Source organism: Schistocerca nitens, chromosome 5, assembly GCF_023898315.1.
Source record: "Schistocerca nitens isolate TAMUIC-IGC-003100 chromosome 5, iqSchNite1.1, whole genome shotgun sequence".
NCBI classification, from domain to species: domain Eukaryota; kingdom Metazoa; phylum Arthropoda; class Insecta; order Orthoptera; family Acrididae; genus Schistocerca; species Schistocerca nitens.
In genome coordinates, this window is record NC_064618.1 from 42,142,917 (window position 1) to 42,287,095 (window position 144,179).

Below are 144,179 nucleotides of genomic sequence, written 5' to 3' on the forward strand. Positions count from 1 at the left end.
GCACCGTGCATGTGTTTGACTTACAGTCAATTCCCGCCAGATGACACCGCTATCGCCTGTACAGGTTTATATCGATAGTGGGTCGGTATTCATAACGTTCCGGCTGATCAGTGTACTTGAAACAACACTTACATGTTAAAATACGTCTCACCTGTCTGTAACATGTTCTTTTCTGAAAACGTGTTTCTGGTATTATAGAGCAATTGTATTACAGGATATGGAAGATACATAAAATGGCTGACATAGTGCACAATGAGAAACCATTAATGTATAGTATGGCGTACTTAAAAGCTAATGTAGTCCTGTGACCTGTATTCATCACTTCTGTTTATCAACTGACATTGACATACGTCGAAGCAGTGGCAGAAACAGTAACAAAACGGTACCACTATGTGAGGCACATGATCTATGCTCTACCAGAGACACTGTCAGGAGAGGAAAGGTGGACATTCTTTTAGCGAAATGCTTAACATATTCTTGTAATACAGTTTCATAACAGCCTCTTACAGATGTACACTGTAATAATACACCCTCATACTGTAAATATAATCATTTCAGATGCACAATAAAACTATGATCCCACGTGACTGTGTGGTTGCACTGTAGAGCCTAAGTAATTGGTACACCCGTCTAATATCGTGTAGGGTCTCCGCAAACACGTAGAAGTCGTCCAACATGACGTGGCATCGACTCGACTAATGTCTGAAGTAGAGCTGGAGGGAATTCACACCATGAATCCTGCAGGGCTGTCCATAAATCCGTAAGAGTACGAGGGGGGTGGAGATCTCTTCTGAGTAGCACGTTGCAAGGCATCCCAGATATTCTCAATAATGTTCATGTCTTGGGAGTCTGGTGGCCAGCCGAAGAGTTTAAATTCAGAAGAATGTTCTCGGAGCCACTCTGTAGCAATTCAGGTTGTGTGGGGTGTCGCACTGTCCTGCTGGAAATGCCCAAGTCAGTCGTAATGCACAATGGACATGCATGGATGCAGGTGATCAGAAAGGATGCTTACATACTTGTCACCTGTCAAAGTCGTATCTAGACGTATCAGGGGTCCCATAACAATCCAGCTGCACACGCCCCACACAATTACAGAGCCTCGACCAGCTTGAACAGTTCCCTCCTGACATGCAGGGTCCATGCACTAATGAGGTTTTCTCAATACCCATAACCGTCCATCCGCTCGAAACAATTTGAAACGAGACTCGTCCGACGAGGCAACGTGTTTCCACTCATCAACAGTCCAGTGTCGGTGGTGACGGGCTGAGGCGAGGCGTAAAGCTTTGGGTTGTGCAGTCATCTCTCTGTATTTTGATATGCATTCCTATATCAGTTTCTTTGGCACTTCAGTGTAAAATTCGCGGACACTTACATGGTGGACGTCGTACCTGTGCAACAATCTGCACGACCCAGGTCGAGTGACACGACTGTTAAAAATCTCAAAACTGCTCAATGACATTCTCTACACATTACTAAATTACGAAATTGGTGCCGCTTTGTTAAGTGCTCTGCCACTGTTTTGACATATGTCAACGTCAGTTGATGAAGCGAAGCGATGAATGCAGGTCACAGGAATATGATGACTGTTAAGTACGCCATACTGTATATTAACTGTTTCTCATTCTCCACAGCGTCAGGCATATTAGGTATCATCCATATGTAACAGCATCCTGTGATACGACAATTGGTGTATAATACGAGAAATTTGTTTTCCGACTATGACACGACGCAGACAGGTCACAGATATTTGTAAGATATAAGTTATTTTTTCGAATAGGTAATAACCGCTTGTTTCTATGCCCTGCACTGTATGTCAGTACGTTCCATTAATCTTTACTTCAACATGTACATGAGACTGGTTACAGAAGCCGAAATCATGACTGTGTAAAATAGATGAAGAATTAACAAGTGGCAGAAACGTCTTTAAAAAATTCTGTATGGTTGTGGTCATCAAGGAAGGAAAGATCACAACCTACACACCGTTTTGGGTTTCCACGAAAATCTTTCGTCGGCCTACGTGCTTAGTAGTGGAACACGTTATTCCATAGAATCTACATGTTAAACCACAGAAACAGTCAAAGAAAAAAAATGACGAGAAGCAGGAATTAATAGGTGTGTTATTCATAGTTGTAAAGAGCAAGAGAAGTATAAGATTTACTACAAAAAGATGGAAATTGTTCTCTAATTCACATCCCTCACATTTCCTTTGAAAAATGTATCTGCAGCACACTCACGTTCGCAAATTTTACAAGCATTAATAATGGATTGGCCAGTAGCTGTTTCCAGAACCGTTACATCGTTTGGTTGATGGAAATAATGCGGTTTACTGTACCAGTGTGGACACGTTCGCACAGTAATTGCTCTTCTTTAATTAACTGCACCAATTACATGAACGACTTCCATACGTTATGGCAGTTACGTTAACATAGCACAGAGCCTCTCTAATTATTTAGTCTTCTCTTAAGCTGAAATCCTAACGTTAATTGCTATTAAATGATTGAGAACGCTTATGCCGGCTTGAATAATGAACGCGATGAAATTCGCCAACAGATATGTGATTCATGCTACCCGGTTTCACCGACGTTCGTTTAATTATTGCTGTGGTGCCCGCTTCATCTCTCAATGAAAAATAAATAAACATTTTGAAAGACAAAAAAATGCTGACTTTAGCACTTGTTTGCTGCACCTCATGATGCAAAAGTCCTCAGAGAAGTAAACAAACAACACTATTAAACATTAGGGTAAAGACAAAGTACACACTAACAATAAGGACTTGCTGTAGTAAAGCAAGCTTGTTCCAAACTCTTAGAGAATTTTTATGTGCTTCATCCTTTTCATCTGCAGCTTTGTGCTCCAGATTCATTTCTCTATTCCTCTTCAATCCTTCGTAACTTTGTTCAGCCTTATCATTCACGTTTTCTACATCATCGTAAAAATTCGTGAGGATTTTTTCTCAGAATGCTCCATTTTTATCATCAGGATAGTAAACGAACGAAATAGTGCTATTTGGAAAGCTATCTGATTTACTTTTGTATGAGTATATACCCCGTGGTCTAGGGGTGCCGGCACGGTAGCTCAGCGTGTTCGGTCAGAGGGTTACGTGCCCTCTGTAATAAAAAAAACTGAGTCAATCGATCAACAACGAACATAAATGGATATCTTACGACGTCCGCCCCGAGCATGTGCAACGAACAAAAGCGAACAAAATGAGAGTAAAAAAAATAATAATAAATAAAAAGAAAGATAAAAAAGGGGTAGCATCTGTGATTCATAATCAAAACGTCTTCGGTCCCGGGTTCGATCCCCGACACTGCCTAAACTTTGATAAATAATCAGCATTGGCGGCCGAAGACTACCGGCATAAGAAGTCAGCCTCATTCTGCCAACGGCCTTGTCAAAGAGGGCGGAGGAGCGGATAGAGGTTCAGGGTACTCTCTTGTCCTAGGGGTGGGAAATTGCCCCTAAAGGCGGAAGAACCAGCAATGATCAACGACATGAGGATGCAGAAGGCAATGGAAACCACTGCATTAAAGACACGTAACGTGTATCCACAGGACATGTGGCCTGTAATTGAAGAAGTGTCATGATGCTCTCTCCATTGGCAAAAGATTCCGGAATAGTCCCCCATTCGGATCTCCGGGAGGGGACTGCCAAGTGGGAGGTTACCATGAGAAAAAGATTGAATAATCAACGAAAGGATAACGTTCTACGGGTCGGGGCGTGGAATGTCAGAAGCTTGAACGTGGTAGGGAAACTAGAAAATCTGAAAAGGGAAATGCTCAATCTAGATATAGTAGTGGTCAGTGAAGTGAAGTGGAAGGAAGACAAGGATTTCTGGTCAGATGAGTATCGGGTAATATCAACAGCAGCAGAAAATGGTATAACAGGTGTAGGATTCGTTATAAATAGGAAGGTAGGGCAGAGGGTGTGTTACTGTGAACAGTTTAGTGACCGGGTTGTTCTAATCGGAATCGACAGCAGACCAACACCGACAACGATAGTTCAGGTATACATGCCGACGTCGCAAGCTGAAGATGAACAGATAGGGATAGTGTACGAGGATATTGAAAGGGTAATGCAGTATGTAAAGGGGGACGAAAATCTAATAGTCATGGGCGACTGGAATGCAGTTGTAGGGGAAGGAGTAGAAGAAAAGGTTACAGGAGAATATGGGCTTGGGACAAGGAATGAAAGAGGAGAAAGACTAATTGAGCTCTGTAACAAGTTTCAGCTAGTAATAGCGAATACCCTGTTCAAGAATCACAAGAGGAGGAGGTATACTTGAAAAAGGCCGGGAGATACGGGAAGGTTTCAATTAGATTACATCATGGTCAGACAGAGATTCCGAAATCAGATACTGGATTGTAAGGCGTACCCAGGAGCAGATATATACTCAGATCACAATATAGTAGTGATGAAGAGTAGGCTGAAGTTCAAGACATTAGTCAGGAAGAATCAATACGCAAAGAAGTGGGATACGGAAGTACTAAGGAATGACGAGATACGTTTGAAGTTCTCTAACGCTATAGATACAGCAATAAGGAATAGTGCAGTAGGCAGTACAGTTGAAGAGGAATGGACATCTCAAAAAAGGGCCATCACAGAAGTTGGCATTACAGAGAAATACGATGAAAATGCCACTAACTTCAGTAGCTTACGTCATTATGATATAACTGATGAGTTTAAGTTCTTTGCTAACAAATACGAATCTCTAATAATTAATAAAGTAGTCACACATGTATATAGAATTAATGTTAGAGTTGAGCGCCTCACATTGGATGACAGAGCAAATAAGAAAATTTTGAGGTACAAGGTGCTTTAGAAAAGGTACGACTTGCATGCAGTAATAAACTGTTTCAAGGTATTAATCCGTTTTATATTGGATTCACTCAACTTTAAATATGCATGAATATGTGTCAAATTACCTTGTGCAAAAGGCTCTTCAGATACACAATACTCAATAAGATTCCAAATAGCCAAAACAGTGTTAACAAAATGCAGTTTCCCGCCAACAGAAGTAGCATCTACTGTGATCAGAAAGCAGTCGCTACGCCTTTTATACCCATTGCATATTTAAAGTTGAGTGAATCTAAAATTTTAACTGAGGTTAGAAATGGTTTGGAGTTTATGTTTGGTAGTATAAATGGTGTATTTGATGTACAAAAATGCAGGAGTAGAAAGACGGCATTGATATATATTACTAAGCATGATTCCCAACCGATTTCTAATTGTAACGACTCTGCTTTGTCATTCAATGTTCGTGTTCGTAGATGGGCCGAACGTACTAATTTTATTGATTATACCGACCCATTTCTAGTTAATAATTGGTCTCGTATTCGGTTTATAGAAAAGTATTTTGAATCTTTCCATGCAAACAAGCTTATCGTAAGGTCATTGTCCGAGTGGATCAAGGTGCTTTAGAAAAGGCACGACTTTCATGCAGTAACAAATTGGGTCCTTTTAGTCTTAGACCTGAACGTTCCTCTGGAGTTCCATGGCGTAAATGTAGTAGGAGAAATCGTTTCAAATTTGTAACCTATTCAAAACCAGAGACTAGTGCAGATATAACGAAGGTGAAGTCGTGGACTGCTGAACGGAACTAACAGTCTAATGAGTACATAGTATGGTTTGAGAGTAAATCGGAGAAAGACGAAGGTAATGAGAAGTAGTAGAAATCAGAACAGCGAGAAACTTAACATCAGGTTTGATGGTCACGAAGTCAATGAAGTTAAGGAATTCTGCTACCTAGGCAGTAAAATAACCAATGACGGACGGAGCAAGGCGGACATCAAAATCAGACTCGCTATGGCAAAAATGGCATTTCTGGCCAAGAGAAGTCTACTAATATCAAATACCGGCCTTAATTTGAGGAAGAAATTTCTGAGGATGTACGTCTGAGTACAGCATTGTATGGTAGTGAAACACGGACTGTGGGAAAACCGGAACAGAAGAGAATCGAAGCATTTGAGATGAGGTGCTATAGACAAATGTTGAAAATTAGGTGGAGTGATAAGGTAAGGAATGAGGAGGTTCTATGTAGAATCGGAGAAGAAAGGAATATGTGGAAAACACTGATAAGGAGAAGGGACAGGATGATAGGACATCTGCTAAGACATGAGGGAATGACTTCCCTGGTAGTAGAGGGAGCTGTAGAGGGCAAAAACTGTAGAGGAAGACAGAGATTGGAATACGTCAAGCAAATAATTGAGGACGTAGGTTGCAAGTGCTACTCTGAGATGAAGAGGTTAGCACAGGATAGGAATTCGTGGCGGGCCGCATCAAATCAATCAGTAGACTGATGACAAAAAAAATTTAATAAATTCAGTACTCGTTACAATAGTGCGTATTAAAAAAAATTCCATCTTATATCACTAGAAATTATTTATAACAGCACACAGATACGAAAATGAGCCACAATCTAAAACTATATAAATCTTTACGAGCCGCCAGTATTTAATCTTACGAGAATTTTTGACCAAAGGGATCGTTTTATATTTCGGATTCTAAGATTCAAATATAGGTGTCTGCTAACATTAACAATACCTAGAGCGCTATTCGCTCCAAAAATAAATGTTAACGTTCTATCCTTACGCTCGGAAATGATATTAAGATGTCATTCGCACTTCATCCCACATAACGCAAATGAATTCGAGAAATCGAAATTCACAATACAGAAAATACACTCCTGGAAATGGAAAAAAGAACACATTGACACCGGTGTGTCAGACCCACCATACTTGCTCCGGACACTGCGAGAGGGCTGTACAAGCAATGATCACACGCACGGCACAGCGGACACACCAGGAACCGCGGTGTTGGCCGTCGAATGGCGCTAGCTGCGCAGCATTTGTGCACCGCCGCCGTCAGTGTCAGCCAGTTTGCCGTGGCATACGGAGCTCCATCGCAGTCTTTAACACTGGTAGCATGCCGCGACAGCGTGGACGTGAACCGTATGTGCAGTTGACGGACTTTGAGCGAGGGCGTATAGTGGGCATGCGGGAGGCCGGTTGGACGTACCGCCGAATTGCTCAACACGTGGGGCGTGAGGTCTCCACAGTACATCGATGTTGTCGCCAGTGGTCGGCGGAAGGTGCACGTGCCCGTCGACCTGGGACCGGACCGCAGCGACGCACGGATGCACGCCAAGACCGTAGGATCCTACGCAGTGCCGTAGGGGACCGCACCGCCACTTCCCAGCAAATTAGGGACACTGTTGCTCCTGGGGTATCGGCGAGGACCATTCGCAACCGTCTCCATGAAGCTGGGCTACGGTCCCGCACACCGTTAGGCCGTCTTCCGCTCACGCCCCAACATCGTGCAGCCCGCCTCCAGTGATGTCGCGACAGGCGTGAATGGAGGGACGAATGGAGACGTGTCGTCTTCAGCGATGAGAGTCGCTTCTGCCTTGGTGCCAATGATGGTCGTATGCGTGTTTGGCGCCGTGCAGGTGAGCGCCACAATCAGGACTGCATACGACCGAGGCACACAGGGCCAACACCCGGCATCATGGTGTGGGGAGCGATCTCCTACACTGGCCGTACACCACTGGTGATCGTCGAGGGGACACTGAATAGTGCACGGCACATCCAAACCGTCATCGAACCCATCGTTCTACCATTCCTAGACCGGCAAGGGAACTTGCTGTTCCAACAGGACAATGCACGTCCGCATGTATCCCGTGCCACCCAACGTGCTCTAGAAGGTGTAAGTCAACTACCCTGGCCAGCAAGATCTCCGGATCTGTCCCCCCATTGAGCATGTTTGGGACTGGATGAAGCGTCGTCTCACGCGGTCTGCACGTCCAGCACGAACGCTGGTCCAACTGAGGCGCCAGGTGGAAATGGCATGGCAAGCCGTTCCACAGGACTACATCCAGCATCTCTACGATCGTCTCCATGGGAGAATAGCAGCCTGCATTGCTGCGAAAGGTGGATATACACTGTACTAGTGCCGACATTGTGCATGCTCTGTTGCCTGTGTCTATGTGCCTGTGGTTCTGTCAGTGTGATCATGTGATGTATCTGACCCCAGGAATGTGTCAATAAAGTTTCCCCTTCCTGGGACAATGAATTCACGGTGTTCTTATTTCAATTTCCAGGAGTGTATGTTCAGTATTGCTTCTGTTGTTTGTCCCATATTGGGCATCTAAGTAATACGGTACACAGAATGTTAGATCAAATCCGGAAGATGCTTCATGGAGTGACGTACTTTTATTGTGTCCAACGTGACAGCTAATTCATGTTGATTACATTTGTTGATGAGTAACTAGGCTCTTAGATTTAACACCAACAGTAACTAAAACAAGCGTATTACGTGGGCAACCTACAGCGATTGGATTTATATCCAAGAAATTTATTTGTAGCTTTAGCTACATTGACTATAGCAAATATTTATGTTACTTAATAGTATCGTATGAATCAATAAGTTTCCATCATGCTGATGTTGTTGTCTTCAGTCCAGAGACTGGTTTGACACAGCTCTCCATGCTACTCAATACTGTGCAAGCTTCTTCATCTCCCAATATCTACTGCATCCTACATCCTTCTGAATCTGCTTAGCCTATTCACCTCTTGGTCTCTCTCTACATTTTCTACCCTCCACGCTGCCCTCCAATACTAAATTGGTGACCCCTTGATGCCTCAGAACACGTCCTACCAACCGATCCTTTCTTCTAGTCAAGTTGTGACACAAATTTCTCTTCTCCCCAGTTCTGTTCAATACCTCCTCATTAGCTGTGTGGTCTACCCATCTAATCTTCAGCATTCTTCTGTAGCACCACATTTCGAAAGTTAATATTCTCTTCTTGTCCAAATTATTTATCAGCCATGTTTCACTTCCATACGTGGCTACAATCAACACAAATACTTTCAGAAACGACTTCCTGACACTTAAATCTGTACTCAGTGTTAAGAAATTTCTCTTCTTCAGAAACGCTTTCCTTGCCATTGCCAGTTTACGTTTTATATCCTCTCTACTTCGACCATTATCAGGTATTTTGCTCCCCAAATAGCAAAACTCATTTACTACTTTAAGTGTCTCATTTCCTAATCTGATTCTCTCAGCATCACCCGATTTAATTCGACTACATTCCATTATCCTCGTTGATGTTCATCTTACATCCTCCTTCCAAGACACTGTCCATTCCGTTCAACTGCCCTTCCAGGTCCTTTGCTGTCTCTGATAGAATTCTCATGTCTTCGGCGAACGTCAAAGTTTGTATTTCTTCTCCATGGATTTTAATTCCTACTCCGAAGTTTTCTTTTGTTTCTTTTACTGCTTGTTCAATATACAGATTTAATAATATTGAGGACAGACTACAACCCTGTCTCACTCCCTTCCCAACCACTGCTTCCCTTTCATGGCCCTCGACTCTTATAACTACCATCTGGTTTCTATACAAATTGTAAATAGCCTCTCACTCCCTGTATTATACCTCTGCCACCTTCAGAATTTGAAGGAGAGTATTCCATTCAACATTGTCAAAATCTTTCTCTAAGTCTACAAATGCAAGAAACATAGGTTTGCCTCTCCTTAATCTTTCTTCTAAGGTAAGTCGTAGGGTCAGTATTGCCTCACGTATTCCAATATTTCTACGGAATCCAAACTGATCTTCCCCGAGGTCGGCTTCTACCAGTTTTTCCATTCGTCTGTAAAGAATTCGACTTAGTATTTTGCAGCTGTAACTTATAAAACTGACAGTTGGGTAATTTTCACATCTGTCAACACCTGCTTTCTTTGGGATTGGAATTATTATATTCTTCTTGAAGTCTGAGGGAGTTTCACCTGTCTCATACATCTTGCTCACCAAATAGTAGAGTTTCGTCAGGACTGGCTCTCCCAAGGCTGTCACTAGTTCTAATGGAATGTTGTCTACTCCCGGGACCTTGTTTCGACTTAGATCTTTCAGTGCTCCGTCAAATTCTTCACGCAGTATCATATCTCCCATTTCATCTTCATCTACATGCTCTTCCATTTCCATCACACATTAGATGAAAGAGAAGACAATAGTGTGCCGGTTCGGTTTATTTCCTGGGGTAGTTATTACACTGAGGTGAGTAAGACAAACTAAATGGATTTTTAATGGAATTCTTCCGTGCATATCAGAGTGGAATGGCCATGCACCTGTTGGGAGTGTCTACTTTTGAGTGACAACCGCGCTTTATCCCAGCCAGAAGTATCACCTGCCGGATCTACTTAGATTTGCTGACAACTCAGTTCTTGATCCATCTCCCAGCAGATGTAAATGTGTCTGACACCATGCCTGCTAATTTGGTCCCTCCGTAGAATCTCCTTTCTTCTCTAGAAATCCGCAGAACTCACTGTGGGTGTGTAAATTCACGCCCACATTTTCCGGTGCACTCCTGATAAAAATTAGTTCACGATCATCACCATCAGAATATGCGAACTGCAGTCTAATTGAGTCATCAAGTTCAAAGGTCCCGTTTAGCTCCACGCTCCGCACAGGTGTTATTATCGTTGCATCCATGCTGGACAAAAGAACTGGACGTCTGCCCCGCAATTCAAAAATTGCTGGGAGGTGCTCGCCGGCAACGTCATTGTCTGGTGAGATGCTGTCCCTCGTCTTTAATCCTACTCATGTGCTGAAACACCAAAGTATGTGACATGAGACATACGACAACAGTGGGACTTTTCGAAGCATGATGGAACGCTGCTTAAAGAAAGTACAAATAATTTCTGTCTATAATTAAGGCTAAAGTTTTTTTTTTTATTTTGTCATCAGAAACCGCATATGGCAAACTTCCGTGGCCTCAAATGTACAGCTGCATGCTGGTTTCGGAATTAGCAGCCTTTCGGAAGACAGCCGGGTTCATCTGCATCCATTGCCTGATCAAAGCTGTCCGGACAGGTATTAGTCGTCATGAATAAGAGGTGTGTTCACGTATCATCTTTATGATTGATTCATCTCTGTTTGGGACATTTTCTGTGAAGGAATGGCAGCCCAGAATGCCTCAAGAGCTGAAACCAAAGAAGGTAGTGATAACGGGCGCCTGGATCTGAAGCAAAGTCGAGGTTCTAAGTAGTCTCAAATGTATTCCATTCGGTTCAGGTCGGGACTATGGGCAGGCAAGTCTATTTGGGGAACGTTATCGTCCACAAACCACTGGCTACGCTGTTTTATGACAAGGTGTACTGTCATGCTGATACAAATAATAATAATCTCCACGAACTGATCCTCTCATGTACACAGTATACGATGGTGTAAGATGTGATCATATTCCTCCGCCTTAACATTTCCTTAAGCGCAATAATGGAACCGCAAAGTAACCACAAAAAACCCGTCCATACCGTTACACTTAGGACTGTTGATATTTTAAAAAAGGTCGTCCCCGATATATCGATATTTGTAGAAATATCGTTATCAGCTCTCGATTTATGGAAGCAGCGATGTGCCGATATAAAGTCTGAAAATTGTCGGCGTATTCAACTATAAAAATATCGACTGCACATTGTACATATATTGCTGATATAGAACTGTATTTAAGTATTGATTTATTAATAGATATGCTGTACACCAATAAGCTACCAGGCTGCCTGTCCCCTTCAGAGCAAGAATTGAAGGAAAAACGAAGCACGTTCGCGCTTGGAGATAACCACTTTGCAAACAATGGTGGCTGCATGTAAGTGGCACAATGGAAGGTGTCCGATGGGTCGGTCGTTCGCTTTCTTCACATGTCGGATTTGTCTGGTACACTTTCCTGTTTTCTGATTGCTGCTAACCTAACAACTGCGTCAAAAGTGTGTGTAAAACTAAACGCTGCAGTTTCCGTTCGTAGCACCGAGCGCCGATTTCGTCAACATTTCCGCTCACACGACTCCGTCCACCGCAAAGACGATTCTTGTCATTTACATTTTTGTTCATCATTTTCAGCAATTGTTTTTGAAGAAATCCGACATGAAGAAATAGCGCACTAGTTGCATTAAAAATTGTTTACTAACGCAGCTGGTGTGTTATTTCTTCACATCTGAAATTTTGTTATTCAAATCACACCGCCAGCCAATTATGTTCTACTACAATTTCAAACGAACAGCTTCAAATATTTACCAAAAATTTTGAAAAAAATATAAAATAAAATATCAGTGGTAGATATTGCCATTCTGATATCTACACATCGGGCGAAAAAGTAGCTGGTATATATCGATATTTTACTATCATCTCTAATTACACTACCTGCTCCGTATTACAGAGTTGGCTCTACATATTATGACAGGTAACTTTCTCAAGGCATTCGCCAAACCCACACCCTTCCATCGGACGACGGTCTCCATATCAGTCGTTACCAGTTATCCAATGCGCAGTGGCGTCACTCTCTGGACAGACGCAAGTGTCGCTTAGCACTCGCTGCAGTAATAAGTGGCTGATTAGGAGCTACGCAGCCATTGTAGTCTAACCTTTTTTACTCCTTACCAGATTCATAGTCCTTATTTCAGTGCTGGTAGCACGTTGGGACGTCCGCTTATTTAATAATAGATTTTTACGATCCTGGACGGTCCCTGTCCATCACTACACGAGGCCTGCGTTGTCTTCAAATGGATCAAATGGCTCTGAGCACTATGGGACTAAACTTCTGAGGTCATCAGTCCCCTAGAACTTAGAACTACTTAAACCTAACTAACCTAAGGGCATCACACACATCCATGCCCAAGGCAGGATTCGAACCTGCGACCGTAGCGGTCGCGCGGTTACACGCTGTAGCGCCTAGAACCGCTCGGCCACAACGGCCGGCATGCATTGTCTTCATTGTCTTAGTTTATCTGTGATTGTTTCTTAGCCTCCCTACACCACAATCTGGTCACCAATAGTCGGAAGTTTTAGAAATGTTGAAATGTCCCGAAAGAATTTTTTACTCAGATGATATTCAATGATTAATCAACGTTGGAGGTCACTGAACTCTCTTGACCGAACAATTCTACCGTTACTGCACCCCTACTGACAACACAGCACTCCCCTCCTCCTTTCGTGTTGCAAGGTACGCCTCTCGCGGTATATGGTGATCAGTTCCGCGTTGTACTTCGGTGTCCGGATGCATGTTATCAAGTAGCATACATCAGACGTTTACAAGACGCTGCTCACTTCTCCCCTTCGACTCTCTTGTGAACCAATCGCCAGCCTCGGCAGTTTTAGGGAACCTACTAATTACACTGGCATTTTATCACTCCGAACATTGTCACCGTTGTGGAAAATTTTAATGTTAGTCTAGCAAAACGTATCAAATCTATGGTCATCTGCCTGATTTGTTTTTAAACTTTGATTATTCTAAGAAACCAGCGGACGATGTAGTAATTCTCGCAGTCACATTTTTAAACGTGGAGTTACTTATAAACTCACGGGTTCGTGGCCTCCGTTCATACTCAGGGATTGGTGAGAGCACCGAAATTGGCTTTGAGTTACAATAATGGCGTATGGTAACGTGATTGGTATTGGTTGGTATCGCCATCTGGTAGGAGTAACGTGCTGGGCATCTGTAAAGCTATCGGGATCATGTAGCAGTAATGGGCTGAACATTTGCTAAATTTGTGATGGAGGAAAGAACAGGAGCCGGCGGAGCGGTGCTAGGCACTACAGTCTGGAACCGCGCGCCCGCTACGGTCGCAGGTTCGGATCCTGCCTCTGTCATGGATGTGTGTGACGTTCTTAGGTTAGTTAGGTTTAAGTAGTTCTAAGTTCTAGGGGACTGATGACCTCAGAAATTAAGTCCCATAGTGCTCAGAGCCATTTTTGAATGAATAGGAGGAGTAACGGTCAGATGTTGTCGACATGAGGAGACAGCCACTTTTCGCCTCCTTGTCAAGGAGTGCTGATGTTCAGATCATTCTCGTGTTCTGGGGGTGGAAAACTGCCTGTGAAAGGTGGAAGAATCAGCTGTGATCAATGGCGAGAGAACGCCGAAGGCAATGGAGAGCATTGCATTCAAGATATACTACGCGGATCCGCAGGACATGCAACTTTACTGTATGATTAAATGATGATGGCGTCCTATTGGGTAAAATATTCCGGAGGTAAAATAGTCCCCCATTCGGATCTCCGGGCGGGGACTACTCAAGAGGACGTCGTTATCAGGAGAAAGAAAACTGGCGTTCTACGGATCGGAGCGTGGAATGTCAGATCCCTTAATCGGGCAGGTAGATTAGAAAATCTAAAAAGGGAAATGGATAGGTTAAAGTTAGATATAGTGGGAATTAGTGAAGTTCGGTGGCAGGAGGAACAAGACTTTCGGTCAGGTGATTACAGTGTTATAAATACAAAATCAAATAGGGGTAATGCAGGAGTAGGTTTAATAATGAATAAACTACTACAAACAGCAAGTGAACGCATTATTGTGGCCAAGATAGACACAAAGCCCATGCCTACTACAGTAGTACAAGTTTATATGCCAACTAGCTCTGCAGATGATGAAGAAATTGATGAAATGTATGACGAGATAAAAGAAATTATTCAGGTAGTGAAGGGAGACGAAAATTTAATAGTCATGGGTGACTGGAATTCGTCAGTAGGAAAAGGGAGAGAAGGAAACATAGTAGGTGAATATGGATTGGGGGGAAGAAATGAAGAGGAAGCCGCCTTGTAGAATTTTGCACAGAGCATAACTTAATCATAGCTAACACTCGGTTTAAGAATCATAAAAGAAGGTTGTATACCTGGAAGAATCCTGGAGATACTAAAAGGTATCAGATAGATTATATAATGGTAAGATAGAGATTTAGGAACCAGGTTTTAAATTGTAAGACATTTCCAGGGGCAGATGTGGATTCTGACCACAATCTATTGGTTATGAACAGCAGATTGAAACTGAAGAAACTGCAAAAAGGTGAGAATTTAAGGAGATGGGACCTGGGTAAACTGAAACAACCAGAAGTTGTAGAGAGATCCAGGGAGAGCATAAGGGAACAATTGACAGGAATGGGGGAAAGAAATACAGTAGAAGAAGAATGGGTAGCTCTGAGGGATGAAGTAGTGAAGGCAGCAGAGGATCAAGTAGGTAAAAAGACGAGGGCTAATAGAAATCCTTGGGTAACAGAAGAAATATTGAATTTAATTGATGAAAGGAGAATATATAAAAATGCAGTAAATGAAGCAGGCAAAAGGGAATACAAACGTCTCAAAAATTAGATCGACAGGAAGTGCAAAATGGCTAAGCAGGGATGGCTAGAGGACAAATGTAAGGATGTAGAGGCCTGTCTCACTAGGGGCAAGATAGATACTGCCTACAGGAGAATTAAAGAGATCTTTGGAGAGAAGAGAACCACTTGTATGAATATCAAGAGCTCAGATGGCAACCCAGTTCTAAGCAAAGAAGGGAAGGCAGAAAGGTGGAAGGAGTATATAGAGGGTTTATACAAGGGCGATGTACTTGAGGACAATATTATGGAAATGGAAGAGGATGTAGATGAAGACGAAATGGGAGATAAGATACTGCGTGAAGAGTTTGACAGAGCACTGAAAGACCCGAGTCGAAACAAGGCCCCGGGAGTAGACAAAATTCCATTAGAACTACTGATGGCCTTGGGAGAGCCAGTCATGACAAAACTCTACCATCTGGTGAGCAAGATGTATGAGACAGGCGAAATACCCTCAGACTTCAAGAAGAATATAATAATTCCAATCCCAAAGAAAGCAGGTGTTGACAGATGTGAAAATTACCGAACTATCAGTTTAATAAGTCACAGTTGCAAAATACTAACGCGAATTCTTTACAGACGAATGGAAAAACTGGTAGAAGCGGACCTCGGGGAAGATCAGTTTGGATTCCGTAGAAATGTTGGAACACGTGAGGCAATACTAACCTTACGACTTATCTTAGAAGAAAGATTAAGAAAAGGCTAACCTACGTTTCTAGCATTTGTAGACTTAGAGAAAGCTTTTGACAATGTTAACTGGAATACTCTCTTTCAAATTCTGAAGGTGGCAGGGGTAAAATACAGGGGGCGGAAGGCTACTTACAATTTGTAGAGAAAACAGATGGCAGTTATAAGAGTCGAGGGCCATGAAAGGGAAGCAGTGGTTGGGAAAGGAGTGAGACAGGGTTGTAGCCTCTCCCCGATGTTATTCAATCTGTATATTGAGCAAGCAGTAAAGGAAACAAAAGAAAAATTCGGAGTAGGTATTAAAATTCATGGAGAAGAAGTAAAAACTTTGAGGTTTGCCGATGACATTGTAATTCTATCAGAGACAGCAATGGACTTGGAAGAGTAGTTGAACGGAATGGACAGTGGCTTGAAAGGAGGATATAAGATGAACATCAACAAAAGCAAAACGAAGATAATGGAATGTAGTCAAATTAAATCTGGTGATGCTGAGGGAATTAGATTAGGAAATGAGACACTTAAAGTAGTAAAGGAGTTTTGCTATTTAGGGAGTAATATAACTGATGATGGTCGAAGTAGAGAGGATATAAAATGTAGACTGGCAATGGCAAGGAAAGCGTTTCTGAAGACGAGAAATTTGTTAACATCGAGTATAGATTTAAGTGTCAGGAAGTCGGTTCTGAAAGTATTTGTGTGGAGTGTAGCCATGTATGGAAGTGAAACATGGACGATAAATAATTTGGACAATAAGAGAATAGAAGCTTTCGAAATGTGGTGCTACAGAAGAATGCTGAAGATAAGGTGGGTAGAGCACATAACTAATGAGGAGGTACTGAATAGGATTGGGGAGAAGAGAAGTTTGTGGCAGAACTTGACTAGAAGAAGGGATCGGTTGGTAGGACATGTTCTGAGGCATCAAGGGATCACAAATTTAGCATTGGAGGGCAGCGTGGAGGGTAAAAATCGTTGAGGGAGACCAAGAGATGAATACACTAAGCAGATTCAGAAGGATGTAGGTTGCAGTAGGTACTGGGAGATGAAGAAGCTTGCACATGATAGAGTAGCATGGAGAGCTGCATCAAACCAGTCTCAGGACTGAAGACCACAACAACAACAACATCCGCAGGACATGTGGCCTGTCAATCTGGAGTTGAAAGTGAAGGATTGGCTATTCACAGGAACACTCTGTTTCAAAAACATTGCATGAATTCGCGTCTCAGTATAGAAAAATGGTCAGCTGACCTCAGTCTGAGATTTACCACTTTCCTTTTGTAGTTAAAAATTCTGAACATAATTTCACACTTAACATCGATTCCAGATGGTAGTCGGTTGACAGCTTCACACAGAAATATTTTGCCTGTTTTATTTGGCCATTGTGCTGTCCAAAACAATGATGAATTTCGTACAGTGTTGATTGTAACCACATTTGGGGTCTCGTAACTGTTTATTGTCACTACCAGCTCGACTCACAACTGTAATTGATCACTATCGCAGCCGCGGCTTTTCTGGGGCTGAAAATTAAGTTTTGTCTGGTAGCAGACACTGAGGGGTGTTCAAACTGGTACTTTTATTCGGAAAAGATGAAACGAGATCAGCGGATACATATGACGCCGTGAAGCACGCTAATGTTATCCTCTGAGAGGATTTCAAATCAAATGGCTCTAACCACTATGGGACTTAAAATCTGAGGTCATCGGTCCCCTAGAACTTAGAACTACTTAAACCTAACTAACCGAAGTACATCACACACATCCATACCCGAGGGAGGATTCTAACCTCCGACAGTAGCAACAGCGCGGTTCCGGACTGAAGCGCCTAGAACCACTCGGTCACAGCGGCAGGCTAGAGGATTTCAAATTTCGACCGTACATGTGTCTAATGGAAAACGGTATCGTACCATAATTTCGAATTTTGTGTAGTTAACAGAAAAGCCAAACGGGCCTTAACCTTGGGAGTTAACAGAAGAGGTAAAATCGTAAATGAATGAAAAGAAAAAAAACGAACGGTCGCCAGCCTGATTAGGCACATTAATTTGGAAATATAGATTTGAGAATATTGGATATTAGTTGTTGAAGTTACTTCTGTTGAGTTTTTCCTTTTGGTAGCAAACAGTATACAAACTGACACCATACACTCTGTAGTGTGTCTAGTAGCAGTTGCCAATAAAACACACACACACACACACACACACACACACACACACCAGTAAATTATCGGGAGCCGCATCTCGTGGTCGTGCGGTAGCGTTCTCGCTTCCCACGCCCGGGTTCCCGGGTTCGATTCCCGGTGGGGTCAGGGATTTTCTCTGCCTCGTGATGGCTGGGTGTTGTGTGATGTCCTTACGTTAGTTAGGTTTAAGTAGTTCTAAGTTCTCGGGGACTGATGACCTAAGATGTTAAGTCCCATCGTTCTCAGAGCCATTTGAACCATTTTTTGAAATTATGGGGAGCAAAACTGCACCGAGCTCTCATACTAATGACATCCACACACAAGAGCATTACTTAATCAAATACTAAAACATCACTGCACGAGATGAGGGGCTTCTATCTTGACTGACATGAAAAACACAAATAAAGATGAACAAAAGCTTGAATACACTGTTTAAGCTCCTCTGCATATTGCAGTTTTCCCTAGTAACAGTAATAGTTCAGTTTTTTCTTGATAGGTGGCGAATACGATGGGGCCCGTAAACTAGTATAGTTTTACAAGCCAAGGGCCTTTGATTATTGCAATAGTAAAAGCTAAGTCCAAAAGCTAATCATTCACTTAAATTACTTTGCAAGGTAATAAAATACGACACTGGGCCTAATTAACTCCGAAAGGAGTTCGTTAAAGATTTACATGTAGTTGAACTTTAATCACATGTGAAGCAGGTATTCTTCGCAATATTTGCTACACAATCTTGCACAGTAATCCTACAAAACTAAATTTTAAAATAAATTAAGGACACTTTATCAAAAGCCTATCCAACTTCACTTTTCTGGTTTTAGCTTTTAACGAATTAAAGTTTTCACTTTCCTATTAATTGATCTCGGGATTTTTACACTTAAGCTTCCTACCGTAACAATTTCACTTGAAGTAGTTCATTAATAAAGCATTCAAATGTTTCTCTTTCTTCAACTTTTGCTACTCCTTTTACTTTGCACAAAAAATCATTTTTAAATACATGAATGCAAGAATTGTTCATTTAAATGAGGATACTAGGTTTTAGTAGCACGTAGGTGAGGACCCTGCGTAGGTTCGATATCAGGATTGAAGTTATGGTTTCGAACACGAATTGACTTTTTATGTGATTATTATTGAAACGACACAAATTAACTGGTCCATTCCCATATACATTACTTAACTCAATGTATGAAGTCTCTGAAGCAGTGGCGAAGATTATTGGCAGGGGAAATGGCGGCTAACTGTACTCACGGCTCTTGATGTGCGAATGCTCTATAAAATCTCTTCTTGGCGTCCGATTTTCAACATATTAGAGCCATTCCATTACTCCGTGAATACAAAATGATAGCCAGGTCCCCATCCGAGGCAAATGCCTTCTATTGCAGCTTCCAACTGCCTCTCTTAGCACCGCCGAGGTACCGTGCTAAGGCTACCCACACACTGAGTGCCGTTCACACAAAGGAGCCGAACTGCTCGGACGCCAAACCCAGCTTTTACATCTCGCCATGCCACTTTCTTAGCGGAGGGACTTCCCTACAGTATTTACATGTTACAAATACAAGTGTACTAAGTATGAACCCCCCCCCCCCCCCATGAACCATGGACCTTGCCGTTGGTGGGGAGGCTTGCGAGCCTCAGCGATACAGATGGCCGTACCGTAGGTGCAACCACAACGGAGGGGTATCTGTTGCGAGGCCAGACAAACGTATGGTTCCTGAAGAGTGGCAGCAGCCTTTTCAGTAGTTGCAAGGGCAACAGTCTGGATGATTGACTGATCTGGCCTTGTAACAATAACCAAAACGGCCTTGCTGTGCTGGTACTGCGAACGGCTGAAAGCAAGGGGAAACTACGGCCGTAATTTTTCCCGACGGCATGCAGCTTTACTGTATGATTAAATCACGATGGCGTCCTCTTGGGTAAAATATTCCGGGGGTAAAATAGTCCCCCATTCGGATCTCCGGGCGGGGACTACACAAGAGGATGTCGTTATCAGGAGAAAGAAAACTGGCGTTCTACGGATCGGAGCGTGGAATGTCAGGTCCCTTAATCCGGCAGGTAGGTTAGAAAATTTAAAAAGGGAAATGGATAGGTTGAAGTTAGATATAGTGGGAATTAGTGAAGTTCGGTGGCAGGAGGAACAAGACTTCTGGTCAGGTGACTACAGGGTTATAAACACAAAATCAAATAGGGGTAATGCAGGAGTAGGTTTAATAATGAATAGGAAAATAGGAACGCGGGTAAGCTACTACAAACAGCTTAGTGAACGCATTATTGTGGCCAAGACAGATACGAAGCCCACGCCTACTACAGTAGTACAAGTTTATATGCCAACTAGCTCTCCAGATGACGAAGAAATTGAAGAGATGTATGATGAAATAAAAGAAATTATTCAGATAGTGAAGGGAGACGAAAATTTAATAGTCATGGGTGACTGGAATTCGAGTGTAGGAAAAAGGAGAGAAGGAAACGTAGTAGGTGAATATGGATTGGGGCTAAGAAATGAAAGAGCAAGCCGCCTGGTAGAATTTTGCACAGAGCACAACATAATCATAGCTAACACTTGGTTTAAGAATCATGATAGAAGGTTGTATACATGGAAGAACCCTGGAGAAACTAAAAGGTTTCAGATAGATTATATAATGGTAAGACAGAGATTTAGGAACCAGGTTTTAAATTGTAAGACATTTCCAGGGGCAGATGTGGACTCTGACCACAATCTATTGGTTATGACCTGTAGATTAAAGTTGAAGAAACTGCAAAAAGGTGGGAATTTAAAGAGATCGGACCTGGATAAACTGAAAGAACCAGAGGTTGTAGAGAGTTTCAGGGAGAGCATAAGGGAACAATTGACAGGTATGGGGGAAAGAAATACAGTAGAAGAAGAAGAATGGGTAGCTTTGAGGGATGAAGTAGTGAAGGCAGCAGAGGATCAAGTAGGTAAAAAGACGAGGGCTAGTAGAAATCCTTGGGTAACAGAAGAAATATTGAATTTAATTGATGAAAGGAGAAAATATAAAAATGCAGTAAATGAAGCAGGCAAAAAGGAATACAAACGTCTCAAAAGTGAGATCGACAGGAAGTGCAATATGGCTAAGCAGGGATGGCTAGAGGACAAATGTAAGGATGTAGAGGCTTATCTCACTAGGGGTAAGATAGATACTGCCTACAGGAAGATTAAAGAGACCTTTGGAGATAAGAGAACCACTTGTATGAACATCAAGAGTTCAGATGGAAACCCAGTTCTAGGCAGAGGGGGTGGGGGGCGGAAAGGTGGAAGGAGTATATAGAGGGTCTACACAAGGGCGATGTACTTGAGGACAATATTATGGAAATGGAAGAGGATGTAGATGAAGATGAAATGGGAGATACGATACTGCGTCAAGAGTTTGACAGAGCACTGAAAGACCTAAGTCGAAACAAGGCCCCCGGAGTAGACAACATTCCATTGGAACTACTGACGGCCTTGGGAGAGCCAGTCCTGACAAAACTCTACCATCTGGTGAGCAAGATGTATGAAACAGGCGAAATACCCTCAGACTTCAAGAAGAATATAATAATTCCAATCCCAAAGAAAGCAGGTGTTGACAGATGTGAGAATTACCGAACAATCAGTTTAATAAGCCACAGCTGCAAAATACTAACACGAATTCTTTACAGACGAATGGAAAAACTAGTAGATGCCGACCTCGGGGAAGATCAGTTTGGATTCCGTAGAAATACTGGAACACGTGACGCAATACTGACCTTACGACTTATCTTAGAAGAAAGATTAAGGAAAGGCAAACCTACGTTTCTAGCATTTGTAGACAGAGAAAGCTTTTGACAATGTTGACTGGAATACTCTCTTTCAAATTCTAAAGGTGGCCGGGGTAAAGTACAGGGAGCGAAAGGCTATTTACAATTTGTACAGAAACCAGATGGCAGTTATAAGAGTCGAGGGACATGAAAGGCAAGCAGTGGTTGGGAAGAGAGTAAGACAGGGTTGTAGTATCTCCCCGATGTTATTCAATCTGTATATTGAGCAAGCAGTAAAGGAAACAAAAGAAAAATTCGGAGTAGGTATTAAAATCCATGGAGAAGAAATAAAAACTTTGAGGTTCGCCGATGACATTGTAATTCTGTCAGAGACAGCAAAGGACTTGGAAGAGCAGTTGAACGGAATGGATGGTGTCTTGAAGGGAGGATATAAGATGAACACCAACAAAAGCAAAACGAGGATAATGGAATGTAGTCGAATTAAGTGGGGTGATGTTGAGGGTATTAGATTAGGAAATGAGACACTTAAAGTAGTAAAGGAGTTTTGCTATTTGGGGAGCAAAATAACTGATGATGGTCGAAGTAGAGAGGATATAAAATGTAGACTGGCAATCGCATGGAAAGCGTTTCTGAAGAAGAGAAATTCGTTAACATCGACTATAGATTTGAGTGTCAGGAAGTCGGTTCTGAAAGTATTTGTGTGGAGTGTAGCCATGTATGGAAGTGAAACATGGACGATAAATAATTTGGACAATAAGAGAATAGAAGCTTTCGAAATGTGGTGCTACAGAAGAATGCTGAAGATTAGATGGGTAGATCACATAACTAATGAGGAAGTATTGAACAGGATTGGGGAGAAGAGAAGTTTGTGGCACAACTTGACTAGAAGAAGGGATCGGTTGGTAGGACATGTTCTGAGGCATCAAGGGATCACCAATTTAGTACTGGAGGGCAGCGTGGAGGGTAAAAATCGTAGGGGGAGACCAAGAGATGAATACACGAAGCAGATTCAGAAGGATGTGGGTTGCGGTAGGTACTGGGAGATGAAGAAGCTTGCACAGGATAGAGTAGCATGGAGAGCTGCATCAAACCAGTCTCTGGACTGAGGACCACAACAACAACAAGTATGAACCAACTTTTAAGAAACATTCTTTTTTCATAAACATATTCATAACATAATAATTCAAAATCTGAACATATTCCTTTGCTTTTTTCATATTTACATTAAAAAAACTCTAATTTTCTTGCTATATATGAAAGAGTTCACACGACGCAGAATGCACAACCTCATAAATTGCAGATACTGCTACTTAAAATAAACCTACTCCTAATCGACATAAGTGTTACGGTCTCACGGAACGTCACTTACGAAAGAAGAGAAATGTTACACCAGACAGTTTCTTGATTTGTCTCAAGTTGGCAAAAGAACTGAAAGAAACATACAACCATTTTTCGCAAGTTTAAAATGACTATAAGGGAACTGCCGCCATCTGCAAGAAAGGAACTGACTTTATGCACTTCATTCGAGTGCTAATCACGCAGTTGATGACACTGCTCGAACAGCCATGTTGCAATTTTGAGCTCGGTCCCACACTTGCAGAAAAGAATAATGAATTAAGGACGGATCCCCCTGTTTGCAAATTACTCAACTGCTGCTTTGCTTTAAGTACCAAACATGTTACAAGACCGATGTGGCATCCTAAGTGCTCATTTTTCTTTTATTTCCCTGAAATACACGAATACATATCACCAGGTTCGGAAATATGTTAAACCGGATCTTGATGTTATTTAAGCTACATGTGTACTGTATCTTTTATTGTTGCATTGTGGCTGTTTTCAATGGAGTGTAGGAACATGTTTGGGTGCTAAAGCAGAACAGCAGTTATATATTTCCAAAGAGGCGGAACCAACCTTTGTTCATTATTATTTTAACATCTTACCAAGACAAGACTGCACTTATTCTTAGTTTTATATACGCCAACATTCGACGAGGCTACGGGAAAGAAAATTCCAGAAGCAGTCACTATTTATAATAACGCCACATTCGGCGTAGATGTGGTAGACTAAATATAATGCAAATGTACCATGAAAGTCATAACAAGACGCTGCCACTTACATGCTTTCTATAACATGGTAGATATGGTTTTGATCAATACCCATACCTTGGCACGCGGACAACTGGCGCTACCACTTGTCAACAGCCTGTTATAACGAAAGCTGTAGAAGAATTAGTTGTACTAGTAAGTGATTCTCACTCTCAGCAACTCCTGGCTCCGCCCTTGTGACTGGCGAAAGAGAAAAGGGAACAGCTAAAGGTGTTAAACGAAAACCTAGTGAAGGTCGATTGTGGATGAAAGCCAAAACTAGAGACAATTGTTTTACATATAAAATATTCGCATATGGTTCAAGTCTAAGCAAACGGATATGCAGAAATTTCAAACTACATTCTCTACAAAGACTTCTCGACACACATGAGTGTAGTAAAACACCGGTTATTTATTACAGGATGAAAGTTTTACCGATAGCTATATTACACAAAGCTCAAACACTGAACATATAAGCAATTATATTTACCTCTAATAAAGTGTTACATATCTGTGTATGGTATAACATTAAGACAAAATTTAATAGGTTGAAATAAAAACGTGACCACATAATTATTATACATCAAATATAACAAGGGCAGTCTTAAACACTATAAATACGACATATTGTTACATTTTGTGAAAAAAACGGTAAATGCAACAAAAGCTTAGCGGTGAGTGCTACTTCGAAGCTGTGCATTCTAGTGTTAAAACAAAGAAAAAAATATCTAGTTTGTGCGTGGAAAGAAAGAAAAGTGCCGGAGTTCTCGTTTGTTGAAGGTTTGGTAAAATTCACATGAGTGCGCAAGTTGCTCTGCAAGCACAAAAACTGGATGTTACATGTATAATCTAACACCGGTGAATATTAATCGTACTCTTTCATGACACGGTGACAGCTACATACTGATATTGCGACAGTTTGTGAAGACTATACCGGAGGGCCAGCTAAAGTACACGAGGTTTGAGAAGAACGCTACTGTGGCTCTCACAGCCAAAACCAGGAAGTTATCCTTATTAAGTGATTTGAAATGATTTGTGGGTCACCCGACCTCGTAGTTGTTGCGGGTTGATGACAAGCGCCGGCACGAAGATAGAGAACGCAAGAGCCGAGAAGGTGTGAGACGTCGTCAGCTAATAGTACGCCGACCAGGACCGCACCACGACAGGAGCGGCCTCTATAAGAAGAGTGTTCCATATGAACTTGTGTGAATTACTTGAATGGACATTGTATATAGCGAAGGATATAGATTATTTGCATGTCGCCAATTGCTTGCGACCGAAAGTTAAGTATTGTCAATTTACTTTATTGTAATAAAAAACATAAAGGTGGTTTGCTTGAATTGTTGTATAGCTTTCAGAGGAAGCAGCACCCTTTAGGCACCCTGTAAGAGACGAGTGGGCAGGACACCACAGTGGTTTACTCCCTCTTGAGTCCGTTTTGGGGATACCTTATGTCTGCAACTTGGATAACTCACCATTACAATTCACTGAACCACATGCATAAACGAAACGATGTTTTCCTGCAGTTTCTCCACAAATATTACAATATTTCTTTCACAAGGTGCAGCTTCAAACAGAAATCTATGTGCAACTATTACTCCTCGGAAGCTCGGGATCTAATGCCGACTCGCGGAGTAATACAAATAAACATTCCCAAACTAATATCGCCAAACAAAACTAATTTTCTTCATAGTAAATGTATTGAGTAGGTCTCACCAAATTCCTTGTACGTTGTAGTATGTGTTCAACAGCGTGGTACCTCCACAAGACGAAGGCAGGTTCCTTTTCAACATCACATCACGGCATACTGTGCCTCTTCGACTTCACCATGCCATATTCGAACAACAAGTGACCAAGAAAAATGTTGTACCACATTCAAACGAGAAGGACCACTTGTCCCAACACCTGTAAATGATTACTGTTTCTTCATAGCAAACTGGCCAACCAAAGACCGTTATAATAATCAAGTAAAGAGGTTGCTACGGAAGAAACAATAGATTAAATATATGATTACTCCGTCGTTGAACCGTCGTCTCTGATCTACCATACCTCCAGTCCGTTTTCTGTAATCTGGTTTGCCCATGCACCGAAATCCAGAGGAGTCAGATCGATAGACCGAGGAGACCAGGCGATGGAACACCAGCACCCCTTCCCGATCCAACAACTCAGGAAACTTCTCATGGAGAAATGTGATAACATCCCATGATAGTAGAGTGAGGATCTTTCCTGCTGGAAAATGAGGCATCTGTGGACCTGCGTTCGCCGGCGTGTCGAGGCACATGCACCTAGCCACTAGCGTGTATGCGTTATGCGCCTCAGCACTGTTCATGAAATGATGAGGACCCCAGCTTGGAGAGGGTTTCTATCGACCGCACACTTGCCCAACAACATAAAATGTCGAGTTCCTTCTTTATAAGAATTCGTTTGTGTATACCTCTAGCCTGGTTACTTCGTATAAGCATCGAGATTCACGAAAAATCACAATATACTGTGAGGAAGTAAAAGTGCTAAATAAGCAGGGACTATTCAGTATGTAGGGAGGGTTACAACGTATATCCACCTAAACATAACAGGTCTCCGCGCTTTCTTCATTTTAAAAATGGTCACAGTGACCTTAAACGTTATTTTTTCGACTACGAGATAAGAATTTATGTCCCGTTGAGTCCCTAATTAGTAGTGATGACTGAGCCCACTCGGCTCGTTTTCTCAACTGTTACATATTTGCTTACTGGCGCAATCCCTTTTCCTGTCACACCACAGGGTGGCGCTTTGGTCCTCTTGTAGGTGGCTCTTTGGTAAGCAATCCCTTTTCCTGTCGCACCACAGGGTGACGCTTTGGTCCTCTTGTAGGTGGCTCTTTGGTAAGCAATCCCTTTTCCTGTCACACCACAGGGTGACGCTTTGGTCCTCTTGTAGGTGGCTCTTTGGTAAGCAATCCCTTTTCCTGTCACACCACAGGGTGACGCTTTGGTCCTCTTGTAGGTGGCTCTTTGGTAAGCAATCCCTTTTCCTGTCACACCACAGGGTGACGCTTTGGTCCTCTTGTAGGTGGCTCTTTGGTAAGCAATCCCTTTTCCTGTCACACCACAGGGTGACGCTTTGGTCCTCTTGTAGGTAGAGGGAGTCGGAGGTAGCTTGTTGACGGACGGCGGGGCAGTGAGAGGAGTAACGTGTGAATAACGGTGAGCATGCTATGACGGAGTCTGATCGACGGTTTCTCGTCCAAGTAGGTGGCTGTTTGTACGGAGCCGTGTTGATGTGAACAGTGGGCTCTACACTGTTGTCCCCGATTGACTGTCCGGAATTGGGAGTCACCGTCTGATGATGTGGGCGTCGTGATCACATTGATTTTCTCTGGTATCCGCCCGCCCTACCTCGCTATTGGCTAAGGTACTTCTGTTTTGGCACCTGTGCTCCGGCGCTAGGCTTGATCCCGTCAACCAGTTTGCCCGCTATTCTCCGCCACTCAGTAGTCAGGCTACTAAATTCGCCCCCTCTTTGTGTGGCGATCCATTTGAGTGTATTTAAACTGTATTTTCCTTTGCATTGCAATTTTTTCAGCATTTTGGTGTTTTTTGTCATTATGTATTGAGTGTGAAATTAATTTGGTTTCAATGTGTTCCAGGGCATCATTGTGACCACGGAGGTCGATTATGGAACTTGAACTATAAGGTGACTAGTCCTCACTTGCCCGACATGTGCATGAACTGTAGCGTCGGGCATGGTCGTGATAAGCAAACGCTAGCGGCCCGAAAAACGTTGGTTCGTTTTCTGTAATCACATTGGAAGGTCTAGGTGAGATCCAGCACTTCTCTTAAAAGCCGGAATTTATTGTTTAGTGTTGTATGTTTTATTACTGCTGTGACCTTGTGCTGAGTATTAGCGCTCAAGCAGTTCTCCTTCTGAAATTTATTTAAGTAACTTTTTTTGGGGGGGTCTTGTTAACAGTTGGCTGCTGAATTAATTATTGTGTTTGGTCTTTCCTGTTAAAGAATTAACCGGTTAATTATCTTTGTTTTAATTATGCGGTCACTGTGACACTTAGGTTCTGATCGCTGTCTGGAGCGGGGTTTGCGTTTTGTATCCTTGGGTCAAACCTTAAGAATTTACTTATTTTTGATGCTCAGTCTTGCATGCATCATATGTCTCTTTGTTTCCCCGCGGCCTGCCGAGTTGCTCGTAGCGTTGGAGCAATTGGCCCAGGCGGGTTATCCTCTAGCCGTCTGTTCACCGGCCGTTGGCCTGTCCACGTCGGCTGTGAACGTGCGTGCGGCGGGGTTTCCTACCTCCCGTCTTGCGGCAGCCACTGAGGCGGCGCGACCACCTCTGTTGCTGCGGCATCTCTTCGTAAGTTAAATTCTTAGTCTATACGGCGTTCGGACTCAAGTTTAAGTCAAAGTCTCCTCTACCGTAACCCATCCTAGTCAGGCCGTTATAAAGGCACATTTGCATGCCGTGCATGAGTTTCCTCGGAAACGCGAAATCTTTATTAAATAATTAATCTCTGACAAATAAATAAAGCCTATGGCACAGAACTGCAGCGCTATGTCGCTGATAAAACAAAATACAATTAGGACACTCTTATGTTTGATTAAGAAGGGGTGCGGGAAGCACGTGTAGTTTATTAACTGGCACACCGCCATATTTGATGTTATATAAGGACACTGCGAGTTGCAATCTTACTAGGCACTCGATTCTGTAAAGAATTTATATTTATGAAAGTAAGTAGAATTATTTAACTGTAGGCTTATTCGTTGAATATATCTGATTTAACTAACTGTGTAAACTTTTTTATGTTTAGTAGACAGTCACCTCTGTACGACGTATTGACATGGCTGGCAAATTATTCTAATATTGAGATTTAGATTTTGAGTCCGCACCTACCGCAGCAGTCTTTGGAAACGATTTAAATACGAAGTCCGGTTATTTGAATCACATTTCACGGTCAACTACGAATAACATTGCATTTACGAAAAAGCTATTGTCAGGCGTCTGATACCAAATAATTAAACGTCCACGTTCAAGATAAGCAAATATTAATTACAACCAATCACTATCATACATATACAATAATTAATATTTTATTTATTTATTTTATTTATTTTATACCGTGCTTCCGCAAACCTGGCCTTGACTTGTTATTGCTGCCTTAAAATTTAGTTTGATTTGAAGATCCTTAAATTCTAGATCCCTTTTTGTTCCAAAATTGTTAGTGTCCAAAGAACGCTCTAAATCTTTTATCCTAATCCACGACCAGTAAATTTTAAAAAATTGTTGTTTTTCATGTTTGAGAAGATGCTTATGGCAGACACTCTCCAGACTGATGAAACACTGAACACGTACATCTTACAAATGTTGTTACCTTTCCTGTTGCTGAACTTATAAAATTTTGAATATTGTTACGTTCCTGTTTAAAAACTTGCTAATGTCAAAGAGCTGCTACAGTTTTGTGAAATGCTGAACCAGTAAATTTCTAAAAAAAAGGGACTATCCTTCGGTTCCTAAATTGTTAGCACCAAAAGTTCCCCCACGTTATTTTAATCGTAATCCTGAAATTGTAAAATGTTTCTAAATATGGGCCGGCGTCCTTATTTAAAGTTTATTATTTAATAAGTGGTTCTCAAATTGTTATGGTAATGCCATTTCTGTAATTGTAGAAAGTCACATTTGCCTGGTTGAAATTTTACGAGTGCCTGAAGTGCTCTCGAGTTGTATTTTGACAACACGATACCATCAGTTTTGGTTTGAAGCGGGCCTTCGCAGTGACGGACGACGCGACCCATTTAGCCTGGCGACAGCGTTGTCAAGATGTACTGTGTTTCTTTTATGATGATATAATGTTACACATAATAATGCACATTACGTTGTGTCATTAGAAAGAAACCCAACCGTCTGTCAAAACATACAGATCGTTCAGTGTACTGTGTGAGAGTGATTGCATGTGATGGAATTTAATGAACTGTCTTACGAAACACTCGAAGAAAAACAAAATCAGCAGAGTATTCTCATTTTATGACGAAATTCAGTTGTTTTCCCAAACATAAATGGATACGTTTAAATTTAAAAGGAATTTAAAGTAAATACTCATAAAATAATTGAACGGAAATTGTTAGAATTTTGTTGTCTAATGCAAATAGTTGGGTTGGGTTGTTTGGGGAAGGAGACCAGAGAGCGAGGTCATCGGTCTCATCGGATTAGGGAAGGATGGGGAAGGAAGTCGGCCGTGCCCTTTCAAAGGAACCATCCCGGCATTTGCCTGGAGCGATTTAGGAAATCATAACGCAAATAGCTCATGCAGTTAATCAGAGAAGGTGCTGGCAACTATTTTGACCCGGACTAGTTAAGAAATATTTTAATACATAAATTTGGTTTTCATGGGCAGTACACTGAAGTGCTAGAAGAACTGGTACAGGCATGCGTATTCAAATACAGAGATAAATGAACGGACAGAATTCTTCTGCTTTGCGGTCGTTAACGCCTATAGAAGACAAGTGTCGGGCGCTGTTGTTAGATCGGTAACTGCTGCTGCAACGGCAGGTTATCGACATTTAAGTGAGTTTGAACGTGCTGTTATAGTCGGTGCACGAGCGATGGAACACAGCATGTCCGAGATAGCGATGAAGTGGGGATTTTCCCGTAGGACCATTTCACGAGTGTACCGTGAATATCAGGAATCCGGTAAAACATCAAAACTCTTAGATCGCTGCGGCTGGAAAAAGATCCTGCAAGAAAGCGACCAACAACGACTGAAGAGAATCGTTCAGTGTGACAGAAGAGCAACCCTTCCGCAAACTGCTGCAGATTTCAATGCTGGGCCATCCACAAGTGTCAGCGTGCGAACCGTTCAAAGAAACGTCATCTATGTAGGGTTTCGGAGCCGAAGCTTTACGCCTCGCCTGGGCTCTTCAACACCGACATTTGAGTGTCAGACGAGTCTCGTTTCAAACTGTATCGAGTGGATGGACGTGTACGGGTATGGAGACAACCTCATGAATCCATGGACCCTTCATGTCAGCAAGGCACTGTTCAAGCTGTTGGAGGCTCTGTAATGGTGTGTGGAGTGTGCAGTTTGTACGATATGGGACCCCTGATATGTCTAGATATCACTCCTACATGTGACACGTACGTAAGCATCTTGTCTAATCACCTGCATCCATTGATATCCATTGTGCGTTCCGACGGAGTTCTACACTTCCAGCAGGACAATGCGACACTCAGCGCGTCAAGAATTGCTACAGAGTGCCTCCAGAAGCACTTCCGATGGCCACAAAACTCCCCAGACGTGAACATTATTGACCATATATAGGATGCCTTCCAACGTGCTGTTCAGAAGAGATCTGTAACCCCTCGTACTCTTACGGATATATTGACAGCCCTGCAGGATTCATGGAGTCGTTCCCTCCAGCACTACTTTAGACGTCAGTGAAGTCCATGCCACGTCCTGTTGCGTCACTTCTATGTGCTAGCAAGGGTCCTACACGATATTAGGTAGGTGTACCAGTTTCTCTGCTCTTCAGTTTATGTCTTCTGTACCAGTAACCCAAAGTACATTTTTTTTTTTTTGCCCCAACGTGACAAGGTATCTGGACCAGATGAGCCTCTATGTCACCAAACAGCATGTACTTCTAAATAATCGACCATATGGAACCGAGTGGACACTTTTCTCACACGAGGTCACGAATCCCATGGATCAAGAGAATCGGGTCGGTGGTATATATTTATTGACTCCCATAAAGCATTTGATGATGATGATGTTTGGTATGTGGAGCACTCAACTGTGCGGTTATCACCGCCAATACAAATTCCCAACCTTTCCAGTCTCGCCACTTTCAGGAATGATGATGAAATGATGGGGACAGCACAAACACCCGGTCATCTCGAGGCTGGTGAAAATCCCTGACCCCGGAGGGGAATCGAACCCACGACCCCTTGCTCGGGAAGCGAGAGCGCGACCGGGAGACCAGGAGTTGCGGACTACAGCATTTGAGTCAGCACCACAAGTACGCTTAATATCGAAAGTACGATCGTATGTGTAACATTTCTGACTGGTTTAAATGTTTCTTGCTAAGCAAGACGCAGCCTGTTATCTTCCATGGACAGTCATCGAACGATGTAGTCGTAACTTCAGGTGTGCTCGAGGAAAGTGTGTTGCAATCTTTGCTGTCCGTATTGTTTATGAATCACCTTGCAGACGTCTTCACACTTTGGGCAGATCATGCAGTTATCTGTAATGATGTGCTGTCAGAAAAATGATGCTAATATTTAGTCGGGTATGGACGGTATTTAAAATGTGACAATTTCTTTTAAATGCTCAGAAATAAAAAAAAAATTTACACTCCACAAAACGAAAGAAACATAGTATCCTATTGCTATATTATCAACGAGTCCCAAATGGAGTAGGTAAATTCACGTAAATACCTGAGTGTAATAGTTTTTAGGAATACGATTTGGCAGGATCGCAGAGGCTCAGTCGTACAGAAACTAAGTGCCATACTTCAAATCATTGGTGGACAACTGGGGAAATGTATGTCTACAGTGTACAATGGAGATGGCGTGCGAAACACACATGTGACATCCTAGAGTATTACTCAATCATGTGGGTCCCATATAAAAGAGGATTGACAAGGAATACTGAATGTAAGTAAAGAAGGATAACGTTCATGGTCAAGGTTTGTTTGACCCATGGGAGTGTATATAAGAATATACAGCCTACAGTTGCAGATTAACTTTATCGTTTACCTTGGTTTCAACGTTAGTAATAACGTCTTCTTCAGAACCTGCAAAAAGTTAGTATTATAATGTGCTAGTAAATTATATTAGATATGGTCATCCAACAGGACGCAACGTGTAGTACTTACATAAAATATTATTTAAATATTTGCCTAAAACAAGCCATGTTCTATGTCAACTTTATAAAACTTGATGCATAAACATAAAGTTTTGTCAATTCATTAAACAAGCTGTAGCAAATTCACTTAAAGCCCGTTGTATGGGCCTCGTCGTGTAACTAGAGACTGCGGACCGCGAGGGCTTCGCGGTCTGCCTCAAACAGGCAGAGCTATAGCAGTAAGGTTTAAAGAACATCTTCCAATAAGGTGCGTAGGAACACGGGGGTCAGCCTTTGCGGAACATCTGGTGCATATGGCTCATACACCTAAACCTTTACGTGACATAGAGCTACTACATCATGAAGTAAAGGGATATAGACTTGACACGCTTGAGGAACTACAAATTTATGAACTACAGATAGAGGCATTTTACTGAACGATCAACTGTATCTAAAAAATAAGGCATACGTCGAAGGCTTCCAGCCTATATTAGGTTTACAATAATTCAGAATGGATGTGACCATTGCAGTTTCTGTAATAATAGAACGTTTCCTAAAGATGTTCATACCAGATTTGTTGGACAGTTTATAAGGCTCTGTAGTAGAATGTAAAACATAGTCATGCTGGATACTGTAATTAACGTACAATAGTAAAGTATAAAATTAATTCATAGCAAAAATATTATCTGACGCGTGCGTAATAAGAGTTTGACTCTATATGTCTCGCGCATGCGCGCCGCCCTCTGTGAGGCAGACCACGAAGCCCTCGCGGTCCGCAGTCTCTAGTCACACGACGAGGCCCATACAACGGGCTTTAAGTGAATTTGCTACAGCTTGTTTAATGAATTGATAAAACTTTACGGTTATGCATCAAGTTTTATAAAGTTGACATAGGACATGGCCTGTTTTAGGCAAATATTTAAATAATATTTTACGTAAGTACTACACGCTGCGTCCTGTAGGATGACCATATCTAATATAATTTACTAGCACATTATAATAGTAACTTTTTGCAGGTTCTGAAGAAGACGTTATTACTAACGTTGAAACCTAGGTAAACGATAAAGTTAACCTGTAACTGTAGGCTGTATATTCTTATATAAACAATATCAGTTGCTGTCGCTGTATAATTTAAGATGGACACAAACTACCTACTTAGAAAGAAGACCTGCTTAAAAAGTTTCAAGAATCAGTTTTATGTGATGTCTCTAGGAATATACCGCGACATTATACGAATCGCTGCGATAGTGGTCGCAAGGTGAAGGTTACACTACTTACTGTGTGCACAGTTACGTTTAGGCTATTGTTCTTCCCAAACCGCAAACGAGAATGGAAAGGGAGTAATTTCCAAGAAGTGTGCTATGTAAGGCACCATATGGCACACACTTCAGAGTGATTTGCAGAATATGGGTGTAGAAATAGAAGTATTGAAGACCTTGCCGGCACGGTATCTCAGCGTGTTTGGTCAGAGGGTTAACTGCCCTCTGTAATAAAAAAAAAAAAAACTGAGTCAATGGATCAACGACGAACTGAAAACGGGTGTCTTGCGACATCCGACACGAGCAGATACAACGAACTAAAACGAACAAAATGAGATTTCAGTTTTCGTCGTAGGGACAACAACAGGTTGCTGTGATTCCCAGCAGCATATACCAGTGAGATCCATTACGTCCACAGTCATTGAAACGATCAGATAACGATCACATAACGGTCAGATAACGATATTACTTCTATGAATATAATACGCACACAAAGACGGAATGATACGGCAATATGCAGGAAAACGGTAGTTGTCATGGTCATGATTGGTGGGATATATACTGCCTTCACACACGTGCCTTCCTATCAGTGGTGCATACTACACAAACGTTAGGATAGGCCGGCCGAAGTGGCCGTGCGGTTAAAGGCGCTGTAGTCTGGAACCGCAAGGCCGCTACGGTCGCAGGTTCGAATCCTGCCTCGGGCATGGATGTTTGTGATGTCCTTAGGTTAGTTAGGTTTAACTAGTTCTAAGTTCTAGGGGACTAATGACCTCAGCAGTTGAGTCCCATAGTGCTCAGAGCCATTTTTTGAACGTTAGGATATTTGATTTACTTCGTACCCACAATGGGCGGATTATTCTCTAAGAATCAATGGTTTATGGTAGGATATGTGATAAAAAAGTAAACAGATTTTTTTCTTAAAGAATATTTATTCATCAAAATCATATTTGTCCCCTTGAAAGTAGTCCCTCTCAGATATAACACACTTGTGCCAGAGATTTTTCGAATTTTCTAAGCATTTCTAGAACTCACTTTTCGTTATTGTATTCAGCTCCTTCAACAATTCTGTTTTCATCTCAGCAATGGTAGCAAAACTACGTACATGTTTCGCTTCAGCTACCGGAACAGAAAGAAATCGCAGGCTGAGGCAGCATAACGGTTTTGTGTATTACCAAAAATCACGTATAATCAATGAGGTGTGAACGAAAGAGTGGCTTTGCTACACTTCTGGTAGTTTTCTTCGGATTGCTTCATGCAAACGGCGCATAACTTCTAGGTGTATTCCTTATTGATCGTACGACCATAAGACAGGAATTCATGATGAACTGTCCCACTGTAATTGTTGAAAAACAGTGAGAAGTTGTCTTCGAAATTCAGGCAGTTTTCATTGGGACGATTGGGCATTGGTTTCGACATCATACCCGTAAGCCCATGTTTCGTCACCAGTTATAGCGTTCTTTAGAAGTTCTGGTTCCTTGTCTACTTTTTTCAGCAATTCCTGAATTATGTCTGTGCGACGTCATTTTTGGTCGAAATTCAACAGTTTCGAAACAAACTTTGCTGCTACACATTTCATGCACGAAACATTGCGGAAAATTGCTTAGCATGAGCCAGAGCTTATGCTGACATCATGAAAAAGCTCTCTCATGGTGATTCGGCGATTTTCCAGAACTTCTTTCACATAGTAACATTGAATCCCTGGGCGTCCGGGGTGGTCGTCTACTTTGTCTTCTCGACCCTCCTGGAAACGTTTCTACCACTCGTAAACTCCTGTCTTACTCATAGCAGATTCACTAAAAGCGGCAAAGTTTAGAATACGATGTGCACTGTATTCCATTTTTCAAGCAAAATTTAATGAAATTTTTTTTAATCTGTCTTTTTCGACAGTAAAAGTTCGCCGAGCACTCGAGAACACGTATAAGCTATTCGGCTGTCAACCATAAGCTAAATATTCAAAACCACTGAAAACGTAAAAGTGTATCAGGAAGTTGTGTACGAAGAAGATAAAAGAAAGTAAAAGCGGATATACAAAGAGAGGAAAACAAAAAATCTGTTACTGTTTGATCATACCTCGTACATGCCTATTTCAGGACATCCAAACCATCGCAATTCCCACTCGATACGGATCATTGGCGGTGAAAGCCAGCATCAAGATAAAGTTGTGAGCTGGTAAGATGACGACAGAGGGAAAAGTGGACGGCAGAATGATGGAATGGAGGCAGCAAGGCGCCACTGCAGTCCGAGGAACTTGGAACTGGGCTGTTGGGTGTACTGCCAGAGAGAAATGGTTTTTCTCAGACCGTGCGTACGGGGGAGGAGCGGTCCAGAATAAGACAAACTCATTACAGCGGCGGAAATAAATGGAGCGCCGGCTGGGATGAAGCGGGAGAGCCGCGATTTGAGAAGGGGCCGACCCTGCGCTGCCCTGCCCTGCGCGCCTTCCTAGGCCCCCCTAACCTCTGTTATTCCGCACAACCGCTGCCGGAACGGTCTCCTTAGGCAGGGCGGAGCGAGGAGGCGAAATAAGGGGACTGCAGGAAAGTGCGCGAGGACCGCGGAAAAACCACCTCGGCCTGTGTCCGCATTCAGTGCTATTTCAAAACATATTTCGCGACACAAGAATGTCAGTGCGAAATTCAAGTCCGCCTATTGTGCCAACAACCTGTCACAGTCCACGTTATATGACATCATAAGTGAGTAGGCTTACCTTAATTCAAGTCTTACTCTTTAGACTGTTGGTTTCTGCAGCACCTGCTTTAGATATTGTGTCTCACCTTCGCTTGGGATCGATATAATGAAATTTCTGATCCACCCTTCAGTAGAGTACAAGTCCTCCACAAATCCAACGTGCTGGCTTCGTCAGTACCATGTGAAGAATTTGATGGGTGTAGTCTATTACAGGTCTCTGGACCCCTAAGTCCACATGTGCTGTCACGTTTTGTAACTACATCGCCGGGAAAAAAAATAGTACACCATTTTAGACGTTTCCAATTCACTCAAGAATTATTGCTGCAACAGCGCATATGGAGTACATGAAATGATAACTCATCAATGGCACGAGCGGTTCTCAGGTATCACGTATCGACCTCTGCAGGAGCACGCATTTTAGTGCGCGGTGTAGCTAGCCTCCATGTGCGGCAACGCACGCGCTGACTCTGATATCCAGTCGATCGTACAGATGGCGAATACTGCCTTGGGATACATTCTGCCGCAACTGCTCGAACTGACTACGCAGTTTTGTAAGAGATGTTGGCTGAGTCACTGCTCGTCCCGCCAAATCCCACACTTGCTCGACTGGAAGCAGGTCTGGAGATTCTGCTGACCAGGGAAGTTTCTGCACTTCACGAAGAGCACATTGCGATCCACGGGTAATGTGTGGGCGAGTACTGTCCTGTTGGAACAGCGCAGGTCCACGGGCAGTGTGTGGGTGAGTATTATCCTTTTTGAACAGCACGTCACCTTCCTGCTGCAAGACTGGCAAAAGAACGGGTCCAACAATATTCTTCAAGCAGGTCAGCGATCCCTCCAGAAACACCAAAGGTGAACGAGCGTTGTAGCTTATCGCATCCCAGTCCTCAGGGCCTGGGGGTGGGGTAGTTTGACTGGGACGAATGCACTCGACGAGGCAGCGCTCGCTAGGTGTACGTCGTAAGCCCAAACGACCCTCACCTGCGTGCAGGCAGAATCTGTTTCATCGCTGAAGACCACGGCGCGCCATTCCACCTTCCAAATGATCCTCCGACGTCACCAGTCCACCCGTGCACGTCGATGCTGTGCCGCGAGTGGAAGACGGGCTAGAGGTGTTAGTCCCACTGCTAATAACGGCTTCGCAACAGTTCGTGCCAACACGTCTGGACCATCAAACCTTCGTATCCGTGCTGGGGTAGCTGCCACTGTTGCCCTTACAATACCACCATCCTGGCGGGCGTCTGTGCTGCTTGAACATCCTGAACCTCGTACACTGGGATGAGAACGTTCACCAGTGATTCCACCATCGTTACACAACCGCGCAACAAGTCCAGGTCGTGTGACAGTCCTCCTAAGGACCATCCCGCCACTCTGAAGCCCACAATTTGAGCGTTTTCAAACTCGCTCAGTTGGCTGTAGTAAGCACGAGTGCGTCCCTGTGGCACAGTTGGTTGCTTGCTTCTTACGTGTGGACCACACTGAGCTCCCTGGCTATGAGCATTCCTTATTAAAGGATAGACACAGGTGGCGTTCCGGTAGCTGCGCTATTCATAGACGTCCCTCTCCCCACCAGTTTAAGGTACGTGGTATGGTAACTGACGTACAAAAATGTATTTAAAATAGTACTGAACTTTGTGAAAGTTAGCTCGAATTTCATTTCTGTTACAATTAAGTTAAACGAGTTGCAGTTGCATATTAAATATCAACAATGGTTCAAATGGCTCTGAGCACCATGGGACTCAACATCTGAGGTCATCAGTCCCCTAGAACTTAGAACTACTTAAGCCTAACTAACCTAAGGACATCACACACATCCATGCCCGAGGCAGGATTCGAACCTGCGACCGTAACGGTTGCGCGGTTCCAGACTGAAGCGCCTAGAACCGCTGGGGTACTCCGGCCGGCATATTAAATTTGTTTCATTGTATATCAATGTGGTTGTAATCAAACTTAAGTCTACTAGTATATCCTCAAACCTGTCTATTATGTTAGCAAAATAAAACTGGTTAAATATTTATGAAATATAGAAGAACTGGCAGTTTATCTACGTATAAAATATCTCTTCTTATGGGGACCACACCCAGCCTATCTAACCCATGTTAATTTAGGCAAGTATTTGACCCATTTCTGAAGAACCTATTTGATGAGGGCCCTTAATATTTTACTGTATGTTACATGATGCTAATAGAGTCAACTGTACTAAAATCTACTTTATCCATTTTATAGTTTTTAAGAAATACTTGTAGAAATTTACTAACAAAAAATATTAAGTTTTTTTCTGCAGAAAATATTTTTTGTGAACTTCCTAGTGGGGGAATATTAATGAATGTAGTACTAGAGGTGGCTTTTTACATTATACAGAGTCTCTGAAAATTTCATTCATTTATCTATGACAGTTTCTGTCATAATGGGGCATATGTATTGAAAATTTCAGTTTGTGGGAAATTGACTTTAAGGGAAAAACGTTTCAAATTTGTTACTTACATTTAATTAAAACTGTCCTGCTGCATATGATGGCCCTTTTTTGGCCTCTAGTAGGTCTTCCAGTTCCTTTTTCACATTTCTGGATGTTTGTCTTGCTTTCTTGGCCATACTAGATACAGACCTTTCTGCATCGGCTATCCTCATTTTATCGCAATATTGCAGCCCAGTGATCATATTATCACCAGGATTAATTCCCAGCTTTTTCAGTACCGAACACTTTCCGATATTACCACAATTGAATGTAATAACAGCATCATGAACTCCTAGTTTCATTGTATGCATGCCTACAAATACAGTCTTAGGAAGGCGGTTCCCAATTATGCTGTTGAAACATTCATTTGGGTTCTGTGTAGGCCCATGCAGACAGTTCCTTAGAAGGTCAGGATGAGCCAAGTCTCTGAAAATAGATTTCATTGATGTAATATCAGCAGCAGGAAGAGAATGCTGGTGAGAATAAGATTCTCCAGTTGCCTGAGCTCTATTGTATTTGCTCCACAAATTTTCTCCTGATGGACACAATCCATGACATGGCTTCTCATCAGTAGAGGACTTACGGAAGAATATGGCCCAAACTTCTCTCTTCATTGCCTCCACATTTTCTTTATTTCTCCTAGTTGCCTGCCCATAGTATACCTGCAAGTTTTCTATTTCAGTTTTAGTTAACCGACCCTGTGCGGCCAACAATAATCCATCTTCTAATTTTTTTCCTGTCATATCAACAGTTAGTTTTCTCAGCCTTTTTCCCAAACGTTTTTGAACATGGCCCACACATTATATTTTGCTAATAATGGCATCTCCATATGGCTTAGAGTTCACCACATTGTTGTATGCCTTACTGTCACAATCGCCCAAATATTTGGTGTACCGTAAACCTCTTGTTTCTACAGAGCGATGAAATATTTGTTGTACTCCATGAACTTCCATACCACCACTTGTTCCTCTAATATTATCACACAGTTGTGTTCTTTATGTGAAAAACATTTGCAATATTTATACATTATCTCCACATCTAACACTTTACCGGTGTCTACACTTGTGGCAGTCACTACTCCATGTAGAGAAGTATGTCCTCTTTTCTGCCAACTTCGATCAAGTGCAACTGCAGTATCCGAACATCCATCAATTTCTTCCACTGCTTCCCTAGCAGCCAGTTTCATACTTTCCTCACTGACTTCACATACAGCTTAATCTAATATTGCAGTCAGTTTTTCAAATTTATTTGGTGGTTGATGTAAGTTCATCACTGAATAATGTTCTCCCTGTACCCATGCCCTTGCCAATGGATCGTAAGACATAATCTAGGACCGATTTCATAAGGGCCGCTTGCATCTGGTTTTTAAGAACGAATAAATGAAATCACAGCTGAACATTTAGTGCAAATTAAATCCAAACCAATTGCTAGGCACTCTAACAAATTTTCACACTCTGTGACTCACCACACTGTTTACATAGTACAAATTTAGAAATTACGTCTTATAACCTTCTCACATTTATAATAATGTTACTGCACCCTTTGTCACTTACAGTAAATTCGTTGTAACTCTCTTGAAATGGTGAGAGATTCTTTCATGATGCACTTGTTGAAGAATTACAATTAGAAACATCGTTGCCAGGCGACATAACCTCTTGTACAGAAAGCTTTCTAAACATGTTTCCTCTAAATTGTCGCTTCTTGAAAAATCCTTTACGTTTCGTAATCTTCAATAAACACAGCAAAACACACGTAAACAGACACTGAAAACGTAAGTATAACAACTACTCGCAATCACACTTGAACAAAACTAACCGTGTATCTGAAAAGGTGTTGTTTACAAACAGCAGAAGCAAAATGCCGAAAAGTGGGTGACAGAATAGTGGGTGTGTCATATAAACACACGTGGTAGGAAAATACTCTTTAAATGCTCGAAAAAAATTTTTTCAACAAAATCCTTTTCAGCGTACTTAAATAATACCTTCATCTACCGAAATACGATGAAAACCGGAAATAGACTTTTTTCGACCTGAACCACGGTGTGGTCCCCTTAAAGGAATTTTGTTCTGGTTCCAAAACTGCCCCTATATTTTTCGTGTCTGCAATATTTTCGAAGTTATGAGGGACTTAATATTCAGATTAATAGTTTAGCAGCATTAATACAGCAGACGCGTCTGGATTGTAACTATATGTGTAAATTACATTTTTTTCTCCAGGATCTGCTGAGTATCTGTTACTTTTCAAACCAGACTTTTAATTAAAGGTGAATGTTGTGCAACACCTTGCTCTGTTCGTATGTGGCACAATTTTGAAATTTGCCAAACGAACTGGTCCCCCAAGAAACCCATTGTTCCAATGTGGTCTTTAGTTACTACTGATCGTGGTCATGGCAGCAACATATGTAGTAATATATTAAAGTGTTTTCAGCATTCGAAAAATGAATTTCTTACAGGAATCCTACAACACAGTTTCTGAAGAATTGCATTATGTATTTGTATTAGATAAGCAATTAGCAGTATTGTACGGTGTCCTAAATATGTGTTTCACTAGATTTCAATTTGTGATAATGTTCAAAGATTTTCTTGTTAGGTGTCACAGCCGAATTTGTTTCAATAATGGTTAAAAAAAATGGTTCAAATGGCTCTGAGCACTATGGGACTCAACTGCTGAGGTCATTAGTCCCCTAGAACTTAGAACTAGTTAAACCTAACTAACCTAAGGACATCACACACATCCATGCCCGAGGCAGGATTCGAACCTGCGACCGTAGCGGCCTTGCGGTTCCAGACTGCAGCTTTCAATAATGGATCAGCACGGACCTAGCTTATAAACAAAACATAAAAATTATGCCTTTATTTTTATTGAACATTACCCACAGTGGTAATTTTTGGCAAACGGACACTCTGAAATAAATGGGAAACTTAATAATAAAACTGATACACTGTGTTTATGCCAGTTTTATTATGTCAGCTTACGTTCAGACCACAGTTTCATCTTCATATAATAACATAAAGATCTGATGAAGTTATGATTTTGAAACGTACACGGGAATAATAAAATGGTATGTAGTCAGTAAACTGTTTCTTTTATCCCGTTTTCCATTGTATTTTTTCTGAAGTTTGACATTCTAGCTTACACGTGATATGCGCTAAGAAGATACGTAGTGTTTTTGCGCTTATTTCTGCAACAGACGAGCTACACAGCCTTCTAAATGAGATAAACGATATTAGGAGTTTGGGTGCAGAATATTATTCCATATGTAGCCTGAAACTCGGTAAGCTCTGTTTGTCCCGAAATAGATGAGCAGGAGAACGAAGACAGGAACCAAGAAACTTACTGCTTCAAATTCTACATACCAAGCGAGGTGGCGCAGTGGTTAGCACACTGGACTCGCATTCGGGAGGTCGACGGTTCAAACCCGCGTTCGGCCATCCAAACTTGGTTTTCCGTGATTTCCCCAAATCGCTCCAGGCAAATGTTGGGACACAATCCGAGCTGGTGAGCCGTCTCTAGTGACCTCGATGTCGAAGGGACGTTAAACGCCATCTTCTTTCCTTCCTTCCAAACTATACGCAATGAAGGCCCTGCAAAATTTACCATTATATAAAATAAGATCTGAATTAATCTACTGATGATGGCACAAAGGTACCAAAATATGTATGGCCTATATAAAGATTTCTTGTTTTTATAACAGGCTAACATGTATGACCGTAATTTAATCTGATAATACGCTTCCTGCAGGAGCTTTAAACTAAACAATGATGAAATTAGTTTTTCTTTTAAATGTAGTGAATTTAGTAACTGAATTTGGAAAAAATCTGTTATTGTGAGGAGATTACGTCACTAGAAAACAACATTGAAGTAATGGCCAACTGGAGCTCGGATCACATACGCCTTGAGAGACGTACGGATCCTTGAGTCGCCTGCTCCATCCACTGACTGGTCACATTAAGTGCAGGTATGGGATACGATGAGGGGACGTATAGTATCACACGAGCCATCATCCATAGGTCTCACTTCTTATGTATTTGACTTCTTATGTGTATGACTTCTTAGTATTTCAAGCGTGGCAAGAAATTGCCCAAAATGACATTCGGAGTCTGCTTGCTTGCTGGATCAAATTCGCGCCCATGGGAGTCATTCTTTATACTGATGTTGACGATGGACATATTTTCAAATGGAATGAAAGTTTAGTCTACCACCCGTTATCTGATGTTGTTGTGGTCTCCAGTCCGAAGACTTGTTTGATGCAGCTCCCAATCCTACTGTATCTATTGCGGGCCTCCTCATTTTCGAGTCATTACAGCAGCTTATATCCTGCTGAATCTGTTAACTGTGTTCTTTTGTTCGTGTTTCTTAGCTCCAAACTTCCCTCGGATAATAAATTTGTGATCTCTTGATGTCTCCAAATGTGTCCTATCAACCGATCCCTTCTTCTAGTCAGGTTGTGTCAGAAATTTCTTGTTGGACGCTGATGTAAGGCAGGTGCCGGTCTAATAAGAGGCTATTATACTTGGGTAAGATTTATGTAGAAGTGAAAGGGTAAGTTGTACATTTACAGATACCGCGCTATGTTCATGTTGCAAGGCTTGGATTTGTGGAAGTCATGTATTTTCAGAACTTTTGCGAACATGTTCTATGTTGACGACGAAATGCTCATAGTTTGGTGGTACGAATAACCTTCGAAGCACGGTACAGAATCGGCTTTTATTTTACTCTAACCAAATATTATGGCAATTCAATTCAAAGAATTCCGATTTAGTAAACTTCTTTCTACACATTCTGATGCACATCATCACCTATAGTGATACTTTCTCCCACTTAGTAAACAACTACTGCGTCAGATTGTCTAGGAGGTGAAAGAGCAGGCCCAAGTAAGTGCTGAATATCATCGGTGACCAGTATTATATTTATTGAACAATGTAAGCTTAAAAGATCATTCAAACGAGTTAAGAAAAATTTACTTGTAAGCTTTCAACAATTAACATCAACAAGTCTCAAAATTTTCATAACGTGCACATCCTCGAACATGTGCCCCAGCGTTTTCTTTCTATTCAGTAAGACTTTAATACAATGTCACTCTGACCCACATTGTACTGTTAAAACAATAGGTAACCAAAAAGTTGTATATGGCCATGAAAATATCTATGTTTAAGAGCAATAAATGTGCTTTGCACTTAACTATCACACTTATGGAAAAAAACGCTTTTAAAATCTCACATCACAGTGGCAAAGAAATTTGTTGCTCTTCCTTTGAGAATTACTTACTTATCACTAAGTATCAGTTCCTATAGTATGATACCATGTAATTAGTATGAGACAGACTTTTTTGTACAAGCTTATGTGCCAGAAGAACGATGCACAAAATTTAATACGCTATCTGTGCTTCAAAACGACAGCTACGACAAGAAGAATTTGTATCACAAACAATTTAACAATTCGCCATATCGTATTTTCTGATAGCTTGTTTACTGATTTACAATTGCTTGGTATCGCAGAATTTTGCACACCACTACCATCGAAAGGAATGCAGACATACTACAACACTGACCCTGAAATTTACATTCAGCTCCCCAAAAGGACACACACACACACACATTACAAAAAATACATAGTTAAAAAAAATAAACAAGATATGTAAGATCTTGTGTCACGTAATTTTCTTTGCCCACGCGAATACTGTTAATCCGAAGGCAGCGCAAAGAGCGACCTCAGAATCCAGCCGGCTGCATACAGGTAGTTACTAATCATAAATGGGATAATGACGCCTACCAGATATTCGAGACAATTCTGCGTGTGGCACTAGCAGCTGCTAGTACTACCTAGCAAGAAAAAGGATATTTAAGTTCAACAAATAATCAAATCTTAGCCCCTCCATCATGGGACTAAACACAATATGTATAGGAGCGTAATTACACACCCAAATAGCAATAAGGCGGCAGAAACCAAGCTCTCCAGTATCAATAGAAAAAAACAATCAAGCCCTTATTACTGAACACACAGCAAAAATTCAAGGAGATGAAACTATTCGCCCATCACCCGCAGTTCACTTTCAAAACACCACCCAAGGGCGTAACTGTAGCAAGGGACCGCCACACTGGACGGAAAATCTTCGAGATTTGAATGCACGCATACTACGGCAAGAAAAGAAGAATGAATTGATTGTTGGTGTTAATAACGATAATCTTCCTTTACCTTCTCTGCATTACTGCAGGTGACGTGTCACTGAGCACATTTGTTCTGTGCATGCAGTACACGTGAGGCGCCTAGTTGTTTCCACTGCACTGTGTGGAATACGAAGGTTCTGTTATAGTTCATTAACCTGCTGCCTTCAAGTTGATGTCCCCAGCGCAGAAAACAGCACGCAGGTCGTAGGTTCTGTATCTTGAGGCTGAAACTGACTTCTAGCGAGGTTTTATTCTGAAATAATGTATCACTTCTTTGGGATACCACTCGCGTATTTTAATATAGCCATACTAGAAGGCTACTTGATCTTAATACAACACCTGCTGATACAGCAAAGAACATGATCAAACACAATGTTTACGAAAATGTTTCTTTACACTGTTTGTGGTAGGTGTCTGTGGCTCATGACTACTGGAGTGAATCTTATAATTCTGAATACTGGAAAACACATCCTACCACAGATAACATGACTGTACATCTCGACTGCCTAATCCAGAGTGACGAACAGGAACTTAAATAAAAATTTGAAACACATCCTACGACAGACAACATGTCTATACTTCTCGACTGCCTAATCCAGAGTGACGAACAGCCCGAAACACTTCGCGCGCCATACCAGAAAGGGCGTGACCCAAACGCTTCCGAAGTGCTTCGTCTGCAATTTCATCAGCCTTTTGGTTTTGATTTAAATTGTTTTTAATAATTCTAAAATTACTGATTGATAGACAGCTGTTGAGAGATATTTATATTAAAAAGTGAAGTCATTCCAACGAATAGTTTAACTAATAATAATAACTATGCCTTGCTCCGAACACAGCAGCCAATCACAGAGCAGTAGCATTATGCAGGCGGCCTTTCTCACAGGAATGGTACCGAATGTAACGTCTGTCACAGCTACCTCAAACCACATTTCGTCATCTATATACTTCTTGCATCTCGACTGCTCTGGGAACAGCTTCTTGGAGCCTAATATGATGGCTGACTAAGCCAGAAATATTACAATACGATTGGCAAACGAACTTCGATTACATTAGCAGACAGTACCTTAAATACGAAGCAATTGGCGCGAATCGTTTTCTAAAAAATGGTTCAAATGGGTCTGAGCACTATGGGACTTAACATCTGAGGTCATCAGTCCCCTAGAACTTAGAACTACTGAAGCCTAACTAACCTTCGGACATCACACAAATCCATGCCCGAGGCAGGATTCGAAACTGCGACCGTAGCGGTCGCGCGGTTTCAGACTGAAGCGTCTAGAACCGCTCGGCCACACCGGCCGGCAAACGTTTTCTCGCAGAATTGACGTATTAAGTAGCAAGCATCAAAGCCACTCACAGCAATAAATGAGGTAACTTTAACTGAAATCCACAAAGCTATCACATAGAAGAAGGTGAAAACGCAGTATGTGTTAATTACAGAAAATAACTAATTTACGCTGATATACAAAGCTTTTGGTACAAACTCGTGAAGACCTCTTGAACTCAAACTGAACGTACTAATGACAGGGGCTCAAATGCGCATGAAGATTGAGTCAGCAGTTTTACAGTTCTAATAGCTGCAAGGCGCATAAGCAGACGACGACGCAGTGGTTCAAATGGCTCTGAGCGCTATGGGACTTATCATCTGAGGTCATCAGTCACCTACATCTTACAACTACTTAAACCTAACTAACCTAAGGACATCACACACATCCAAGCCCGAGGAAGGATTCGAACCTGCGACCATAGCGGTCGCGCGGTTCCTGACTGAACCGCCTAAAACCGCTCGGCCACTCAAGCCGGCGACGATGCAATGGGAAACAGCATTTTGCGAACCTCACGCTGTCCCCAAATCCACTCAACAGAAGTAATGTACCTGAGTGTAGTTCTAAGACAGCACACATCCTTCTTAACCAAGACACCCAAACCATGGGCTTCCTCAGTAGGAATGGCTTTAGTCACTCGTGTCCTCTGGAGCCATCTCTTATTCTCGGACGCGCGACTCCTTGTGGAACACTGAAGTCCAGTCGCCTGACAGAAAACTGTACAGCTCAAATGACAACACGCCGTGTCTGAAGAGCCCTTCCTGTTCTGCCATCTGCCGCGATCCTCACCGTGCCACTTCCTTATGTCAGAATTGCACGCTCTTCACTGGAGGAAAATATGGTATGCGGAAGATGTACGGTGACCTGTCGAATCAGTGCATCTCAAACTGAAGCCCCAGGCGAGGGTTTACAAAGCTGTTGCTATTTCTGACGTCATTTGACTTGACTCAGATGGACTCTGACTTCGTTTCCATAGTCCTTTCTTGACCCTGAGTGTAAATGAGTGGGGACTTCCAACACCCTATCCGGTCTCAGAAAATGGTTGGATAACTTACTAGGAACCTTACCATATGAATCCCTACTCCCAATATTTTTGACAAACGTTACATCCCCGACTCCAGTGGTTCCCAGACGACGCCTGTTGTTGTATCGCACCGCTTCCCTACTATGGGTGCGCTGAATATTAGCCTTAGCCCTTTGCAGATATCCTTGGTAGACTCGGCACTGGGGTTGTCTTCCAACAGATTTTGTATGCACCACAGGTTGACGAAGGGAGGATTTAAGGGGATAAGGGAAGTGGGATTCATGCCTACTGGTACTGAAGGCGAAATTCAACCAGAGCAAGGTACAGACCCAACTAGCCTGTGCGTCAGAGTGGAAGACAATAAGAGAGCATTTCAAGGTACAATTGACCCATTCTTTGAATGATGTCTAATGACAATAGGGCTTAGTGCTAACATAATTTACGAAACTCCCTAGAAGTAAAAGCAGAACCATTATCACTAACCAGAACTCTGGTGGCACCGAACCAAGCAAAAACTCTACTAATGCTCTGTGTAGCCGCAACGCCCCTACCACGCAAAAACCATCAAGACCTAGTAATCACATCAACGACAAAAATGTATCGATACCCATTCTGGGTATGAGGCAGAGGACCGATGTAACTGATAAAGCGGTGTTCCGTGAGCGTCTCAGCTTGAGTAATGTAGCCCCCTTCCGACATCAGGTCTGGCCATATGGCAGTTCTGGCACTGAGCAACCGCCCTCCCAACATCTTGATACAACGTAGGCCAGGAAAGGGATCCCTGGATTTTACTGATAGTTATATAGGAACTTATGTGGCATCCTGCCACTGAACTATGATAGTACTTAAATACCGCCGGTATCAAAATGGCCGGAAGGCAGATTTCCTCCTGCCCCCGACCCGCACTGCAACAGAAGATATTTCTCGTCAACTCGTACCCGGGGACTGACTGGTGGGACACTAACTGCCCCCTGATAAAACTCATCTCGAGATCCTCCTTCTGATGCCCCAAAAAAATCACCAAATGATGTGGGAATATCTGTGGGAATAAGATTAATCTCCTGGTCCATTGGCTCGGCGATATCTAGAGAGCACTCTTCTTCTTCTTGCTTCTCAAACATGCGACACAGGGCGTCGTCTACGTTATCACACCCTTTTACGTGGCTCAAGTTGAACCTAAAGACGCAAATCCTGACTGCCCATCGCGCAATGCGTTCAGTGTTACGTGGACAGGCTAGAACCCAACTGAGAGCCCGATTGTCTATCTCTGGTGTAAACTCTCGATGTTCCAGATAGTATTTAAACCTCTCGGCGAAAAGAACAGCAAGCGCCTCAATTCGTCAGAATGTTTTCTCTCTGTCGCCTATAAAAGGCAACCTTAAGAGGGACAAAGGCAGCTAGCTTACTGTCCGTCCATACAAAGGCCTCTCCTTTCTTGCGCTAATTCGGCGAGCCTGGGTACGAATTTCCGGAAACAGTTGGTCATCCCGATGAACCGCGTCACCTCTTCCTTAGTTTTGCGAGGACGGAAGCTATAAATAGCCTGGGTCCTCGACTAATGTTTCCTAACACTGAACGCCGATACTAAAGTGTCCTTAGTCGGCTTCACAGTGATGCTAGCTCCCTTTAAACATTCCAAAACCAAACCCAAGTGCAGAGTATGACGATAAAAGATCGTCCTAATAATTGTAGACACATTTGAACTTACGATCTCTTAGCACCAAACCTATAAAACTTTGATAGGGCCGCTGCTCTAGTCGACAACGTGAACGGAACCCCATGAAATTCATACAGGTTCCAACCATCGCAAAAGACGGTGGCTGGCTTGGATTCCATGGCGATCACGATTAAGGCAAGTGCCTAATCGTAAATTAATCAGAAAGCAAAATCATACTATCTAAATGACTGGTAACACCCAGTTTGCCGGTTAGAACCTCAGAAAAGTCACGCATCTTAAGAAGAGCCTGAGCTCGTGCGATTCCAAATGCCCCACATCGAAATCCCCTTCCTTCATACACTGCTATAATTGCTACACAACGCCTCTAATACTGCGTTTTTTTTACTAAAGCAGGCAACCTCCGGACTGAAGTTCACATGTGTTAAAACCACTGCCCTAGCTATTCTATAATCCGCTTGCTTAACTCCTTCCACAAGCGTAAAACGAGGTAGGTCCTTGGCTTAATGCCCTCCAGCTTTAGCAGTACCCTGCTGACATGCAGGATCCATGGATTCATGAGGCTGTCCCCATTTCCATACACGTCCATCCACTCGATACAATATGAAAAACGACTCGTCCGACAAGGCAACATGTTTCCAGCCATGAACAGTCCAATGTCGGTGTGGGCGGACCCGGGCGAGGCGTAAAGCTTTGTGTCATGCAGTCATGGAAGATACGCGAGTGGACCTACGGCTTCGAAGGGCTATATCGATAATGTTTCGTTGAATGGTTCGCACGCTGACACTTGTGGTCAGCGTTGAAATCTGCAGCAATTTGCTGAAGGTCTGCTCTTCAATCACGTTGTATGATTCCCTACAGACATCTTCATCGCTACCTCGGAGATGCTGTGTCCCATCGCTCACGTGCCGACTGTAACACCACGCTGAAACACACTTAAATCTTGATAACCATCCATTGTACCAGCAGTAACTGCGCCAGACACTTGTTGTCTTATACAGGCGTTGACGACTGCAGCACCGTATTTTTCCTGTTTACATATCTCTGTATTTGAATACGCATGCTTATACCAGTTTCTTTGGCGCATCAGTGTATCCCTACTTGTGGTATATGAGAATTAGTTGTCACAGAATCAAGAACGCAACCAGACGCAAAAACCCAATGGCCAACAAAATATTAAGTAAGTAATGGTATGCAAAGGACATGCAAGAAATACTCATAAAATATAGAGAGGGGATACGTTATATACCAAATTAAAAAATAAAAAGATGTGACTTGGTGTCGCTCATGTCAATTCATAGACGTGCAGCAACTAGAGCGGAACAAACAAGGACATCAAATTTATGTTAACTAAGGGAAATCCTCCAAAATCTCGACTGACAACGTAATTGTTATTTCCCTGGGAACATAACGTCTTATACTATCGACCTATTTATAAAATAACGAACCCATCCACCCATCCAGGTAGGAACTGACACACAGCAAGCTGTATCGCTGTCGGTAGGGTCAGGCTGGGACAAGTTACAAGTAAGGTAAACGTGCGAAACCAACAAGTCACCAAAGTATAAGCACACTAAATAAGGGATGTACTAGCGCAAAAAACGGCAATAGTTGTGAGCGATAAGGAGTTGTTGAATGGCTGAATGGATTAGGAAACAGCAATAATATCACCGTCCAAAATATCAAGAAGACGTCAGTATCACAAGGAAAATCCAATACAGACGTGTATAAGCTTACAAGTGACCAAAACACGGTCATTAATACAAACTTGCTACATACCAATATCAAGGAGCGTTACAAAGCGAGATTAACGGAACTGCAAAAACAAGTAAGGTTTATGAGATATAAAGATACTCATAATAAGCGGACCTACCGAATGTCATAGTGAGACAAACCAATGCATTACTGTAATAGTGACATAGCAGGTGCATACAAAGAAACGAAGACAGAAGACTACAGATAGAAAAAGTGTAGAATATCGGATCCACGATGGTGAACGACATAAGAACTTTAGTTAATGAGAAAGTACTCAAAATAGGTGAACAAAGACAACCGATATGCGCCAAAGAAACCGCAATGACATAACAAAATAAATTATACTAAAATGAAACCCTTAAACGGCAGATAATGCCCAAATCCTGAAGACACCCCATATCAGTGTAAAATTTGACCTGAAATGTGCTATTCTATTCAAATTAAATCGGTGGTATAATGTCAAGAACAGGAAACGCCCAGCGAAATTTCATAATATAATAAATAGCTAATAAACTGAAACTAATAATCGAAATAGAAAGCGAAATTTTCTACTTGGGTTGGTTTTTCGTTGTACATCCAGCATTCCAGCATGCTGGAAGTTCGTGACTCTACCAGGATGAACTTGCTGTAATGCATGATATTGGCAAATATGAGACGTCAACAAAAATAGTAATGGAAGCCGAACTAGTGACAGCAAGCGATGTATTCCCAGCCAAAATAGTAAAACCGCTGTGCTCTATCAAAGATCAAGTCAGTCACTCAAACATATTACATGACAAGCACTTATGTAGATCAAACTACCCTTAGAGTAGTGACAGGAACACCTAACCAACAGAACTATACACCACATAAATTACAATAAACCCAGTGGGGAAACTATATCAGTAAAAATATAGTCACCCTTCTACAATTAAATCGTTTTCGTATGTCTGACCTTTGAATCTGCACAGTGAGTGTACTAATGTGTGCAAACTTAGCTAATCACTTAGTGCACAAATATGCAAAACCTCTAAACTGTCTTCTCAAGCTTATGGTGTCAAGTAGACATTCTAAATAAATATGACCCTGGCTCTGTAAGGTAGCTAATATCAGGTGCGGATCATTACCAAATTCACTAGAAATGCCGCTGTCAAGAATCTAGAATGCATGAATTAATAAATGTGAAAGTTTGGGGTCTATTCTAGAAAGACAAAATAGCTATTCCCTTTTTTATTCTACATATAATTAATCAAATGTTGCTTTCAGGGGTCGAGTGACAAACAATAATCATGTTCAATTTCTTTTAATAATAACAAAATATTTAATTCTTGGACATATTGAAATGACGATTATTAAAATCGGTATCTCTATACACGAAAATTTTTTATCACAGGAAGGAAGGAATATTAAAAATCTACATTTTCATAGCTGGTCAATGCACTGAGTGGTTGGAGAATAAATTTACTTTTTGAACCAATGAAACACTCGCGTATGCTTAATGTTAGGGTAGGTTAGTATCCTAGCTTTTGATATTCAATGGTCAAAGCGTACACAAGTTGGAGTGACCACAATCCTGACTCAACATTTACTGTGGCCGAATGTGTGATGGTACTTTACCAAGCGGCATCTGCAACAGTGTTGTCTCTGTGCTGCATCTGAAACGCTAATTCTCTACTCTGGCCCTGACCAAATTCACTAATTCGCAACTTTCCTGCATTCTGTAGCACGTAAATCTTTCCCTAGTTGAAATAATGGCTATTGCACACTTGCTATGGGTTGGAGTGATGTGCACACAAAACCTCCTGCAGGAATATTTAACTACCTCTTTGCTATCTGTCATCATGATACGTGCAGCATATCATCCTCACTTCGCAGAAAGCCTTATTTCCACACAATGGTGCAGTCTTCCATGAGACGAGGGAGAGAGAGAGAGAGAGAGAGAGAAAGAGAGAGAGAGAAAGAGAGAGAGAGAGCCTTAATTTTAGGTCTCAAAATGCTTTAATGTAATGGGGATCTCCCCACCGTATCACGTCTGCGTTGCCAAGTATGCCTTCAGGTGAATAAATAATTTTATTTTCCTTTCTTGTTCGCAGCCCAGCCTTGTTAATGACGTGCAGCCACTTACCCTCGGTCGCGGCCTTATTTGTAGTAAAAGAATAATGTATTGTTCTGGCCTAATCCATTTCTGCGCTGAAGCTCGCCATTCACTTGCTAGAGGGAGTTTTACGATATCATTTGTCACCTGATCGGTTCATCTCCAACTTTAATTTGTTTGCTTCATGCCGCAGTCCATAAATTGGTAGAGATTGTTTCGTTAGTTTTTGGGTGCATGAGATTGTTATTTTCTGAGGATCTCATACTGTATCGTACTGTCGCTATGGATGAAGTTCATGTAAGGTCCATCAAAATCCGGATGCCTTACAAAGTTTATGATCATAAGAAAGTAAAATACCGTGGCTAGACTACATAACACCAAAGGAGAAACGTAGGTACAAAGTGAAAAAAATAACCACTCTACGCAGTAGGTCAAAGCAACAGCTGCCAAAGAGCAAGAATTTGGTCACCTATACACTCCTTGTACAGACAATCAGATGTATCGATAATTGCAAATTGGAGCCATCAGTATCTGAAATTAGTAAAATCTACAATGAAAGCACAAACAGTCAATCCTAAAGTAACAAGTCAAGAAGAACAACGAAGCCAAAGAAAATAAATGCCACCATCCTGCTTAGCAGTTTTTACATCGACAATTTGACAGCAACAGAACACTAGGAAAAGTACAGAGTTTAAAAGTCCCATTTCCTACAAAGTTGCCCTGACATTCCGTAAAATAAACATTAATATGGGTTCTACCAATAAAAATACACTATCCAAATGACTTATTTATTCCACTGAAAGGCACAACCCTTTTTGAGTTCTGTCGTCTACAAAATTAAATACAGTGATTGTGATGCAATATACATCAGGGAAACCGGTACGATTTTCAAACAAAATTTCCTAGAGCACACAGCTCTGCATACCATCAAGCATCCTACATTTAGGGAACATCTACAATAACAAAACATAAGATCGTTTGTATTAGTGACCATCTGGAAATATTGCACACCGTAGATAAACGTGGGACGATGGGTGTTCTTCAAGACATGGAAATCTATATTCATTTGGACAAATAACACGGGAACTTTTTAAATAAGCAATAAGTACTTTTTCGAATTTTTAATAGCTTGTTGTGAATTTATTACTGGTATTCTCAAGAGAGAATGTATGGCTATTTTCTAGATTCTCTTAGCCTTTTATATGACAACGTTTCTTTCATATCTGGTGTTTTCACACTAATTTTGATCTGTCTCTGAAATGTCATCGCCTTAATGTGTCAATTGTTCCAATTGTCCGACACAATTTCTCATTTTTAGCCGTTTGCGATGATACGATGTATCGATCTATGCCATCGACAGTTATCTTTTATCTGTACCATCTTTTATCTGTACCATCTTTGATCACGTTGTCCGACTGCAGATGTGCTCAGTTGTTGTCAGGGCGTCGAAGTAAACACTCTAAAAGTGGTATGTTGGTATTTACCTTGTATGGGTTCGATGTCCATCTTGACTTGATACTTTAGGCTTGTGAGTTTGTGCTTTCGTTGTAGATTTCACGGAATCTAATTATCGATGGCTCCAATACGCAAGTATCGATAAATCTGATTGTCTGTACACGGAGTGCATAGGGGGTAATTTACTGTTCTGTGGTAGCTGTTGCTGTTACCTGCTGTGTAGAGTGGTTGTTTTATTCACTTTCCACCCTTGTTTCTCCACTGGTGTTGTGGCTCAGAGACGATTTCATTTTTAAGGGTTACGTGGGAACGGTTTTATTGTAGAGGGGTTACTGTATTTTTATTACCGTAGTTTCCCCACTGGGATTATTGTAAGTTATATGGTGTGTAGTACTTCTCACGACAGTCTGTCGGTTGGGTGCTCCTATCACTAGCCTAACGGTACTTAGTTTTGCAACAGTGCTTGTCATGTAATAGACTGGAGTGACGGACAGCCAGTCAGACAGAGATTCCAAAGTCACATGTTGGACTGTAAGGCGTACCATGGAGCAGATAAAGATTCAGATCAAAATGGTTCAAATGGTTCTGAGCATTATGGGACTTAACATCTGAGGTCATCAGTCCCCTAGAACTTAGAACTACAACCCATATAACCCTGACGTCCTTCTGGAAGGACGACGTCCATAACTGTTGAAATTATTTATTTTTGCGAATAACGCATTGTTGCAACGGACTGTGACGCATTGTTATGTGAAGTAGGCAGAGTCAGTTGCACGCTGCGACAGTCCGTTTGACGCTGTCGTTCATAGTGAGTGAGAAAGTGTGTCTTGAAAATAGGGCCGATTTTACCATGAACGAACTGACTGACCTTGTCATTGATGGGTATGTGTATTTTCTTTCATATTAAGTCAATAATTGTGAAACTTGTCATGCAATATCTTAAAGAATTAACCTATATTATTTATGGGTTCATATTATGATTGAAAGTTTTCGTCAGTTGTAATTCAATAATGTTTTCAACCATCCTTCCAGAAGGACGTCAGGGTCATATGTTGTCATTTTGTATTCACAGAAAACGATGTACACTGATGGAACTTTTGGACATGTTAGAATCAAAAGATGAGGAAATACCTAATACTGGTGTGAATGTAACATTACACCCTCCTCTAAATTCAAGTGATGACGTAACAGATAAGGATTCGGGTGCTGAAGAAAATCCAAGTGTAGATAAATTACCAGCAAGTCAGCTCAATGCTACTGCGCTTTGTGATTTGGCCATTTCTACCAATAGTGATGCTGTGAATGCAGCAAGGAAACAATCCTTTACCTCTGACGTTGTTCCAGGACTCTCCAGCAGTACAAAAACAGCAACAACAACAACAACAACCACAAACAAACCAGCAAGGCTATCGAAGAATAAATTCAAAATCTCAAGAAATGTAACTGGAAAAGTGGTGAAATAGTTAATCCAAAACCTGTGTGGCCTCTAATGTGCACAGTTGCAATGAAGAAAGGGCGAACACCGCTTGAACATTTCCAACAGTTTTTTGATAACGAAGTGCTTCAAATGATGGTCACTTACACAAATCAGTATGCAGCCAAGAGAAATAGAATAGGTGATTGTTAAGAAGATGAGATGTTGGTGTTTATTTGCAATACTTCTGCTAATTGGATATGTAAGAGTGTCGCACTGAAAGATCTACTGTCAATCAGATAAAGAGTCACAATGACCTCGTAACAAATGCCATGTCCAGAGATCGATTTGACTTTATCTTTTCCAATTTGCATGTATGCAACAATGACAATTTAGATAAATCAGACCGTTTTGGGAAAATCCGCCCATTACTGTGTATGCTGAATGATAGATTGAAACAATTTGCGCCTCACACGCGGCATCATTCTGTCGATGAATCGATGGTACCATACTTCGGAAGTCATGGGTGCAAACAATTTATAAAAGGGAAACCAATTCGATGCAGATTCAAATTTTGGTGTGGAGGCACCGATATATTATTTGGCTCGAACCCTACCAAGGAGCTGGCACGTGCAGTAAGGATTATGAAACGAAAGGTATGAGGTACGGTGTGGTAATGACTTATGTTGAATAGTTACTTCCACATGTTCCATATAGAATATACTTTGATAACCTCTTTACCAGCGTTGAACTACTACATGACCTAATAAGAGGGGCATGGAAGTAACAGGAATAATAAGAGGAAACGGAGTTAAGAATTGTACTCTATCATCTGTAGATAAAATGATAAAAGAAAATAGAGGATCATATGAATTTTGTTCTGACTCAGCATCTGGGATTTCCATTGTATGTTGGAATGACAGCAATGTTGTTACTGCAGCCACCAACTTTGACAGAGTGCAACCACTACGCTCTGTAGCAAGATTTTTAGGGAGCAAAAGAAAAGGATTAGTGTGCCTCAACGTAACTTATTACACTCCTACAATACTCATTTGGAAGGCATAGATCAAGCTGACCAAAATGTATCCCTATAAAGATGCTTTATAAGAGGGAAATAGTGGTATTTCCCGATCATTACACATTTTATAGACATTGCAGAGCAAAATGGCTGGGATCTTTACAAGCACAACGAAGAACCCATCAATCATCCGACATTTCGTCATAGAATTGTCACTGCAATTCTTGAAAGTAACAAAAGAGTCACTACCAGCAGAGAACGTCCTAGTAAGATGGCAAAAAACTAGATTCTAGATTTGATGGAAGAGAACATTATGTTGCTGAATTACCAACGGACGAGATAACAAAAAAGAAGAAGCAGCTGAAATGTCGAAGTTGCCACAAAAAAACTACTACTATGTGCGTAAAATGTGACGAACCACTTCATGTTTGTTGCTATTTGTCTTATCATACTAGTGCATAAAATATGTGTATAGGTTATTTTCTTTGTTTTTTGTATTTATTAGCTGTTTTAGCCCATAATTCAAATTTATTTATGTTTATTTGAGAAGTATAAAAACCAAAACAAGTTAATTGTGCAATGTCATATATTTTAAAAACATGTTCCCTTATTGTCCTGACATCCTTCTGGAAGGACGCCCATTTTTGGATATACTAAATAAAAATAAATACTCTAAATTGTTTTTACTTTCTTCCTTACAAACTTGTGAATGAATGTAGATAAGATACAAATCAATTTTGAAAAACAAATAATTCAGAACTATCTGGGTTAAACCTAACTAACCTAAGGACAACACACACATCCATGCCCGAGCCAGGATTCGTACCTGCGACCGTAGCAGTCGCGCGGTTCCAGACTGCAGCGACTAGAACCGCTCGGCCAATCCGGAGGGTGATTCAGATCACAATTTAGTTACGATGAAGAGTAGACTGAAGTTCAGAGAATCGTCCTGAACAAACAGTGCGGAAGGAAATTTGAGAGAGAAGTACTGAGGAATGATGAGATATGTCTGAAATTTGTTAAAAATGTGTATACTGCGGTAAAGAATATCACAGCAAGCAGTTCAGTTGCTCCAAAAAGAGCCATTACAGGACTGCTGAAGATGGGTTCAAGGAAGGCGACTGCGAGGAAACCTTGCATAACAGAAAAAAATGTCACTTGATCAACGAAGGAAAGAAGGACAAGAACTTTCCGGGAAAGACAGGAATAAAGCAATATAAACCACTTAGGACTGAAATAAAGAGGAACTGCGGGGCAGCCACGACGAAATGGCTACAGAAAAAATGTGAAAAACAGAAAAAGAAATGACTGTCGGAAGGAATGACTCAACAAAAAGTCAAAATAGCCGTCGCTGAAAGTAAAAGTAAGACTGTTGACATTAAGAGTACATTGAGAATTCCAGTGTTAAGTGCAGAGGAGAGAGCGGATAGGTGAAAAGAGTACTGAAGGCCTCTATGAGCGAGAGGAATTGCCCGATAAGGTGGCAGAAGAAGAAACTGGAGTCAGTATTGAAGACACAGGGGGTCTAGTAATAGAGTGAGAATTTAAAAGATTTCTGGAAGACTTGAGATCAAATAAAGCAGAAGGGAGAGATGATATTCTGCCGGAATTCCTAAAATCTTCTTTTTTTGTGCGTGGGGAGGGAAGTGGCAAACAAACGGATATTCAAGATTGGCGTCATACCATCAGACTTACGGAAAATTATCGTTCACAAAATTCTGAAGATAGCAAGAGCATCTAAGTGTGCGAACTATCGCATAGTCAACTTAACAGCTGTAGCATCCAAGCTGCTGAAAAGAATAATATATAACAGAACGGCTATAATAATTACGATTTGTTAGATGACGACCGGTCTGACTTAAGAAATGGTGAAGGCACCAGGCAGGCAGTCCCGACGTTGAGCTCAATTATTGCAAGCAAGACGGAAGAAAAAAATCAAAACGTAGGGCTTAGGAGATAGGTTCGGCGGTGTGAACTGTTGAATAATGTTAGAAATTTTGAGAAAATTGCAGTAACCTATCGGAAAACTCGAGAAATATACAATATGTGCAAGAACCAAGAGAGTGTAAGAAGACTACAAGACCAAGAAAGAAGTGCTTGAATGAGAAGTAGCGGAAATGAGAATATGGTGAAGGGGAACAGCCGGCCGCGGTGGTCTCGCGGTTCTAGGCGCGCAGTCCGGAACCGTGCGACTGCTACGGTCGCAGGTTCGAATCCTGCCTCGGGCATGGATGTGTGTGATGTCCTTAGGTTAGTTAGGTTTAAGTAGTTCTAAGTTCTAGGGGACTGATGACCACAGCAGTTGTCCCATAGTGCTCAGAGCCATTTTAACCATTTATTTTGAAGGGGAACAACAATACTGGTGATCAAGAAGTAGACGAAACTAAGAAATTGGGCTACTTCAGAAACAAAATAGACGATGACGGGATAAGCAAGGAGAACAAGAAGCAGTTTAGTACAGACAAACGGGCCAATAGAAGTCTACTAGTATGAAACGTAGCCCTTAATCTGAGGAAGAAATTTTTGAGAATGCACTGTTATGCCCCAGGTGGACACATCCGCCTGTGTCAGTGTCCAGTAGAGTCCCAGCTAGGGGGAAATACTGAGCGAGTTGCGGCCTATACGGAAGCTATTGCAACATGGGGAACGACAGAGAGCAAAGTCTGCAAGCGAAGCAGTAAGGCTTTATGGGAGGCAAGAGATGCAGTCATACTAGTGACAAAGCAGAGTTTCCTAAGGAAGGCTAACTACAACGCAACATCAAGTATTCGGGCGTCGAGCCAACAGCCTCTGAAGGTGTTAAAGTCTGAAACCACTAGGAGAGCTGACAGCGAGGAAAATCGGGACACACGATGCCATAGTCATCCGTACCGCAGCATAGTAAATGGGAAGCGGCAGCGTATATCCTCCACCCTTCTTAAGAAATGTCTGGCTAATGAGTACGTACTGCCGAGTGCCCAGTGTGTTGTAGTGTCAGCCCTTGTGTCAGTTGTAGCTATGCAGTGAGAGGGGAGGCTATGGGGGCCGACCCTTGGCACACGTAGCGGTCTTCGATCGTGTATGAAACTATGAGTGTGGCTGGAAGTATGCCATGCCAGGTGAACTGCCAATTTCCGAGGCCACACTCATGGTGTGCAGACGCCACCATCACCGTACAGCTCCGCTGGAGGCTTCACCTGCGAGATCTGGGCGCTGTCCGTCATCCGTCTTCGAGTGGGCGGGTACTGCTGCTGTTCATGTCGTTCATACGGTGGCAGACACCGATGCTGCTCGCTCCCGTTTCCTAAATGGGGTACAAGAGCCGACAGCTGCCAGCCAGCGAGTACTTGAGGTGGACCTGGGACGAAAACACTGAGTGCAAATCTTCGAGATCCATGAGCTGGATGCTGCCGGATTCGGCATTCATCGGCCGCCCGTGATGTATCAGCCACCACACGACGCTTTGCTGTGCTGGTGATACTGTAAGACGTGTGCAAGCAGGCCTTCCGCCACTGACGAGGCACCACTCCGCCGGCCAGGCTGTGGCGCTGCTCTTTGAAAGACAATCTCGTATTACTGCTTAATATATAGGTAAATGTCAATTATGATTTCTTGGCGCTCTCGAGCGTAACTAGAATCTCACCACCGTATCCCGACGACTGTAGGAGTCTGCGACTAGTCCCTATTGTACGTCTGAAGCAAAGTTTTGTATGGTAGTTGTTGTAACCGCGACAGGAACCGTTGCGGGGTTGCCGCAAAAAAAAAAAAAAGAAAAAAAAAAGAAAAAAAAAACTGTGGGACTGAACAGGAGCGGACCGCGAACAAAGACGGACGAACGGGAATGGAAGGACAAGCACGACGACAGACAACCGAGAAAGACACCAAGATCAACAACAAAGTATTAAGCAACGGGGTCACAAGAGATAACCTCACGAGATCAAAACTAATCCATTCGTAAACGGGAAGTAAGCACACGCACGTAAGCACGATGTCTGTAAGCGAGATATCAACCGACTCAACACCAATACCAGACTGCCTCGCTGCGTAAGAGGCAGCCGACTAAATACACGACAGGGCATGTCGCTGCTGGCCGCTGGGACCACGTGCTCCACAGTGGTGCCCTCACAGTAGACTCGGGGCCAGGAGCGCGCGCAGCCACGGCTTCCGGCACGACTGCTGCAGAGGCCTCTAGTGGTCATCGAGTTCCATGTCGCCTGGCGCGGATTCGAAACCTTCTGAGCTCGGTACCACAGTAGTAAAACATGGACTGTGGGAAAGCCGGAACAGAAGAGAATCGAAGCATTTGAGATGTGGTGCTACACGAAAATATGGAAATTTTGGTGGGCTGATAAGGTAAGGAATGAGGAGGTTATCGGCAGAATCGGCGAAGAAAGCGACGTTTGGAAATCACTGACAAGAAGAAGGGGTAGAATGGTTGATCATGTTATAAGACATCAGAGAGTAGCTTGCATGGTACCAGAGGAAGCTGTAATGGGTAGAAACTGTAGAGGAAGTCACAGATTGGAAACCTTCAACAGGAAATTGAGGGCGTAGAGTGCTAGTATTACTCCAAAGTAAAGTAGTTAACACAGGAGAGGAATTCGTGGCGGGCCACATCAGACCGGTAAGAAGACTGATGACTGAAAGAAAATGTAATTAAACTACTGCCGTAGGTGACGTTGTGAACAATGATACTTGTTGTCATATAAGGCATGTCCTTATTATCAAGACAATATTGTTGCTGTGTATTTCGTATTTTAATTCTTGTTAAGATAACATTTTCAAATGGCTTTAGCGCCATAATGCGCTATTCTTTAATGTAAAGTGCTTCGTATTTTGATTCATTTAAATATTTAGTTCTCAATTTGCTGAAAATGGGCCAGTAGACATAATTAAAATAATTAATTCGTTTGGTGTTTAATGTTGAATAAATCATTCGAAAATTTAGTTGGGCTGGTAAGGTAAGGAATTCGTGTTGAGATAACATTTTAAATGGTTTTAGTTCCTAAATTAGTTATTCTTAAATAGAGTGTATTTCGTATTTTGATTCATTTAAATGCTTGGCTCCGAATTTGCAGAAGATGGGCCAGTAGGTATAATTAAAATATTTAATTTTTTTGGTGTTTACTACTGAACAAATCATTCGAAGATTATTGTAATGCATATTGTACGCAATCAGCCCATTTTTGCCATTCCCTGGTAACTAGTGAGTGTCCTCCTTAACTGGTGCAGCTAACCGTTCATCAAGTGAATACGCGTTCGACATCCTGTTGGATTGTTACAGAGATGACGTTTGCTTTAGAGTTGTCGTTGCGTCTAGCTACAGTATATTCCATTTCATCTGTGAATGCAATTGATGTCATTTAACAAGGGATACAATGATCTCTGAGACGTATAACTACCAGTGGAACAATCTCATCTCCATTTCATGTAAGGTTTATTCGTTTTTTGCCATAGCATAACGATTTTGTTCCGTAGATAGCTTCTGGATGAACGGCTTCTGGATGAATAACGAACTAATGAGTTCTACGTCTTACAACAGCTTGTGATTTAGGAACATTGCGAAAAAGCCATTTCATTAATTTCTGTTGAAAATTGAGTCATTTCGTTTCATAACCAATTGAGTGAAATACATATGGCTTTGTATTTGTTTCCGTCATTTCTCATCATTACAGTGCATACACATATAGTTACTATGTTTACACCCATATCCGTTCTAAAGGGGGGGGGGGACATAACGTACTACTGCGGCAGGGAAGAGGGGCGCTACACGTAAACAAGGACCGAGCGGGGTGGCGCAGTGGTTAGTACACTGGACTCCCATTCGGGCGGACGGCGGTTCCAACCTGCACCTGGCCATCCACATTTAGGTTTTCTGTGATTTCCCTGAACCGCTCAGGCAAATGCCGGGATGGTTCCTTTGAAAAAGCACGGCCGAATTCCGTCCGCATCCTTGACACAATCCGAGCTTGTGCTCCATCTCTAATTACCTTAATGTCGACGGGACGTTAAACGCAATTTTCGTTTATTCCATAAACAAGAATCCCGGTCATTAAATTTTCCGTTGAAGTTTTAATTTATGAAGTGTGATACCGTCATACAGAGCGCGCATTTGAACTAGCACACAGGAAGAATTTGCTACCAGGTACCAGTAGTACCGTAGACGTGCAGATGCAGCAGGAGCGTCGCTGAGCGCAAACCAGTCAGTCACACAGGCCGAGGCAATCACGCCCCTGGAGCTGCGTCGTCCCCAGACAGAGAGACGCGCGCGTAAGTACCCGTGCACGAGCAGAAGACGTAGTTTTCAAGCTGTCTGTCAGTCCGAGTCTTGCTACGGATTGCCTGTCTTCAAGTCTTCAAGTCGTCAAGTGAGATAGCTTCCACGTGATTGCCAATGTCCTACACATCCTCGGATTTCTCAACGTTTCATATCGTTCCTTGCAATTTCCCCAAATATGGGTATATTACAGACAACAGTGATCATCAGAACTCGAACTCTAGTATCTTCTTATCAATATAAGACGCCAATTCGCCATCAATCACTCATTGTGGTCAATAAAACCAACTTGATTTTAAGAGATCACAATAAATCATTGACGACCAATTTTATAACGAGATGGTGGGTTTTTTTCTGATGATAAATCACGTGAGTCCAAACCAGTTAACTTTATTGTTTGGCCGCTCGGGATAGCCGCGCGGTTTTAGGTGCCTTATCACAGTCCGTGCGGCTCCCCCCCCCCCCCCCCCCCCCGTCGGAAGTTCGAGTCCTCCCTCGGGCATGTGTGTGTGTGTGTTGTCCATAGTGTAAGTTTGTTTAAGTTAGCTTAAGTAGTGTGTAAGCTTAGGGACCGATCACCAAAGTAGTTTGGTCCCATAAGACCTTACCTTACCTTACCTTATTATTTCTATCACCGACGATGAAGACATTTGTGAATAAAAGAGGGTATTTAATTTATTTCTTCATTTCTCGACGTGCCATTTATTTCCCATTATTTTAGCCATGAGTTATGAAATTATTCTCGAATACCTAGGAAAATCTCTCCATCTGAAACTGAATGCGACTCGAATAATTAAAATAGTGTTCATTCATGAAAGAAAGGCCATTGATGGTGACAGTGCCAATAATATGGGTGCCACAATGCTGATGTTCAGTTTTCCTGGTTGTGCGCCAAGCACATTTATCAGTTTCCGCTTGTACCGTTCAGTTCGTGGATGGTACGAGGGAAGAATGGTTTTCTTTTATGTTCCTTTAGTTTCCCTCATTTTAGCGTTGTAGTCATTACGTGAGAAATGACCCATAATACGTTTGCAGCTCAATCAAGAACGGCATAGATTATTTACCCTATTTATCAGAAACCTCTTCAACAATAAACTTTTAGAGACTGTGAAAATGTAAGTAGTTTGCGGCATTACATGTTTTAAATGCTGTTGTTGTATTGTGTTTGCGCGTGTACATTCCGTAACCTCCAAAGTCAACCAGACCAACATCTGCTTTGTACTGCTCAGTTACAATTGCCCCCTACCTATACCTCCACTTATGTGCCCTTTCGCTCAATAGATACACCCAACACACAGGTGCATCATCAGCAGGAACTAATAAGAACGTCAAGGCGGCAACCGGGTTCTTAGTCCGGAATAAAAAAGCTGAGTCAGGATAAGGCCGTTGTAGATTTCAATATCCACGTTCCACCGACAGTATATTTCTGATGTAGATTTTGGAAACGCTGCCTACAACTTTTTTTTAATTTTCACAAAACCGGCTAGGCCTCAAACCATTCCTGGATAAGGAAAACAAACGCTAGTGGATCAAGGTAACTGATTCCAAATATTTCACCAATGTAGTGCACCATTGGAGTCTAACCAATGCGCCAGTTCACGAGTGTCGATGAAGAAGACTTGTGTGTCCACTGCTCAAGAGTGCTCAGGAAGAAGTGCATTTTGAGTAATGTCGCCTCTAGACTGGCTCACTCATTAAATGTTTGAGTCAGCCAGTCGGAAGCCGTAACATCCTTTCAGGCACCTTAAGCTTTTAATGTCACTTTGTAGCAGCTACGGCTTAAAAAAAGTAATTAATTCTTCCAGACGACTCCGTGGGAAACCGGCTCTCTCGGCCTGTTTCTTGAATTAATGCATTAGTTTTATGTTAGAAAGGGCATACAGTATTTAAATGCAGAGCTGTCATTCATTAGCCCCGTTTGTTGACGTACTCCAATGGTTTTTAGGCATGCGATGCCAACTGGAGCATACACTCCCACCCCAGGGCGATCTGTGGTTTCACATGGCACTGCCCAAAGGCGAAATATGTCGTTTCACATTTCACCCACTAATTCACAAAAGGTTACTGCGTCCTGTGAAACACTCGAACAGCCTGGATGACCTTTACATTCCTGCACCCATCTTCACGTCAGTTTTGAGCGCAACAACAACATCTGCCATTAAACTTGCTGCCACCTTTGTCATGTGCCCCATTCCACTAAAAGCCACCAGTGTAAAGTACGTAGAAATAAACCCACAATCTCATTCCTTATAGCGTGCTGGACCCTATCGTGAACGGATCAGCGCTGTTTGTGCACACTGATGAGTCGGTGCCCAAACCTCGAGAGTTGGTTCCAGCATTAGATGGTACACCAACTACTGCAGTACGGCCAGAACTGTAGTCAGCACTGGACGTTGCCCGGCATATTGGCATACGCCACAGAAATGTCATTCGACACCGTCCTAATCACTCCACTACACCGTTGGGTACGAAGCAAGTAAATAGGGAAACAGTGGGATGAAAATGAAAGCAACAACGTTCGGTTCACTTCGCCGTCGAGTGCAGTATTTGTGACGCCTCATGACCGTTGCAGAAGGTAGTGCAGACGCCGTCGACCCAAGTACGTCTCAGGTATGGAGTTACACGGGTACAGCAGGAATGAATCACTTTTACCCCCGCATCGTGTTCTGACGCCTTTCGTCACTATGGAGAATAATTACAATACCTAATTTTAGTATCACAGTTGTAGAACGAAGAGCAGCTTTGAGAAAGCCATCATTGTTTAGGTTTTTTTTTCATTCCGAAGTGAACTTTTTTTTTTTTTTTTTTTTTTTTTTTTTTGACATAAGGCTTCTTCTTCTGTTCGGTGCTCGTCTTGAATTTAAGCTCACGGACGTTCATAAATATGCAGATCGAGCCAAACTTCCCGATAACAGTTGATGATCTGCCATCTAACTCTTATTTCCCCTTAAGAGACAAGTAATAATTCTTTTACACATAAATATATTTAGTATGCAGTTTCTGGACTGTATGTTTCAAGTATAATTATAAAACACAACACGATAATAGCTCCAGATCGCCTCTGCGCAACTGATTTCCTAGTACAGAACTACAAATCAGAGCAAGTAGAAATATTTGAAGGAAGAATCATAAGGCTAATTTTTAGGTACAGCAAGAAGCACAGAAGCCTGGAAGTTGAGAAGTCATGACGAAATGCATCAAACTGCTAAAAATAACTGAATCAATGAGGAAAATGAGAGTGACATTTTCAGAAGCAAAGAGATAAATTCAGAATTCGATGGAAGAGGCAACAAACAAAATGAAAGGGCTAAAGAAGGAAGAAAGATGAAGGCATATTGCAGAAAAAGTGAGAGCGAATGAGTTGGAACTGTAATTTTCACGTTGTCCGTAATTTAATGACTTAATACGTAACAAATCAAATTCTTCTTTTCCTGTTGATTCCTATTTTTTCTAGTATTCCTTCATCTTCTCGCCTTGTTGTCTTTTCTTTTTTACGTTCTTCCGTGTACGTTTTTTCCGATTTCTTATTTGTGAAACTCTTCCAAACGTAGCATTTTTTTTCTTGAAACGATTTCCTTCTGTTATATCTGGGTGTTTGATGTTGTTTCTTTCGTCCTTTTCTTATTTTTGTCTGCGATTGTATTGTCGATTGCTTTTTCTAGAAATACAGAAGCATCTGCTTCGTTAGCCTGCACTCATTCTTTTGTTGCAGGTATCCAACGATGATTAATCTTCCCTTTGCTAATACTTCTGATTTTCGCGGATCTCCTCGTTACTTCTTTTAACAAGATAATAATAAATTGTCTCTTCCTCTGTGAATAGATGATGAATGCAGCTAGCCGCTAACTTTGTGTAATGTCTTGTCTGTATAGACGTGTATCTGTTGCCTTTAAGACCCTTTCACCTTCACACATAAATCTATACAGTAATGTAAGGGCCTCCCGTGTCTTGGCTGATTTGCTGTAAGAGATCTTTACATTTATTATTACTGTTAAACACTGTATTCAGTCGGGAGAATCAATCGTGTGGACAATTTGTTCCTTTTACGAAAGATTGCGAATTCCAGATGTGTACGAAGTCTTTTTGGACGATTTAACACAGACTCAGTGATTGCAGGTTCTCTTCGACACAGCTGAAACTTCCCCACTAATTACAGGGCCAACGTGATAATCAAATGATTCAGAAAAAAACTCATTCGTTCATTGACTCCAGAACAAAAAGTCACAAACCTTATTTATGAAGGAAATTGTGTATTAAATCCATCTCCATTACATGTCCAGATCTCCGGTGATTCCACGTCTTAATTATTTTCCATTTACACTCTCTTTCTATTCAAACAAACCGCTAGTGGCACAAAAGTTAATTCGCTCGATTTAGCGAGAAGAAAATCAGAATATGTATCTCTCAGAAACACGTCAATCCCTCAATCCATACTCCAGAAGCTGTCCTAGTTACCACTCTCTAACAACCATGGAGAATGCATATATGGATCTCTGTTATTTCAAAGAATAAACGCGCTAGAAAATACTTTGGCGTCGTCTAGCTGTCGCCGCATATGTTACGAGAAAATCAGATCAGATACTTTTCCAAAGTGAATGAATGTGGATGGTTTGATTGACAATGATTAATTGGTGCGTGGTAGAGGGTATTTTCTGTGGGGACATTACATTCTGATTTTCCGCCCATCTGTAGTTTGTACTGTATCCATTATTTTTCTAATAATCCCTCTTCCAAGTAGCTACCTCTATTCTTTCCAGTTTATCGTTCATATTTAAACTCTCACACGCGTACAAATATCCTTGTCTTACTGGTGTGGTATAGTGTTTTAGATTAGTTTCTCTAGATATCCATTCTGTACCTGCTCTTGAACCTTATGCTGATCCCATTTTATTGACTCTTATATAAGATGAAGATTTTTCTAGTCCATTCTGCTGCATTTTTTTTCCACGATATTTAAATGAGGCATGTGATAATTACAAGAAATATACCCCAGGTGGCTAATCCCTCGTTGACCGCGTCAGCGCTAGCAGGCTGTCTGATTCTCAGGAGTCTGCATCATGTGCCAAACAAAACTGCGAACCTACCAGTAACTGAAAATCCAACCTAAATCACGGACACAAAATTAGACCACAACAGGCTTTTAAAATGACAATGATGAAACTGGGCAAGCTAAAGAAAGTTCTTGACAGTTTTAGAGAACTTGGGTTTGGCATACTGGCACTACAGGAAACAAGATTCGGGGACGAAAGCAGGATGGAATCAGAGGGATATGTGATTCTGAAAGTGAAACCAGCTGTTGGGGGCCAAAGCAACCTTTATGTTTGGCACAGCCTTTGTAATAGATCGTAGATACCTGGATAGTATCACTGCGTGGAACGGCATAAATGAAAGGCTGTCATATCTGACAATGAAAAGAGGAAGCAAAACCTATACAATAGCAAATGCTCATGCACCAAAGAATGATAAGAACAAAAATGACAAGGTAGGAACTGAACATGTTTGGTCCACTTGGGATATAGTAGTGACAGATCTGGACAAATGAGGTGTCACTATTTCGCTAGGAGATTTTAACGCGCAAATAGGCAAGGAAAGGAAGTTCAGAGGTCCTGTGGGAGATTATCCAGCCCACAAGAGAACAAACAAGAATGGTGATAGATTAGTGGAGCTGTGTAGCAGACACAAGATCAGAATAATGACCACCCATTATAAAGCTAAGGCAAGCAAGAAAACAACGAGGGTCAGCCCTGGAAACCGGATTGGGGAAAAACAGCTAGACCACGTAGGAATGTGTGACAAGAATCACAGAGGGATTATGAACACGAAAGTGATGGAAAATAGCGGGATGGAATCACATCACCACCTCGTCGAAATAAAATGCAGATAGATATGCAATAGAGCAAGGAAATGTGGGACCATAACCACTCACAGAATCGACGTAGATCTTCTGAAAAAACACAGAGCAGTTCATAGTGATTGGTAGAGAGTGAGAGAAATGATGGAAGAAGAGGCAGTGCAACTGGCTACTAACAACAAGAAAAGGAAGCATGAGTGGTGGACGGATGAATGTGAGAATGCAGTCGAGACTAGGAGGAAAGTGTGGATGAAATGTCAATCCTGTAAAAAACAAGAAGACTGGTTGAACTTTCAGAATGCGAGAAAATTGCTAGCAAAACGATCAGAAATGCCAAGAGAGGTAGATGGAATTAGAAACTTGAAGAAGCAAACACAGCCTTCAAGAAACACAAATCATTAGTTTTTTCTTTCAGAGAAATGAAGAGCAGAATTAAAGGCTTTGAGGCAAAAGAATCCTTCGTAATAGGACAAGATGGTACAATAAAAATTGGCGAGAAAGAGGTGTGCGAGGAAATGGCTAGGTATTTACGGATTTGCTGAATGCAGAAGCACCAACTGTAAAGATGTTAGTAGGCTGTTTAGGTTTTTGTGTTGGTAACGCCACGTCGCGCCCTGTATGAAGATCACTGACTGTGCTGTGTGGAGTCTGTGGCTTTTTGACATTGTTGGAATATTCACTATTGTAGTGTTGGGCAGTTGGATGTGAACAGCGCGTAGCGTTATGCACTTGGAGGTGAGCCGCCAGCAGTGGTGGATGTGGGGTGAGAGATGCCGGAGTTTTGAGAATTTACTATAAGCGGACAATCTGGACGTGTGTCCACCAGAAAAAGGAAATTTGTAAAGACGGATGTCATATATATATATATATATATATATATATATATATATATATATATATATATATATATATATATATATATATGACGACTTTTGAACATTATTAAGGTAAATACATTGTTTGTTCTCTATCAAAATCTTTCATTTGCTAACTATACCTATCAGTAATTAGTGCCTTCAGTAGTTAGAATCTTTTATTTAGATTTTTGTGAGGTAAGTGATTAATGAAAGGTATAGGTTATTGTTAGACAGGGCCATTCTTTTGTGGGGGTTATTGAATGTCAGATTGCGTTAAGCTAAAAAGAAAACAAAAAAATTGTGTGCCAATTTAGTGGTGATCAGAATAAGTAAAGAGAGAAATGTCTGAGTACGTTGTTTTGCTCAGCTGTTTGAAAAACAAATAACGTGATAGGTTTACCATAATTCATAATTTTTCAAAGAGGACGTTACAAAGTGGACACAGTTACGGTATAGGGACGAAAGTCAGGATAGTCTAGACAATGCACCCACCAGAGCAGATGTAGAAGAGGCAATTAAAAGCCTAAAAAACAACAAGCCATCAGGCAATGATGGTATCTATGCTGAAGAGATCAAGTGGGGTGGGCCTGAAATAGAAAGAAGTATGTACAATATAATAATGGGTATCTGGGGAGCCGGTCGGGGTGGCCGAGCGGTTCTAGGCGCTACTGCCTGGAACCGCGCGACCGCTGCGGTCGCAGGTTCGAATCCTGCCTCGGGCATGGGTGTGTGTGATGTCCTTAGGTTAGCTAGGCTTAAGTAGTTCTAAGTTCTAGGGGACTGATGACCCCAGCAGTTAAGTCCCATAGTGCTCAGAGCCATTTGAACTATTCGATATCTGCGGAAATAAGAAAATACCCATAGACGGGAAAGAAACCATTATATTAACACTATATAAGAAAGGGGACAAGAAAGAGAAAGTAGTGGATAACTGCAGGGGCATCTCTCTCTTAGACATAGGGTACAAGGTTTTGTCGAGAATCTTGCTGAACAGAGTTGAAGAACAACTGGGGCCCACAATAGGAGAGCACTAGTGTGGCTTTAAAATAGGGAGGAATTGTACAGAACAGATATTTGGAATAGAAAGGATAATAAAACACATACACAGGAAAGGAAGGAAGATAATAGTGACATTTGTGGACTTCCAAACGGCCTACGATGCAGTTGACAAAAGTACTATGCTTGATGTGTTAGAGGACTGGATGCCACAACACACGCAATAATAAAGGGAACGTTAAGCGACACTACTGCCAGGATCAGGCATCGCAGTACGCTGTCAGACAACTTCGAAATAAAAACAGGAGTCCGGCAAGGGGACGGACTGTCACCAAATTTATTTAACTTTACTTTGGACGAAGTAGTGAGAGAGTGGAGACAACTAAATTGTAACATGAAGATCGAAGGTGGGCAAATAGGACACAAGGTCAAACATAATGCAGCAGTGGACTGCCTGGAATTCGCAGATGACACGGCTCTCTTAAATGAGACAGAAGAAGAGGCAATGTCAGCACTAAAAAATCTAGCAGAAATTGTGGAAAAGGTCGGCCTGAAGATTGCATATAAGAAGACCAGGACATTGAACACTGAATCTAGCTGGAAGATAGATGGACAAGTGGTTCAGAAAGTCAACAGTTTTCGCTACTTGCAGGAGAAGATAACTGGTGGCGTTCAGAGCAACCGTAGCGCAGTGGACAGGGCACAACTTTTGCAGAAGCTTCGGTATGCAGTGAAATCAACATATGGCAAGAAAAATCTGTCACGGAATGCCAAATTGCGAGGTTAAACAGCAACTGTCAGAAATGCTGAGAAATGCTGCTCTGTATTCTTCAGAAACGATCACACTCGGCAAGAGAGCTTGTATACAGTTGGAGAAGGAGGAGCGGAAAATTCTGAGAGACATATGGGACACCAAAAAACATGGGCGTATCTGGATACACAGAACACGAAAGGAACTGTATGAAAATATTGAACCCATATCGAGCGAGATACGGAAGAGGAGGTTACGATTAGATGGGCACATAATGAGGATGGACGAGGAAAGGTTGACTAAGAAGATATGGAATGTAACATGTCATACGGGAAACAACTGGGTGTAGGAAGTCACAGATAACTGGAAGGCTGTAGGTGTAAAAGAAAGGAATCTGTAGGCAGTAGTACAGGACAGGGAGAAGTACAAAGGGTTGGTGGATGGTCACAGGTGGCCATCAAAGTTGTCTTAACAGAAGAAGAAAAAAAAGGAGAAGCGCGAGAACGAAGAGGTACTTGGAAGAAAGAAGACGTGCAAAACAAGCCACAGCTGATCCTGAAGGGTCCTAACGAAGCAGAAGAAGAAATGTACTAACTCAATGTATTTTGGTGCATTTTTTTACAGTTGCAATAAGTTTTGTTTGCTCAGATGAAATTCGTGTTTCTTGCATAAAAGTTATTTGGTTTACTGCTTCCATCATATTTTCTGAAAGATTTTGCAGGAACGTCTTAAAATGCCACGAAATTTACTTTAATTCAGTTTGTTTTGTTTCCCAGAACTATTATTTCGTGATATTTAAATAAAATTCAAACCGTTACAGTTTCCTTACAGTGCGTTGAAGACGAAAGGTAATAAGTCGTCCCCCTGTCTAGCAACAGTTTAAGTTAGGTGCCCAAAATACTTCTTCCATAATGTATCGTTTGATACCATATTTGTCAGAGTTTCAAGAATTACGTTTGCTGATTTTGCTTTAACACTACATCATCTATTAATTTTCTCTCCCATTTGTCTGTCTATCGAGTCAAATCCTTTCTTGAAGTCAATAAATGACACAAATGCAGGTTTGCTGGTTAACATTCTGTGGTGATTAATTGATTTTAACTTGAAAATCTATCTGGTGCAATATGTTTCCTGTCGAAAAATACCCTCATATTATTCCAGTTGTTTACCTAAGGTTTCTTCATCACTGTTCAGAAGGATTTTTGATAATATTTTAAATGCGACTGGCTGAAGTGACACGCCTATGTAACTTTTTACATTTGGTTTGTCTCTCTTTCTATGTAGCGGGCGGATAAATGCTATTTTACACTCTTCTGGGATCTTTGCTGTTCTCAAAATGTTATTATAAACCAAATATAGACTACTTATAATCTTAGTTCGTGACTTTTATTTTTGTTATAACAAGATCAGTGTTTACCGCAGCTGAACGCGACCAAGTAATATACACGAAATAACTGCAGATATCTAAATGTAGGGTGCATTTAGAAAACGACTTTTGTCCGGTGTCCTAAAGAGCTTCTGTCACTAGGAACAACAACGCAGCTAACCTTTTTTTTCGCGAGTGGAGTAATTTGTCAAGTGTTAATTACTATACATCTAAGAATATTATAGTACGGCGAAACAGGCCGGTTGTAATATCTTCTACTGCACATTCTTTCCCTGAGTACGAATCTCTTATTCGCAAAATGCGCTACTTTGTAACTTCCGCCCAGATATCTGCGGCAGAAGGTTCAGTATGTATTGGTCTGACAAATTAATTACAACAAAAGAATTCATATAATCCGGTATAATTTCATGAAAGCTTTTGCAGTTTTAATTAAAATTCCTGGCTGATTAAATTTTTTTCCTTCACAGATCTTCAGAAAAGAGTTACACAATCGGGAAATATCTAACTCTGCCGTGTTTCTCACTACTGTTAAAACAATTTTTCTCGCCAGTGTCCACTATGCGCATATCGTTACTTCCGAAACCTAAGCAAATATGAGTGAACGATAGGAAAATGTAGTTGCTAGTAATTTTCCACGTTGTGTAATTTTCTTCATTACTTTCTGGAGGAAATTAAACCCTGAACTGCTTCACAAATCGCGTTATAGGTGAACAACGTTCTACAAGAGAAAACGTTCGGGTTACTGTGTTCATTTGTCGTAGAATAGGTAAGTACACAGAATAACTCATCATCTTCCGTGATTGGATTGTACATCGATATTTTGTTTGATTTTTTCCCGTAAAAAGAACAGGACCGATTTCGTTCCGCATCCTTCGTTCTTCGTCTTAAATAACCTCTTTATCGACGAGAATTTTTACCTATCTTTTTTCGTTGCGGATCAGAACAGGTACACAGTTCCCTAGTCATGCGGTTGCCCACAAAACACGTAACACAAATGTGAATGCGTGGAATGACGTGGAGGAAGGCGCTCCTGCAGATGCGTGTAAGAAGGTTTTACGCCATGGTGACGTAACACCGTATTGCACATGTCACAAACAATTTAATGCGATTGTGTAAAGATAATAACAGTGATTCTATTATTTCTGGAACAGTATTTGGTAAATGCATTGAAAACCTGTCATCTCCTTTGAAACTGAACCAGTATTTTAATGTGAGTTTACGAACATGGGTTCTTCCCTGAAATATGTCCCCAGACACTGGACATCACCCGTTAATAACGAAATGGTTCAAATGGCTCTGAGCACTATGGGACTTAACTGCTGTGGTCATCAGTCCCCTAGAACTTAGAACTACTTAAACCTAACTAACCTAAGGACATCACACACATCCATGCCCGAGGCAGGATTCGAACCTGCGACCGGAGCGGTCACGCGGTTCCAGACTGAAGCGCCTAGACCGCACAGCCACACCAACCGGCCGTTAATAACGCAATCTGTGATGATGATACGTGGAGCTGGCAAAACTTCCACAAAGTGCCACAAAAAAGCGAGTGGAGGGTGACTCAGTAGTAACACAGATTAATTTTAAAGTAGAACACTGGCTTCAAACAACGTACTCTGCTACTTCAAAGTGTATTAAGTTGAACCCTGTGGGTTCAACATTTTCAGGACAAATATATTTGTCAGTTGTGACTTACGCTGCTTAAGAACATGTAAATCTATGAACTGATGTGCTGGAACATACCATTTCTCACAACACCGTCTCTGCCGACCCGGGTCTCGACAATATTGCAGTAATGTGCTCTTACCTGTGGTGCTGTAAAATTCATAGTGAGATAATTGCAGCGTTGCTCCTTTAGGCAACGTTATTCCACGATGAACTGCTAAGGAAGTGAATGGAACCCGTTTGTATTAAGCAGCTTGACTGTCCGCACGCAGATATTTGGGACATTTATTGGGATCCGTAAACAAAGGAGGGGATGCAGGGTAATATAGTCGAGAATGCGAAACGTACGAAACGTGTAACATATTCTTTGAAAGAGACAACATACATAATGTTTTCCGTTAAAGATAAATATAAAGTATCGGATCATACCCTTTAACATCCCAAATAGACATCATAACATAAACAAAATTCAAAAGAATATTAAAAGCTTTAGAAACATAATCTTAAGAATGAAAAAAACTATTTCTAAGTCACTTGCATTCACGGGTGGTGAAATTTGAAACGGAAAAAATGTTCAAATGTGTGTGAATTCCTAAGCGACCAAACTGCTGAGGTCATCGGTCTCTAGACTTAAACACTACTTAAACTAACTTATACTAAGAGCAACACACACACCCATGCCCGAGGGACGACTCGAACCTCCGGCGGGAGGGATCGCACAATTAGTGACATGGCGCCTCTAACCGCGCGGCCACTCCACGTGGCTTTGAAACATCTATATCTACATCTACGTGATTACTGTGCTATTCACAATAAAGTGCCTGGCAGAGGGTTCAATGAACCACCTTCAAGCTGTCTCTCTACCGTTCCACTCTCGAACGGCACGTGGAAAAAACGAGCAATTACATTTTACCGTGCGAGCCCTGATTTCTCTTATTTTATCGTGATGATCATTTTTCCCTATGTAGGTGGGTGCCAACAGAAGGTTTTCGCAATTGAAGGAAAAAACTGGTGATTGAAATTTCATGAGGAGATCCCGTCGCAACGAAAAACGCCTTTGTTTTAATGATTGCCACTCCAATTCAAGTATCATGTCTGTGACACTACCTCCCCTATTTCGCGATAATACAAAACGAGCTGCCCTTCTTTGTACTTTTCCGATGTCATCCGTCGGTCCCACCTGATACGAATTCCACACCGCACAGCAGTACTCCAGAATAGAGCGGACAAGCGTAGTGTAAGCGGTCTCTTTGGTAGACCTGTTGCACCTTCTAAGTGTTCTGCCAATGAATCGCAGTCTTTGGTTTGCTCTACCCACAATATTATCTATGTGATCGTTCCAATTCAGGTTATTTGTAATTGTAATTCTTAAGCATTTAGTTGAATCTACAGCCCTCAGATTTGTGTGACTTATCGCGCAATCGAAATTTAGCTTTCTTTTAGTACTCATGTGATTAACTTCGCACTTTTCTTTATTCAGGGTCAATTGCCACTTTTCGCACCATACAGATATCTTATCTAAATCATTTTGCAAGTCGTTTTGATCATCTGATGACTTTACAAGACGGTAAATGACAGCATCATCTGCAAACAATCTAAGACGGCTTCTCAGATTGTCTCCTATGTTGTGAATATAGATCAGGAACAATAGAGGGCCTATGACACTTCCTTGGGGAACGCCAGATATTACTTCTGTTTTAGTCAAAAATGGTTCAAATGGCTCTGAACACTATGGGACTCAACTGCTGCGGTCATTAGTCCCCTAGAACTTAGAACTACTTAAACCTAACTAACCTAAGGACATCACACACATCCATGCCCGAGGCAGGATTCGAACCTGCGACCGTAGCAGTCGCACGGTTCCGGACTGCGCGCCTAGAACCACGAGACCACCGCGGCCGGCCTTCTGTTTTAGTCGATGACTTTCCGTCTATTACTACGAACTGTAACTTTTCTGACAGAAAATCACGAATCCAGTCGCACAACGGATACTAATCAAATGTGTTCTGATGAGATGAGAGGATGGAAAAATGTTTAACGCTCTCCACAGTGATTTAGAATGAAAAATTCAATCCACAACGGAACACAGTTCTCTATAGCCTTAAAGCAGGAGTGATTCCCAACAACAGAAACACCACCCGAATAAGCATCATTTGCTCTGATTTCACCGTAGTCGTGATAGATGTCGGTATATTACACCAATCTCGGAAGCGAGGACATGTGTTGAAATCATGTCAATACAGGGAGTACTTTGTGCATAACTGCATGAGGGGTCCAAGCCGAAATTTTCGCAGCTTGCGCTCTGATTGACTGGCACAGGACAATTGCTTCCTGTTAAGATGTGCCTGGTGGTACCTTGGTCTGGCACACCTCGCTAGCCGGCCGGGGTGGCCGAGCGGTTCTAGGCACTACAGTCTGGAACCGCGCGACCGCTACGGTCGCAGGTTCGAATCCTGCCTCGGGCATGGATGTGTGTGATGTCCTTAGGTTAGTTAGGTTTAAGTAGTTCTAAGTTCTAGGGGACTGATGACCTCAGAAGTTGTCCCAAAGTGCTCAGAGCCATTTGAACCATTTTGAACACCTCGCTAACAGACAGAAGGAACTATCATCTATTTATCTTCGGCTTGACAAGTGATTTACGAATGGCGCTCGAGAGCACGATTATGGACGTCCCTCACTAATGTGGACGTGTTTCAGCGCCAGCATTATCTTGTATGTGGATAGCACAGCTGGCTATGTTTTGGCCAATGCATTGCGGCCGGACTTCCGATGACGGTATTGATGACATAATGTGGTGATCCACGTAGTGTTGCCAGATATTTCCACCCACACAACCTCTTCGGCCACTAAAGTCATAGGCCCATTGTCCTATGTATTACATCTAATGGCCACTTGTCCTACTGTGTTTCTCCGGCTCTAAGATGCCAGAATCCAATAATAATCTATGATGTCATGCATCATTATCCAAAACGGGCTGAGCCTCTATCACTTTACGTACCACTTTCCCATCGCTAAAACCGCAGATTATCGACCTGAGGATATGTATTAGCCTCCCTGCTTGCCAGATCACGTTAGCCACATGTTTTTGTGATCTTACATGGTAGACACATACGTACAACTTCGAGGACAGTTTGACAAGATTTGAGCTCTCTGTTCAGATAAGATGCTGCGACAGTGTTGCATTTCGATTTCTGTTGAGTCACAGCTGAGGCGGTTGCTACGTCTCGAATGTGTCCTAAATGTAATATCCATTCAGTAAGAGCCATAAAATCACACACCACTTACTTGGTACTTATAGTGATCACTGGAAGATTTGCATTTTGAATCTCTGAAAGACTTTAAAATAGTACAGTCTTCTGAGACTGAACATCAGGAGTACCTGTGAAACATGTAGCTAGCTGATACTATAAGAAAAATAAACACAGGTATTTTACAGCAAGGCCTTCTAAAGTGAATCTGTGGGATTTTCTTTCTTAGGATAGTGGTGAGATTGAGATGAAGAGGTGCAGTTCATGATTTCGATCACTCGATTGCAGACAATTGTTTTTCAGGGTTTTTCAGCTATTTGGATCAATTTGGTTCCACCCTAAAGAAATCACCGAATCAGTCCACACAATGGCACTCCTTAGGTCACAATTTGTAGCTTGACAGAAGTAGCGTGAGTGTCTTGTACTTAGACATCACGCAAATAGTTCTAGATACTTAGACACTAGAGTTTAAGCTCAGCAAAAGATATGTGATAACATTTGCATCACATAACATTTACAGCTAAAGATTATACATCAACGTGTGTTTTACGTTTAAAATACGAATGCAACTTGTGTTGAAGAGGAATATGGTGGTATGGAGCAAACACTTGCTCAAGCGAGAGATTCGGGTTGAGGGGATGAATCCCACAAGCACTGAAGGAAGCCATTTATAGCTTTCGCAACTGCCCTGCACGGTTGCATGCTTCAGCAAAAATGGATCCTAGTGTCACTTGTTTAATTCCTTTCCCTGAATTTCTTCTGACGTACATCCTGCAGCTATCATTGTAAAATGTGGTTAGTGAAGCGAAGAAAGAGACATCAAGAGCTTTTACGCTGTGAGTACTGTATGGGGGCATCACAACAGATGCATACTGTTGACTCTAGTGTCCACCACAGTTGAAGGGTCTGAACCACGTGAGCCACGGCCATAGAAAATAGGAACGCCGGGTCCAGGAGGCTTCACATAAAGAGAATTGTTCCCGTTTCATGTAGCCACTCTCTGACAGGACTACGTTAGTACCAGAATGCGTACCTAGTTCATAAATGTCATTGTATCGCATCCTTTTCATAATAACGAAAGGAAGAACATGCTGACGTAGCGGAAACACATGCCATTACACTCACTGTTTCAGCTTTTTAAAGATAGTTCGGCTAACGAAGTCTCCCTGACCACGCTGCGATATAACATTTATTGTTTGTAAATGGGCTGTAAATCCGTCTGGTCAAAGTTGTAAATGTTTGAATGTTTTTCCCACAAGCTCAGTTCATCCAACGATTTCTGTAAAACACAGCATCCTTCTCCTTTGTCATTCCTTTGGCTCGAACATGTGAAACACCTTTAGAGACCCATAGACTAACGTTCTTGAGTCGACTAAGAAAACCTCGAATCCAGTCCTTACCTGCCATTTGTCGGTCTTTATCAAGTAGGTGTTTTCACTCATTTGCAAATTTATTACGATATGTCAGACTGTGCGGGTCTGTGTACGTTAACCCTAGTTTCAAGAAGTGCACTACCAGCTTCAACTCTATACCTTTGAAAAAGTTGCGTATTGCCAGAATTTTGGAATGTTTACTCTGCTACTCACACATCTTCTTAATAAATTGTGTGCAACCGAAAAGGTTGCAGCAGTTGTGGCTAGCGGCATGCCGTCTTCTTTAAGAGACTTCACGGCTAAGAGCAGAGACCAAAAACAGGAAAAGTTAACGTAATATTGGTAAACTGCAGGAGTATCCAGGGCAAGGTTCCTGAATTAGTATCTCTTATTGAAGGAAATAGTGCGCATATAGTATTAGGAACGGAAAGTTGGTTAAAACCGGAAGTGAACAGTAACGAAATCCTAGACACAGAATGGAATATATACCGCAAGGATAGGATAAACGCCAATGGTGGAGGAGTATTTATAGCAGTAAAGAATTCAATAATATCCAGTGAAGTTATTAGCGAATGCGAATGTGAAATAATCTGGGTTAAGTTAAGTATCAAAGGTGGGTCAGATATGATAGTCGGATGCTTCTATAGGCCACCTGCATCAGCAACCGTAGTAGTTGAGCGCCTCAGAGAGAACCTGCAGAACGTCGTGAAGAAGTTTCGTGATCATACTATTGTAATAGGGGGAGACTTCAATCTACCAGGTATAGAATGGGATAGTCACACAATCAGAACTGGAGCCAGGGACAGAGACTCTTGTGACATTATCCTGACTGCCTTGTCCGAGAATTACTTCGAGCAGATAGTTAGAGAACCAACTCGTGAAGCTAACGTTTTAGACCTCATAGCAACAAATAGACCGGAACTTTTCGACTCCGTGAATGTAGAAGAGGGTATCAGTGATCATAAGTCAGTGGTTGCATCAGTGACTACAAGTGTAATAAGAAATGCCAAGAAAGGAAGGAAAATCTATTTGCTTAACAAGAGTGATAGGGCACAAATCGCAGAATATCTGAGTGACCACCATCAAACGTTCATTTCTGAGGAAGAGGATGTGGAACAAAAATGGAAAAAATTCAGAAACATCGTCCAGTACGCCTTAGATAAGTTCGTACCGACTAAGGTCCAAAGCGAGGGGAAAGATCCACCGTGGTATAACAATCATGTACGAAAGGTACTACGGAAACAAAGAAAGCTTCACCATAGGTTTAAGAGTAGTCGAATCATAGCTGATAAGGAAAAGCTGAACGAAGCGAAAAAGAGCGTAAAGAGAGCAATGAGAGAAGCATTCAACGAATTCGAACATAAAACATTGGCAAACAATCTAAACAAGAACCCTAAAAAGTTTTGGTCATATGTAAAATCGGTAAGCGGATCTAAATCCCCTATTCAGTCACTCGTTGACCACGATGGCACCGAAACAGAGGACGACCGAAGAAAGGCAGAAATACTGAATTCAGTGTTCCGAAACTGTTTCACTGCGGAAAATCGTAACACGGTCCCTGACTTCAGCCGTCGCACGGACGCCAAAATGGAAAATATTGAAATAAACGATATCGGAATTGAAAAACAACTGCTATCACTTAGTGGCGGAAAAGCATCCGGACCAGACGAGATACCCTTAAGATTCTACAGTGATTATGCTAAAGAACTTGCCCCCTTTCTATCAGCAATTTATCGTAGATCTCTGGAAGAACGTAAAGTACCTAGCGACTGGAAGAAAGCACAGGTCGTTCCCATTTTCAAGAAGGGTCATAAATCAGATGCGAATAATTATAGGCCTATTTCACTTACGTCAATCTGTTGTAGAATAATGGAACATGTTTTGTGTTCTCGTATTATGACGTTCTTAGATAATACAAATCTCCTTCATCATAACCAACATGGATTCCGCAAACAGAGATCATGTGAAACCCAGCTCGCCCTATTTGCCCAAGAAATTCACAGTGCCGTAGACACTGGCGAGCAGATTGATGCCGTATTCCTGGACTTCAGGAAGGCATTTGATACGGTTCCGCACTTACGTTTAGTGAAAAAAATACGTGCTTACGGAATATCGGACCAGGTTTGTGATTGGATTCAGGATTTCCTAGAAGAAAGAACACAACATGTCATTCTTAACGGTTCAAAATCTGCAGATGTAGAGGTAATTTCGGGAGTACCGCAAGGAAGCGTGATAGGACCTTTATTGTTTACAATATACATAAATGACTTAGTTGACAACATCGGTAGCTCCGTGAGGCTATTTGCAGATGACACGGTTGTCTACAAGAAAGTAGCAACATCAGAAGACTCGTACGTACTCCAGGAAGACCTGCAGAGGATTAATGAATGGTGCGACAGCTGGCAGCTTTCCCTAAACGTAGATAAATGTAATATAATGCGCATACATAGGGGCAGAAATCCATTCCAGTACGATTATGCCATAGGTGGTAAATCATTGGAAGCGGTAACGACCGTAAAATACTTAGGAGTTACTATCCGGAGCGATCTGAAGTGGAATGATCACATAAAACAAATAGTGGGAAAAGCAGGCGCCAGGTTGAGATTCATAGGAAGAATTCTAAGAAAATGTGACTCATCGACGAAAGAAGTAGCTTACAAAACGCTTGTTCGTCCGATTCTTGAGTATTGCTCATCAGTATGGGACCCTTACCAGGTTGGATTAATAGAAGAGATAGACATGATCCAGCGAAAAGCAGCGCGATTCGTCATGGGGACATTTAGTCAGCGCGAGAGCGTTACGGAGATGCTGAACAAGCTCCAGTGGCGGACACTTCAAGAAAGGCGTTACGCAATACGGAGAGGTTTATTATCGAAATTACGAGAGAGCACATTCCGGGAAGAGATGGGCAACATATTACTACCGCCCACATATATCTCGCGTAATGATCACAACGAAAAGATCCGAGAAATTAGAGCAAATACGGAGACTTACAAGCAGTCGTTCTTCCCACGCACAATTCGTGAATGGAACAGGGAAGGGGGGATCAGATAGTGGTACAATAAGTACCCTCCGCCACACACCGTAAGGTGGCTCGCGGAGTATAGATGTAGATGTAGATGTAGATGTAGAGCATATTATATTCTGTGCTTCTTTTACGATTACGGAACATCCAGTAGGTAAACATAGTATTAATTCACAACTACTGACAGTTACTAAAATTAAAATTAGTAATCAGAAAAAGACATTTGAAAGACCACCATAACTGTGTTATTACGAAAAAATCCACGTGTCCGTTTGTCCACACGAAAATGTGTTCCGTCTGCCCCCACATTCGTCCAAGCACTATTTGAGTTAGTTTTCGTAGAAATCCAACAGATGGCAGCATACTGGAAAGTGGAGAGAAGCGAGAGCCCACCAGCACGCCTAGGTAGAACCCCGGTGTATACATTGACATTCAAACTGTGGTGTCACCGCCAGACACCACACTTGCTAGGTGGTAGCCTTTAAATCGGCCGATGTCCGTTAGTACACATCGGACCCGCGTGTCGCCACTATCAGTGATTGCAGACCGAGAGCCGCCACACGGCAGGTCTAGTCTAGACAGACTCCCTAGCATTCGCCCCAGTTGTACAGCCGACTTTGCTAGCGATGCTTCACTGTCTACATACGCTCTCATTTGCAGAGACGACAGTTTAGCATAGCCTTCAGCTACATTTGCTACGACCTAGCAAGGCGCAATATTCAGTTACCCGTGCGACTGCTACGGTCGCAGGTTCGAATCCTGCCTCGGGCATGGATGTGTGTGATGTCCTTAGGTTAGTTAGGTTTAAGTAGTTCTAAGTTCTAGGGGACTTATGACCACAGCAGTTGAGTCCCATAGTGCTCAGAGCCATTTGAACCATTTTTTTTATTCAGTTACTATAATTCATATCTTCAAGAATGTGTTCTGAACAGATAATATTGTGAATCATGCACCGTTAAGAGCGACGTTCATCGTTAATGGATTAAAGTTAAGTATCAAACTAATTACGTCCGCTTTCTGAATTCTCATTCTTTGTCATGTTCCAGACCTCACGTCAGTATAGTTCTTCCCTCCTCACGCCAGCCCGCGTGAGCTAAAACGCGTGCATTTCGGCCTCCTCTAGTAACACGGTGTTGGCTCTTCTGCTAACACAAAACAAACAACAATTATTTCGTCTTATTATCACTATCCTACTGTACAGAGTCAAAACATAAAAATTAAATTACAAACTTCCTCCTGCTTTAGCAAACAGGAAAAATCGTTTGGTTCTTTCTGTATTTGGTTTAGCCTACGGTGGGCCTTTAGGGACTTATGGAGGCACCAATAGGTTGTGGGTGGTTCCTTAGAAAACCTCGAAGAAGGGTTTGTCACCATTTTTTCGTCCCAAAAAACGGCTGCGGATTCCAAGCTGGCTACGCACAGCAACTGACTCACACTTTTACATATTTTCCTAAGAGCCCGATCTCGAACAGCATTGAAATTTTTTTTATGTCTCTATCCGTTTACGAGGTACGGAGATTAAAAGGAAAATATTGTTTGAGGCGAAATCTGAATAATAAATAACAGCAGATGATTCTCAAACTTTAATATCATATTCTCTAAGCACTTATCTAGAAGTGTCATGTCCCCGTTTTCAAAACTCGTCATCGGTTATCGAGAAAAACCCAAAAAATGGTTTTTGGGTACCAAAACCGAGAAGCATATTCCAAGACAGCAAATGGGTGTTATTTTTACGGTATATTCCTTTGATCCCAATCTCGAACAAAACCGAAAATTTTCTTGATATATTTATTTGTTTTCAAGATACGGAGGCTCAAAGCTAACCTATTTCTATAGGCTCTATACAAAATACGCGAGTAAAATCCGCCGTGAGGCGAAAAAGTAGTTTATTAAGTGACGCAGCACGGATAAATAGGCTGTAAAGGGTCTCTTTTATTATAAGCAGGGTTCTGGGAACCTCATGTTGTAGTGAAGCACATGCAAATGTTTGGAAGTGTAAAATTAGCTTCGCGTTACTTCATTTCACATAAGTAAACTAACAAACTTTTACTGACTCATGAAGATCTTTTCACATGAGTGACATACCCTGCTACACCTGGGAAAAGAAGGGAACCAGCTGAATGTTCCTCCAGTTGGAGCACAGAAAAGGCGAATATGCTCGTGTTTAAAAGTCTCTGGCTAAAAGCGGGGTACGGCTGCCACGTTCCACCTTCTCAGCACCCTTAAACACGTTCCCAAAAACTTTGGCATGCGAAGATATTCGCACACTTTATACTGAGAGAGAAGGGGACAATGGCAATGGAAATGAGACAGAAAAATAATAAATACTGGAAGGTAGTAGGCAGAGATTGTGGTATAGTGAGAGCGAAGAAGACAAATGATATTGTGAGAGAAAGTGGAACACAGTTGACAGTGACTGGACAGTGCTAGGAAAAAAGTGAAGAAGACAGTGTCAGTGGGAGAGAAATAAAGAGAAGGAGAAAGCGGAAGTGGGTATCAGTCAGCAAAAATGAGAGAGAGGAAGAAAGAGATAATGCAGTGATAAGAGACAGCAGCAGTGGAAAGAATGAATCAGATTGCAGCAGTAGTAGAGGACAAGACAATGACAGTGGGACGAAACTACAGTACTGGGACAGAACGAAGAAGACCGTGGCTGTGCTACGGAAAACAGTGACAATTAGAGAGATACAAAGACATAATATCAGTGAGTTAGACTGAATGAGTCAGTGAGGATGGACAAGCAGGAGTTCATTGGTATGAGCGGCTTACAGTGATGGACTAGTGGTAGAATGAGCTACAGTTAGGGGAATGAGGGATGAGTTGCCAGTTAAAAAGAGTGGAAATACGTTCACATGCCAAAAGTTTTGGGTAAATGTTTGAAAGAGCTGAGGAAGGTAGATTGAGGCACCTGGTATGCCCCTTTTCAGCAAGAGTATTTTAAACAGCAGCATATTTTCCTTTTTTGTGGTACGATGGAAGCTTTTTCTCGCTAGTAACTGAAATGCCGAAACCGGTTTAGCCAGTAAACAATATTCTTATGAGCATTGACTGATAACCTTTATTATCTGAAATATCCATCCCAGAATTTTCGAGGCAAAATACGACGGGCCGTTCCGTGGTAACAAAGCCATTCCACAAATAGGGGTGGATGTGTGGCTCTTCAGAAGCTCAATTCGCGATCTGCTTGTGAGAATCTCACGGACCTCCAGTATGACGACGGTGTAATGACACAGAACAGTGAAAGACAAATCGAAGGAGACGTGTAAATTGCAGTAAATTTGTCTGCTAGACAGTTCGGAAGGTTTCAGGAAGAGGCAGCGGTTGCCCTGTTACTGCAATAATGCGAAATTAGTGTCTCCAGATCAAACCGAGAAAAATACCACTGTCGGTGTGGGGACATTTCACACGAGTTACCACCGGTACCAGTCAGTATTCCGCCTTCCCAAGTCAGAAAATGGCTACTGAAGTGGGAGGCTGTGACTACGAATGTGAAGCATGCTACAGCCCTCTCTTCAAATGATGGTGTACAGTCTGATAGTTTTTCCACAAGAAAACATTTTAAGTACAACTGTCGTCATGACAGAAGGTGACAGTATAAAGAGAGCCGTAAGACGTTCTATCAAACGATCCTCCTCCAGCTTTGCCACAGAAAATTATAGCTATAAAGCTGGATGAATACGTGGAAAAGAATTGATTTTAATTCTTAGCTGCGAAATCAGCATGTGACATTCTGAATCGCTCAGTTTTATTGAAGGTACTTCCATAAATTATAAGGAAACGAGAGTTTTCTGGGGCTCCCACTTTATTTAGCGTTTACCTGGCTTCCACATTTTAGAAATCTGCAACGGCAATTCGTAAAATCACTGAGTATTTTAATTATATTTTAATTATACACTCCTGGAAATTGAAATAAGAACACGGTGAATTCATTGTCCCAGGAAGGGGAAACTTTATTGACACATTCCTGGGGTCAGATACATCACATGATCACACTAACAGAACCACAGGCACATAGACACAGGCAACAGAGCATGCACAATGTCGGCACTAGTACAGTGTATATCCACCTTTCGCAGCAATGCAGGCTGCTACTCTCCCATGGAGACGATCGTAGAGATGCTGGATGTAGTCCTGTGGAACGGCTTGCCATGCCATTTCCACCTGGCGCCTCAGTTGGACCAGCGTTCGTGCTGGAAGTGCAGACCGCGTGAGACGACGATTCATCCAGTCCCAAACATGCTCAATGGGGGACAGATCCGGAGATCTTGCTGGCCAGGGTAGTTGACTTAACACCTTCTAGAGCACGTTGGGTGGCACGGGATACATGCGGACGTGCATTGTCCTGTTGGAACAGCAAGTTCCCTTGCCGGTCTAGGAATGGTAGAACGATGGGTTCGATGACGGTTTGGATGTACCGTGCACTATTCAGTGTCCCCTCGACGATCACCAGTGGTGTACGGCCAGTGTAGGAGATCGCTCCCCACACCATGATGCCGGGTGTTGGCCCTGTGTGCCTCGGTCGTATGCAGTCCTGATTGTGGCGCTCAGCTGCACGGCGCCAAACACGCATACGACCATCATTGGCACCAAGGCAGAAGCGACTCTCATCGCTGAAGACGACACGTCTCCATTCGTCCCTCCATTCACGCCTGTCGTGACACCACTGGAGGCGGGCTGCACGATGTCGGGGCGTGAGCGGAAGACGGCCTAACGGTGTGCGGGACCGTAGCCCAGCTTCATGGAGACGGTTGCGAATGGTCCTCGCCGATACCCCAGGAGCAACAGTGTCCCTAATTTGCTGGGAAGTGGCGGTGCGGTCCCCTACGGCACTGCGTAGGATCCTACGGTCTTGGCGTGCATCCGTGCGTCGCTGCGGTCCGGTCCCAGGTCGACGGGCACGTGCACCTTCCGCCGACCACTGGCGACAACATCGATGTACTGTGGAGACCTCACGCCCCACGTGTTGAGCAATTCGGCGGTACGTCCACCCGGCCTCCCGCATGCCCACTATACGCCCTCGCTCAAAGTCCGTCAACTGCACATACGGTTCACGTCCACGCTGTCGCGGCATGCTACCAGCGTTAAAGACTGGGATGGAGCTCCGTATGCCACGGCAAACTGGCTGACACTGACGGCGGCGGTGCACAAATGCTGCGCAGCTAGCGCCATTCGACGGCCAACACCGCCTGGTGTGTCCGCTGTGCCGTGCGTGTGATCATTGCTTGTACAGCCCTCTCGCAGTGTCCGGAGCAAGTATGGTGGGTCTGAAACACGGGTGTCAATGTGTTCTTTTTTCCATTTCCAGGAGTGTATATTGAGTTACGAGAAAATTCTTCTCAAAATGTGAATGTTATTACACTTGGATGGTTAGCCCAAGGAGACATTTAACTTTTTTGTTTGTTATTGATGTGGCATTTGCAACAATTTGATATGATACTTGTGTACCTCATTTCTACATTTATGTATGTTTATGTAATTTTAAACAGAACCTACGGTAACAACGCGTCTAGCGTGATGACACGCGTAATCCCACTTCTTTGTTTGTCATCAGTGAATAAACCATATCGATTACGCATATCTATTTCCCTTTGGTGAGAGCGTAAAATACAGACAGCGCAGTGAACAGCGTCGGTAAGCTTCATCTCTCTCTCGCTCTTACACCTGACGCTTGCTTCCTGCGCAGAGCACGTGCTCCCTGCGTACGGCATTTGACAGTCGTAGCCTTCTCGGCTTCGCTTCTCAGCTGCCGCGTGCAGATCTGACGCCGCGCTGGCCTTGGAAATTATCTGCCGCGCTTGTTTCTGACGTAGCGCGAGATTCGGCCTTGCAGTCAGCTGCCACTCGGACGTAGCCTCCGCGCAGATCTTTAGCAAACGGTTCCTGTCGGAACGCCATTAATGACGTTTCATGCCACTACGGCTTACTCACTTAGTATTCGCGCCCTCTTTAATTATGTTTTTTTTTTTTTTTTTTTTTTTTTTTTGTTCCTGAAAGCTTACTCATGAATCCCTTGTCAGCTAACTTGCCATCTTTGTCTAACATGTCAAATGATCACCTCCTATCGTCAATTGATGACTTGCTAAAATATGAAAAAAGGACAAATTTCTTACCTTCGCCTGTTGGCACACTTAAATGAATGGCAAACAGCCACAAACTAAACTAAACCCAAAAAAAAGAGAAAACAAAAACCTATCAGGCATGTGCCCTCCCTTAGTTTTAAGAGTGAAACTGAGATATCAATTAATGTCGAAAAACTAGTGTAGTTTAGTGAAGTGTTCCCTTAGTGATAACTCCCTTTTCAATCGTGTTTTGAAACATGTGGACCTCCCCTCATACCCCCCCCCCCCCCCCTGCGCTGAGTTCCAGTGCACGGACCTGGCCACGGCCACGCCCCCTTCCCGCCGGCAGCCTGCGCGCTGCCCGCTGAGGACCACACACCACGCCGCCTCGCGTCTGTCGCCCTCGCCGTGACTCATCAGTGGTGATATGTTTACATTTTCAACTTATTTTTTTTAAAAAAGACATTTTTACTCCATCTTAGCAACAAGAACACTTGACATGTTTACCTAACTCACACTGTATGTTTTGATGTTTTATGATGTTTTGATTCTTGTATACACAAATATTGTTGTAAGTCCCCTTGCGACCCTTAGGAGGTCTTTAGAGTCTCTATACCCTTCCATAGATTAAGACCCCTGCCGTCTTCCGTGAGGGCCATTCTTAATCAAGTGATGTTCACTTTCTTTTGCAAGATAAATTTGTTTACATTCAAATAATAATTACATTGAGCGAATTCACGTACGTTGTCCGCTCCCACGGAAGGGGGAGGAATGTAAAGGATGAGCCAGACAATAGGGGATTTTACTTTATTATATGAGCACCCAAACGGTTACTTCATTTTTCCATTACGGCCAAGCCACGGCCGGCAGTGTTAGCTGCCTGTAAATTCTTTCGTCCCACGGTCTAGTAACAGGAAGTCAGCACCGACGAAGGGCACCTTGATCACGCGCCTCTCTCATGTGCTTACGAGGTAACGCCGCCCCAGGCGTCGCTTAGCAGGCAACGCTCTGGAAAGTTCCATGCTGCCCGCACGGTTTGCTCGGTCCTGACCAATCAGGGTGGAGGAAGCCGCGTGGTGCGTCGAATATACCCGGCCGCCCGTCGCCGGGCCCGCTCTCTTGCATTCTTGCTCACCCGCGAGTCGGATGCGCTCCCTGTAGCATTGAACATCTCCCGCTTCTCCCGGTGCTACGGCACTGCGGACTTAGTTTTGGCAGACGACCACAATCGGTAGCTTCGCGAACAATGTTCGCCAAATTGTAAGCTCTGGCTCACCCTCGCCTCCCTAGGCCTATGTAGCCCCTTTCATAATGCTTTAGCCAATAAATGGCCTTTCTCTAAAATTTACACTATTATTCCATAACGCCCACCGCCTGCCCATACCCGCCATCCTGTACAATTGGTGTCAGAAGTTTGGATCCGTTCCCGTAGTGACTTTGTCGCTACACTAAATTTCTCCCGGCAAGACGCCGTACACTTCGCGCATGTGATGCGCCAACCGGCCGCCACGTTTGCTCCACGTGGGCCGTGGCTGCTCCACTAAACACGCACAGGGCGCGCGCTGCAGCGAGGCAGCCCACGCCAGTCAGCCACGTGAGCCGGACGCCGCCGCGCTGCCCGCTGCCTGAGTTCGAGGGGCCTGCGCTGCGCTGCGCGACCGGCCGGGACGCCGTCTTCCGCCGCCGCGCCAGCCGCCGCCGCGCCGCCCACCGCCGCCGCGCCGCTGTCACCGACGCACCAGGGGCCTGCCGCCATCGCCGACCGGCCGAGCCAGCGCCGTCCGCCGCCAACACATTTGCCGCCGCCCGAGGGTCCGGACGCCGCCGCCGCCCGCCGCAGCCACTGCACCATGCCATCCTGTACACACTGCTTGCCTCAGCACTAGCAGTCCATGTTTACACATTCTGCCTCTCATTGGCTTGGCAGTCTTTGCCTATAGACATTTAGACACAAAAACACAATTTAGATTAAGAACACTAAGACAAACATTTTTCAATTAGTACACTGCCCCATCCTCTAGGTTTGGCAGTTCGTAACCACTTATCAACTTTTTGCCCCACAATGGCAAGTCCTTTGGCTACTGCTCACATAGCATATATGGTAGTCCTCAACTTCAGGACTACAGCATTTTTATTGTTTTGTCTTGTTTTGCTGCCCAACAATATATTTTTGAGCAGTTTATAGTCATCATCTCCAAGTTTTTTCCCTCATTATGTCATATTTTTTGTACAATTGCATTAATGGTATAAAAGATAAAACCTGCAACTTTGAAACAGCAATTAGACACTGGTAATATTAAATTTTTCTTTTCAAATGACAACATCAGGTAACATATACATTAATCAAGAAACAATTAAATGTCATACTTGGGATCAAGTCAGGATTAAGGATTTCTTACTACTCCTTTACCATTGCTTTTCCACACACAGTTAGGTCATTACATACATCAAGTCCAGGAATATAATTTTATATCCTACTGTAAGTGACTTCTGCCTACTCTTTGTGCCACTGGACACATATATCTCATATCTACTTTACACATATTAATCAGGTTTCTCTCCTCAGTTTTGACACAGAACATTTTTCATCACCGTTCTTACCCATTTCTGTACAACCGTCTTTAGACATTAATCATATTAGATTATTCACTTTAAACGTTACCTTTATTCACACTTGCATCTTTCTGCATAGAACCATTTATTCATTTACTTTAACTGCATGTTCCTATTCCTTTTTACTGTACCCACTATCCTTTCATTATTCTTAGTCATTTTCTAGTATACCCATATTATTTATCCATTTACTTGTCCACAAACAATACACAGTATGTTACATTATTTCTACACTATTCAGTTTACTTTGATAGAGAAGAAGGAAAGAAGATAGTAAAAGTCCTGAATGATGAAGAGGAAGGTTGGCAGCACGAAAAGAAACGGAAGTAGTGCTGACAACGACTCGGGTCCCTGGTGCTCGTCAGGCACCTGACAATGCAAAGAGTGCATGTCCCCTGAGGCTAACAACCCTCATCTTAGGACATGTATCTTTAAATAAACCACCTACTGCAAACATAAGCCCATTCTGATTTTTAAGTATATTAGAAATAAGTTATCATCTTGTTGAGTTCTTTGCACTTTCATAAAGTAACCATAATCATCATTATTCACAAAGTTCTCAGGTTTGCTACACTACATGCCCCTGTCCTCATAATTAGGTTGGTAACAATAAGTATTCAATTGAAAATAAACAGTTCCTAAGTAAAGACAAACAGTGCACTACAATAAATAAGCAACCTCCCCCCAGGTCTCAGGATCAACAAAACAATAATTCACCTTCAGGTAACACTCAGATACAATAATAATAAAGACATGCGTTATTTTAACAATATATATACATACATCCTGCCCCCAGTCTCTTTATTAACATGGCAGTCTTTTACGGTTCATAAAACAGTTACTCAAGTCTGGTGGCTTTTTAGGCCTTCTGGTTTCTACATCTTTCACTAAGCTATTCAGATCTTGCCAACGTTTTGTTTCATCAGGTGTCTTTTTAGGAATTTCAAAGTCTTTAGCAAGGTACAACATCTCCTGTTCTGCTATCATTTTATCAGGTGGTTCTTTTTGTTCCTGTAATTCACTCCCATTTAAAACATTTGTTAAGGCTTGCCCCAGTATAGTATCATCTGGAGATGCCTGTAAATTTTGCCCCTGTGTTACATTACTGAATAATTCCTTCGGTTTTGGCCCAATTTCACTTTCTGTATCTTGCTTTGGAAAAACGTCACTAATTTTCTCATACCCTCTTTCAGTAAAAGTATATTCACTTTCGTTTACACCTGAGAATTCATCTTCACTAGAGTCATCATTACTCTCTTCCTCACCATCAGATTCACTTAAGTACTCGATTTTTGAACAATAGAGAAAGTTAGTATATTCATTCTGATCTGTATTCATATACCCTTCATCATCTGAATTGTCACTGATTTCATTTTCGTCATCAGATTCGAGCAGGAATGCAACTTTTAAACAGTGAGGCAGATTATCACTAGATGTTTCGGTCAATTCGTTTTTCGACTCATTTTCTACACAATGCACATCGTTTGGACAGTCAGGCACTTCTGTTATATCACTTTGAACGATTTCAGCCTTAACTTCAGACTTAGTATAATCGTCATATACTTCGATAACTTTCATTTCATTTTCTTCCATGCTGTCATTTTCAGGTAGTCGTGCGAAATTCTTACTAGACCCTTCTGCATCAGAACCATAAAACACCTTTCCATCAACAATAATTTCACCTGCACTGCTTATAATGTCATGTTTACTAACGTCCTCCTCTACATCATTTGCACCTATTATTAATTGTGCACACGTCTTTTGCGTGGCATATTCTACCTCCATTTCCTCTTTATTCATCATAACCTCCTCCACATCTACGTCTTTTACCTCATACACATCATTAACAGTGCCAATATTCCCTTTTTCACTCGCGTTTTCTATCTCCCTTTCATTCTTTAATGAAGTCTTTCCGCACGATTCCGATACTGAGTTATCTTTATCATATGACATATTAACTTCATTTTCATTTCTACATTCATCTACTACTGAAAACGGCCAACGGAAGTGTCCGATCCCGCCTCTTCTGTTTCTCTCTACGGCAGCCATTTGTGTCTGCTGCCAAGTGCAATGTACGCTGCTCCGGCAACCGCTGGCCCGAGCACGAACGGTCACGTGACTTCGCACTGGGAACGCCACTATGTATCACTCCGCGCCCGTCTGCTATAGGCGCGCCCTTAACCTTCCTGCCCCGTAGTTTACACCTTTCCTTCTCGAATCTAATATTTGACATCTTTTCTTTGGGCCCAAAACCGGTTTCCGCGTGAATCCGGCCCGTAACACACGCGGTTTTCAGTTTTCCATTTCTTCTCTATTTTGGAAATTCCGCGTCATGTATCCTCTGCCGCGCGTAGTATAATTTCCCCTACCTCTCGCACGACCTCTTTGAATCGTGTTTACACGAAATCTATCATTTTCGTGTCGTTCAGCTTGGTCATTACTTTCTCGCGAATAATTGTTGTTATTATGGGGACGGGACTCGCGATTTCTTCGCCAGTGATCTTCATCCTCTACCCTTTCCAAGAACACAGAAAAACTTCTATGGGTTCTCCCCACATATCGTTTAGAATCCTCAGGCAGTTTCTGCCAAAGAACCCAAACGATCTCAGCTTCAGTCCTTCTAGCCTTCAAATGTATCAGTTTTCTGTACCATGATTCGCAGAATTCTTTCATGGTTTGCCTACCTCTGACATCATACAGTCTGGCCATTAGAAATTCACGCCACAACTGGTCTTGTTTTTGTTCTGACCAGTACTCGTCAATAAATTTTTGTTTAAAGGTCTCAAAAGACATCTGGTTATTATCCAGATTCAAACCCCATCTTTTTGCTTCTCCCGTTAGTGCACTAATTACGACATTAATTTTTTCCTGGTCGGACAAATATTCAGGAAAATTTCTTTCGCAATTCTTTATAAAGTCTAGGGGGTGCCATCCGTTATGCCTCTTTGCAGGGTCGAATTTCTCTTCGCCCTCTGATATTTTACTGAGAGGCACTCTTTCAGTAAAATGTGTAGGTCCGGTTTGTATTTTTCTTTCCAAGTCATACATTTTGCCTTGGATTTGTGAAGTGTTATGTTCACACTTCTTTTCGCAAGTAAGAATCTGTTTGGTTAGAGCTCTGCTTGTTTCTGTTACAGACTGTTTGATCTGTGCAAATTCCTCGTTACATTCGGTTTGTATTTCGGATTTAATACCGAATACCTTTTCATCCACTTTAGTACAGACTAAGGGTTCTATTTGATCTTGGATTTTAATTACTTCAGTGTCAAATCTTTAGTTAATGTCATCAATTTGTCCCTGTATGTTGGCAATATTGCCATTGATGACAGTAATTTCGCTTTTGAGGTTTTTAATATCATTACTCACACTGTCTACTTTTACATCAACCTTCTTAATCTGTTTACTAATATCACTACCCTGTATTGTAATTAGCTGCCTTTGTTCTACATTTTGTTGCCCCACTGCTGCAATTAGCTGTCTTTGTTCTACATTTTGTTGCCCCAGTGCTGTAATTTGTGCAGACAACATTTTTAACAAATCAGTCACATCTGGTGTCTTTGCACTTTTGGTTTCAACTGCATTTTCGTGTTCATATTCTACACCCCTTTCTGTTTTTGGTGATTCAAACATATCCCTCGATTCATTTGCATAGCCACTGTCTTCCACAACATCGCTCATATTGCCTTGCATAGTACGAGCGACATTCATAGCTTCTATCTGTTTATTGACATCGGCATGGTATCGTACGTAATTTAACTCGCGCGTAATGCCATCTGTTGGTGTGCTGCCTGAACTGCTCTCGGTTGCATTCTGCTCTCGCGTATCTAGATTCATTTCTAGTTTCCTGTCCATTTTAACTATTATTAAGCACTGATACCTTTAATTTTCAATTTAAGCTGAACTTTCACTATCCGTTCTGTCAACTAATGTACAGGTTCGTGCCGCTGGACGTTTTATGTTCACTCTATGTTTGTAAAATGCTAACTACTTATAATTTTTTCCATCTGTAGGTGCAAGCTGAACAACATCCTGTCACGTGGCGCCACGTATAACACTACAACAGCGTTTTTACGTAGCTTATACTATGAAATACCAAATTTGGTTTAGTACATACAATGTCCCAACAGAACAATTAGTCCTGTCACGGAAAAACCACGCATAACACTCCCTGTCTGCTACTGGTATACCATAACCTTAAAGTAGGAGGCAGTTTGCAAAACAGAATTATTTTGTTATAACAATTATGGTATAAAGCAACAGAGCAGTGTTACCCTCTGAGAGGAATTTTGTTATGTTGACCGTGTTGTTCCTAACGGAGGTGGCTTATCGGAAATGAAAGTCAGAATTACATAAATATTTGAACAGTAACAAACAAGACTTTTGCCTATCTGCACTGTTTAACGTATAAAGAAAACGGTCGCCAGCCTAACTAGGCAAGAGAATGATTAACATTCTCGTTTAAGAAAGTTGGTATAAGTAACTATAACGGACAAACACAACCTAGACTTGGCCACACGCGAGTGCAATGAACTCTGACACACATATGGTTTAAGACTGAAGCTAACAACTGGAGCAGCACAAACTATTTGCAAAATTATAAGAGGTACAGAAAAAACACTATCACTTTCAGGGCTTACACAAACTGAGTGGTCTTTGTACTGTTAATATGCACACAAGAGAGACAATCACTTAGCGAAAAAGAGTGTATAACGTTTCACAGCTGCAGCTCTCTCAGTTTTACTACATCGAAACTCAATGTTAACAAAATTGCAAGAAACTGGCTCACCTTTTAGAATTTACTACAGATATCAAGGTGATCATTAGCTAAGCAAAACTTTAGAAGCCTCAGCCTTAAGAACTTTTAATTTTGCATTTGGTAACAGCACTTTAATAAGCAGTTTTAATAGGAAAATTATTTTCAGCAAACAACATTTACATTAGCTCACTCTCTTGCCACATTAACTTTAACTTTCTCTTTACTATCTTCAAGAGGCATTGAATAGAAAACTGGGTATTAACATACTTTCAGTAAGGACACTCGGTAATCACTTTAGTTCAAACGGAAAGGAACCTGAGAGGTGTTATGATGAGGAGAAAAATCAAGGTTGGTACATAAATTCAGATATAAATTACCTTGTATTTGAGCACAATAACACATCCATTAAGCTGATCCTTCACTGTACATCATTATAGTATTACGTTACAGTGATTGCGCAACGTGGTGGCAACTGCATGTTGGTAGGTGGAATTGCAGACTGAATTGTTGGACTCTGTCATTTCTTGGTGGCGACGACAGATACAAATTCCAGAATAGTTCCAGCTATTTATCCATCCATCCGAGGCCTTAGAAAGAAGCAGGAAAAACCTCTCTCGGAATCAACACAATATGCATCCTTTACATGGCAGTGCATGGACTCGTAGCTCATCTCCGACTGCTGGCTCGTCCCCAACTCATTGCTCGCCTCCGACTATCAGTTCCACCTTTTCCACCTAGGCCAACCACAATTTGCGCGCGCTACACAGTTCCGTTCCCGAGGGGAACCACTACACCTCTTATACACAGATTACTAAGAGCCCTAAGTGAGGATCAGCAATTTACATAACAGTAAACAACCATTTTAAACAAAACAGAACATTTACACATATAGACATTTCTACAAAAAATTATTCACACAAAATTACAATTATATACAGTAAGCTTTGTTCCCTCCAAATGGGTCAAAGCATTTATGATTGTAGGAAGTTGTAACTTTCTATGCCGTAAAAGCCCATCTTACGAGCCAGTGGGCATTTGAATAATTTCGTGGTTCGCTCTGCAAAGTTCTCTAGTAATTTGCAAGACTGCCCAAGTTACGTTTTAATAAATATGTTCTAAGTATTTGTGTTAAAATTGAGGCTGTGTGTCCACTGTTATTTTATATGTAATCTTAAAGCATTGGAATTGAAAGAGTCTTAAGTATCGTGTCTTAACTAGAGTTGTCTTGTTAAAGTTATGGTCAAATTCGGCCTTAGTGGCGTTCTCAATGTTTATGGGAGATCGTTGACTAATGATTTATAAACTTGCTTATGATTTTATGTAGTGAGTGTTTCGTAAATAATCTTGCCTGAGTGGCGTCTTTAAATTTTTATGTGAGATTGTTTGTGGTAGTTAGTAAACACATTGGAATTGACATATTCAGTTTATTTGGTCAGCCCTTCCAGTCCCTTTAGATTTAAAGGTTAAACAAAGCAGGTGTTAAGTAATACCGTTCCTATCTGACCAAAGAATTCGATCTTGGAAACGTTGTTGTTCTCCACATCAGTTAATAAACCACTCAGAAAATTCGCTTCGCCTATCGGGATCATCGTCATTAAGAGCATGTAGAAGTCTTGGAATGTAAGGCTTAAAGTTGGCTAAAATTTACAGACGCGCGAAATTTGGCACGGACTTCAATGCGAGATGCCTTTAATAGGTTCCACAACGAAACATTGTCTCGAAATTTGGTACAAAATCCGAAGAAATTCTGGTCGTATGTAAAGTACACAAGCGGCAAGATCTTCGCTGCGCAGTGCAGATGGTACTGTTACCGACGACTGTGCCGCTAAAGCGGAGTTATTGAACGCAGTTTTCCGAAATTCCTTCACCAGGGAAGACGAATGGAATATTCCAGAATTTGAAACACGAACAGCTGCTAGCATTAGTTTCTTAGAAGTAGATACCTTAAGGGTTGCGAAGCAAGTCAAATCGTTTGATACTGGCAAGTCTTCAGGTCCAGATTGTATACCGATTGGGTTCCTTTCAGATTACGCTGACACAATAGCTCCCCACTTAGCAATCATATACAACCGCTCGCTCACCGATAGATCTGTAGCTACAGATTGGAAAATTGCGCAGGTCGCACCAGTGTTTAAGAAGGGTAGTAGGAGTAATCCATCGAACTACAGACCTATATCATTGACGTCGGTTTACAGCAGGGTTTTGGAGGATATACTGTATTAAAACATTATGAATCACCTCGAAGGGAACGATCTATTGATACGTAATCAGCATGGTTTCAGAAAACATCGTTCTTGTGCAACGCAGCTAGCTCTTCATTCGCACGAAGTAATGGCCGCTATCGACAGGGGATCTCAGGTTGATTCCGTATTTCTGGATTTCCGGAATGCTTTTGACACCGTTCCTCACAAGCGACTTCTAATCAAGCTGCGGGCCTATGGGGTATCGTCTCAGTTGTGTGACTGGATTCGTGATTTCCTGTCAGGAAGGACGCAATTCGTAGTAACAGACGGCAAATCATCGAGTAAAATTGAAGTGATATCAGGTGTTCCCCAGGGAAGCGTCCTGGGACCTCTGCTGTTCCTGATCTATATAAATGACCTGGGTGACAATCTGAGCAGTTCTCTTAGGTTGTTCGCAGATGATGCTGTAATTTACCGTCTAGTAAGGTCATCCGAAGACCAGTATCAGTTGCAAAGCGATTTAGAAAAGATTGCTGTATGGTGTGGCCGGTGGCAGTTGACGCTAAATAACGAAAAGTGTAAGGTGATCCACATAAGTTCCAAAAGAAATCCGTTGGAATTCGATTACTCGATAAATAGTGCAATTCTCAAGGCTGTCAATTCAACGAAGTACCTGGGTGTTAAAATTACGAACAACTTCAGCTGGAAAGACCACATAGATATTATTGTGGGGAAGGCGAGCCAAAGGTTGCGTTTCATTGGCAGGACACTTAGAACATGCAACAAGTCCACTAAAGAGACAGCTTACACTATACTCGTTCGTCCTCTGTTAGAATATTGCTGCGCGGTGTGGGATCCTTGCCAGGTGGGATTGACGGAGGACATCGAAAGGGTGCAAAAAAGGGCAGCTCGTTTTGTATTATCACGCAATAGGGGAGAGAGTGTGGTAGATATGATACGCGAGTTGGGATGGAAATCATTAAAGACTTTTTCGTCGCGTCGAGATCTACTTACGAAATTTCAGTCACCAACTTTCTCTTCCGAATGCGAAAATATTTTGTTGACCCCAACCTACATAGGTAGGAACGATCATCAAAATAAAATAAGAGAAATCAGAGCTCGAAAGGAAGGTTTAGGTGTTTGTTTTTGCCGCGCGCTGTTCGGTAGTGGAATGGTAGAGAGATAGTATGATTGTGGTTCGATGAACCCTCTGCCAAGCACTTAAATGTGAATTGCAGAGTAATCATGTAGATGTAGATGTAGAAGTTCTGAGACCGCAAAATTCTATGAACACTGCTTCTGCATAGCCCAGTCTCACGAGAGCATTGCCTCACTGATTTCTTGGGGGATTACTGCATCAACACTCTCATTGTCTGTTGAACTTCTCTTTCGTGTGGTATGTGCCTTCTTCATATCGTGCACCGTTCCTTCGACTTCAGACTTATCACTGTTTCTTGTGATTGTAACTCTTGCGGGTGGTTGTGTTGCAATTCCAACTCACCAACTTCGGCGACCGCACTCAGATTCTGTGTTTTACAGTAACACTTTGGCACCCATTTCCGTTGTTCAAACGATAACGCCATGTTTGCTGACAATCCTGAAAGAAGAGAAAGCATAGTTATGTTTTTCGCCCCTTCTAAAGTATTACCCATAAAAACTGTGTTTCTTTCTTTAATTAAAGAAATATTGTGTTTCAAAGAGTATATACATTATTTTGGGATACACGTTATAATACATACGAAGATTAATAACACGGGGAATATATATATATATATATATATATATATATATATATACATATATATATATATATATATATATATATATATACCCCGTGTTATTAATCTTCGTATGTATTATAACATGAACGTTATGTCAGCTGGACAATGCAAATGATGTCGTCGGGTAACCGCAATCAGACGAAAAAATTCACGTAAAACCATCCGTACTTGTGTAGCTGTGTTCCAGTTAACTTATACTAAAAATAATTAGAAAACCTAAAATCGTATACTAAAGGAGCTATCATGGGTAACTCTATATTGTGCAGCGGAGCGCAGTGAACCGTACTGCAATGCTTGACGTCACAGTTCGTGTCTTGCAGTTCTAACGCACGAAAGTAACAGAGTAGATATTCTGAGTAAAATTTCAAACTGAACTTTGAAAGAATAAATATTCTAAATGCTTCTCTTAAAATCTTCTGCAAATTTACGTATATAAACTAAGTAAAATTACGAACATTAAATGACACAGTTATGAACATGTAACACTGTAGAGTAACAATGATGATGTCTGACAAAGAAATGGAACGTGATTTAAACTTTAATTCAACTGACCCTCATGATAATTTTGAAATGCAACGCTTTACTATAAATTATCTTACTCTGCCCTAGCAGCGTTGTTGAACTGGCCCTAACAGACTTTCGTGACTTACATTATGGAAACGTAAGTTCCATACTGTTTTGTAGTGGTGAATGTTAAAACGCAGCGCAGCAGCAAACCGGCTAAAGAAAACATTGCGCAAGTGCAACGCAAGCAAAATCACATGATAGACTGAACATTAAGTACATGCGCTCCTCTAAGTACAATGCTGTTACACTCCACTGCAAAATAAAACTTTAGTGGAGGAACGGTAAGGAAACTGAACTTATTCAATGACGTAAAGGAGATTAGCACTTAAGAACTGTATTATGAAAATGACTTTTATCAATTACAGCAATCTTTGCAAAATTTAATTCTTATTAAAGAAGTGTTTACCATTCAATTCATCAAAGGAATGGCAAAAGAGTGATTAATCTAGAGCTCTGAGTCCAAGCCATGTGAACAGATGATTTTGCTTAACGTCGTCGCAATAGTCGAGCTAACCAAACCGAATGTGAAGTAAATTGGTCAAAAAGTTTTCAGATTTCTGATAACAACGTTAAGCAACAACTTCCATTTATTTAGTGGTATTTATTATAAAGTTTTTAGGTTCTGTAGGGGCTTTCAAGTTAATACAGGTACATTTGAAATATTTTATATGCGCGTGGTAGAAACTGAGCTGGCAGCATCGCCACTAGCAACTTTTTTCTCTTGAGAGACGCAACCAAGGTGGCCAACATCAGCTCTTCCTTTGTCATCAGTTCCACAATAACACAGACAGTTCCCAGTAAGACACACAATTTTATGATTACTTGGTATTTCCAACTTATTCGCAGGCTTTCATTTCCTTATTGAATTCATTCGCTTGGTGTATTAAAATTTACGACTTTGTCGCCACAGAAACTACCGCCCTGGGTAGTCTACGTTTCGCCACCCTCTCCCGCCCTCCTCTCCACCTATAGCCGGCTTAAAGGCAGAGGCACAATACTTGAAATTAAATGTGCAAAAAATATAGTTTCATAACATCAGCGTCTATGCTTCGAATATTAATATGTTCCTATTTTCCAATTATAGGCGGAGGCACAATACCTGAAATTAAATGTGCAAAAAATATAGTTTTATAACATCAGCGTCTATACTTCGAATATTAATATGTTCCTATTTTCCAATTATAGGCAGAGGCACAATACCTGAAATTAAATGAGCAAAAAATATAGTTTTATAACATCAGCGTCTATGCTTCGAATATTAATATGTTCCTATTTTCCAATTATAGGCAGAGGCACAATACCTGAAATTAAATGTGGAAAAAATATAGTTTTATAATAGAGTCTATGCTTCGAATATTAATATGCTCCTATTTTCCAATTATAGTAAGAACATAAAATGCATATCCAGGGATGGAAAAAATTAGGAAATTTGTGGTAAGCTATATGGGACCAAAATGCTGAGGTCATCGGTCCCTAAGCTAACACACTACTTAATTTAAGTTAAACTAACTTACGCTAAGGACGACACACACACAGTCATGCCCGAGGGAGGACTCGAACCTCCGACGGGTATGCTGCGCGGACCATGATAAGACGCCTTAGACCGCTCGGCTACCCCGCGCGGCCCAGTGATAGAGAAACCGAACAACATACACGTAGATCTCACATCCAGTACACTAGAACATCAGAGTGTGAAAAATATTTTACACAGACTGTTATACGAGTATTACAAGATTCTTAAAGGATGGAAAAAAGGATATAGCAGATAAAAGGAAGAAGGATACAAAATATGTTTAAAGGTCGGATAAATTTCATAACAGTAATAAAATCATGAAACGAGTCGTGCTATGCATGGAAAAACGTACCTGACTAGTGTAAGTTGGTTGATTGATTTTTGGGTGGGGCACCAAACAGCTAGGTCATCGATCCCATCCGAATAGGGAGGGATGGAGAAGGAAGTCGGCCGTACCCTTTTAAAGGAACGATCGACGCACGTGCCTGAGGAGATTTAGGGAAATCACGGAAAACCTAAATCAGGATGGCTGGACGCAGGTTTGAACAGTCGTCCTCCGGAATGCAAGTCCAGTGTGCTAACCGCTACGCCATCTCTCTCGGTCTAGTGTAAGTAATGTATTTCATTATTTAAATTCAGTATGCAGTACGATTTCTAACTGTGCAGATTACTGAAATGTCTTTTAGGAATCAAACTTGTTCTAGATTAATTGAAAAGAAAAATAATTAGAAATACCAATATTACAGTACTCCACATGCCTTTCGTTTTTTGGTTATGAAACTAGCAAGTATTTACTAACGGAAATAAAAGTTACCGAACAACTGAACATCTACAGATAGATAAATGCGGAAAGAGACGCTGATGTCACGCACACGTGAACTCAGAGTCTCTTTCAGAAAATATGAGTTTATGACGTCACGCGACTTAGCGTGACTGCCGACAACATCTCAATCCTCGCTTGTCAGCTTGCTCCCATCCTTAGTCCACAATACCCCCTCTCTTTCTGTATTTCAGTGTGCGAACCTTCTCTCCGTCTCTCTCTCTCTCTCTGTCCCTGCCCCATGCGGCTCTCTTTTCTGTCTCCTCCTTGTTATCGTTCATTCTGCCTCCACCAGCGCATACCGCGGACGTAGCGCGTGCCAAACTCAGCCGCGCAGCGGGAAATGGAATTTGGTAATTGCGTAGCCGCTGATTAAACAGGCCGCCTGTTATGTTAGAACCTTTGTTCGGTCCACACGCGACAGTTATTTAAAAACTGCACTGAGAACAATAGCCGCGTCTGCAAGCTAAGTTTCGTATGGCGTACACTCAGCCTAACAGTTTTCTGTCCAAAACTTCAATTTTATTACCTAGAAGGAAAGGCTAATTACTAGACAATACCTGTAACTCACTTACGATGCCCATCATATTGACGCTAAATGCATTCGAGCACACTTTGTGGTTATATTGCATACGAATCTTGTAAAGAAAAATGCAAACATTTGTTACACTGTATCGGCTTTTATCGCGTATTAACTGGATGAGTAAAAAGCCGACTGTAAAGAAAGGAACCTGTTTTGCTCTATATAATTGTTTTATTTTGTATGTGAAAGACTAAAATATTGTACTACGAATAATCTATACGTAAAAATCGTCTCGTCCAGAACTTCAAATTTTTCATCCATCAGCAGTACTAGCATGTTACACCCTTGGAGACGCTTTGAATTAAATATCTCCGACATTTGCACCATGCGCACTTCTCGCAGTCATCTCATGAAGATAAACCTTCTGGACGCTTTCAAAACTGAAACATCATTTCCAACGAACGACGCAAGCCGTCCAATAAATTCCTCACTGATGCTTAGTGCCGCCGGACGGTTAAATACGGAAATTTACAGTTGTAGAAGAATATTACAATGTGATTTCTGAATATATTATTGTTGAAGGATAAGGCCTGTTACTTAAGCTGGCTAATATTCTAAGGAATTCGTCCTGTCACGTTCACGTCCCTTTTCCGCGTTGCCTCCACTTCTCTAGGTGGAACAGTGGCGAGTCAGTAGGAAATTAATTTGTTCGTAACAGCTGGGAGGCGTCGCGTTCCGCTTAAACGTTAGACACGCCATGCACGCAGTTCGCCGATATAAGGTGTTAAAGCATCCAACGCAATAACACCAACCTCAGCGTTGAATATTTTTGGGCGCCCAGTTAAAAATTTATTAGTAGCTGCATAGGTGATGCAACGAACACCCTATCTACAAACCATCTTGTTCCTTAAACAATTCCCCATTACCCCATAGTGATACTTAGATTTGTCTACCGTCAGCTGCGTTCTTTGAAGGAAGAAATGAAGATCAGAGTTGTTTCGGATGTCATAGAAACCAAGAACGAAGATGTTAAATCATCTCTTGGCTTGCAAATTACGTAAAAGCCTTCAGTCTAGAAACCGACACAACTGACTTATGATTTTGCAATTGAGCAAACTGTTATTCATCTGGAAGGGGTGGTAACGTAATTTTTCAATTAGCCTAGGCTCAGTTCTGTTTGGGATATCTGTTACTAAGATAACTGAATCAACTTACATTTTTCGAGAGCAGCGTGTAGTCGCAGTGAACAAATGTACCCTTGGGAAACATTGTAAGCTACGGATGAAGATTTAAGTGAGTGTTTCTGCCTTATCCTGTGTCTGCTGTTTCGTAATATACCCATTCATTTTTAAACAATGTCGACCTAACAGGGCATTTTAGACAATTTGTGAAACAAGTAATTCGGTTAAAATATATCCTTAAGGAATAAAATCAAGATACTGTGGGGTCGATCAGATATTAACTTTTTGGCTGCAATGAAACACCAGTTGACCGACAAGATATGAAGCATTTCACAGAGGTACTTCACTACATTTGCCTGAAGGCTCACTGCATTTGCCTGACCGTAATATACACTGATGTCAGAAAAGGAGTTACTGCGTAACCCAATAAATATCCGATACTGACATGCATTTCATTCGCATGTTCCATGTCCTAAGTCGTTTTTAACGATGGGAAAACATAAAACCCATACAAAACGTATCAACAGTGTGACACCAATGTATAGGGAGTTTGTTAATTTTAATAAATTACTTGTATCATTCATAGACTGGTAGTGAACTTCACCCCCACGGCATTCGATATTTCCGAGATGATGTGTAGTTCCACTGTCTGCACAGTTGGAAACTGCCTCTGGTCTCTAGTCCACTACAAGATACAGTCAACAGTCTCACCCACTAGGGAAAGACTTGAAGTTCGCCACCAGGGGAGGACGAGAAGCCGAAGAAGGCAAAAAAACACAACCACTATCCACCAAGACTCGGTAAAGGGGCCGAATTATCGAAACCCCAATCACACCCACACTGCACAAATCTATCGAACTAGCCTCTATTCATTGAATCTTCGCTCTTGACTGTTTTGTTGGCCTGGTAGCCAATCCAAACGCAGCACTGTAATTCCCATGTTGGGGGGCTAAGCCTCCAACTTGCACATCCTGAGAGCGACTTCAAATCTTTCTTGCCTGGAGAAAGATCTTAGACTAGGAAGGTATCGTTCTCAAGGTAAGCATGGCCGTGTTTTGGCAAAATGTATCTTTGTGGACGTCGTCTAGACAGATGTTTACGGCGAGATCTAATGTTTCCGGGCTGACGATTTCCAGTTTCTCTTAGAAGGCTGTTAAGCTCCCCAGACAGTGGCGCTCATAAAATACGTGTTTTTCCCGCTCGCTGGAAGAACCTGGCAACTTCCTGGCGTCAGGAGGTTACAGTCTTGCCTCCACTATACCAGCTACTCTGTCTCCATCGTCCCAGTGTCTAACACGAGAACATACCATGTTTTATGACCGATGACCTATGACCTTGTCACCTTTTTCACAATAGGTCAGTTTACAACAGTCTCTCTCAAGACAGTCTCCACCTGCTATCTGCCATCCTTCGCGACAGACTGCCGCCTGTCCCAGGTAAAACGTTTTGCGAACTGATACCCTTCTATCTGACCCCAAGCGGATGGAGAAGATGGTGTCGGCCAGAAGTCCCTCTGCAGGTAATATCCCCGATCGCAGCCTCCTAGAAACACTCACATGGCCAAGTCGTTGCATTCAGCGTTTATGTCCGTCAAGGAGGCGCACCACCTCTCAAGCCAGCATGTTGGCAGTGGTGCTGCATTTGAGTTGTTAATCATGGTGATAGAGGAGCGAAAGGTTTAAACCAACTGACAGCTTAGCGACTCTACCTGACGTATAGTCCACTATCTCTTCATGAGACAATGCGGAGAGCCATTGAATTTAACCAAAGCGTTGGAACACAGTCAGGTAAGCAGAGGCCTCTTTTCACGAGCAGTTGCGAGACCTGGACTCCTCCCAGAGCTTAAAGTGTTGAAATAACTTACAGAAATGCAGCTGGGCGACGGCCTCGACGACTGCCAATATTTCGGTGGTTCACGGGGTCCACGTCATTTCAGACCCTACAAGTCCTTCAGATGAGCGAACTCATCTTGCGGTCATCTTCCGTCAGAAGTGTCGTAGTGAAAGACACATCAGACGTGCGTTGCGCTATCGACGAACCGTGCACCAGGCGAGTGATGATAAATCCGAGTCGGTACCACACCAACGTTTACGATCTTTCTGTCTTACGCGGAACCATCTCCAGTAAGACTGGTCATATTTTGCTGAAACATGATGTGAATGTTTTTTCCGACCTCCATCTACGATTAGAGTCCCTTTACGTTCCGTTAAGGATGATCTCGGTCTGTGTAAGGCGGGTATCTATCGTGTTTCTTGCGGTTGCGCAGTGTCACATACTGGTCAGGATTCTAAGTACTGGAGGACCGCTGTACTGAGCATAAGCGCCACACACATCAGCCACAAAAAGAGGCGACTGCAGAACATTGCCTTGGCACGGGACACCCAATGAAATGTAACAATACGGCGATTCTGGCATGCATTTCCAGTTGTTGGTATAGTGTTATTAAGAAAATAGTTCAGATTAAATTAGCAATTAACCCTGTAAATAGAGACGGACGTTCTTCCTAAAGCTCTACGTGGAATACTGCTCTCTCCCTTGGCAAATATAGAGAATCAGTATTAATGTTACCTTGATTGTTCTTCAGCAGTTTTCACTATCGATAACTTCTGGCGACAGTGGTGGTTCTGGTGTTTACATTGTGTGAGAGTCTTATCTTTCCGAAATTGCTCTGCAAACCGAGATTTTAAATTCATTTGCACAGCGCTTAATAACTGCAGTTTTGCCTTGAAAATGGAAGGATAGTCGCCTGTCTAAATATCGTTGGTTATCGACGACGTCACGCAGCTCCATTCCCATTAGTTATTTGAACCAGTATAGATTTTCGCCACATACGCATACCTTTATAACTTCTGCTTCTAGGGTTGATATTTTTATAGCTGAACCTACATTTGTTTGTTAGACTTCATATAATTCCTGAATGTATTATTGATGATTCTCCGTGGTTTCCTATACTTTTCAGGAGAAGTACATGGAGTCAGATACAAAATCATAGACTTAGCATAAATTAGTTGACTCAGCAAGTTTGTAATATTATTTAAATCGGTAATATCGTTAAGAGTTCTACTTTCGATATGAGTATGTAAGTTTCACCTGTAAAATACCTATAATGAAGCATGAGCTCCGAATCTTAGGATACGACTAACGAGTATGTTGCCGCGCCTGTCATAGAAATGAAGTCAGACTAATATACTGTGAAAGAAACAAACACGAGTTGGAAACCGATTCGTGTCGCATGTGAACCAAAGGGGACTTTGTAGCCACAGGAAATAAAAAACATCTGAAGAAATTTAGTAGCACAATATCATCTATCTGTGGCAGACCTGACGACAGGCTATAGTGCCGGTGGAAGCAGAAATGTTTCAGAGCACGTCATTCGGCGCACACTGAAGAGCATTATACTCCACAGTAGATAGTCCTTTCGCTATGCCGACTAAAGTGGGCTCAGGGTCACTAAGACTGGACAGCGGGTCGATGGGAACGTGTAACTTGGTTTGATGAATCATATTCGTTTTCGTGCCAGATCAATGGTCGTGACTGGCATCCCGTCATCCAGGATTGGACATCCCGTCATCCAGGCGAAGGCGACTGGTTGAATTATGCACCGCGCCTCGGATGCAAGCCGATGGAGATGTGGGTGATGTGGGGAACATTCATCTGGCTTTTCATGGGATTTGTGCTAATAATGGAAGGCACCTTGGCAGCTACAGGCTGTACGAAATTTATTACGGACCAGCTGCATCCCTTCGTGCTTGATATCTCCCACGATGGCCATGACACCTTCCAGCAGGGTAATTATTATCCGTGCCACAGTGAGTAGGTGCATGGGAATGAACTCCCTTGATACCTTGGCCCGAAAATTCACATGTCTTGAACAAGATGGAGCGTTTCTGGGACGCCACGGGCTACGTTTCAGCGCCCACAAATCACCGGCTCCCGATATACGGTAATTGCGTGTCCTGTACCGAGATATTTAGTGCCACGCACTGACGCAAACCTACCAAGGTGTTACCGAATGGAGCACACTCAGATGCACTGCTGTACTGAGTTTCAAGGGTCGACAAACACGTAAGTAGTCGGGTGGTCCTTATGTTTTGCCTCATCAACGTATAATCGAAAATTAATCTCTGGAACGATCCATCTAGGTATTAGGTTATATTTGTTTACATTCAGATATCCCTGAACACTAGGGAGGTCCTCTGCTGGATACCAGGGCACACGAATGTTAAAGGAGAACGGGACAGCAGATGTGGCAGCCTAGAGGTCAGTTACGATACTCAGATAGTTCAGTGTGCCAGCCCACTAAATGCTATGACCTCACTACTGAGGCATGAGACGACGGTAAGAAGAGTTGCTAAGAAGTGACAAACAACAAGCCGTGTCCGCCAAAATCAGCGACTCGACCACGGCGTACCTCCCTCCAGCCACACAGACGGGACGTGGTCCGTTTCACCCGTGTTCTCATCAGACACAGCCCTACTGCGCGTGGCTTCCTGCTGTGGCGAGAACACCCTGCTACACGCAGCACTCGTGGCATAAAGATCACAACGTGTCACGTTTTAGTAGACCCCGTTTTACACTCGGGCGAGAGGGCAGCAGGTAATTTACTAACAATTTGCCACCTATTTTAATTGGTGGTGAAATGAATGTCATACGACTTCTGAGGTTCTCTGAAATGCCTGACTTGTACCTAAAGTTTTTGGGAGTTAATCTAACGATGCGTAAATACCGCGAATCGGACTATTAATCAGTAAATATTGCAACAGAGACTGTCTTTTATCTGAAAGCGGGGAGAAGTTTCTAATATGTTATCAAGGTGGTTGGCTCATCCATGTTTTTCGTAAATGTCAGCAGGCCACATATCCTACTGTATGTATTTTGGCTTAACACTGTGCTTCTTGTGTTTAAATGGATTATTTTAGAACATCTGATCAAATTCACACTGTTATGATTCTCGTCATCAGTTGTTATGATGACAGGTGGACATGCCAAATAGAAACATATATTGCAGGTTTGGCAGTGAAGTCGGTAAGGACTGGCTGCATAGTTTGTATCTGCAACGACTGAAATAATTAGTAGTCGTTGGTAAAAAATAATATTTATTGTACTTAACTTGTGTTACATGCTTCTTCACAAAGGCCATTGCGTAGTGACATAACGGAAAACTACGCTTAATACTGGGTCGTTATGATGACATTCCTTACTCTCCTATCACAAAGAAGCTGGACTGGAAGGTGGGACTGGCAGTGGTCATAGGGAAATTTACTCTGGAGCGTATGCCTAGAGGATCAAGGGGTGACTGAACCGGTGACACCACCACTACGGGCATCACCGTTGGTTCTCTTAATGAAACCATCAGGCAAATTGCGACTGAGCGTGGATTTAAAAGCCACCATGAATCATCAACTTTTTGTTGCAACATTTCTTTTGCCACGTCCAGAACACTTGTTTGACAAATTGTGCCAGGCAAGTATTTTTCTAACTTAGATTTGCAAGATGAAAAAAAAGTTCAAATGTGTGTGAAATCTTATGAGACTTAACCGCTAAGGTCATCAGTCCCTAAGCTTACGCACTACTTAAGCTAAACTATCCTGAGGACGAACACACACACCCATGCCCGAGGGAGGACTCGAACCTCCGCCGGGACTAGCTGCACAGTCCATGACTGCAGCGCCCTGGACCGCTCGGTTAATCCCGGGCGGCTTGCAAGATGACTATCTTCAGATTCCTGTGGATGAAGAATCCCAGAAGATTCTCGTCGTGAATACGCATTTAAGTATCTACAAATTTAAAAGGCTTCCTTTCGGATATGCCTCTGCATCGGCACTATTTCGGCAGTACTTACAGACTCTTTGTGCCTCGATTCCTTCAGTGTGTAATTACCTAGATGACATCGTAATTTCGGGTTCTACGCAGCAAGAACATTTGGGAAATTTGAGACAGTTGTTTGAAGTGCTCCGCGAAAATAGGCTTAGACTCAATAAGGACAAGTGTACATATTTTTAGGAACAGTTATCCTACATGGGACATGTAATAAACTCTCAAGACATCCACCCAAGTCCGGATCATTTAAGAGCAATATCAGAGCTACCAGCACCCAAGAAGGTTAAGGAATTGCAATCAGTTGTAGGCAGGCTCAATTATTATCACACATTTTTGCCTTACGCATCATCCCGTGCAGCACCATAACGCGAACAGCCTTAAAGGATTGTAAGGATAACAGTGAGTGATTAACTTTATGTATAATTTATTGTCACTTGTTTCGTGACGATTCAGAAGTTTTTTTCCACATTCGTTTCAACTTAATGCTCGTACAGGAGCTGATAACCTCGTCGTTTAGCTCCCATAAATCGAAGTGACACACACACACACACACACACACCGAAAGTAGTAAATGTTACAGCACATTAATTAATTTGGTGAAACACAAACAACAATAAAAGGAGCCGTGGTTTTAAATATGCTGCTGCGGTAGTTCCCATTTCATTATGCGATTGGATAGTTCGTGATCACAGATAGAGAGAGAGAGAGAGTGAGACAGAGCGACAGGAATTACGTAGAGGCCTGCTCCAGGTCACGGCACGGCTGTCGTAGCACGGCCGCTGGAGGAGGTGGAGAAGGCAAACGGCGAGGCTGCAGCTGCGCGTGCCACGGCTGCCTGCGCGACACGTACGTCGCCTCTTCTCCAGCGACAGACAACTCTATTGGAATTCTTTCTGCCGGCTCAATAAGTTGAGCGGCCGCCCATCGCCAGCCTGCGGGTCGCCGGAATGCCGTACAACACGACGCTGCGCGGCTGCTGCTCGCCATCTCTCGTCACTGAGACCCTCAGGTAGCTGTTCCGCGACTCCTGTCCCTGGGCGAGAAATTCTGCGGTGGATAATGTACACGCTGTTTGGCGGAATACTGTTCTTGATTTAATAAGCACAGTAGGTAACGAATGACAAGCGGTGGGTATCCAACATCAACGAGATGGGAACCCAGGCCTCCACATTCCATTCCATTTCATAACGTTTTATCGAGTGTGCGCAGATACAAGGAACTTTAAAACTATTCTAGAGAGCTTTCGCTGTTACTCAAATTGCGACACAACAATTTTTTGTGGCAGCTGTTTTTCTGTTTGACGAAGATCCAGTGAGCAGAGTGTAATGATGCAGTCTCATACACTGAAGCGCCAAAAAAACTGATATAGCCATGCATGTTCAAATACAGAGATATGTAAACATGCAGAATACGGCGCTGCGGTCGGCAACGCCTACATAAGACAACAAGTGTCTGGCGCAGTTGTTTTTTATGACTTCCCTGCCTTTTGGAAGGCGGCCAAGGTCCTGATGTTCAGGACGCCAAGGAAATACCACTCCCTCCCACAAAATTTCCGACCCATAGGTCTGCTGTGCTCGCTCAGCAATATTGTTGAGAAGGTAATATTAAAACGTATCACTAGGCATTGCATCGCCAATGACACCCTAAAGCCGGAGCAATTCGGCTTTAGGAATCACCACTCGACAACACAACAACTCCTCCGCGTAGACGAACATATAACACACGGCTACAACATGAACAAAGCCACAGGAGCCGTGTTCCTGCACATCGAAAAGGATTTCGACCGTCTGTGGCACAACAGACTCATACACAAACTAAGTGAAGCTGGTTTCCCTGACGAACTCCTACGTCTCATACACTCATATCTCACGAACAGGTGTTTCAACACTAACGTGCAGGACAAACAATGAACATAACATGGTATCCAAGCTGGAGTACCCCAAGGAAGCATCCTAGGGCCCATCTCGTTTAACCTGTACATTAACGACTTCCCAGCAACACAAAACACTACGCGGATGACACCGCCATCCTTGCGTAAGATTGGAAACGGTCGAACATCAATTCACGAATACAGACAGCACTCAGCAGCAGAGCCTTGGTTGGAGCGATGGCGTATTAAAGTAAACGTCGACAAGTGCGAAGCAGTTCTGTTCATGCGTAGACCGAAACTACTGCGCAAACATCAACGCTGTAGACCGATAACACTACATACACGCCCAATACGTTTCCGAGAGAAAGTCAGATACGTGTCTGGCTGGACAGGAAACTCACATGGGGGGACCACATCGAGTACGTTGCCAACAGAGCGCACGCGAGGCTCAAACAGCTCTACCCAATGCTCAACAGGGAAAACACACTGAATGGGAGGGTGTTGAGGTCCATATACATGACACTGATTAGACCTCTGATGACGTACACAGCTCCCGCGTGGGGATATGCAGCTCCTACACGCCTGCAGATCATACACGCTACAATCGCACTGTGGATCTTCAATATGATTACCGCCTTGATACCCTCAAGGAAGTATTCAAAAAACACGCCACACGACTATACAGGAACTCGAGGCACTCGAACAATCCTTTCATCCTCACTCTGGGAAACCATAGGTGGAAGCACAAGCGGCCAAAGACACTACTAGCTAGGGCGTAGCCACCTATGGTAAACTAACATACACAAACAAGCTACAAACGTCGGCAAGCCCCTGCATATCAGCAACCATGACTGGTAATTATCAGCTGCTATGTTGTTGTTGTGGTCTTCAGTCCTGAGACTGGTTTGATGCAGCTCTCCATGCTACTCTATCCTGTGCAAGCTTCTTCATCTCCCAGTACCTACTGCAACCTACATCCTTCTGAATCTGCTTAGTGTATTCATCTCTTGGTTTCCCTCTACGATTTTTACCCTCCACGCTGCCCTCCACTGCTAAATTTGTGATCCCTTGATGCCTCAAAACATGTCCTACCAACCGATCCCTTCTTCTAGTCAAGTTGTGCCACAAACTTCTCTTCTCCCCAATTCTATTCAATACCTCCTCATTAGTTACGTGATCTACCCACCTTATCTTCAGCACTCTTCTGTAGCACCACATTTCGAAAGCTTCTGTTCTCTTCTTGTCCAAACTGGTTATCGTCCATGTTTCACTTCCATACATTGCTACACTCCATACAAATACTTTCAGAAACGACTTCCTGACACTTAAATCTATACTCGATGTTAACAAATTTCTCTTCTTCAGAAACGATTTCCTTGCCATTGCCAGTCTACATTTAATATCCTCTCTACTTCGACCATCATCAGTTATTTTACTCCCTAAATAGAAAAACTCCTTTACTACTTTAAGTGTCTCATTTCCTAATCTAATCCGCTCAGCATCACCCGATTTAATTTGACTACATTCCATTATCCTCGTTTTGCTTTTGTTGATGTTCATCTTATATCCTCCTTTCAAGACACTGTCCATTCCGTTCAACTACTCTTCCAAGTCCTTTGCTGTCTCTGACAGAATTACAGTGTCATCGGAGAACCTCAAAGTTTTTACTTCTTCTCCATGAATTTTAATACCTACTCCGAATTTTTCTTTTGTTTCCTTTACTGCCTGCTCAATATACAAATTGAATAACACCGGGGAGAGGCTACAACCCTGCCTTACTCCCTTCCCAACCACTGCTTCCCTTTCATGTCCCTCGGCTCTTATAACTGCCATCTGCTTTCTGTACAAATTGTAAATAGCCTTTCGCTCCCTCTATTTTACCCCTGCCACCTTCAGAATTTGAAAGAGAGTATTCCAGTTAACGTTGTCAAAAGCTTTCTCTAAGTCTACAAAAGCTAGAAACGTAGGTTTGCCTTTTCTTAATCTTTCTTCTAAGATGAGTCGTAAGGTTAGTATTGCCTCACGTGTTCCAACATTTCTACGGAATCCAAACTGATCTTCCCCGAGGTTGGCTTCTACCAGTTTTTCCATTCGTCTGTAAAGAATTCGCGTTAGTATTTTGCAGCTGTGACTTATTAAACTGATAGTTCGGTAATTTTCACATCTGTCAACACCTGCTTTCTTTGGGATTGGAGTTATTATATTCTTCTTGAAGTCTGTGGGTATTTCGCCTGTCTCATACTTGCTCACCAGATGGTAGAGTTTTGTTATGACTGGTTCTCCCAAGGCCATCAGTAGTTCTAATGGAATGTTGTCTACTCCCAGGGCCTTGTTTCTACTCAGGTCTTTCAGTGCTCTGTCAAACTCTTCACGCAGTATCTTATCTCCCATTTCATCTTCATCTACATCCTCTTCCATATCCATAATATTGTCCTCAAGTACATCGCCCTTGTATAAACCCTCTATATACTCCTTCCACCTTTCTGCCTTCCCTTCTTTGCTTCGAACTGGGTTGCCATCTGAGCCCTTGATATTCATACAAGTGGTTCTCTTCTCTCCAAAGGTCTCTTTAATATTCCTGTAGGCAGTATCTATCTTACCCCCAGTGAGACAAGCCTCTACATGCTTACATTTGTCCTCTAGCCATCCCTGCTTAGCCATTTTGCACTTCCTGTCGATCTCATTTTTGAGACGTTTGTATTCCTTTTTGCATGCTTCATTTACTGCATTTTTATATTTTCTCCTTTCATCAATTAAATTCAATATTTCTTCTGTTACCCAAGGATTTTTACTAGCTCTCGTCTTTTTACCTACTTGATCCTCTGCTGCCTTAATTACTACATCCCTCAGAGCTACCCATTCTTCTTCTACTGTATTTCTTTCCCCCAATCCTGTCAATTGTTCCCTTATGCTCTTCCTGAAACTCTCTACAACCTCTGGTTTTTTCGGTTTATCCAGGTCCCATCTTCTTAAATTCCCAACTTTTTGCAGTTTCTTCAGTTTCAATCTGCAGTTCATAACCAATAGATTGTGGTCAGAATCCACATCTGCCCCTGGAAATGTCTTACAATTTAAAACCTGGTTCCTAAATGTCTGCCTTACCATTATATAATCTATATGATACCTTTTAGTATCTCCAGGGTTCTTCCAGGTATACAACATTCTTTTATGATTCTTCTGCTATAGAGCCGACCAATAGGCCACAGCAGGGACACCGACGAGCTCGCCCACTGACGCACAAACAAACCGCCAACATTACCTTACACTGTGCATCCGATATATGACCTATCGGACACAAAAACGATAATAAACCTAACTGTTGAGGCTGCTGACGCTGAACGAGAGCTCTATACCGCCACCCAGCCCCAGCCTCCGAGCAACACAACCGCACAACGTCAAAGGTATCGATATGCATGATACCCACTATTAACAAAGCCTACTCTTGCACGACCTATCGCAGGCAGCAAGACATCCGCTCTTACCACCCGACCTAACTATCGCAGAGGTTTTTTTCCCTTGGTTCTTGCCTTGGCACTTTTTTTCCTCTGCCCTTCAAACCGCTACCCTTAGTTCGACTTCGACCCAATCTATCTCCAGATGAGCTCGTATTAATGGTTAACCTTAACCAGACGTACGCAAACATCGCAGTACCCACATCCTGCGACACCTCACTTTAGTGAACACTAACCGTTATGCAGAGATGGCAGTAGACCTATTGAGTTGGCCACCATGGCGGTGTGGGCGTCGAGGGGCTCCACCTCTATTTAAAAAAAAGGCGCAGTTGTTAGATCGGTTACTGCTGCTACAATGGCAGATTGCGAACATTTAAGTGAGTTTGAACGTGGTCTTAGAATCGACGCACGAGTGATGGGACACAGCATCTTCTAGGTAGCGATGAACTGTGGATTTTCCCGTACGAACATTTCACGACGACAGTACCTGAATATAAAAAATCCTGGAAAACAAATCTGCCACATCGCGGCGGCCGGAAAAATATCCTTCAAGAACGGGACCAACGACGACTGAAGAGAATCGTTCATCGTGACAGAAGTCTAACCCTTCCCCATATTGCAGCAGATTTCACTCCTGAGCCATTCAACGAAACTTCATCGATATGGACCGTCGGAGCACGAAGACCCACTCGTGTACCCTTGATGACTGCACGTCACACAGCATTACGCGTCGCCTGCGCCCGTCAACACCGACATTGGAGTGTCGATGACTGGAACATGTTGACTCATCGGACGAGTCTTGTTTCAAATTGTATCGAGCGGATGGATATGTACTGGCATGGAGACAACCTCATGAATCGATAGACTCTGCATGTCAGCAGGGGACTGTTCAAGCTGGTGGAGGCTGTGTAATGGTGTTGGGGGTGTGCAGTTGGAGAGATATGGGACCCCTGATAAGTATAGAGAAGACTGACAGGTGACCCGTGCGTAAGCATCCTGTATGATCAACTGCACTTGGGGAATTCCAGCAGGAAAAAGGGACAACCCACACTTCCATAAGTGCTACAGAATGGCTGCAGGAACACTCTTCTGGGTTTAAACACTTCCGCTAGCCACCAAAATCCCCAGACATGAACATTATTGAGCACATCTGAGATGCCTTGCAACGTGCTACTCAGAAGGGGTCTCCAACCCCTCGTACTCTTACATATTTATGGGCATCCCAGCGGGATTCATGGCCTGGTGTAAATTCCCTCCAGCTCTACGTCAGACATTAGTCGAGTGCATGCCACGTCGTGTTGCGCTCGCGGGGGCCCTACATAATGTTAGGCAGGTGCACCAGTTTCTTCGGATCTTCAGTGTAAAAGATACACTACGTGATCAGACATTTCCGGATATCCACAGTTCTTCAATAGAACCAATAACGATGTACCCCTCTTTCTTATGCTAATGCGAAAGTTGGTGATCGATACCTTATGTTACTACCCAACTTGTCGGAGTGGTTGCTCATGCAACTTGGCACCTCTGTGTGATGATGGTCACTAAACCAAGGAGGAGGACTTGTCTGATGTCGCGATTGAGGAAGACATCGGATTCGATATGCAAGACGTAGAGGATCCAGGATCAGAGTCAGAGTTCAACAGAGATTCAGAAGGCTGCCCGACCACAGGTGGCAGAAGGGGATAGATAACGTTCCTTTGGAACTTCTTAAGTTGTTAGCGGAAGTGGTAAACAAGCTTGTTTTCAGGTTGGCTTTAGTATCTATGAGTCTGCGGACATACCGACAGTCTTTCGGAAAGACATGATCCAACCAATCCCAATGCTAGCAAGGGAACATAAATGGACAAGTATCGCACTATCACCTTAATGGCTCATGTGTCCAAGTTGCTGACAAGCTAAATATTCGGAAGAATAGAAAGGAAAGCTGAGAGTCTGTTAGACGACTATCAGTTTGGCCTTTAAAAAAGGTTGTAAGGTTTTCATATCTTTTCGCCATAGCAGATACATCACCTTTACTGTGCTGGGACAAAGATACATAAACACGTTGTACGAGTAGTGGATAAGATCCTTGACTCTGTCTTTAATGTAATCTGTGGTTTGCTTGATCGCCTGTTTATTGTGCAACGCTTGAGGCAATCTTATTTGAGGTGCAGAAGCAAAGAGTTCAGTTTCAGGAGAGGTGATCTGATATTTGCGAATCTGGGAGAAATCATTTGGCATACTTTCGTATACCCCCCCCCCCCCCCATGAACCATGGACCTTGCCGTTGGTGGGGAGGCTTGCGTGCCTCAGCGATACAGATAGCCGTACCGTAGGTGCAACCACAACGGAGGGATATCTGTTGAGAGGCCAGACAAACGTGTGGTTCCTGAAGAGGGGCAGCAGCCTTTTCAATAGTCGCAAGGGCAACAGTCTGGATGATTGACTGATCTGGCCTTGTAACAATAACCAAAACGGCCTTGTTGTGCTGGTACTGCGAACGGCTGAAAGCAAGGGGAAACTACACCCGTAATTTTTCCCGAGGGCATGCAGCTTTACTGTATGATTAAATGATGATGGCGTCCTCTTGGGTAAAATATTCCGGAGGTAAAATAATCCCCCATTCGGATCTCCGGGCGGGGACTACTCAAGAGGATGTCGTTATCAGGAGAAAGAAAACTGGCGTTCTACGGATCGGCGCGTGGAATGTCAGATCCCTTAATCGGGCAGGTAGGTTAGAAAATTTAAAAAGGGAAATGGATAGGTTAAAGTTAGATATAGTGGGAATTAGTGAAGTTCTGCGGCAGGAGGAACAAGACTTCTGGTCAGGTGACTACAGGGTTATAAACACATAATCAAATAGGGGTAATGCAGGAGTAGGTTTAATAATGAATAGGAAAATAGGAATGCGGGTAAGCTACTACAAACAGCATAGTGAACGCATTATTGTGGCCAAAATAGATACGAAGCCCACACCTACTACAGTAGTACAAGTTTATATGCCAACTAGCTCTGCAGATGACGAAGAAATTGAAGAAATGTATGATGAAATAAGAGAAATTATTCAGATAGTGAAGGGAGACGAAAATTTAATAGTCATGTGTGACTGGAATTCGAGTGTAGGATAAGGGAGAGAAGGAAACATAGTAGGTGAATATGGATTGGGGCTAAGAAATGAAAGAGGAAGCCGCCTGGTAGAATTTTGTACAGAGCACAACATAATCATAGCTAACACTTGGTTTAAGAATCATGAAAGAAGGTTGTATACATGGAAGAACCCTGGAGATACTAAAAGGTATCATATAGATTATATAATAGTAAGGCAGAGATTTAGGAACCAGGTTTTAAATTGTAAGACATATCCAGGGGCAGATGTGGACTCTGACCACAATCTATTGGTTATGACCTGTAGATTAAAACTGAAGAAACTGCAAAAAGGTGGGAATTTAAGGAGATGGGACCTGGATAAACTGAAAGAACCAGAGGTTGTACAGAGTTTCAGGGAGACCATAAGGGAACAATTGACAGGAATGGGGGAAAGAAATACAGTAGAAGAAGAATGGGTAGCTTTGAGGGATGAAGTAGTGAAGGCAGCAGAGGATCAAGTAGGTAAAAAGACGAGGGCTAGTAGAAATCCTTGGGTAACAGAAGAAATATTGAATTTAATTGATGAAAGGAGAAAATATAAAAATGCAGTAAATGAAGCAGGCAAAAAGGAATTCAAACGTCTCAAAAATGAGATCGACAGGAAGTGCAAAATGGCTAAGCAGGGATGGTTAGAGGACAAATGTAAGGATGTAGAGGCTTATCTCACTAAGGGTAAGATAGATACTGCCTACAGGAAAATTAAAGAGACCTTTGGAGATAAGAGAACTACTTGTATGAATATAAAGAGCTCAGATGAAAACCCAGTTCTAAGCAAAGAAGGGAAAGCAGAAAGGTGGAAGGAGTATATAGAGGGCCTATACAAGGGCGATGTTCTAGAGGACAGTATTATGGAAATGGAAGAGGATATAGATGAAGATGAAATGGGAAATACGTTACTGCGTGAAGAGTTTGATAGAGCACTGAAAGATCTGAGTCGAAACAAGGCCCCCGCAGTAGACAACATTCCATTGGAACTACTGACGGCCTTGGGAGAGCCAGTCCTGACAAAACTCTACCATCTGGTGAGCAAGATGTATGAAACAGGCGAAATACCCTCAGACTTCAAGAAGAATATAATAATTCCAATCCCAAAGAAAGGAGGTGTTCACAGATGTGAAAATTACCGAACTATCAATTTAATAAGTCACAGCTGCAAAATACTAACACGAATTCTTTACAGAAGAATGGAAAAACTGGTAGAAGCCAACCTCGGGGAAGATCAGTTTGGATTCCGTAGAAACACTGGAACACGTGAGGCAATACTGACCTTACGACTTATCGTAGAAGAAAGATTAAGGAAAGGCAAACCTACGTTTCTAGCATTTGTAGACTTAGAGAAAGCTTTTGCCAATGTTGACTGGAAGACTCTCTTTCAAATTCTAAAGGTGGCAGGGGTAAAATACAGGGAGCGAAAGGCTATTTACAATTTGTACAGAAAGCAGATGGCAGTTATAAGAGTCGAGGGACATGAAAGGGAAGCAGTGGTTGGGAAGGGAGTAAGACAGGGTTGTAGCCTCTCCCCGGTGTTATTCAATCTGTATATTGAGCAAGCAGTAAAGGAAACAAAAGAAAAATTCGGAGTAGGTATTAAAATCTATTGAGAAGAAATAAAAACTTTGAGGTTCGCCGATGATATTGTAATTCTGTCAGAGACAGCAAAGGACTTGGACGAGCAGTTGAATGTAATGGACAGTGTCTTGAAAGGAGGATATAAGATGAACATCAACAAAAGCAAAACGAGGATAATGGAATGTAGTCGAATTATGTCGGGGGATGCTGAGGGAATTAGATTAGGAAATGAGACACTTAAGCCGGCCGCGGTGGTCTAGTGGTTCTAGGCGCTCAGTCCGGAGCCGCGCGTCTGTTCGAATCCTGCCTCGGGCATGGATGTGAGTGATGTCCTTAGGTTACTTAGGTTTAAGTAGTTCTAAGTTCTAGAGGACTGATTACCATAGATGTTAAGTCCCATAGTGCTCAGAGCCATTTGAACCATTTTTTTGAGACACTTAAAGTAGTAAAGGAGTTTTGCTATTTGGGGAGCAAAATAACTGATGATGGTCGAAGTAGAGAGGATATAAAATGTAGACTGGCAATGGCAAGAAAAGCGTTTCTGAAGAAGAGAAATTTGTTAATATCGAGTATAGATTTAAGTGTCAGGAAGTCAAAATGGTTCAAATGGCTCTGAGCACTATGGGACTGAACTTCTGAGGTCATTAGTCCCCTAGAACTCAGAACTAGTTAAACCTAACTAACCTAAGGACATCACAAACATCCATGCCCGAGGCAGGATTCGAACCTGCGACCGCAGCGGTCTTGCGGTTCCAGACTGCAGCGCCTTTAACCGCACGGCCACTGCGGCCGGCGTCAGGAAGTCATTTCTGAAAGTATTTGTATGGAGTGTAGCAATGTATGGAAGTGAAACATGGGGGATAAAGAGTTTGGACAAGAAGGGAATAGAAGCTTTCGAAATGTAGTGCTACAGAAGAATGCTGAAGATTAGATGGGTAGATCACATAACTAATGAGGAAGTACTGAATAGGATTGGGGAGAAGAGAAGTTTGTGGCACAACTTGACCAGAAGAAGGGATCGGTTGGTAGGACATGTTCTGAGGCATCAAGGGATCACCAATTTAGTATTGGAGGGCAGCGTGGAGGGTAAAAATCGTAGAGGGAGACCAAGAGATGAATACACTAAGCAGATTCAGAAGGATGTAGTCTGCAGTAGGTACTGGGAGATGAAGAAGCTTGCACAGGATAGAGTAGCATGGAGAGCTGCATCAAACCAGTCTCAGGACTGAAGACCACAACAAACAAAAACAACTTTCTTATAGAAATGAGAACTTGTGTATAAAGCTATTTTATTGTATTGATGAAGAAGGGCTTCAGAAGAATATTCAAAGGTAAGCCAGGCACGCGATAGAATGAAAGGTTTCTTTGTCAGAATCTTTGTCCCTTAAAAATTAGTACTATTCAGGACTAGTGTTAATTTGTCACATATAGCCCAATTGGTGAAAATGCCTGTAATTTTTGTAATGAGAGAATTTGGCAATTGTTGGATTCATCTTCTGTTGTACAGACTTTTTTGACAACAATCAGTGTTTAATGTTCCAAGAACGCTTTTCTATAAAGTAAAACCCATCCCCGCCATTGTTAGTAAAGTTTAAAATATTGTAACTTGTGTGCACTGAATCTTACGCCATACACAGCCACAAATTTAGTGTAGATTATTTTTCTGTAGCTGTTACATTTGCTGATTTCAGTTTGACTTCGAGAAGATCGGTACACAAAACACAAAGCAACACGCTGAGCAAGAAGTAACTTTTATTTGAAAGCAGAGCTCACTTTGCATTCTGTTGAACAAACAGTACGTCATCAGAATTTTGAGGTGCTGTACTTAAGAAGCAGATTAATTTACTGTGAACAGTGACAGTAATATTATTGTTTCCCGTCATATTGAGCAGTATGTTATTTTGTATTTCGAGTCAGACATTGCACTTTCTTAATGTACTTCAGAATCAAGGGTCAGCTAAATAGTTTTCACTGAATACATAATTATTTGTTTTGGCATTTAATTAGATTCATTTTCGTTTGTTCTAATTTAGCATTTCATTAAGATTTAAGTTTTGTTTCACGGCGGCCCAGTTCACATGCGCAACACAATGGCAGCCAACAGTTAGTTTTGCTCTCCAGTTGAAAACAATATCGAAAGCACACGTTACACGAGGAGAAAGTTTTGAAAATGATAATGAGTACTTCACACACAATAAAACAAAAAGAAAACTTAGAAGCTACGGGGGCACCAGTGAGACAGATTTGTCGTTGCGATTGGTAATGGAAGCAAGACTTCAGAAAAATCAACAAAGTGTCATAGGTTTAGCCGACCTCCAAAAAGAGTTATACAACGTAAGGTGCGAGATGTTCGAAACTCTGCGAAAAATAGGAGTAAGCTAATGGAAAACGTGTAAGGTATGTAATATATACTACAGCCAAGAGAGAATAATAAGACTGGGAGACAAAAAGCAAACAGTTTGGACTGAAAAGGGTGTAGAAGAGTGCAATCTATACATCGAAGAACCAACGACGAAAATAAAGAAAGTTTCAAGACTGGGATCAAAATGAAAAGTTATCAAAAAAAAATTGGCTGTGAGTACTACGGGACTTAACTTCTGAGGTCATCAGTCCCCTAGAACTTAGAACTACTTAAACCTAACTAAACTAAGGACATCACAAACATCCATGCCCGAGGCAGGATTCGAACCTGCGACCGTAGCGGTCGCGCGGATCCAGAATGGAGCGCCTAGAACCGCTCGGTCACCCCGGCCGGCACACAGTAAAAGACGGAGTTATGATTTGTCCGTTTCAACAAGCGCAACTGAGTTACAATGTGCTGCACGGTTGGTCGAGGAAACGGCAATGCCCCTTCTACAGCTCAAAATATTCAACGACGGCCACAGAAGCCTGAAGACACTCGTTGTTTAAGTAAACGGAGATCCACATTACGCCCCCCCATGTGCTGGTTGACGACACAGAACGTAATGAACTGATTCTTGCACCGGGTCGACAGGCCCACTCATTGCACCAACCCAGAGCTGCCCATTCTGTACGTCCGCCTGGTGCATTTTGCAGCGACTTTCACGATTAAATAATTCCAAGCCGCTCATAACATTAATAAACCACAACATGTAAAGTTCTGGGAGTGACAATGGAAGAAAATTTACCTCCCCTTTCATTATTCGGTGATAGGTCTACGTTCCAATTTAGCTGGAAAAATGGAAAAGTGAACCAGAGCAATGTAAGATCATGTAAACACATGCACAACGTACATTAGTCAAGCACGAGAAATACTTTTCAAATCTTTATGTTATTTGCTCGGAGAAACCTTTTTCGGAGCGGTTTTTGCGGAAACGGAAGCTAAAGGAATCCCAAGACTGGATGTGATTGAGATCTCGCTTCTTTCTAAATTGAGAAATGCCAAAAATTTCATTTCGTACCTAAACACAGCAGCGCGATACTTGTACCCATGCGCATAAACTTTTCTTAACAACCACTGAACCCACAAAGGCGGCTCTTTCAGCGATCGATCCCATGTTCAAAACATCATATCCCCCGAGTCGTACAATGACATAAGTTTGCAGGCAAATTCAGTGGTGTAAGCAGATACTGTCTGCAAAAAGTGTTACGAATAGAGCTAGTAGTAAATAAGTAATAAATCGAAACGACATGTGTAATGTTGCAGATTTACTACATGAACAGCGAAAATGTAGCAAGCCAGGAACTATTTTCCCTTCATACTTTTGTGGGTAGCATCGGCGGGAAAAAGTCTCGCAAAGGTTTGAAATTACCTGTAAAGTTGGTTGTAAGTTGGGCTGCCATCTAGATGTTAGTCGTCTGTCCGGTGGCGAACACAGTAAAGGTTTGTGGAAGATAATGTGGAGTATTAATAAAATTAATTGAGCTCTGCGTGCGCTCTTATCTTTTGCGGTCGCCAGCTGAATGCTCTGGCATCGTTCCCTAGCGTCGGCCTTACTGGCTTCTCGTTTGGGGGAAACCATGCACCTTGAAGGCACTTGTTAAAGGCGTATATCTCTGCCTGTCTTGTCTGGTTAGCTGATACGCAGAATAAGAGAGCTCGCTTGCCAGAGACGGCGGTGATAAGTGTCTTGTGACTGGCCGCTGTTTAGCGTGGAGAGTGTGGCGGCGCCATTTCAAGAATCATTGCTTCCCTCTGCCGTCGTTGAGCCGGGTTGTGTCTTTCGAGTCGGCCAATTCCTATTTCTGGTACCTCTGGGTTCTAGCACAGAAATAAATAGTAGGCACCTTGTATGAGCGTGAATAAGTGCTGGATGCGATTTGCGGAAGTCCCTGTTCATTAATGAGACTTGTTAACTGTGACTTGTGTCGAGTCCACGCCTATACTATGTGAAGCTCCTGCTGGTGAGCGTTATTTAGCCTCGATTTTAAGAGTGGATCAGCAACGTTGGTAATGGGGAGACACCTGAGTTATTTTTCAGACATTTGTAAAGTGCGTCACATTTTGGCTAGCTCTGGTTCAGTTATTGTCTGATTAATTACGGAGAGAGTTTCTTTAATATCTTCACCTTGTAATCTCCCCACGGAAAATTACCCTCTACCATGCAATAATTAATAATTATCAATCAAATCATCCACATTTGTTCACTTTTGGAAAGTATCTGATCGGATTTTCTAGTAAAATATGCGCCGACAGCTCGCCGACGCCAAGGTATTTTTCTAGTACGTTTATTCTTTGGAAGAACAGAGATACATATATGTATTCTCCATGGTTGTTAGAGACGGATAACTAGGACAGCTTCGGAAGTATCTGTTGGAAGATTGTCGGGTTGCTAAAAGAGACATATCTGCTCTTCTTCTCGCTAAAGCGAGCTATTAACGTTTGTGCCACTAGCGGGTTATTTGAAGAGAGAGAAAAACTGTAAACGCAAATTAAGTAAGACTTGGAATCAACAGAAAACGTAACATGTAATGGATTGAATATACAATTTTCCTCAGAAATAAGGTTTGTGACCCTTTTATTCTAGTGTGAATGACGAATGAGTTCTCTGTCTGAATCATTGATGATTGTCTTGGCCCTGTAATTAGTGGGGGAGTTTCAGTTGTGACGAAGAGAGCCTGCAATCACCTATATTTTATAAAATCGTCCAAAAAGGCTTCGGACACATCTGAAATTCTAAATCTGTCGTAAAATGAACGAATTGTTCAAACGATCGATTTTCCCAACTGAATGCAGCGCTTAACAATAATAATAGATATAAAGATCTTTTACAGCAAGCCAGCCGCTGAATATTAAGACGAAGGGCTCCACCAGAGATTCTATTGGGCTGAGTTCACGTAATGAAATATTATATTTAAAACTGTATATAGATAAAGGACAGAGAGAGAGAGCGAATGAAATTAGAGAAAATACGCAGAATCCTCCATTAGTATAATTGTTTGCCTGTCTTATCACGGATCAGCCTAAAGATAAAACAGGAGGCCCTTACTTTACTGTACAGGTTTATGTGTGAGAGACATTACACCAAGTTAGCGGCAAGCTGCATTCACATACTTTCATCCTTTACAGTATAATCCATTATAACCTGTGCCTAATTGTCAACGCTTAGGGGTTCAAATTTTGTGTTCTCCTTTGGGTTTAAAGCACAGAAGCGTCGGTTTTGTAGAATTATATCTGCATTTCTTTTCGAATGATCGGGTGTTCAAATTATTTTAAAATATTTATATGTTGAATTGTCTGTTTGCTACTGTGGGCTAAACGGGCCCAGTTTATCTTGTTCTGAGGGCTCTCTGTGATATGTGTCTGTTACATAATTTTAATGTGGTTCAAATGGCAATGAGCACTATGGGACTTAACATCGGTGGTCATCAGTCCCCTAGAACTTAGAACTACTTAAACCAAACTAACGTAAGGACATCACACACGTCCATGCCCGAGGCAGGATTCTAACCTGCGACAGTAGCGGTCACGCGGTTCCAGACTGAAGCACCTAGAACCGCACGGCCAAATTTTAATGTGCACCTTGTACATGTTTTAGAGCCTGAGCTGAACCAACAAACTGCTTGATGCGTGTGCTGAGCTCAAGAGCTTAACCTTACCATGGTCAGTGCATTAAATTTCGTCTTCCTTTTAACTATGCTCTGAACTGTTGGTCAAAGCGGTAGTTTTTGTTTGTGCTGAATTACGCATTTAAAAGACTGAGTAAAATATATTTGGATTGTAGAAAATTTTTCTTTAAATTGCCATGGTCGTTATTCTAATACCTTCATTAAAAGCTTCCTGTAATTGTCTTTCCAAACTGTAAAGAAATTCCTTCGATTTCTGCTCTTTGGTGGATTTAGTTTCAAATGTATATTTTCTTAAATGTTCCTGGTGTTAAATTACCATTCAAAATATTTTTTTGTTTCTAAATCGTTGTTAATAGTCATGAGTGCCTCTGGTGCAAGCTCTTAAAGGTATGCCACAATTTGAGAAATCACCTTTGTTAAAAACCGAAAAGAAAAAAGAAATAATAGTAAAGTTATGAAATGAAACTTCCTGGCAGATTAAAACTGTGTGCCCGACCGAGACTCGAACTCGGGACCTTTGCCTTTCGCGGGCAAGTGCTCTACCAATTTTTTTTTTTTTAAATCTATTTTTGTTCGTTATTGTTCGTTTCAAATGTTCGTGGCGGACGTCACCTGACGCCCATTGAAGTTCGTTTTTGATCGATTCACTCAGTTTTTTTATTACAGAGAGCAGCTAACCCTCTGACCGAACACTGGTGAGCTACCGAAGCACGACTCACGCCCGGCACTCACAGCTTTACTTCTGCCAGTACCTCGTCTCCTACCTTCCAAACTTTACAGAAGCTCTCCTGCGAACCTTGCAACCTTCGCAGGAGTGCTAGTTCTGCAACCTTCGCAGGAGAGCTTCTGTAAAGTTTGGAAGGTAGGAGACGAGGTACTGGCAGAAGTAAAGCTGTGAGTACCGGGCGTGAGTCGTGCTTCGGTAGCTCAGTTGGTAGAGCACTTGCCCGCGAAAGGCAAAGGTCCCGAGTTCGAGTCTCGGTCGGGCACACAGCTTTAATCTGCCAGGAAGTTTCATATCAGCGCACACTCCGCTGCAGAGTGAAAATCTCATTCTGGAAGTTATGAAATGTCTGTGTGTCGCAAGCGAAACACCTTACCACTCCCTAATCCAGGCCGTCCGTTGTGGCCGAGCGGTTCTAGGCGCTTCAGTATGGAACCGCGCGACCGCTACGGTCGCAGGTTCGAATCCCGCTTCGGGCATGGATGTGTGTGATGTCCGTACGTTAGTTAGGTTTAAGTAGTTCTAAGTTATATGAGATCTCAGGCTTTCCCGGCGAATGTGCTGTAGCTCCGAGGATAAATGGTCTCCCAAAAGCGCACAAAGAAGGGATGCGACCCATAGTCAGCAACATAGGGGCACCGACGTATCTTTTGGCGCAGCATTTAGCGGGCATGCTAAGACCTTATGTGGGGAAATGTGCGCACCATATCCGGAGCTCGACGGACTTCATTGGCCGCCTGAAGGAGATGACAGTACAAGAATCCGACATCATGGTCAGCTTAGATGTCGTCTCATTATTCACACGTGTCCTGCTGGAAGATTCTTTTCACTTAATCAGTGAGAAATTCGTGCCTGAACTGACACAACTGTTCAGGCACGTGTTAACATCGACGTACTTTGTCTTCAACGGTCAGTACTACGAGCAGACCGACGGAGTAGCCATGGGGAGCCCGCTCTCCCCAGTGGTGGCCAACCTGTTCATGGAGAGTTTCGAAGAGGAAGCATTGGAAGCTGCGGAAATGAAACCTGTATGCTTCTTTCGCTACGTGGACCACACGTTCGTCATCTGGCCCTTTCTTGATGTCCTAGTGGAACGTAGGTCTGATGGCCCACACACACTGACCTGTACCTACATTCGTCCAGCTGCCACCATCCGGCGCAGCTTAATCGAATGCTCAACACCTTGGTACATAGAGCACACTCGGTCTCTGATGAACAGAACTTGACAACGGAGCTCAAACACCTGGAGACAGTGTTCCGCAAGAATGGGTATGGCAACCGCCAAATCCAAAGGGCCTTCCGACAACAGAAGTGCTGCAAGAACCGAGATGAAGAACAACCCGAAGAAGAAAAGCAAGCTCTGGCCTTTCTGCCGTTTGCTGGCAACGTGTCGTCAAAAATAGGGAGACTGTTACGGCGACACAAGATTGACACAGCCTTCCGGCCACCAGCAAAGATTCGTGACCTACTAGGAACGGCAAAAGATGACGTAGGGCTGAAGAAAGCGGGCGTATACAAAATCCCGTGCGGCTATGGCAAATCCTATATCGGCCAAACAGTTCGCACGGTCGAGGACCGATGCAAAGAACACGAACGTCACACCCGCTTACGCCAACCCAGCCATTCGGCCCTGGCAGAACACTGCATTGAAACCGGACACACAGCGAAATTCGAAGAGACAAACATCCTGACCGCCACGAGTGCTTACTGGGACAGTATCTACAAGGAGGCCATAGAAATTCGAGTAACAGATAACCTCATCAACAGGGACACCGGGTTTCAACTTAGCAAGGCCTGGAAACCGTTATTAAACACCATCAAAGAGCAACGGCACGAGCGGACGCGAGATCCTTCAGCCACGGCGGACGGAGATGGACTGCGCCGACCACCGGGCGTGGCTGCAGCTTCCCCCACCCCTCCCACCACGCGGCGCCCCGCCAGCCGCCCGCGCCGGGGTACGACTCGGGACCCTGCGGACATAAATACCACGGACACAGCGCAGACAGATCATTCCATCAGCACCACCTGATGATGACGGAACGGTTATCCGCCGAAATATCGTGGAACTTCGACGAACGGATCCGGTTGGACACCCGAGAACCTTGGATATAGTTCTAAGTTCTAGGGGACTGATGACCTCAGATGTTAAGTCCCATGGTGCTCAGTGCCATTTGAACTATTTGAACCCAAATCCAGGCTCCTTACGATGTCATTAAAGAATTGCTGGGGATTGGATTTGTTGCTACAGCTTTAACGTCCTAAATGTTAGCTTGTTGAAAAAATTACACAAGGTTATATACGCGTGCATGTGAAAGATATATTCTGATAACATCAGAGTATCATTTTGAAGCTAAAAACATTGTAGGTCTATGCAAAATTCACCCCAAGTTTCTACTTAGTTCGCGTAGAAGGTAAAGTTTTGAAATCGGACGAAACTTTCTGCATCTGACTATCTCTGTATAAGAGATTTGACAGTTTTGCTAGAAAAATGTGTTAAATCCAGTAAGCTGTTAAGTAGAGGCTTCCAAACCTGTGTCATTTCTTGATATTCTTTTTTAGGATTTGGTACTTTTGGAGACACTGTAACTATTCGGATCGTTACTAATGAACTCGATATTGACGGGACGGTAAATTCATTTTTCCTGAAGTTTAAGCCGATTCGCGTGTTGGTGGTTCATGGCTGGAATTTCTATGAAACAGATGATACAGGTAGCCGAGTTCTGCGCGGCGCGCAGTCTGCCCCCGACGGTAGCTCTCAAACCGACTGGAACACAACTTTGACGCAAGAGATTCCCCCTCGAGAGCGTTCAGTACTGATGGGGCGCGGCTGCAGCTGCATCGCTGCGTAGGCGTTTCAACTACTCTGCTCGCTCTCAGGGGCAGCTGTTTACAATGGAAATGCAATTACGGGTTCGCGCACCAGACAGCCCCGTTCGGCTGACGCACGACTCTGCACCATAGCATTGCGCCTCTCGAAAATATTGTCAGCAGCCGTCACGCGGTGTCATGGAAACGTGTCCTTTTTTCCCCACTCGTTAAAACTCAGTAGACATTATGGAAATTTACGTCGGCTTTCGCTCCATCAAATGCATACCCTGAATTTTTACTATAGATGTGAATTGGAGAGGAATCACTCTCCATAAATTACAGTTCTTCACGAATTTCACTTTTTTTCCTTTTTTTATTAAAAATATACTTTTTTCGTTCGGAACAAGTGCAATGTTATTAAAATTTATGAGCTGCTGGGGAGTGGCTTTACTGCAGCTTTCGTATCCAGCATATGAAGTCGTAGTATCTGTGCAATATTATTCTATATACGATTGTGATAAGGAGTAAATAAAACACATTAACCTGACAAGGCTACATACGTGGAGTTCGTTTCTAAATTTATCAATCCAAATTGGGCAGATTCTTGAGTAGAGCAGAAAAATTCCCTGTAGCCACAATAGTTCTCGTGTGCAAACGACAGCTAGTATACAGTCTGTCTGGGACTCACTGATAAGCGATAATTTAAGGTATTCCTTATTATTATTCTACAGTTATTGGTAATTTAATTTTGCATTTGGTACTGTTTCGATAAGAATTATTTTAAAAGTGTACAAATTATACCTCGTGAACGAATAACACATCATACGGATGTGAAGCATGGACTCTGGGAAAGACAGAGAAAAAGAGACTGGAAGCATTGGAAATGTGGATATGGAGAGGAATGCCGAAACCAAGCTGGGTGGATAGAAAAAGTAATGTGAATGAGCACAGAACGCTGCTAAATTATAAAGGTAGAAGAAAATCAAAAATGATAGGGCACAATATGAGATACAACAAGTTCCTAAAGAATGTATTTGAAGGAAAAATTTTAGGGAAAAAACCAAGAGGCAGACCAAGAACAACGTATTTTAATAGCATCAAAGAAGATATGGGGATAAAATCGTATGAAGAATTGAAGAGGATGACAATGGAGAGAGGGACGTGGCTAAATAGAGAAGGCATAGCCTTTAGTTTATCATGATGATCTTACGTGTAGTTAATTCCGGAGGTAAATATTTTCTTAATGGTATCTTTTCTCCTTCGGTGCTGTTCTGTGCATTTAAAACTTGTGGTGTGAGTTATAATTTCAGCCTGTAGTTTCTTCATAATATTACCAAGCCGAGCACCAGCCCTGTTCTCAGAAATTGCTGCCCCATTATTCATATTTTCTTATCAGCTGCATACTCAACCTTCCTTCTCCCACCATTAAAAATACTTAGAAATGTAGATCTACAAACAGAGACCTACCCGTGAAGAGCACGTTGTATCCTGTATCTTACAGCTTTCTTCTTGCTCGACCATTCTTTCTTTCCTAGATTAGGCCTTCTTCCTTTAGGAGAGTTCAAAATGGTTCTGAGCACTATGGGACTTAACTACTGAGGTCATCAGTCCCCTAGTAAGTAGAACTACGTAAACCTAAGTAACCTAAGCACATCACACATATCCATGCCCGAGGCAGGATTAGAACCAGCGACCGTTGCGGTCGCGCGTTTCCAGACTGTAGCGCCTAGAACCGTTCGGCCACACCGGCCGGCTAGGAAAGTGCACAACAATATACTGGATTTGAATGTTTCGCTGACTGACAGCATCTGCAGTGTTCCAATATCTGTTTTTCTCACGCGTCATATCATCTTCTGATTTGCACACAGCCGGCTGCTGTGGCAGAGCGGTTCTAAGCGCTACAATCTGGAACCGCGCGACCGCTACGGTCGCAAGTTCGACTCCTGCCTCGGGCATGGATGTGTGTGATGTCCTTAGGTTAGTTAGGTGTAAGTAGTTACACGTTCTAGGGGACTGATGACCTCTGAATTTAAGTCCCATAGTGCTCAGAGCCATTTGAACCATTTTTGATATGCACAATACTATGCAGAAGTTATCAGCATTCAGAAGTACAATGCTTTTCGTGTTTCAAAACAATGCCCTTCCACGTATTTGCAGATCTTCGCTTCCACGTATTTGCCGATCTTTTACGTTTCCCTGGCTTTTCTGTGAATTCAGGCCCGTCGGCATATTCAATGGATAGAGTTCATTTTTAATGTTCACCATAAACGAACACAACAGAAAACTCAACAATGTTGCATGAAATAACACAATAACAAACTTAAGTTGTCTGACTGAGTCTGTGACGACACAGCACTCAGCCAGATCAGTGCAAGAGGATTTGGTACTTCTTGCTACGAACGGTCAAAGGGATTTGGTATTTTTGGTGTAAAATACTGCATTTGACTACCTCTGAATAAGAGATTTGCAAGAAAATATTTATGCGTTGAATCCAGCAAGCTGTTGATTAGAGACTGCCAACTATAAGTCATTTTTGATATTTTTTTTGATTTGATGCCTTTTGGAGACAAGCTCCACATATGTGTCATGTCATCAATGCTCTGCTTTACGAACCGCAGGCCTACAGAAGCGTATACAGTAAAAACCAAATGCTCACCCTGATCTGACTCAACTGCAAAAATTACTCTTATAATAACTGACTGAATATTCATTCTACAGTGGAAAGGCCGCTGATTTCAAAATCTCTGCAGATTATAACTGCCGCACTCCTTGCTGATGTATGCAGCAAGAGAGGATTCGAGGTAGTGCTGGAAGTAAAGCTGTGACGGCGGGTCGTGTGTCGTGCTTGGACAGCTCAGTCGGTAGAACACTTACCGCGAAAACCAAAGGCCCCAGTTTCGAGCTGTGGTCCGGTACGTAGTTTAGAAGTTCTAAACCCTTAATAACCGAATACATTTCTACTTGAAAGATTAATCAAATAAAACATTTTGCCACCCTAATGAGACGTTATAGAGTACATCATATCAAATTTAAGATATATTGCACATATCAGATACAGTTGGATATGTCACGTATTTGCGACAACATTTGTGAAACTGAACACTTCAAACATTTCACGATTAAAAGTGAAAAGTACATGTTGGCATACAGTTTAATTAATTATGTATAATACAATATAGCCTTATTCGTGAAATTCTCTGAATCAATTTAATCTGTTGTTCAAGGATGACCGTTAATTTACTAGACAGGAATACTGTTTGTTCTTTACAATGTGGTCTTTTACATGTTTGCCTTGCCACTATAACCCGAGATCTACGTCCTGCTGCATCAGTTCGGGTCACCTCTTGTTCTCGCTGACGGCACTTTGAACAGTGGACGTTACATTTCAGACGTGTTACTACCCGTGGCTCTACCCTTCATTCGATCCCTACGAAACCCTACCGTTCAGCAGGATAATGCACGACCGCATGTTGCAGGTCCTGTACGGGCCTTTCTGGATACAGAAAATGTTCGACTGCTGCCCTGGCCAGCACATTCTCCAGACGTCTCACCAATTGAAAACATCTGGCCGATGGTTCCCGAGCAACTGGCTCGTCACAATACGCTAGTCACTACTCTTGATGAACTGTGGTATCGTGTTGAAGCTGCATGGGCAGCTGTGCCTGTACACGCCATCCAAGCTCTGTTTCACTCAATGCCCAGGCGTATCAAGGCCGTTATTACGGACAGAGGTGGTTGTCCTGGGTACTGATTTTTTAGGATTTATGCACCCAAATTGCGTGAAACTGCAATCAACTGTCAGTTCTAGTATAGTATATTTGTCCAATTAATACCCGTTTATCATCTGCATTTCTTCTTGTTGTAGCAGTTTTAATGCCCAGTAGTGTACAACCGCTCGCTTGACGAAAGGTCTATTCGTAAAGAATGGAAAGTACCACAGGTCACAACAATGTTCAAGAAAGGAAACAGGAGTAATCCACTGAATTACAGACCCATATCACTGACCTCAATTTGCACTAGGTTTTTGGAGCATACGTATACTCTACGCGAAGATTATGAATCACCTTGAAAATGACTTATTGATAAATAACCAACACGGATTCCGAAAATATTGTACTTGTGCAACTCGGCTAGCTCTTTATTCCCATGATGTAATGAGTGCTGTCGACAAGGGGTCTCAGATCGATTCCATATTCCTAAATTTCCAAGATGCTTCTGATGTCGTTTCTCACAAGCGACTGTATATGAAATTGCGTGTGGAGTATTGTCCTCTCAGAGAGGTTACAGTTCGTAGCGATAGACGGTAAATCATCGAGTAGAACAGAAGTTATATCTAGTGTTCCGCAAGGTAGTGTCATAGGCCCTCTGCTGTTTCTGGTTTACATAAATGATCTAGGTGATAATCTGAGCAGCCCCCTTGGATTGTTTGCAGTTGACGCTGTAATTTACCGTCTAGTAAAATCATCATACGATCAATTCCAGTTACAAAATGATATAGAGAGAATTTCTGCATGTTGTGAAAAGTGGCAATTGTCACTAAACAAAGAAAAGTGCGAGGTCATCCACATGGGTACTAAAAGAAATCCGATAAATTTTGGGATACGATAAATCGCACAAATCTAAGGGCTGCCAATCCGACTAAATACCTAGGAATTACAATTACGAGCAACTTAAATTGGAAAGACTGCATATCTAATATTGTGAGGAAGGTGAAACAAAGACTGCGCTTTGTTGGCGGAACACTTACAAGATGTGACAACCCCACTAAAGAGACACCCTACATTACACTTGTTCGTCCTCTGCTGTAATACTGCTGCGCGGTGTGGGATCCTTACAAGGGAGAATTGCCGGAGGACATCGAAAAAGTGGAAAGAGGGGCAGCTCGTTTCATGTTATCGCGCAGTAGGGGTGAGAGTGTCACTGACACGATACGCGAGTTAGCGTGGCAGTCACTGAAAAAAAGGTGGTTATCTTTGCGGCGAGATCTATTTACGAAATTTCAATCACCAACTTTCTCTTCCAAATGCTAAAATGTTTTGTTGACACCCACCAACGCAGGAAGAAATGATCATCATAATAAAATGAGAGAAATCAGAGCTCAAACGGAAAGATTTAGGTGTTCCTTTTTCCCACGCCCCATTCGAGAGTGGAATGGTAGAGAAGTAGCTGAAAATTGTTCGATGAACCCTCTGCCAGGCACTTTAGTGTGAATTGTAGAGTAACCATGTAGATGTAGATGCTGCCTGAGCAGTCTGTTTGTCTGACTGACAAGCAGCAGGATCGGGTTCGATTCCCTGCCTGGTCGAGTACATTCATCAGATGGGTGCTCCCGCCCAACAGTGACAGAGGATCACTTCATTTCACCCATAGTCTGGAGGGCTTTGCCATCGTCGATTCCTGCTGTTCTAGTCCTGGAGATATCAACAACGATAGGCACACAGGAAATGGAATAGGTTCAGAAGGAGATAAACTTACTGCCAGGACGATAATTCAATAGATTAATTCCTCATTATACGTCTGATACGTTATTGAGAGAACACAGCTCAGATTTCATAGTCGAAAATAATGATTAGACTACTGAAGTATTGCTCTAAACAGTATCTTATTTCCTTTTACCGCTATTGGTGTTGTTCCGTAACCTGCTTTTGGCAGAACCCGATATAAGTTAAGATATTATAAAATGGACCATTCTGATATGGAGGTTTCCGTTAATAGTGAATTTTTTCAGTTGTGCAGCAACTCACTCCTGTAGATGTCGACTGTGGAGACCTCAGTCCAGCATGCAGTAATGTGTTCCCGACGGCGGTGACGCTCTGCCTGTAAACCCTGCACGGGTTTCAGCTGTTCCCGTCAGTCTACTCGCAAGAGTGATGCGACAATCCATCACCGCCTGGTGTAGTCGTTCTGGAAGGGTGCCTGCCTCTTCCTCTTGCTAAGATGTTGCCCATATCGTCACTACACGTCATGTAATCATTACACCAATTTATCTATTTTTATTTACTCGTCAAGTTCCGTAGGACCAAGTTGAGGACCAAATCCTCAAGGTCATGGAACGTGTCAGTACATGAAATTACAACATAAACGTAATAAGAGATAAAAATAAATGTTCATGAACCTTAAAAAGTCAGTCCTTAAGTTTAAGTAAACACTATCAGCAATACACTAAAAATCAGCTTAATTTTTCAGGGAACTCCTCGACAGAATAGAAGGAGTGACCCATGAGGAAACTCTTCAGTTTAGATTAGAAAGCGCATGGATTACTGCTAAGATTATTCTATTCGAGTGGCAGGTTATTGAAAATGGCTGCAGCAGTATACTGCACACCTTTTTGCACAAGAGTTAAGGAAGTCCGATCCAAATGCAGGCTTGATTTCTGCCGAGTATTAACCGGGTGAAAGCTGCTTATTCTCGGAAATAAACTAATATTGGTAACAAGAAACGACAATAAGGAATATACGTATTGAGAGGCCAATGTCAAAATACCCAGACTCGTGAACAGAGGTCGACAAGAGGTTCGTGAACTCACACCAATTATTGCCCGAACCGCCCGTTTCTGAGCCAAAAATATCCTTTTAGAATGGGAAGAGTTACCCCCAAAATATAATACCATACGACAATAGCGAACGAAAATAAGCAAAGTAGACTAATTGTTGTGTCGGACGCTCACTCACTTCTGATACCATTCGAATAGTAAAAATGGCAGTATTAAGTCTTTGAACAATATCCCGAACGTGGGCTTTCCACGAAGGTTTACTATCTATCTGAACACACAGAAATTTGAAATGTTCAGTTTCACTTATCATATGCCCTTTCTGTGAAATTAAAACGTCAGATTTTGTTGAATTGTCTGTTAGAAACTGTAAAAACTGAGTCTTACTGTGATTTAGCTTTAGTTTATTTTTTACAAGCCATGAACTGAGGTCATGTACTGCACTATTTAACACCGATCCAATGTTGCACACAACATTCTCTACTACCAAGCTAATGTCATCAGCAAACAGAAATATTTTAGAGTTACCCGTAATACTAGAGGGCAAATCATTTATATAAATAAGGAACAGGAGCGGCCCCAACACTGATCCCTGGGGCATCCCCCACTTGACAGTACCCCACTCAGACCCTACATCGCAGCCGTTATCAACATTGTTAATAACGATCTTTTGCTGCCTATTGCGAAAGTAAGAGGTGGAGCAGTTGTGAGCTATTCCCCGTACTCTGTAATGGTCCAACTTCTGGAGTAATATTGTGTGATCAACACAATCAAATATCTTAGTTAAATAAAAAAAATATGCCAAGCGTTAGAAACCTTTTGTTTATCGCATCCTGTACCTCACAGAGAAAAGAGAATATAGGATTTTCAGTTGTTAAACGACTTGTAAAGCCGAACTATACATTTGATAGCAAATCGTGTGGTATAAAATGATCAATTATCCTTACATACATAGCCTTTTCAATAACATTTGCAACCACTGATGGCATAGAAATACGTCTAAAATTATGTACATTGTCCCTTTCTCCCTTTTTGTAAAGCGGCTTTACTACTGAGTAATCGCTCAGGAAACTGACAATTCCTAAAGGAAAAATTACAAATATGGCTAAATACAGGGCTAACATGTGCAGCACAGTACTTTAATATTCTGCTAGAAATTCCATCATAACCATGAGAGTCCTTAGTCTTCAGTGATTTAATTATTGACTCAATCTCCCTCTTGTCTGTATAACAGAGGAGTATTTCAGACATCAATCTCGGAAAGGCATTTGCTAAGAAATTTATATGATTTCCTGTAGAAACAAAATTTTTATTTAATTCACAAGCAATGCTCAGAAAATGATTGTTAAATACTGTACATATATCTGATTTATCAGTAGCAGAAATATTATTACTGCGAACTGACTTTATATCATCGACCTTGTGCTGCTGACTAGACGCTTCCTACACAACTGGCCATATGGTTTTAATTTTATCCTGTGAATTAGCTATTCTATTTCCATACCACATACTCTTTCCCTTCCTAATAACACTTTTAAGTACCTTACAGCACTGTTTGTAATGGGCTACTTAGCTTTATTGTGACTACTTCTAACATTTTGATATAATTCCCGCGTTGTTCTACATGATATCCTTATCCCACTAGTCAGCCACCTGGGCTACCCAGTACTGTTAGCACCCCGTTTTGAATGTTCTAATGCGAGCTGTCTGTTTAATACCTCGGTATGATGCTCCAGTAGCTGTCGTGACAATGATTCGATTTTTTCCAGAGCCCTTAAGATAGTGGTTATCTGCACCTCCTCTGGACATGCCGTTTTGCGATATCCACCTGAAAAAATCCTGGAGCGTTATATACATTTGGTAGCCATCATGCTTATGTATGTGTAGGGATTTTCTTTCTTCATCATTGATGAAATTCTGATCAACATTTAACACAGATTTTATAGTAAGAACTCTGCAAACAGTTGTGACTTTAACCAATTTTATTAATGCACCACAGGTTTCGGTACTTACGGCTACAGCATGCGGCGAGTATAAAAATTAAAATATGGTAAACAGCGTGGCCCTTCCTTCGTAGTTAAAACCAAAACGTCCACAGGGCGGATAGTCAATTGATAAAAGGTTTAGTGACGGAATACATCATATGCCATGTAACAAGGAGTTGCCAGCAAGTTAGCACAACATGTGAGTCGCAGTAGCCTCCGGCCGCAATGCCTCACCTGGGTGGCTGTCTTGTGTTGACTTCCAGGCGCATCCTTGTTACATGGCCTACAATGTATTGCGTCACCAAACGTTTTATTAACTGACTATCCGCCCTATGGACATTATGGTTTTAACTATGAAGGCCGGCCGGTGTGGCCGTGCGGTTAAAGGCGCTTCAGTCTGGCACCGCGTGACCGCTACGGTCGCAGGTTCGAATCCTGCCTCGGGCATGGATGTGTGTGATGTCCTTAGGTTAGTTAGGTTTAAGTAGTTCTAAGTTCTCGGGGACTTATGACCACAGATGTTGAGTCCCATAGTGCTCAGAGCCATTTGAACCATTTGAACTATGAAGGAAGGGCCATGTATAGTCTCTGCCACGCTATTTTCTTGTATTAATTTTTATATGCCCCAAGTCCAGAAACCTCTGGTGCATTAATAAAATGGGGTTAAGTTGCATCTTTTTGCGGAGTTCCTGCTGTAAAATGTATTACCCCAGCTGCAGACGCCCCAAGCACAGAATCGTCTCTGATACATCACAGACATGGAAGTGCTGAGGCATCAGTTTGGTGGTTTTAGATCGAGATGTTCGTGGTGGTACACATTCCATGCTAGTCCGTGGAGGTCTACCGCTTTGTTACGACACGTGGCGGTGACTACTAACACATGTTTCACGTCGGTAGCCATCAAACGTCATTTAGCTTTTATGAATGGATCTAAGACATATTTTAAGGGAAATAAAGTGCAGCTGCTCCAGTAAGACATCAACTATCCGCATGATGAGGTACGTTATGAAGGAAACAGATGGACAAGAAAACAAACGAGAGACACTGTACCGCTGCTGAAAGCTCAGTAACGTTCGGGAGCTGTATACATCAGCGTCATTGACACAGCTCATACAGATCGTGTTACGACCTGAGAGTGAAGCTCGAAACAAAAGTAAAGAGGCACGAGCAAGGTACACGGGGGGCTTAATGCGACCCGACACGGCCGGTGCGACACGGCGGCCGGTATCACGTAGGCTGTTATGCCCCCCCCCCCCTTCCGCAGTGGCGCGATCTGCTGTGTGCACACGCGAGCAGCGACTGGCGCCCGGCGACTGCTCCGTAATTAATGCGCCGCGAGTGGTGGTCTGCTCCTCCGGTGTCAGCGCGGCACGTGAGCCGAATGCCGCTCTTCCGCGGTGTCACGGCGCGCTGGCTACCGCTGAGTGTAGAGTCACATGGGCTTCACCGACATGCGATTGAACGTCACCAGCTCAACGCCGACGCTTAGTACCACAGTCACACCTCACAGGAGTAGTAATTTCCTCAGCAGTACAGTCAATGCTTCACGCACAAGTTGTGCAGTCGTCGGAGGTGCTGAATTAACTGGACAATGAAGTGAATAATGTTTAATATGGCGGTCGAAGTCTTGATGACATACTGCCGTTAATACCGTAATACGTCTGTAGGTTTGACAAGTATTTGTAGTGCAGCCTCTGATTGTGGGTAGTTGTTCCCTATGAACTTGTCATTCAAGATCATTTATCTTTTCAGTGACGTTGTGTGTACCAAATGATGGACTAAATGACTTTTGGGTTAAAAGCGAAATAGAAATTTGTGTTCTATTTAAGTAAGTAGCCTTTTCTCCAGGGCTTCACCCACGTATGCATTCGACACATAGTGTATCAAACACAACTCCTCCCCCCCCTCCCCCCCCCCCAACCTCCTCTCTGTGCCCATTTCTTGCTTCCTCTGTCTACCTCAGCTTGCAACTCTACCTGCCTATCTCTTCCTTCCCACTGTGTCTCTTCATCTGCTCCTCCCCCTCTATTTGTCCATTTTCTCCACCTCTCTCTCTGATCATATCTATCTGCCTCTCCCTCTTACCAAAATCCCCCTCTCCATTTCTCTTTCCATAACTACCTTCCCCTCTTCCTTTTCCACCTGTGCACCACCCCTCAACACCTTCCACATGCTTCATGAGTCTCCCCATCCTCATTTCTCTCCGTCCATTTTCTCCTCACCTTCCTTCTGCCCGTCCCCACCTCTATCCATCTTAGCCTCTCCCCAGCCCTGCTCATTGCCATATGTAGCCCTTGCAATTCAGTTCAGTAAAGCAGGCCGATCCTACTCCCATAATACACCCATCATGTAGGGCAGCCTACACTTTTGGGGCTCGGAGATCATTTACTTCCCCTGATGTGCAGGCTGCCATGGAAACCAGTTCGATAATGTAGACCCATACTCCAACACAACACATATGTCATGCAACCTGCATGTCTAAATCAGGAAAACAACTTCTTACTCCCAACATCTAAGTTGCCCTTCAAAGTAGGTTAATTTGGCAGGCCAATATAGATACCACACAACATGCCTGTCATGCAGGGAAACCTACACACTAGGAGTCGCCAAAATATATTTTGCCCGTATCTCTGCTCCTATTAGACCTAGGAGGCTGTGGACCACTCAGTGCTGATACTCATGAGGCCTGCTGTTTCAGTACCAAATCTGGTTGAAATCGATCTAGGTGTCTGGGAGGATATCCTGGACGTACTCATACAAACAAACACTCAGCTTCATGTGCATAACATGCGAATGAGACTCATTAACGACGTCATACTAATGTATTGGTGCTTATCCCATCTTTTCTGAAATTCTTCTTGCAATTCTTAGACATCCTGTTAACTCGAGGATTAATCCTGGGCTGCTGCTGTGGCTTATACCAAACACCACATACTCCGTACACTACCCCAGACACAGCGAACCCTTCTTTCATCCGTTCCTGCTGACATGGTATTTACTAGAAAGTGATCTTCATGGACTTGCCCCAGGCAACATCGTCAATGACACAGTCCTCGTCGTCGTAGTCGTCGTCATCATCATCGTCATCATCATCATCAACAACAACTACTACTACTACTTAGTTGCATGCCCACACTGTCACCATCTGTGTTTTCACAGGAAATCATCAAAAGAAAAGATTTTTATTGTACAGTATTTAAATCTTTTTAATCAGTTAACTATATCAGGTGATTTTTCCGACATGTGGGGCCACAACCATTTTTCTAATAAGTGTTCCAGGTGTCAGACGCACTTTCTCTGGTGTTTAAGCAGATATTTGCAGTTTAGATTTTGAAGTGTGTAGCCAGTGTCAGCCCGAGCAAATACTACTCATCAACGTCCAGCGTCGACGTGAAACATAGATTAGTTTCCCGTAAATTACTTTTAAAGCGAGATTTTACCTGCGCTCCAAACTTAGTCCAGCTCAATGTTTATTTTCTGGATATGTATCAGGAAAAGACAGTGAAATCCGAAGGTAACCAGACTCGTGCGCTGACTCAACAGCACTTGTGCATGGCAGCAGGAGTCAGTGCTGTCGTTGCTGCAGTAGTAGTTTCTCTTGATGAAAGAAATTCAGGAGTGCAGAAAAGCAAGTCACTTAGGAATGAAATAAATAGAAAGTGAGGGAAGTCTAAGGCGACAAGGCTGTATGCAAAAGGGATGAAATCGAAAAAGGAGTGGTTGTCCGAAGCACTGATGCAGCATAGAGAAAAGTCAAAACAACCTTCGGTGAAATTAGAAACGGGGGTATTAACACTGAAAGTGGAGTGGAAATTCCACTGTTAAATGCAGAGGACAGCAGAGTACACTGAAAGCTTCCAAGAGGGGTAAGACCTCTCAGATGACGTAGCAGAAAAAGAAACAGGAGCCGATATATAAGAGATAGGAAACTTAATATTAGAATCAGAAATTAAGAGAGTTTCGGAAGACGTAAGATCAAATAAGACAGATGCGATAAATAACACTCCAACAGAATTTGTAAAATCACCCGGGGCATTGCAACAAAGCGACTGTTCAGTTTTGTATGAAAGATGTATCAGTCTGATGTGCGATCTGACTTTCTGAAAAAAATCATCCACACAGTTCCGAAGACTGCAAGAGCGGACAAGTGCGAGAATTACAGCACAATCAGCTTAACAGCTCATGCATCCCAGCTCAAGACAGTAACAATATACAGAAGAACGGAAAAAAAAAATTGGAGACGTGTTAGATGACGATCAGTTTCGATTTATGAAAGGGAGAGGCGCCAGAGAGGCGGTTCTGTCGTTGTGGTTGATAATGGCAACATGACTAAAGAGAAATCAAGACACTTCGATAGGATTTGGAGACCTGGAAAAAGTGTTCGGCAATGTCAAATGGTGCAAAATGGTCGAAATTCTGAGAAAGGTATGAGTAAGCTATAGGAAAAGACAGGTAATATTCAATGTTTACAAAAGGGAAGAGGGCACAATAAGAGTGGAAGACTAGGAACGAGGTGCTCGGATTATAAAGGGAGTAAGACAGGGATGTAGTGTTTCACTGCTACTGTTCAATCTGTACTTCGAAAAAGCAGTATATGTGGTTAAGGAATTCTCATACCTAGGCAGAAAGTCAAAAAGGGCGATGCTGGCCAAGAAAAGTCAACTCGTATCATACATAGGCCTTGATTTGAGAAAGAACTTCCTAAGAATGGACATTTGGAGCACAGCATCATACGGCAGTGAAATTCAGAGAAGAAGAGAACCGAAGCATTTGAGATGTGGTGACGTGGGAGAATTATGAAAATTAGCTGTACTGATAAGGTATGCATTGAGGAGGTTCTCCGCCGAGTCGGCGAGGAAGGGGATATATGGAAAACACTTACAAGAACGGAAACGAAGGTAGGACATCTGTTAAGATATCAGGGAATAAATTGTAAGCTGGTGCGTTTCTGATACCAGTTTCCATCGATCGTCATTTTGATCTTTGAGTCGACTTCGATGCTTATTTGTCTTGTGCTCATCTTTGGCGGCGCGGATTCAACTGCAGCGCGTGCGCTCTGCTGGGGAGGTGTGTCGGGATCGGCGGCGAGCGAGAGTCATGTGGGACTGTGTACATAGGCAGGACTGCAAGAAGACGAGTCCGATAACGAAGGAGCGGGGCCAGCGGCTACGGCGTGTTGAGTCGTGAGGGCAGATCCACCGCCCACGGTGGTTTGGTCTTCCTAGAGGTCGGAAGGACAAGCTCCTTCGAGTCTGTTATAAGCTACGCCGGCCGATTGTATTGGAGTCGCCAAGTTACTTCGGTGGGTTGCGTGCGGCTTAATTGAATATGCCAGTGTACGGAAAATCCTTTGGAATTGTTTTAGTTGTTTATCACTTACCTCGGTGTCGTGACCGGCAATTGAGGAAGTATTGTTACGCCCAACCAACCGACATGAAGCGTGTTTAAAGACGTAGCTAGAAGTGCAAAGAGTAGTCAGTGCGTCCGGGTCTGGCATTTCAAGACACGCTAAGATACGTCCTCTGTTCTACCTTGTAGTTCATTTGGTAGTTTGGCATGTAAATGTGAGCCGAGATAATTCTTGTCATCTTAACTTTAGGACATGATTTTTAGCGAACGTATTGGCTTTGAGCACTATGGGACTTAACATCTATGGTCATCAGTCCCCTAGAACTTAGAACTACTTAAACCTAACTAACCTAAGGACATCACAGAACAGCCAGTCATCTCGAGGCAGAGAAAATCCCAGACCCCGCTGGGAATCGAACCCGGGAACCCGGGCGCGGGAAGCGAGAACGCTACCGCACGACCTAGCGAAATTATTAATCAAAGTTAGCTTGATAGCTGATAGCTGTGCCGGCACACCATCTGCTGACGGAGGACGTTGTAACCATTATCAATACATCTACACTCCTGGAAATGGAAAAAAGAAC